The following is a 122,611-nucleotide window of genomic DNA, read 5'->3' as shown; positions in this document are numbered from 1 at the left end:
GTTTTAACCCTGGTAACTTCATTTCTATGTTGTATACCACATTGCTTGGCTAATAGTTTTTATAAATAACAATTTAAAGGCAAAAGAAATTAATTTCTTTTGAGCCTTAATACTACCACTTGAACTCCTTTAGTAGCTTCTCCATATCTATACCTTTTGACATCAGTTCTGTACACTGATTCAGTTATAATCTTCCTGAAAACTACAAAGCTTCACAATTTCTATCAAAGATCCCTGATAAAAAATAAGAATAAATCTGTATTTGGTGGGAAATGAAATCTTATCCTTTTGGGTCTCTTTTTAAACATATTCTTAAAAAATCTGCAAAATACAGTCTCTACTCAGCTGACTAACAAAGTAACCAATAAAAATCTCCCTGAGGGTAGTATCAACATGATTAATGGAAACTTTGAAATGTTTTGTTGCTGAACTACACTGCTTTGAGTATGAAAGTTGTACCCTTAATTCTGTTTAAAGTATGGCTTCCTGTGAAGGAGCAAGCCAATCTAAATAGCTGATGGGTACTGAAGGAGTCCCCACCTACCTTCATTCTTCTCTTCTCCACACACATCTAAGTATCCATGCTGTTTCTTCTTCATGGACTCAGCTGTGTGTTTGGCCCAGCTGAATCAACTGAGTTTAACCCCATACACCGGCAGCAGAGTAACCTACTAACTAACTAAATAGAAGGATCTAGATAAAAGTTAGCTGTCTCCTTTTAAAAGCATTCAAATATCTTCTTTTTTAGCATTCAAACCACATAGCCCAGGCCTTTGGAAGATTGAAATGAGACAAACATCAGCAAAATTACTCTTTTCCATACGGAGACACTTTCAGGGGCACACACATGCAAGTTCTGTAAAAGCTGTTAAACTTACTAGAAGCAGTGCAGCACAGAATGCTTTTCTGTATTCCTTCTTATATCTACAATGAAATCTAACATTCAAACCTCACATATTTTAGACTTTTGAAAGGTGCTGTTCAGATGTCATCCATACTATTACATACTTTTATTTTTCAAACGAGTAAATATAACGTCCCTTGATTTATGGGTGGGGAAGAGATCTAAAGCACTATTGATATAACTCAGTTTAAACTGAAATAATGTCTATTTCTTACATTCTAGGAATCATAGATACTGGAGAAGGCTGATTAACAAAATCTTCATATGCTTAAACTTCAGGCTTAAGACTTCTACTGCTTGGACTTAAAAGCAACTGCTGAGTGATTCAGGACAAGCTGTGAATCACGCTGTGACAGTGGGCAGTTATAAGCATTGATTGACTATTTTAGAACTACTCTAAACAGTGTAATTTACTAGTGAAAACAAGATCTAAAGGTTTGATCACGAGAACCTGTGGAACTGAATTTACTTTCCTGCATACTTAAAACTTTTTGATCCCACTGTTTAAAATGCAACTTTAGTCATGCATTTTATGAGAAGCACTCATTAAAAGCAAGTAGAAACAGCAGAAAGAAAAAAGAATGCCCTGTTGACATGGAACACGATGAAATGCTATGCAGACGATCAGATGTGAATGTGCTGACTGGGGCTAAAAAGACCCCCAAAAAATCTTAACATTTTAAACTAAACTTTAGTAAAGTTTAGTAAAAAGTAGCTGGTGTGTAGTTTACAAACATTTAAACAATTTGTAGGAAAGCTGAATTTTGTAGAACTCTGTTTTTGCAAACATCTTGCTTTCTATTGCCTTATACAGATATAACCTAACATTTTTCTTGTAATATCCAGCTGTAAATTGCAGCAGATCTAGCTAAACAAATACTTTTTAAATAAACAAAAGAGAAAATACGTTAAGTAAAAAGAAATAGAATAACACTTTACTGGTCTTTGAAAAATATAATTTTTTTTATTAAGAAATTATGAATATAAAATAAGCGGAGTCCATGCATAGGTCTTAACACCACCACCACCCCCCGCCCTTATCTTCTTTTGTACCTTCAAAATTGTGCTTTAACAAATACAAAGTATTATTTATAGTTGAAACTCATGAAGACAAGTAAAACATCAACCACACTATAGTCCTTGAGTGTGCAGGAGACCATACCAGCAAAAATGATAAGCCATTAGTTTTGTGTGGCTAAGTGCTGTGAATTATCTGGAAGATTTCTTTCTGTTTTGATTAACACAGTGTTACTGGAAACATTCAGTATTTTCCATGCCCTTAGAGGCACAAAATTTTAATTAATTGGAAAACTTTTTTTCCCCTCTATCGCCAACTGCCAGATATTCAGAGTACTTTAAGGATACCAGCTTACCATTTTACATTCCATATTACACATTGAACAGCAATGAATGTACCAATTAAATGATGTTTTCATATGATATAGTTAAGATCAGGATAAATAATTTGACAGTATACAAAAATAAGAACTTCGCTTCTCTGAAATCTTTTTTAACTATTCCATTGATGAGACCATTAGAATCACTGCTGAAATTTTACCTGTGTCATACCCCAGGGCAGATTGCTTTTTTTAAAAAGCATTTCAAAGATATGGTATGGGTGGGCACCACAACTGAGTTAATTTCTCTTTATACTGGAGTACTTTAAAGAGATGACAACACCATGCAGGATGGCTGAATGTTCAGGAAGCTTGTCTATGTAGCTAAGCCGAAGGACAATTTAAAGGCCAGCTCAACAGCAGCTTCTGTCACTGAGTCATGAAAACAGACGTAACACTCCTGAGGTTTTGGATGTAGAATGAGTCTCCTGAAGGAAAAAAAATAAAAAAAGAAAACTATCATTGGTGTTAGCTTTTTCTACTCAACGGTTTGATATATTCTAGTTGTACTCGGGTTTCAGCAAGATGTTAAAAGCAACTGCTTTGTAAGACAGCTAGCAAATTTCCATGGCTCTCCTGAATTATCTTACTCCCTTCAATACATTCTATTTTATAATCAAGTTATTCTCTGCTCATTTTTCTCAAGACTGTGTATGGAAAAAAATTCTTCAGGTTTTCAGGACTTATTTGTATAGTACTGGTGTGTTTGCAGTAATCCAAGTTTCCAGGCTACTTGGGAGCAAGTGCCAGTATTCACATACTTACTTATCCTTAGACTTAATACATCTGGACAGGTAGTTTCCCACATGTTAGTCTAGTAAGCTCTTTTAGTGGAAGAGTTAAAATAGGAAAGATCTTAGTACGGCTGCACAGCTGTGTGTAGCACTCCAGCATAGCATATAGCTCTGCAAATACTAGTGGACTCCCCCAGATTTAACATGTTGTTCGGTAATGCAGAGACTTGTTCTTTTCAAACATCTCAACAGCAGCGTAAACATTTTAAAATGTTTAAATTACAGATTTTAAGTTTTCCAACCCCAAGGACAGCACACAAACTGCAGCTATGTACATTCGTGGTGGGAAACAATTATTTTTCTTTTTTCTCTTTAAAGATCTGACTTGGAGGCAAAAAGGTTGAACAGAAGTTCTGTTAGAGAATTTCTACATTATTATTCCTGGCCAATATAATTACCTATGGATGATGTTTCCTCTCCTTGTATCAGAAAAAAGTTCTTACACCATATTCAGAAATTTATTTTGCCGTTTTCTGACTTTCCTATTTGCACAATAGTTGAACTAGTTGAAAATCGTAACCTAATGAATTAATCAAGCATAACCATTTGTCTTCTTTTCACCCCTTGCCTAGACTGATTTTTTTTCTTTTCATATGGTGAAAGCACAGCTTCCATTTAACTGGGTATTTGCATTTTTCTATTCATCTAGTAGGATTGCCAAATACAGAAGATGAATGCAGAAAAGAAGGAAACATCCTGTTGACAGACTATTCCTAATATGTCTGCTTACTGCAGCTAAAATGTAGACGGCACAAAATATAGCAGATTGAGGAAAGAATAACATATGAGAAGTAGTGGCTACAGAATAGGGCTTACTGGTCTGGACTTAAACAATCACAAGATCTGGTGTGTTCTGAATTGTGAAGAAATAGTACACACTATTTTCTCATTACACCTAATTTTAACTACTTCAGAAGCAGTATTAATTTTAGTATTTAATGCCTAGGGCAGTATGCTGTTCTGTCCTGCAAATAAGCCTTAGCTATGTAGCAATAACTATACGCCTCATTAAGAAAATATCTTAAAATTAAGTTTAAATAACAAATTAAAAAAAATAAAACACAAATCACAATCCATTTACAATGATGATGGCAGAACTTTGAAAACAAACTGAGGAAAGAATACCGCCTTTCCAAAATATCTCAAGTAGGCTGCTAGGTTGATTTGGTCCTCCCAATGAAAAAGCCCCGACCAACCAACAACTACAATTGTTCACCTTACTTCTTTGTATCACTGAATCGGCATTATGCATGGAGGCAAGACAAGTAAGATTTACTTGCAAAGGAGGGAATGGAGCCGTCAGAAAGAGTGCAGGGAGCACAAATAAAGTGCAGAATTGTGAAAGAGTATAATTACAGCACTTCCGCATGTCTGCGTAGCACAGCGTAGCACTGCAAAGGTGCCGGCTCTGCGGTGGTAACATGCTGGCACGGTGCTCACTTCAGTTACACACCTATGTTTGACAGCAGGTGGAATATCACGCCAGTGCAACTTCCCAGATCCCAAATCAAAGCTACCTCACTCAGTCAACTCAAGTTTCTGTGATGCGCTACAGTTAAAGTTAATCTTAAAGAATACAGTGGTACATTCAAAATGGAAAACTTTAGGAGAAATATGCATTTGTCTGTAAACTCACCCCACAACCCAGTAATTCATTGTTGGTGGTGGTTTCTTCTGATCAGACCAGTTATCAGGAGAGCACTCAAACAAAACTCCATGTTCTCTCACCAGATCTAGGTCCTCATCTGCCTTACTAAATTCTGACATCCCACTGTCTGCTTTTGTCTTTTTCTGTAAAAGAATTGGCAAAATGTTAGTATAGAAAGAAATATCTTTACATAAACACTAGTAAATATAAGTTTGTGGTTTCTTCAGGAATCTCTGATGAATGATACTGCTGTTAAAAAGCCAGACTTAGAAGATGTAACCAACTTGCTTACATGATTCTTTTCTTCCCAGTTTTGTTACTTCAGCATCAACAGGCTTTTCCATTGTTATACAGCTTGGAAGTAGACACATGTTCCCTTTTTGGATTTTTTTCCCCCTTCTAGATGAACACTATTTCTCTAACAAGGCATCTGAGATAATACAGCTTCTTTAAATAAGTGTGTTACAACAGCTAAAGCTCTCATCTTTCTCTCTGTGCCTCCCTAATTATGAACTGTGATAGTAAAAGTCTGTTCAATAAACTTAGCCAGGCAGGAATTTCTTTTTGTAAATAAACAGTTGCAGCACTCAGAGCATTTTCTTGCTCTTACTCAACATGAGTGCATAAGATGTATTGAAAATAAAGACATTTTCATGTTTCATTGAGTTTTTAGGGCTATGCTTTGTACAGAGCTTTTGAATAAACCTTGCAAAAGTTCCAGTTGTTTCTAGCTGAATTCCTGGTCCCTGTCTGGTGAGGTTCAAACTGCAGGCACAAAATCTACTTTTTTCTCTTTGCTCTGTCTTGGTGCTCAATGGTCTTGTGAGCCATGGTATCTTTCATCAGAAACACGAGGGGAAAAAGAACAGAATGGACATGGAGATAAATAAAGGAGGAATTTTGAAAGGGTTTGTCACTAGTTTAACTCTTCTCCCACTAAAGTTAAAGGAAGTTTATTACTTTTTTGTAAACATCTATGTAATAATGAAAAAAAAAAAGGAAAAAAAAAGGAATCTTTTTTTTTTTCTTCTTTTTGAAGCATGAGAAGCATGATGAGATTATGGAAACAGGAGTGGAAATCCCATTGAGATGAACTGGTCTTAAAAGAGTTGCTACACCAGGGCATCTCTGGATCTGCCAATGAAGCTTCTGTTCTAATCAGTTGCTTCAAAGGTAAAATAAAATGTTTTCTTGGGAAAAAAAAAATTATCTCAAGGAACTGCTGTCTGCTGTATGCAGAAGCAGAAGCCACATCATTCAATCTGCCTACTATGTTGAAAATGTAGGGGCTGAAGACCTAGCAAAGATGGTCAGAACATCACAACTATCTTAATTTCTCAGAAACGGTAGAAGTGAAATGTACCTTAGTATTTGAGAAACGAAACATCTAATATTTACTTGAGAAAATGTCTTTTAAATTCCCTAAACATGCTTTGGATTGAATGCATAAAGCATATTCTAAATTACTATTAGTTTATAGAGTGGAAGACATTTCACAATAGATGACTTGACCCTTCCTGTATCATTCCTTAGTATGTAAAGTTGTTTCAAACACTGTTCTTGCTAATACTGCTATTGAAGAAGACTTAAGGAATATGTTAGTATTCAGTCTAATAATCTTCCCCAGCAAAAAAATGGAGTCTTCATCATGCAATTTCCATTCTAACATCTGTTTATATTTTAGCACATTTTACACTGTGCTATTCATACTCAAGAAAAAATACATATTAAGAGGGGATATTTGACAGAACTATGAGGGTTTGTACTGTCATATGCAGAAAAACTTACTTCCTTCTGATTTTATTTAACATTAAGAAAATACTACAATGATGATGAAGAAAATGAGGCCAAAGCTGCTTATTACATACAGCGACATATATTTTAGGGTTTAAGACTACAGAGCTTATTTTTGCTCAATTTAAAATGTATTCAAATTTCCTGTACAAATTTAGAGGTTAAATCGTGTATTTTCGGTTCTCAAAAAGCAAGGCAACATTAATTATTGATTGACTTACAATAAATTTGCGTTACTGGTGCAATTCTCTGAATCCTAAACTATAACACAATATTTAGCTGATGCCAAGGAATAAGCAGTATAATAGTACATTTCTATATTTGACCCTTTGTCATGCACTACAAACAAGGAAAACTTCAATTTATTCTTTCACATTTTCCTTATGCCATAATGCAACCTGCCAATTTCAGCATTAATGGTTGGAGCCAACATGCAAAAAACACCCCAAGTTTCTCTAAAAGAGAAACTTTGTTCTGCAGCACATATCCATCCATTATTTCTGATTTTCAGAGCAGAATGAACCCAGCTGCTGCCTACTGTACTTACGTCTGAAGAAGCCAGAAAATCATGTGCTAAGGTAGTTGTGTCCAAAACCAAAGTCTTGACTCTCAAGTGTCAGTTTTTCACTTTTTATGAGCTACATCTAATGGTTGAAAGGTTTCTTTTATTCAAGTTTTTTTTTTTTGTTTGAACTATAAACCGTTTCTTTAACAGTTGTAACCAAAGGCAATTTGATGACAAGAAATATTTGTGTATTCTCTCTGCTTGCTTTGGGTTTCTGTATCTCCCGACAGAAGCGTCTAAAATACATGACTCATTGCCAAAGTCCTACTCAGCCAAACCCTGGTGTCATATGAAGTTGACAGAACAATCCACCAAATTAACCTATTTTTCTAACATGTAAAAGTTCCTAGATCATTTACAAGGCACATCAGTCTAACCAGGAGTGACTTCTTTGGTAATTTGAAGAAAACGTTCAGAAAAAATACTACTATTTGCAAACTGCTTTCATTCAGTTTGTACAGTTATTTCCCATTCCTCATTTAATTCACTTGGATCGCCACTTTAGGATGTAAAAAATCCAACTAATAGACAGTATTCCCCTTAGGTTTATAGTTAACTATTTCTCTTTTCCAAAAGGACTGAGCAGGTCACAAAATTAGTAGAGATGAAATGTTACCCTAATTTTAGTTAATGACAATAAAAATCAACCGTGCAATTAACAAAACTGACTTTTAGCAAAATAAAGTGTGCATTGAACACAAAAGGTCTGATCTGGATGGAGTATCTCATAAATGGATTCTTATACCCAGTGTTTAAATGTATGCGTTACTACTACCATCTTTCTCCAGATAGACCATTTGAGGTAAACAGATATTTTTAATCAAACACAAGGCAATACAGTTGCTGACATCAGTTCTGTCTATTTTTAAGTCTAATCTAAATAGCAATACCCACATAAAGCTCTGGCAGCTGGCATCGGCTTCAGCCCACAGCTAGAGCAAGGTTCAAACGGCCATCTTTGTAAAGGGAAAAAGCCTTGCCTGTTCCAGCATGCCAGCTAATCTAAAAAGAGATCTGGCAGCATAATTAAAAGGAATTGATTGTTATAGCCAGGGTTTTTTTCGACCACTACACATGTGAACAAATGATTACAGACATTAGTGGATGGCAAATGTATAAGCGATCCTGAGTAGCACTGAGACCAAAGACACCAAGTGTTCAGACACACTGACAGCACGGTGAGGGGAAATAGCAGTCACTGCTCATATGAAAATTTTCTGGGTAAAAAAAAAAAAAAAAAAAAAAAAAGGAGTGCCTGAATTTCTTTTTGTTGCCAATCTGAAATCCCTTCCCAGAATTAGAATGGCTAAACACCCTCCCCTTTGCTACTTACAGTTTCTGAATCCAGCATGTGAAACTTTTTGCTACGTTACAAACAACAGTCCTAATATGAAACAGAGTAAGAGTATACTATACTGGAGACATGGGAAGATTTATTTTGAGGGCATTTTTGGTGGGAAAGAAAGCCATAATGCGTACTTGGCTGGATGGTCAGAGAAAGAACCTGCCCATAACAGTGAAAGTATTAGAAGCTTTAAAAACAACCACATACATGGAAATACACTTGCTAGTGAATTATTTAAATAACCAAGTGAAAACAATCTTGAAATGCTGAGTTAAGAATGTAAATATAAAAACAGGAAAAAATCAAAAGCTTCCATACTTCTTTCCTCATGGACTGCTGAAAAACGGAACGAATTGAAAGACAGCAACGATAGAAATTCTCAATTAACTGAGGATGGATGGAGCCACCAAGCCGTGCTACTTCTTTGTGGGTTGGAGTAATAAAGATTCCTTGCATCGTTTCCAAAGTTAAATAGTGGAAGAGGGTATTCTCAGGACCAGAAGTCAACCTTACAAAAAAAAAAAAAAAGAAAAAAAGAAAAAAAAGAATTAATTTAATCCTAAAATAACTTTGAAAGGCATTTCAGTTAAACAACATATACTTTTGTTTCTTAGGAAGTAATTGTTTTTCTGGTGACCGCAATAGTTACAGACAATAGAGATACAGATACTCAAAAGGTGTCTATTTCCACATGGTGGAAATCTTGCTAAATTAAAAAAACCCGAAACCAACAAACCGAAAAACTATGGTACTAGTTAGGTATTGCACTTGTGTTCTCAAAAATTCTCACCACCAAAAGGAAAGGGGAAATAAAAGCGTTGGGTGTGGGTGTGGGGGGGAGTAAAAGCTTTCTTTAGAGCTCAAGCAAAACAGCAGAGCAGACTGCGCTGTCACAAGCAACAGGTGGGAACCGGGAAGATCATGACTTCTTTGTCCTTTGTACACCTACTTAGAGATACTGGAAAGGCACAAAGTGTGTATGTGGCCCAAAAATGCTTCTGTTTGAACTTTCAAGGTCACATATATGTGGGACACGTGCATACATTCTACTGACACACACTTGAGAAAGTTATCTTTTCTAATTAATTTCTTCATTTAAGAGTGTCACTATTTGAGAATCCTCACACAGCAAAGTTCTGGTTAGAATAAAATTATGCAGGGACTTCTGTAATCTATTCATAAACAGATTCAAATTCATATTCAAAAAATGATCCAAGTATGACCTTAAAAATTAAATACTTAATACAAAATAATTTCTTACTTGATAGCATTAAGAAGTTCTGTATCTTTCTCTGAAAGGTTCTTTTTGAGGTTTCCTAAATGAAAAGGATTTGGTAGGGTATGTTTTTTTCTAGTGGCCTGAAAAACAAGCAGATAGATGAACTAACAGAAAACGCAGCTATCAAAAGAACAAAATCAAACCAACAAATCACCTACGAGGAAAATAATGTATAATTTTTAAAAAGGCAAAAAAATTCCATCAACTTATATAAATGTAATTTATAGCCTATTTTAGACTAAAATGTGTTAGAAGCGGTTGTGCAATTGTACAGCAATTTGTTATGACAACTTATGTTTACGCCATTGTTATTGTGGGGATATTCTCCAATTGTTTCTGCCGATTCCAACACAGCTGTGCCCACTTCAGTCACTGAAACCCCCAAATATTTACAAGCAATAATAAAATAAAAAAATGTGATTGCTCTGAGGCTGACCCAAAGCTTCCCAAGGCAACAGCAGTATATTCTACCGAATTCATGACTGCTTAGGTTTATTCTTCTATAGTATGCTTGGTTGTTTTGGGTTTTTTTAATAGTTACTTGAGTGAGTTTTTAAAAGAATTGCCTCCTCCCCTGCAACCCACCAGAACCTTATCAATTTTCCTTGTTCTCTGACCTGATCCACTATAGATTGTGGATTACTGCTTTCCTCTTCCACAGGACCTTCGTTACCGTGGTCAGATCCTACACTGTTTCTTGTAGGGCTTGGCTTACGTGTCGTTAAAGAAGAGTCACCAAACAGGGTCCTTCTGCTTGCCAGAGTGGTTACCGATTTGGAAGTATTTTGCAGCTTACTTAGGATGGGTGAGGTGGTCAAGCTCTCCAGTCTGTCACGTGTCGCAGGAAGGAACCAGTCAGCACAAGATAAAGGTGGATTGGAAGGAGAATCCAGCCGTTCCTCTATGCTGGCATCTAATCCTTCCAGCTGAAGTATAGTAGCTTTGACCTGATCCACATATATACAGTCTGGTCCTGGATTCCCAATAGCTTTTGAGGCACAGCCTCCTGCCTCTAGCAGGACACACAGCATGAAGTTTCTCTGTAAATACCGAGGTATCAACATTAGCCTTTGGCTTAACACACAGTACGTGCTGTGTTATATTTATGTCTCATATTATACTTGGGCAAAATACAGCACTACGTTCAACACTCCTTCCTCATCCCCGGAGGAGTTACTTTTTTTTTTTCCTAATTGAATCACATCCAAGGAGATCTTTCTGTTGTCACGTTAACTTAATGATGCAAATGTAAAAGCTATCACTTAGAAACTCAGCTGTTTGCTTTAAAAAAAAGAGCTCACATTAAAAACCCAAACACAGTTCTGAAATGAGTTGCCTGAAAATACCAGATCATGAAAGTAAAAACATAATTAAATGAAGACGCATAAAAATAATGAGAATTTATACTTAAACTTGCAAGCTTTACAAATGTATAAATAATACTACTCTCTTGAGGAATTATATCCCATGAGACAGCTATAATATGAATATTTGGTAAAATTGCTAAATAAAATGCATGGGAAATGTTGCTCTTACTTAGTGACAGACAACACAGAATGACAAAACAGAGCATCAGAGAACAGACATATTGCAAACGTTAACTTACCAAGCCAACTATGAGTAAAAAGTATCTGGCTTCAGGTTCCCTATATCCTGTAAAACTCGAAACTTCACATGGCTGGATATGATGATGTGGAAATACTTCCCGCCATATCACTAACTGACCAATCTTCTGTTCTGCTGCCAAGGGTAACAGACAATAGTGCCGACAATATAAACCTATATCAATAAGATCTTCCTTTGGCAAGTGATTACCAATCAAGTAACCCTTAATTAAACACAGAAAAGGAAGTGTATTCAGTAAGAAATAAAACACCACCACTTAAAGAGTACTTTTCATATAAAGATATCCATGCTCCACATGCATTAAGATTGTAAGCTTTTTGGCCAGAGACTGTTTTTCTGATATACAGTTGTACAACAGATAACACTGAGCTTTTGCATCATATCTGAAGAACCAAAACACTGAAATATAAACAAATAAAACATCAGCATATATGCAAGTTATTAAAGGCAAGCTGGGAAATGCACGGCTTCAACAGCTTGCAAAACAGCTACAGAGTTAAGGTGCTTTAATTCTCTCTCAAATATATGGTGCTTTCACTAGAATTACTAAAATTTCCAAAGAAGACACATTACAGTGGTGTTCCTAGCACTAAGGGCATTACAGTTAAAGTGCTGTCATGGTAGACAGTGGGCAGTTCCATTTGTGCTAATAGTTTAGTCTCATAACACTACTAGCACAAACAACAATTGCATGATGAAATCCTTAAAATGTACATTTCCTTAACGCAAAGGCTGTTGTCTTCCTCTTTTTACTGTTGAATACAGTGACTACATTTAATAAAAATAAATTTACAAATGAGGCCAAAGTGAAAAAAGCTGTCAATACAGTTTCTCAAATCTTTGTTTTAAAGACAGACTAAAGATAGATCACCTGTTATCTTTACTAAAAAATGGCAATGAACAAAAAAAAAGCGCCTATTAGAATATCATACAGTCTCACATTTGAATTGACTCTAGTTACTTCCTTATTACTGTCCCTCTCCAATCCTTGGATCATACGCTGCAAAATTCCCGTAAGACAGTTTCAAACAAGTATTTTGCTCTTACTGATACATATCACTTCCTGACTTCAGTTTTTTCTGTTATGGTGTTTGTGGTTTATGTCTGTTACTAGAAAAACATATTTAAAGCAATCATACAATTTTTTTATGTTTGTGAGGTTTTGCAAAGGGTTACTCCATGACTGTGTTAGATTTCCAGATGCATTTGCCTAATCTTTAGACCTTAATCACTGATACTACCTTGTAGAAGAGACAAGCACCCATAATCATATATAATCTTCTCATGTCGTAATAATCTTCAGACTGTGAGAAAAAAAATCATGGTATAGTTTTTCATTCAGAATTGTTATTTTATTTACTAAATGCAAGTCAACTAATTCCAGCAAATGGTAATCAATATCTTATTTAATACTTTCATTTTTGACCACTTCTTATTGTCAATGTCAGTTAACACTGAACAGTTAAGTGGAATACCAAGCTTTTAGCGTCTATTATTGATTTTCATGTCACTACAATTTTCTCTAACAATTTTCAGCTCAAAATTTCCTGATTAGTTCTTATCTGCAGATAAACTATTTTTAAGATACGCAAATTCTCAGGGTTCTTAACAGCAAAGTAGCTGAAGCATAAGTACTGACACCAGAGGCCCTCCTAGAGTAAAACATCCAACTCAAAGCATTTTTTTCCATTATTTGACATTTTACCCAAAATATAGCCATTCATTGATCTATTAATCTAGATGCCCAGTGCTCTCAGATTGGTAACACTATCTTTAGGTATTAGTGTATTTTAAATTAAGTGAGTGCAAGCAATTTCTGTGCAATAAACTACAACTTATAAATTTGCTTTTTGTAAATAATCATCCAGGTTGTTTATTACAGCGATTCTTTCTTTTTTATTCTTTTGCAAGATGGGCTATATGTCTGCCTACCTCGTATTTTAGGTTTTAAGAATCGTTAAGCATATTTTGTAATTAAGAATACTTATGCCCCAAATTGTTATGCTAAAGAGGTGATCAGTACAGTAAAGAGCACACACAGCAAGTGACACAAGTAAATTACTATCTTCTCCTTTAACAGTATTAAAATTATGCATAACTTGTAATTGTTTTCTGTAAACTGGAAAATTAAGTGCTTCGTGCTCCATATAAGTTTTCAGGTTTATTCACAATTGCTTGGGAAAGAGACAGTTATCTATACAAAAAAAGAAATGTAACAACTATCAGCTATGCTGAAATTAGAGTGTCCTTGTAGACATCCCATGGGCTTAAATTATAGTAAATCATGGCTTTTCAGTGACTAACCCCTGTAGGGTTATAAGACAATTATAATGTTAATCATGGAGAGAAATTCAGGTAAACAGAATGGGGTAAAATTAAGCTTAAACCAAGAATAATACAGTATACTTTTGCTTTGACTCTCACTTGATTAAAAAAAGTGGACTAGTTTGGAATTAGTGCTTTTTTAAACTACTGAATATGACACCAAGGTAAAGAGATACAGTGCAATGCAAACAACAAAAAGAAAATGTTTACCAGCTCTGCAAAGTCAGCTGCTTCCAGATCACTCAGTGCTGTGTCAATTTCCATCTGAAATATTTAAACAGTATATTTTAATAGAGATTTCCAACACAGTAACTTACAATAATAGCATAGTTCACTCTATCTTGCTAGTCTCAGAAGATTAGGATTCATAAGTACAAAGTGAATAGATAAAAATTTGCACATGCTTTTCAGTAGTAATATCATGAACACCTCTATTCAACAGATTTAAAGAAAAATCCTTAATTTCTGTGTATTTTCCTCTTCTTTGAAACTGTAAAATTTCTCTGCTTGTGTTGAACGCACCGTTTGGTATAAAGGAGATGTCACTCTTTCAGCATGCTTTAAAACATGAAGTCTAGAGACTACCCCTTGAAGGCTATGGAGAACTCTGAAATCTGGCAAGCTATTGTATCCAGCTGAGTTATTAGAAAAACCTTTTTCACAATGGATTTAGTTTTTGCCTCTATGGAAATTGCCAAAAAACTCTCTCACACATTATCTTTGTTCTATTGAAACTGCTTTAAACTTGCTTATTTCTCTAACTACAAGAGTGATTGTTAATATACATTTTACTTAAAATACTTTCCTTTAAAGAACATGGTACTAGCCACTGAAGTTCATGACATAAACGTGCTACTTCGTGAAAAGAACCTAAACCCCATCATTACAAACTTCTCGGGCAGTATTAACAGGCTGCCTCTAATTGAAATACAGCCAGATTTTCAGAGAAATGTCAGTGAGGCTGTTGGCAGCTGACAACTAACCAGTCTCTCAGCTTTTCCCCAGTTAAAATTTAAAGGGCTTTCTGCCCAATAAAGAACTGACATTTTTTGTTTTATATTCCTAATAAAGATCTTCATCAAAACTTAACTGGAAGTTTCATCTTCTGCAACAAAATTCTTCTGGAAAATGTGGATGATCTCAGACAATTTTGGAAAGCTAAGTCTGTATTATAAATATCAATGATGTTGTTTTCTAAATCCCTTTAAACCCCACAATTTTACAAGAAAGAAACAATCTGCAAGCTCAAGTAGAGAGCAAAGTGTAATTGATACAAATAGTTACAAATATTTTGGGTATATCCACGAAAGAAAACTCTCAGTTCAAAATTTCCCAGCTGCTTCATTTGCATTAAATCATGGCAAATAATCATAAAAAAAAAACCCTCTACCATGACAAGACTAACATATTCTAAACATCATTCCATCTTAATGAAACTTCTTTTTTCCTGTGAAATTTTGCAAAAACTGCCATACTGTTGACTAATATGGTATGCAAAAAACTCTTCACACGATATGAAAAATAACGTCCTTGTTATGGAGTTGGAAATATTTCAAGATCACAAAGGCAAAAATGAATCCTACATGCACTGATATTCAAGGGGATGGAGAATGAAAATGCAGTGAGTCTTTCTTTCATCCACTTTAGACCCTCAAGTGAAATGACTGATAATCTAACAGGTCCACTGTGCCTTACTACAACATCTGATATTTAACATTTCTTGAATGAAGGACAAGATATCAAATATTACCAAACTGCAATTTAAGTACACGTGATGTGGGGAAAATTACCCTCTCAACTGCAATCACAGATATTAGAGGTTTTATATGATATGTCAAATGATTGCTCTACATAGAAGTGTTCCAATTTTACAGTATGTCTGTCTCAGTAAAGGCCAGCAGATTTAAGCAGTAGTTAGCTACTTAGTCATATGCTTAGATCCTTGAATGACACTGCATTTCATTAAATACCTACAGCGCAGGTATTCTTTATTTGAGCTAGTCCTTACACTTCAGGTTGTCTTCATAGGTAATGCAGATGAAGCCACAGGAGTCTTGAGGCATGATTCATCTAATACTAAAGTAAACAGCTGAAGTTCCGTAGTTGAATTACTATTAAAGTACCAGATATTCCCCATTAAATAATAAGGAGATTTCAGGAGTAGCACCTCAACTGTAGTAATTTATATAATAGCTTTAAAAGAAGGTGAGATGGTTTCTACCTCAAGTTGCTACAAATTCAGTAAAGAAGCCTCATTTTGCCTCATTTTTAACTTTATTTTGCTAAGAGGCTAAAGACCCAATTAGGAAAAAAAAAACCCCTCTATGGGATTAAAATGAGAAACATTAGTAAAACCTACAATGGAATAACAACTATGAATACTGATGAGATTACAGCAATTGGAAGGAAAAAAAAAAAGCCAGGAGATAGCCAGGGTGCTTGTATTACCAGCCCTGCTTAAATTTTTGCTTTAGCGCTCTATAAAATAATTTCTTGTGGATGCATTATTTATCCAAGCAGATAAATAGAGCTTTTCATTTAAGACAACCAAGAAAATGGGGGGGGGGGGGGGGGGGGGGGGGGCAGGGAAGAGAGCTTTCCTGTACTCTGTGCCACACAAAAGTCCCCGAAGGAAACTTAAACCCAATCATTTCACAATCACCGTGTCTTGAAAGTACACTTCGATTTCTGTACTTCCAGTATAATTGAAAATAAAGCAGGAAACTGCACCTAGCAAGACTCAGTTATCTTCAACTGAACCTACTGTCAGATCAAAACATGGTTTAGCAATGCTTTACATGGAACACATAACCCCTTAGGTAGTGATGCTAACTCACTTTATAGCAAACTGTAACATGAAAACAGAGAAAAAAAATATTGGAAACTACAAGCTCTGTGAAAGAGTAAAGGAAGTCTTCTGGTTCATTTCTAAATACACAATTGTGTTATTTAATAATACATTTTTAAAAAATTATATATCTATTAAAAGATGATCTGGATACACATCAGAAAAAAAAATATACAAGAAAAAACATTTTAGAGGAACTTTCTGTACCTGAGACACAACTATCAACTTTTGTGGTAAATGTAATTTTATAAATTTTTTCCTCTATGTACATCCTTGGCTGACTGTATCCTGTTCACTTGACAGAACTTACTACATTAATAAAAGGTATTATAATAAGCTTGTCTGCCAACTACTAGGATTTGCTTACCTGTGCAGACCCAAACTATGCTGGAACTGGGTTACAGAATCTGCCCCCCAGTAAGACAAAGTTTTTCTAGTTGCAACCCGTGTTGCAGACTTTGTTTTGCACAATTAAATCTGAATTCAGTTTTGATTTTGTGTAATTGAAATAGATATATAATTCCAAATAATACCATAAATACTAAACAAAACCACATAAGACCATGTATGTTGGTCTCTGCTATGTTCAGCAGTATGGTTCCACTGCTGAAATCTCCTTAGGATTGATTTCTCTTGTACAAAGTTGTTACAATTGTTTCAAATCTGAGAAATATCACCTTCATCTATCTTGGTCTAACAATGTCAATTCTAAGGTGTATGTGAAAAACCACTTCACAGAAGACTTGCCAGAGATTATGCATCACATGTATAAAATCTATTATTTTTATTTAAAAATATTACTTTACTAATAATTATCCTAATGATCCCTATTTTAACTTCCTAATGTCATCAAAATGAAGGCTTAAGACTGAAAGCTATAATGCTATTTACTGTGATCTAGCTTTTGTCTTACTACTGCTTAAAGCACAATCCGATTTCTGATTGGGAGGTAACCAGACAGTGAGATGGTGCAGAAAAGCTGTACCTATATGATGTCAAACAAGTGCTGTATGGGTATTTATTTTGATTCTGCAACAGGCATTTATAACTCTCCTAAATATCTAGTTATGCATGAGCTTCTGCAGTAGTATTTTCTACCTAGAAAAATACTTCAATGGTCAAAATCAAACATAAACCTACATACCAGGGGCTGCTTTCCCTACTGCATATGCTAGCTGTTAGAGAGGTTGTGGGGTATGCATGTATAGATGTTTTTTATTGTAATTTTTTTTTACATAAAATGTAATTCCTTTGTCATCACGTTCTCTTCATAGATTTAGACTTCCTAAAGTCACCAAACTACACTCATGATAGCAGTGTTTCCTGTGGGAATGACTGTGTAGTTCCAAATACGCAAATGATTGTGTAGTTCTTAAATAAAGGATCCTATAGAAAATGGGTGGTCTGGGACGGGCAAAGCACTTATGTAAATTACACAATAACAGCAGAAGATGCCCGCATCAATTTTCTTGGCTTTCCATATACAAGTCTTTCTAGAAAGATCCAAAAATGACATTACCTTGACTTCCTGAGGCAATGTCAGCCAGCGCAAGCCTGGGAGACTGTCTAAGAATAATGCACTGCAGGTATCATAGTGTTGAGCACTTGGGCTGGCATTTGACTTGAGTCTTGTAGGCTGAAGTGCACGCTGGAAGAACAGGTTGAAAAAATGATCCAGGCAAGAAACATTTTCCACCTGGCAAAAAGCACTGAACAAACATGAACTCCAAGTTAGAATAACATTCAGACACATGTAGCTTGTTTATATAACCCTCTGTGCTACAGAAGTCTCTTTAGAGCATGACACTACATTTAGATTTTTTTTTCTTAACATTCATTTTAAATATAAAAAATCCCACTAGGCCCATATCCAGGCAGTACCTACAAACAAAGAAAAAATCCGAAGCACCATAGATGTCTTAGACCAACTGAAGATGAGACAATGATCACCTTCATCCTTTTGGAAATTAACATCTTTCTTTTTCTTTCTCTATGGCATATGCACTTTAACCCTGAATTGAAAGCAAGCATACGAACAGCCTACCTTGGCAATTTTGTTTAGGTTATAGTCACACTGAAAATTTTCTGGGTGATTTCCAAATGCAGAGAAAGACAGCTACTCTGCCAAATGAAGTTGAGAATTCTGGAGTGTTTACTTTATTAAAAATACAACACTGATTCATATGTACGTTTTACAGATGGTGCTTTAACACAAAGGATAACATTTGCAGAGTGCTGTTGACAACCACAGTGACTTAGATTTAACCTAATCTAAGGACAAAACTTTCTGAAGTAACAAAGGCTGTTTAAAAAGAGTCTTAATAGTGTTGAGACTGACACAAAAAGGCAAGAACAGAATTCCGTTTTTTTTGCAGAAGTGTAAAGCAACATGCAAAGAAATTCCATGTAAGCATTAAAATTAATGCTATTTTTCAATCAGCATCAATAAAAATACTTCTGAAAGAACTCACCTGTCTAAAGAACTGTACATAAATTTCAATGTCCTGACAACATCTTCAATCATGTTCCTCAGCTGAGAAAGTGGCACACTAAAAAATAAAAATTCAAACGTACAGCTATGTTTATAACATTTTTACTATAATTAAGTGTAGTCATATTTTGAAAAGCTCTATTCTCAAATAGTGATATAGTGGAAACAAAAAATTCTTAACTGGACTGCACAACAGATTTCTTCCAAGTGACTTGCCCATGATGACACAGACAGTAGTAAAGCTGGGGGGGGGGGGGGGCGGGAAAAGGAGGGGGGAAAAAAAAGGTCCTCCTAGGACACATAAATATGTAATATTACTGCTGTTATTCGGTAGTCTCTAATCAGAACCTGACTTTACCAAACACTAAAAATTACTGTTTTCTAGCCTACACATATTTCTGAGATCTTATGAGACCTCATTCCGTTTAGAAGAAATGAAAAAGAAACTGTAACAATGGATATATAAAAGATGCAAACAAAGTCAATCAAAAAAGTGGGATCACAGGTACAGAAACTAATTATAGTAAAAAGAGTACATTGTAAGCCCTGCCTGTCTTGCTTTTTTTGATACAAGAGTACAATATAAGGACACACAAGAGGAAACAAACCATTCTACTTCAAACTTACTTTTCTTCAGGAAGGCCAATTACAAGCAACTTATCACATTCTTTCCAGTAAACAACTTGAACCAGTTTTCCGCACAAGAAGAGCGAGGAACTACGAAAATTAAACCAGAAGTACTTCTGTTAGCACTGTGAAGTTATAGAAGACCACCACTATAAGCCAGAATGATTTATAAGTATTTTGTATGCAAAGTCTTGTGCTCATGTATAATCACATGCATACAGCTGGGCTAGGTAATTGTATTAATTAGAACTCAAAGACTCTCTGATTCCTGTTCCAAACAGATCACGCCAGTAGTAATGTTTTCAAGTATACAAATGTAATGGTTGAACAGCCACTACTGAAGAGCTACAGTCATCTTCTGAATGATTCAGATGCTCTTTAAAGGTCTTCCTGCCTAGCTTTTAATACAATCAACTTAGAAAATGAATGTCATTTCAGATCACATTGAGGCAACTGGAGGTACTAATGAAAGTTCTGAACATAGCAGTCACGCACAAAATCATTTAAAAAGACTCTATATACATTCTGACAACAAGCTCAAGAGGTATTTGAACACATTACCTGTGTGATAAACATAAGCTTGAACTCTTATGCTATCTCCTTGTATAGAAAATTGCTCTGTAAGGCTCAGCAGTCCCAGAAAGATGTAGAGACAGAGTGGATTACAACATGAAACAGAATTAGACCCAATGTTCTAATTAGCAGTAAAGCTCACATTATGCACCTGATTATCAGATTCAATGTACTGGTTGCTGCTAAAACCAAGGTCTGTAAATATCCTGATCACTAAGTTTACATCAAAACCCCACCTCTCTTACTATCACGTTAGAGATTTTAAATAACAAGATAACACTGCTGCAAAGTGAAAGAAGGATAACTTAAGTTTATGCTGAAAAGATTCAAGAAATTAATTTTTAGGACACGGCTCCAGAATTAACTTGCTTCACCGATTCTCTCATACCATAAAATTGATGGTACTGAATAAGAGAAATGTCATTTCATTAGTTAAGAAATACCTTAGTATTTCCACAGGTCACCAGAAAATTTTTGTTCTTCACGTAACCAAAAGTGCTTTCCAAACAAAACAAATTACATACTTATAATGTAATTAACTATAAAGAAATAAACATCTCCCATCCCAAAAGACACACAATACGTGTGCAGACAATAATCGTGATTTACTTTTCTGACAGAAAAAGCTTCATAGGAGAGCTGAGGACTATCTATTCTGTTTTTGGAAGAGATGAGGCAGTCCACAGAAACCAGCAGAAGTGCCTTTGTATTTCTAGAACTCAAAAATGGGAAATTGAGAACCTTAACAGGAAAGGTGAATCTATGCTATCATGGATTTCTGTATTATTTTATGATCTGTACCCATGATATCAGCAGAAAAATAACAGATTGATTTGTCATTTGGATGTGTTTGAAAATCTGGACAATAATAATGCATAAACATTTAAAAGAGGTTAACATACCTCAGTGCTAATTAATGTGGCATCGCATTAAAATACTGGTATATGCAAAAGATCAAAAGCCTGCATTTGATACCTGCTGCTAACATGACTTTTAGGAACTCATTAACTGGAAAGTTATAAGCATGGTTAAAGCGCAGTCTTAAAACTTCTTATTCAAAATAGCAGGATACTAACAAGTCTGAGAAAAAAACAAATTAAAAACAAATGTAAACAAAAGTAAATTAGCCAGGATTAATTTTCTGGTAAGCAAAAATATTCAAGAGCTCCTTTTAAGGAAAAATTTATCAGTGGAAAACCGAACTTTAATATATCAAACAGGCTTTTTGCCTTTTGAGGAATTCCTTATTATTGCCAATGACATTCACTACTGCTTGCACTGTGTATTTCTGGGCCTGAAGTCCCACTTGCATTTGGCTTTTTTATACCCATCTGGGTCTTGTGTCTTACACAGGAGGCACTGATGTGCTGAAGGAAATCTTGCCAGAGATCCTCAGGAGCTGCAAACTCATGTACTGATTCTCAATGGGAAGAAGTGTGAAGTGGAAAAGTGATACCTGCTATCTCACTTCTAATTATTCCATCAGAAAACCATCTACCTTTACATATTCAATAATCTCCTGACATATCTCCACCACCCCTATGCTGCTCTAGAAACTCAGGAGTGTTTGTTTTTTTTTTATTAGACTTCTTACTAGAGTCCTGGTCTGTAGATATCAAAAAATCTTTCAGATGTTCCAAGTTGAATGTGAAATGAAATTAATTTAAAAGTAGCAGGCATTCATGAATTTAACTGAATTACATTTTATCTTTTAAAAATTTGTTTTAAAATTTGTTGAAGCTGTTGTAGAATTTCCAGTTTGCCATAGTACAGTGCCACAAAATCTCAGGTTAGGTAAGAATGTTTTAAGAGGTCTAAGAAGGGACCTAAAAACAATTTCACTGAACTAAAAAATCCCAGTCATTGCCACCCATGACAAAGAAATTCCCCCAAATCAGTGTACACCTGGGCTGAGCAGTCCAACTTCAGGCACGCTGTTCAAGTTAAAAGATTACTGCCTAACAGGCAGAGTCACTCCTGTTTTGTCTAGAACTTGACGCATGACCCACGCGTGGTTTTCTGAACACATATGTATAAAATAATAAAAGTAGTAATATGTTACATTTCAAATACTTTTACCTGATAATCTGGGTACCAGTAACACTTTCCAGTATGTCAGACAGTGTGAGAAATATTCCTCTCACATTTTTCAGTTTTTGGGATGCTTCTGATATGGGGTACCGATAAAGAATTTCTTGCTGTGAAGAAAGTAAAGCTGTTAGTTAAGCAAGTAAAACAAAACCAAAAATCACAAAACAAAACAAAAAACCCCTACCCAAACCCCACAGCTAACAAGATTAAAAGGGTTTTTTTCTGGCATCATTTTTTTTTTTTTAACTGTGAAAGCTTTTATCATATACTTTCACATGGTAAAAGCAAGCAGTGGTCTCCACTGGCATACTGGAAAGTTCTAAAATGCACATGAATATTTCTGACATTTTTAACTTTTCTATTTTATAGGAAAGTAGGACTTATTTAGAATCATTATTATATGGAGAAACATAAAATGACAAACAGTATGGCCACTGCCTTTTAGAGCTTAAAGTACACTGTTAACAAATCTGATTTCAAGAGATATCTAGTGTTTGTATGGTTGTTTCAGTATTGTGGTTTAAATCTTTAAAACCAACAATATAAAGCCTCCAATCTCTCTATATAACCCTACTTAATTTGCTTTACATGTATGGCACAAAACATAACTGAGCTATATACGCAAACAACATGTACACCATTAGCAATTTTATCACCAAGCCTCTGACCCTTTGTATCTGCAAACTCTTAAAAAAGTCATCTCAAAACTGAAGATCAGTAGAGAGAAACATTTGTGGCAATTATTTTTCTTTTTCTAGCCAGTTCTTTAAAATATTTTTTTAAAATTATTTTCAAAAATCTTATATTTATTATTTCCACAATCATAAAAATGTAGTAATAAGCAAACATATGATTCCCTCGTGTTTATTGCTTTCCGCCAAACCATGACGGGCCAGAAATAATGCATGTAGCATTAAGCATAATCAGTGCAAAGAGTATAGTGAATTATCTTTCTACACAAACAAAAGAAGCATAGACATGACTTAACTTTCCCATTTATGTCACTAAGCACAGCCAGCACCAACACCCACTAGAAAATTTTCCTTCACCAAGATTAAAAGAATGTAAAGTTTCATTACTGAAGGACCTGGCAACTCTTCATTCTTATCCAATTTAATTAGCTCTATTTTTAAGTACTCATTAGTGACAAGGATTATTTTTTTCTTGAATCAATCCCTCACTGGCAAACCCCCTGCCATTTTCTAATTACAGCACTACAAAGGGTTAGAAGGAGCCTTTTTTTCTCCTCACTGTGAAGTGGGGCCTTTACACAGAATTCATTTGAGAATTATCTGTACACTTTCCCAGGGGAAGAAAAGACAACTGTAACAAAAGGTCACAGCTGTATCACATATATATGTATATATAGACACACACACATATATATGTGAGCTTGCAAGGTTCAGCTCATACCACCATACAAGAGCAGCTGTTGTCAGAGCAAGGCGAAAGTTCATAGGCCAATTACAATGGAAGTAATAAATGAGAAGTAGTTCATTTCTTAAAAAGTGTAAATGCTGCCTCAACCCGAAAAACCCCAATCTGGACAGACTACCTAAACTAATGGCTTATCAAACAGCTTCCCTTTTTTATGTTTATTTTACTAATTTCTCAAACTGAGCGTAAATAACATTTAAAAAATAATGAGAACAGTCTTGACAACATAAGAAATGACTGACAGAAATTGTGTCAAAATGGTGCTGATCAGCTAAAACCCTATAATGTTCAAACAGAATGCACTGACAAAAGGCTTTAAGTTGCATCATATGTAAGATTTAAAAAAACCCAGTATATGAAAGACAACTATAAAGATCAATTCAGAAATTATAAAAACAGGGAGAAACACTACAGGCGGTACAAGTCAGTGTCTGTATGAACCAAGCTATCTTAACAGGTACTCATATACCTACTTTGCAAATATGCTAAACACCTGCTTCCAGGAATACTATCACATAGGAGGGATATGACCATTATTCCTTTTAAGACATCGTATCATCAAAACCTGTTCTAACACATAAAGATGTTACCGTTGTATGCTGGTACAAATAACATATGTTACAATCATAATACCTGCCTTGAAATAAAACATAAAAAAAGGCAAGATCAACCTTACTCACTGAAACCATTATCGTAAGGGGCATCTTCCACACACATGCACATATCCTCAATTATTTCTGATACTACTTTCCTTTGTAGTTCAGTAGATAGAATTCAGAAGTCTTAGAGCTCATTAATTCTATTTTTGGGTGCCAGAAGTTCACAAGTGCAAGAATTAGTTACTAGTTCTAGTTGCCATTGTTAACATAGACGTGATCTACATACCATGCCTCCTTTGGATATGGGCAAAGAAGCTTAGTAAAGGTTCATTATATTTTTAGTGTGCAATATGGCTTAGATATATAATAACTTCACTGCTAATCTGAAGTACTACTGTAAACTAAATTTGAAACAGTACATCCACAGGAGAAATGTCGCTTACTGCTCACCAAATGAAATTAAAGATAAATGCCTTGAAGAAGGTGGCATTCTTTTGTTAGGAAGTGTTATAAAGAGCTGGATTACACCAACAAAGCACGTCCCAACATTAGAGACTATTTAGGGCTGCATAACTGCCAAGACCTCTCAGGAAACAATTATTCCATGGTATGAAGGGAGAACAAGTGCATTACAATCCCTCTTTTACCTTTGCTCAACGTTCAGGGTTAATCCTGTTTCTTGGGAGAGTATAAGGAAACAATTGGGCAAGAGAGCAGTACTCCATTTACTCTGAAGTGCAGGAAAGGCAATTATCCATTTGCATATCTATTTACCTACCAACAGAAGAGCCAGAGGCCCTGAAATAATTATTTTTTAAATATTTCATAAAGTTCATGTGACCAATAAAACACTGGTCTAAGTCTACAGTGATTGTCCATAGCTGTTCTATCCACATAACATAGCAGTCTTGGACTGCAAACTTAGAATTGAAGAAAAAAAGAACTATTTGCAGTATGTAAGTAAACCTGGATAAAAGCATCTTAGGTTTATTTAATTTACAGTTAAATGAGCTCCTTTCATTTTTATTATATGCAAATACCAAAGCAAAAAAAATACTGCAGTATCATATGTTTTAATGGAGGCATTTTCCAGGTAGGAAAGAGAGACATTGCTTAGCTGCAACACTACTGAAAAAAGAAAAAGTAATAATTATAAGGCTCATTTGTATAAACTAATTTCTGCTGAAGGTACTTCCCATGAAAAACATTTTAATCTCTTAAACAGGATTAGAAAGAACTGCAAACCAAAGCTTACTGTGTTAGATCTTGCTGTAATACGCAGTGAAGCACACACTACCTTAAAACTATAATGTTAAGAGCATGACTTATATTGCAAAGTACTCCAGTCATGAAGTACTGGATTTACAGTTGCCTAATAAGCCTTAATTACACACACTCATCTGTCCATCTTGTCCTCTGCACAAGACAGGCATCTTTCAGAAAAAAATGAATACTTAAGACAATGTCGTGATGCATATGTACAAAAGGGCTGAATTATTGCACAAGTGGCCATAAATCTGTCATTTCCTAGCTTTCAACCACTTCACTCTGCAAACTTACATTTTTTACATGATACTATGATATCACGTCATTTTCTAGGGTTGTCCTCCCCAGTCCTCCCAGTTCAGAAGATAAAAGTAAACTCCATTACGTGTAGGTGTAACACTTTTTCTCTATTACTCATCACCAACAGAGCAATACAGACTTCTGTCAGTTGAAAAATGGTATCAAAAAATATAAAGACATCTCAGAGAAGGGATGGAGCACTGAACTGGATCTAAGGATTAATTCCAGGGGAGAGAAAGCAAAATTTCTGCCCCCCACTCCATCACTGTCCTGCCATCCCAGTCCCTGGGGACTGGCAAAACTTGTGCTTCAATTGATGTCTCCATGTCATAAATAATACAAGATCACTGGGGCACTATGCTAAATCTAAGGAGAATTTACAGAAGAGAAGACTCTTTTTCCAAAAGCCTGTTCCTAAAAAGTCCACTTTGTCCATTTGTCATTTTCAGATTGGGCAAGAGGTCAGACTCAGCCCTCCACACAGTTCTGCGCCCCTGCGTTCTGAGTGGAGTATTTGTAGCTATGACTACATCATGACCACCGCCTACACAAACCTAATGAGTTACACATAGACTGGCAAAATTTTTCTGAAGAACACAAAAAGGAAAGAAATGTGAAAGGAAGCTTTACTGGACAAAGGAAAAGTACTTCAGAAGCTCAAAAATGCAGCCCAAGCAAGAATCAACAGTTGACTGCAAACAGCCGACATGCAAGAGTCCCCTAAGAAAAGGCATATTAGCATTTCAAAACAGGAGGAGCTAGATGGATTATGGATACGGACTGCCAACAGCTCCTGCTGGGGAAAATTTTTCTGACTAGGCAGATTTGATAGTTCAAGTTTGAGAAGTGTATTGAAAACATCACAGTGAGCATCTGACAGACAATAATGAAGTTCTGAATTTATCTCTGCTTTCTCTTTAACACCTCTACCCTGCTCTTTATGTAAAGACATTCAGCAGCACTGAAGTGATTTCAAGTCCAATTACGAGTTTGTCAGCAGTGATGGTAATTCTTTCCCCCCCCTGGAATTTCAGGCCTTAATTCTGGACATTTTTACAAACTATTCCCTACTCAAAATGATTAGCAATTTTTGTTTATGAATTTTACGTTAAAAAACATGACAGCTGCTGTTGTCAATCGTTACCCTTCATCTTCAGTTTTATTTAGTTTGCCACATACCTCATCCTTAGATGTTTCAGAGTCCAGTTTCAGTGTGAGGAACATAACAATGTGAGGCACGTCTTGTATAGCCTGTTGAAGGTCCGTACTATCTTCTCCCCACAAGAGCCGAACCAGATTGTTCATACTTGACTGTGCCCGTTTATACCTTTGCTGAGAAGTTCCTTCAGGCTCAAATATTGATGTTTCAAATGTAAGTTTAACCTATTAAGATAATTAATTATTGTGAAAATGAGGCTGTAATTACAATTACATTCTAGTATCAGATGAAACAGACGCAGTTTGAGCCCTTTAAGAGATTATAAACTTTCTTAGCTTTACTGATAAAGATGTAAGCATTCAAAAATTCCTGCTGTTTCAAGAAAACCAATTATATATTCAGCATTACATAACCATATATTATTAAGGACAAAGCCAGCTATTACATGCTTTATGAACCATATGAGTAAGCATGTGGTTTATGTGTTTTCATACTTAATTCTTAGGGTTTTGAGAATGGAAAAATATACTTACTGCTCCGGGTTTGTTTGAACACAAAACTTATTACAATGCTTTTGAAACACACACTGACTTTTTTCAAAGTGTCAGCACTTTCATAAGTATATATCCTCAAGACTCTTTCATGAGCATTTATTTGCTCTTTTGACTGCACTGACAGGTATACTTGCACAGGAAAATCAATTTACATTAGACTGCAAAAGTCTTATTTTGTAACAGAGTAGCAATTCTTTCAGTCTGCCAACATATTCACTGTGTTAACTTTCCTTCTTTTTTTAACTGTAAAGTCAGCAAATAAGAGTTTTGTTGCTAAATTTAACAATTGCGCACAACTAGCAAGAAGCATAAAAATTGTTTACAGCACTTGCTGCTCTATGTCTTCAGAAGAAAAAACAATTAAAATCAAAGCACAAACAAAGCATTCTCTCTTAAAAAATAACTTGAAGTTTAGGTGATCAAGCTTATTTTCTCAAAAAATTATATGATGTTTACTGTCAGTTATTTCCCAAATAAAGATCAGGAAATTTAGAATAAATGCATATTTCCTGGCTCTCAAGCAACACAAAATCCAAACCTAGTGTGGAAACATGTTTCACAATTTGCTTTACAGACGTCCTTTTTATGAACACTGCCTTACAAAAAATACTTTTTTTGTTTCAGCAGTTATGAAAGAGTGGTGTGGGGTTTTTTTTGTGAATGAACACTTCATCCTAAGTATGAAAGAAGGATATGTGAGAAATACCTAGCCCTTGACTGATCATAAAATTGTAATTTCTGAGGAGAATAAATAGGTTTACTTCCTTAGTTTTCATCATTGTTCAAAGTGACTGAACATATATCTATTTGGACTAAGTAGGCATGCTCTCAGTTCTCTCTTTCATATGTTTTTACTCAAGATTGTTTGTCTGCCTTAAAGTATCTTTAACATGCCTATTGACTGGGAAGTTCTAAACATAATACATCACACCAGATCCTGCTTCTCGTTAAAACTCAGTGAAAGTTTAGCCTAACGATTGATGCAACCAAAAAGGTTTATACTTGAAAAGCCCAAGCAGAGGTAATTTATACATTTAAACCCAAATAATTTACATTTTCGTAATTGCCTATGTATATACAGAAACTTAAGAGAGGAGTGCCAGCACGAAATAATGATGCTTTAAGACACCCACTGCCTGTCAAACTAGATCAGAGAGAAGTGCCATCATTGGCTCTTCCAACTACAACACTTATGTCACTGACTGCCATCTTTCCATTCCCCTCTGTTCCTTCCCAACACTTCTCATTAATCTTTTCCTCTCCTCTTTTGGCTGCTAACAGCTTTTTTTCTCTTCCCATTCTCTGGAACAGCGCTGTACTCGATCCTGCTCTCCTACCGCGTGCTACCACTTCCTTTTCTGACAGTAACTCATCCCCTGCTTTCTCCTCGTCATTTCAGTTTCAATTCATTAAACTGCATGTTAACAGGACTCCAGGAGCAGAAACATCCAGTTAAGAAGCAGTGGCTTTTAAAGACCCAATAACTTGATTGTTCACAGTTTTATAGATATATATTTTCTTCTCCAGCATTCTGTGACTCAGTTCTCTTTCTTTGCCATGCCATCTGCATGTATTTCAGAGGATTTTCCTCATACCCTGTTTAACTTCTTGCAGATTTCCTCAAGGCTCAATAGTTATTTCTCTTAACTTCTACTACATCTCATCTGTGGACACATTCATGACTTAAGCTACAGTCTCTACACTAACAACGCACAGATGTAATTCTTGCTGCAGTCTATATTTTAGTCTCTCAATTCAAAAAAAACCAGCTCAGTCTGTTTTGTTTTAAGATACACAACCATACGGCCCTCCAAGCAAGAGCTCAAAACAAATTGGACCAAAGAGAACTTCAGCTCTCCCTCCTCCTGTAGGCATCCATGCTGCCTCCTGCATCCCTGTAGGCAATACCACACAGCTTAAGTGTGAAGTCATTGTATTTTGTATTTTGAGAAAGATCTCTTGCCACAATTTGCTACATATTCCTTCCCAAATCTTCTTGATTCTAACAGCTTGAAACATGACATTTTCTGTTCCCCTCTACTTTTGTCCCGAATTTAATCTATTTCCTGCCTTGAATAAAAAAATACTGGAAAAAGACCATCTAGGTTGGAAAATGCTGTAATAGAAAGTGACCAAAAGACTACACTTCTACATACCCTAAAAAACTATTATTTTTTTGTTGTGGAAGAGAAATGAATCTTTGTCCTGAGCAGTGCACAGGATCCGACTGAATATGTGACTACTGAAGTACCCTTTTGTAAATACTGACTATGAAATCTTTCACAACTTTGATTTCATTTCTCCTAAAGAAAACCAGTTCAAAGCACAGCAGAAAACAAAAAAGGAAATAAAATGAAGAATGGGAAAAGCACAGAAAATATTGATATTCCACTCTATAAATATATAGCATTCACATATTCTTAAGACTTAGAAGAGTTCTCAAAAAAATATTAATCAAACCGCAAGAAGGCACGGATGAAGGTGACAATAACAGCAAACCATGAGGTACACATACAGGGATTTTTCCGCTTAGGAAAGATGTGGCAAAAGTGGAACATAACAGAGATCTCCAAAGGCATGCAATGATATAAAGAATAAGACATGGGCAGTTAACTATTCCTCATAACACAGGAATCTGGGGATGTGAAATGTACTTAATTAGATGGCAGTTTGAAAACAAAAAATGAACGTAAGACAAATTAGTTACAAAAATCACTGCTACAGTAAGCTGTGGAAGTGAAAGAAATTTTAAGAACTAGATTAAAAAAGAAGGTACAAACCTTAAGTGACCCAGCATGTCCCTAACTACTGACCGCTGGGAGCTCGAAAAGTATGATGGGAAGGTCACTCTGTATTTATATTGTTTCTTAATACCCTTTATTTAAACATTTGTCAGTGTAAGTGTCGTGGTTTAACCCTGGACAACAACTAAGTACCATGCAGCTGCTCGCTCACTCCCTGCTCCCCTAGTGGGATGGGCAGAATCAGAAAAAAAAAGGCAAAATGTATGGGTTGAGATAAGAACAGTTTAATAAGTGAAAGAAAACAGAGTAATGATAACAGTAATGAAAGGGGGGTGGGGGGTCAAAAGGAATAAAACCCAAGGGGAAAAAAAAACCCCGAAACAAGCAATGCACAATACAATTGCTCACCACCCACTGACCAGCCAGTCCCCGAGCAGTGATCAGCAGCCTCTGGCCAACTGCCCCCAGTCTATATACTGAGCATGCTGGTCTATGGTATGGAATATCCCTTTGGCTAGTTCAGGCTGGCTAGCCTGGCCCTGCTCCCTCCCAGGTTCTTGTGAACCTCCTCACTGGCAGAGCACGGGAAACAGGCAAGTCCTTGATTTGGCAACAGCTCAAACATTAGTGTGTTATCAACATTATTCTCATCCTAAATACAACACACAGCACTGCACCAATTACTAAGAAGAAAACTAACTCTACCCCAACCAAAACCAGGAGAGTATGAAACAGGAAATGTAGCAGTTATACTGTTGGTCTGACCCAGAAAGGCATGCTTTCTGTTTATCTGCAAGAAAGCTGTATGCCTTAGAATATGGATTTTATTATAGCCAGAGCTGGTGGCATTGCCTGCCTTTTCAGACTGCGCACCATTTCCTGTTTAAGTCTCTGTTTTCCATGTGGTTATGCTTTGCACAACTGTAACTCAAAATTTCAGTCTGAAATTTCTGATTCTGAATGTCTGCCTCAGGCTGAATATTTTTAGAAAATTTCAGGTAAAATGATGCTGCAACTTCCAAGTATTGGGATAAGGAAAAATACATTATTTTAGCCCATCTTCCCCCTCCTATTCTGTCTTCTCTGTCTTGTGGTGCTGGGAAAAAGCAGATATTTTGATTACAGAAATGTAATATTGTATAAACTTCAGAATATAACTTTATCATACTATCTCAGGCATTGACTGAGGGGTATGCTTTGGTCTGTCACATTCAGTGATGGCTACAGAACTTCTAAATGAGATGTCCAATGCTTTAATCAGAGCAAGGACTACCTTATTAGGTGACGTGCAAGCATCCAAACAGAAACAGTTCTGCCATTAAAAAAAACACCAACCAACCAAAATCTGATGTTGCATTTGGACTTCTACTGCTCAATAAATACACTAAATTAGCCCTTACATGCCTAGAAGCTTGTTTGCCTAAACTGAGGTAAGGGAAGCAAACTTCCAGAAATACAGTAACGAGAGATGTTACGCCACACACTGCAACTGTGAGAATCTAGGTAGTTTTTTAAATTACTTCCAGTAATTTTTAACACTGAACCGAGAAAAGCAGTGACTTAGCTTATGTAAATAACTTATAAGCATGGTAAAATGGCTTTAAACTGCATCTTTTTTGCTATTTTGCAATGAATGATGAATACATTAACAATTTTGCTTATGTAACAGCTGGCTTTATCACTAGATCTCAGAAACAACAACCCTCTGTTTCTTCAGCAGCATGAACACAGTGTTCTACACTGCAAAAAAAACCCAGTACTCTGTATTTAAATTCTCCACTGGTCTATTTCAGCCATCACTCTTCTGGCTTGACTTAAACTGCACAGTAAAAAAGGAGTAATTGCACTTTAATAAAAGGTTTTGGAAAGCCAACATGACAAACGGGTATACATTTCAAGTAATCGCTGTCTACTTGACAGATTTACTGACAATGTAAACATTAATGCTGCATTAAAAGTAACTACTATGTAAAGGGTTGCATTGCATTTATAGCAACAAGTAATACATATACTTTAATCTAGCAAGGATACAATTAAATAAACAATATAATATCTGCTTTTTTAATCATTCTGTATTTAATAATACTTACAGCAACTCCATATTTGGTCAAAGGCAGGCAAGACAAGGTTTTTCTATCATGGAGCTCTGCCAACACCTGACCACAACTCTGGTAGCTTAGGCAAGATTCATACTGTCAAATATCTTGGAAAGCTTCCTAAACTGACATACTAGTACTCAATCTTACTGCAGTGGCGGATGTAGTTCTACAGGCACTTACACTATGTAAGTTGCAAACAGAAGCATGTTTAACAAAACCTAAAATTTCCAGTTCTTTTTATCTCTGGACAGTAAAACATTGATATTATTATCACCTCATATATTCTACTTGAAGAAAAACTACCAAGAGGTTACAGACATACTGTAAGAGACACTGTAATTTTAACCTGCTCCATCTCATACCTAAGTTGCAACATTTACCTTGTCACCCTATCCACCAGGAAGTGGATTTAAGCAGAATAACCCAAAATAATTTTATGCTACCAACATCCTAGGAAATTAACACTCTCCTGGTTTAATTCTGAAATACCTATCTAATCCTTTATTAGTTATTCAATTCTTCATTATAGCTCCAAAATTATTCAGCTAGAAGCGAAGATATATGCAGTATGTTTTGGGAGGAAGAAATATTATTCAGCAGGTCAGGTTTGTTTGCTGGGGTTTTTTTTCTCAATTTTTTTTTTTGTTTTTTTTGTTATCAGTCTTTATTACTGACTTCTATTGGTCTTCATCACTGTTCGGTTTTACAAGATCTTAAAAGTAATATAAAAGCTCTTAAATACTCAAGATTTTATTTTTCTATTTAAATATGAAAGTGGTATCAATTTCTCCATTTACATGCTCTTAAATATCTTTAATAGCACTACTTGTTAATTCAGGCTTCTTTTTACTCTCTTGTGGTTTGTGAGTCTCATAGTGATGAAGAGATAATTATGTTATTAAACTATTTGCATAGTAATTATTAGCATTTTAAGAACAGTAATTGACAAAAAAAGCCACTACTATTCTGTGGTTGACATATTTATTTTTAAGCTAGACATCAATATCTTGCTTCATACATCCTATTGCCAGACTGCACATCTCCAGCCATATTACCCACCAAGAGCAAGGCATCACAATGTTACATTCCTTGTCCTTCATTTGCTGACATCAGTGTTCAAAATAATAACTGTCAAAGCAACCATATTTGCCATCTTTGCCTGTAACTACAACTATCACTGGTTAAAAGCTTGTGCAAGTCTCAAAGGAGTTACTTCCCTGTATTCAACAAGAATTGTGATGCAAGTGTTAATCTGTTTTCTAAGCAGAAAAGTAATAAAGCTTGATTTTTCACATGTGTATGTACTAGTTCTCATAAAGAAACATGTATACTCAGAATTCTGCAAGTATAGAATGCCTTGATTCTCACACTCAGTAAAAAAAAAATAAAAAAATATCAGGTGTTACGGTTAGTCTAAACCTGCAAGTATGCTGCTACCTCTTGCACAATGTCGCACGGGCTTTCTGACTGGCTGATAACAAATAAAGTATGTAACAGCTGGACTGTGCCCAATATCCCTTCATGGGACACTGAGTTGAGTCACTTGCACCTACTTATTTTCACAGAACTGACTAGAATTAAATTCTGAAAGTTTGACTGGTCAACCAATGTGTCCAAAAAGTAGATGAGGAAGTTCTAAGAAATGGACTGCCCAAGTTCTGTTTCCTAAGCAAAAAAGGCTATGAACAACATTAATTTTTACAGAGGACAGCTGGAATAAGTGTTTGACTACCGTACCTGCATAGGACCTGGAATGCAAGACAAAACCCTCTCTATGTTTTCAGAATTCACGTCAACATCATTTACAGCAACTAGAGCATCTCCTGGAGATAAAACAGACAAGAACATGAGAAAGTCAGATGGTATTACACTACAATACAAAGCCAAAGAGTGTTTTGTTTTAAAAATTAACATGTCATTTCAAAAAATCATAAATGTCTTTATAACATTCAAGTAAATGTTTTCTGCATGCAACATTTACTATGTTTACAAACATTTGTCTATTACCTCCGTGCTCTTAAGGCCTTACTGCCACACTTCTATCATTTTACAAAAGTAAAAAAGTAACTGTCAAAGCCTCTTCCCTCCATCCAGGCTTGTATCACTCTTGTTACTTGATCAGAAAACCCAACAACTTCACCTATCAAGTTTTGTCCAAGAATTACTTTTTTTTCCTCCAAACCCACCTCTGTTCACTTGCCAGTCCTCCACTGCTACCTCTGTTGATATAAGCACTTCTGTTTCCAAAAGCACTCCGAAAGTCACTCTTCCTATAGCAGCTCACAAGTGCCAGGACATTGCTTACACCAAAGGTTTCAATTGTTAACTGAGCCTAATGATGTGGGAATCTCACCACCCCTGAGCCCCCTCTCTTTGAAGCAGTTCTGGCAGTTATCATGCATATCAGTAACAGCTTAGTTCACTAAACTGGCAGAAAACCATTCACTCGTCCTCATTTCATCCCTACGCTACCTTTGTCTCTCAAGCTACATCACAAATTAGTCCTTTTTCTTCTTTTTCATGCCTCCACTGCTATGGCTTCTTATTCTGCCCTCTTCATGCTTTTATCTGCCAGCTCTTCCTGCTTAATGACATCTTGCGTTTTCTAAATCTGATTCTTTTCCCATTATTAGAAATCAGGATAAAAAAACCCAACAGGATCCTGAAGGAAAAGTTTTCAACTGCAAATGGAAAAGGTTTGAAGAAATTAAAAGGTGCTAGTTATGAAAGCAAACAGAACTGAATTAGAGCTTACAAACTTAAAATCCACATTAAAGTACAAAGACCAAATTGGGATGTCTATTTGGAAAATATTCTAGAGATGTATCCCAGTAATTATTAGCTGATAACCTCTGCCACATTCCCCTCAAAAAGATGCATGTTTAAGCATGGAGTATGTAAGAAGTATGAAAAAGACCAGTGAAAAACCCCACCTAAGAAGTCAGAAAACATGAAGCTAAAATAACATCAAAAGATAAAACTACTGAGACCTGTCAAAAGGAACAGAAATTGAAAAGTAAAAATACAAGGTTTTTCGGCCTTTCATCTACTTTCAAAAAAGAAAAAAGGGAGCAGCAGTAAGAAGAGGATATATATTAAATATATTTCATGTATGGTAGTGGGAGCCTAAATCAACCAAAAGATGTGATAACTTAATTGCCAATTTAGAACATCAGTCCAACATTTAAGGTGAGATTTTAGGCTGAACCTAAGTCAGAAAAATGCCTGCTAAAAGGTTAGTCCTTGATGGTTTCTCTGATGTCAACATCCGATGTTGGAAGCACTTTTCAGTACAAAAGAAACACTGTATCACAGAGGAAGAAATCAATAAATATTACTGGAATAACAGAAATATAATGGAATTAAATAGCATATTCATTCTCAAGAAGGTAGCCAAGTAACACAAAACATGAAAAAGACAAACACAGCACCTGCATGCGTTACGGAAGACATTTCTTTTGAATGTAGGTAAGTATTAACAGGACCTGACAGGATCCCATCCAGGGTACGACTTACAATTCTAGTCACCTGTGCTTAAGAAAAATGAAATCAAATGAGATCAGATATATAGAAATAATACTGCAGTCACCATGGAAAATGGAGAACCCATTTATGTTGGTTAAAGATGAGGCGAGTAAAGGCTAGGTGTGAAAGCAGCTAGAGTAGAAATCAGGAGGTTCTTTAGTCTCTAAGCAGCAAGTTTCTAAAAAGCTTTCCAATAAGGCTACCTAGGGCAAAAAACCTAAGATGAGGCAACATAAATTTATGAAAAAAACTACACAAAGTGACTGCCCGTGGCACCACGATATAGGACTTGATATGGTGCATTAGGTCCTTTCCAGAATCAAATATTCAACTTCAGAGAAACAAAATAGGCCTTATTTTATACTTGATTTTCTTTGGTGTCACTGTCAGTTGTCTGCTTTCTGTCCTGTTAGGTGAAAAACTCAATTAGTTTCCAGCTTGTACCTTCTGTCTGTAGAAAGGGAAATAAAGAAATGAGCTTCTTACTCAACACTGAAAGTGACTTCATTCCAAGATCATTCTTATGCCTTTTACAGGTGTAAACTGAAAACAGCAAGAGCTGCTCTGGAAGAGCAAACTGAAAACCAAGCCTAACTGCTTGAACTGCACAAAGACTCCCTTAAAAAGTGCCTCCACATCCTCTTCAAGCTTATGAGTATCAGTGTTTAATATAGTGTAACATGTAGTGTGAGACACTTAATAAACAACTGAAAAAGATAAATATTCACTGAGGTACTCAATTTTCTTTCAGAACAGGTACTCTTGAGCTTTGTTTTCTAAGGAAATGAGGCTTCTCCAGTTGTACTATGAACAGCTTTGATCCCAATACTAAATTTCAGCCAAAGCTGGAAAAGAAGGCACAAGTCATGTTATGTGCTACAAGTTCCCTTAATGTGCTGAATAGAGAAGACCTCTCCCTTTTCCCTTCCTCTCCTGCCCCTGGTAAAGCCGCACCCTGAGCTCATCACCCGTCCTGTTTGTGCTCCAGCCCAGCCAACTCCAGCTGGCTGAACAAGAGCAGTTCAGAATCAGACACAGCAAACACAAACTTGTCCAAAAAGCTGTTAGAGGGCAGGAGAGGGAATAGAATAGGAGCAGTATGAGGTATCTCCACGTGTGAGGAGAGGTGGGAGGGGAAGAATTCTGAGACTGGCACAGTGAAGGATGTGTGTATTTTTTTTAATTTAATTTGGATATAAATCTAAAGACAGCTGGACAGCTCATTATTTCCTCTGTTCACAGTTTATTATTTTTATATACATTTATATCTCATCACATTTAGGTGAGCCATATTGAAAAAGGTGAAATAAACCAGCACTTCCCTCACAACTAGGGCTGCTGGAGTTCAGGGAATTATATGAATTCTTGAATGCACAGGCTAGAAGCTGTAATGGAGGTACTTGTCCTTTTCTCCTGCGCCAGGACATGTACAAAGCCAGAGGCAGTTACAGCAGCATTCAACTTCAGCAAGGCAGTAGCAGCAGTGCTCATCACTCCTTCATGCAGGTTAAAGAGATTAGAAAAAGGGTATGGATTTGTAGTAAATGTGCATGTTAGTATAACTATATTTTAGGCCTTGACTTGGCAACAAAAACGTGCTCAACTGCAGCAATAAAGCACTGAACAACTCTAAGGTTCAGTATGTATTTCAGGTTTTCTAGGGAGAAGACTTTCTTAGCTCAAACACAGTGCTAACGATGTGCATACTAAGGAAAAGCAGAACCTGTTGCCTCTAAGGTCTCTCCATTTCCTGAGAATCTAGAATATGAAAGTTTAGAAAAATTCTGAGTTTATAATTATTTCTGTCTTCTACCTTGTTAAACACCATCAAATACAACTGGAATTCTTCCCAGGTACTGGGTCAATTGCTCAAAATCAGTGCAAAACACAATTAAGGCCCAATAAGAGAAAGAACATTATTCTTAACTAACCATCAGTAAGGAAATACAGAATCCCCCCCAAAATGCAAGCAGTATTCCTTTTTAATACACTAGAAAACATTCGCTCCTACTCTTTGTTTACAGCAAAACCAAGAAAAGGTTAAGTTCTATTAAACACTCAAAAATACTATCATTCGTTGGAATTAACTGGTTTTTCTGTACCATGTGATAGTAGCTCTCTCCCTAATCTCTGTGTTTTTTAATGCACAGCCCAGTGAATAGCCTACAGAATCTTCAACATAACAATAATTCAAAGACACGGAAGTTGAAAGTTAAACAGCATTTAAAAGCAACTCAGTAAGTCCACGCCAAAGCCCCAAGACATGAAAATTAGTAATCAAAAGCAGAGCATTCAGGCTGCTCTAATATAACAAGAAATTATAAACAGAAATACTACGTTCTTTATTGAAGAATGCTGTATCGAAGATTATCATTCACAAATACAAAAGAAAGCAGAAATTGTTCTTGTACTCACCTGCAGCACTGCTTAAACAAAAACTGTTTGTGTTAGGTTTTACTAGAGACCTTACAAATTCTGTTGTGAAGACAACAGTCGAGCCAGCTAATCCACAAAGCCATTCAAATGAGCTACACACATCTGGTGAAGCTGTACGCACCTTAGCACTTAAGGGAATACTTTTGAACCATGTCTCCCAGGGTGGAATATACAAAGACACTCTGAAAGGAGAAGATCCAACAGTATTTACATCTCATATACCCAAAGTGTTTTATTTATTTGACACCTAATGTACATATGTAAAGCTTTCATTGCAGCAGTAAACATTTATCCCACTCTATTTGTAAAAATGTAATCATATACCATAAATGGAACAGCTTTCCAGAAGACACAGCCAAAGCCGTCCTGTCAGGCTGCCTTCATTTTGCCAGAAAATGCTGTTATTAAAGAACTGCACCTCAGAGTTATAGAATTGTTCAGGTTGAAAAAGACCTTTAAGACCAACAAGTCCAACCATTAACCCAGGTCTACCAAGTCCACCGCTAAACCATGTCCCTAAGGACCACAGCTACACATTTTTTAAACACTCCAGCAATGGTGATTCACCACCTCTGTGGGCAGCCTGTTCCAATGCTTGACAACCCTTTCCATGAAGAAATTTTTCCTATATATCCAATCTAAACCTCCCCTGGCACAACTTGATACCATTTCCTCTTGTCCTAACTTGATGTAGAACTGAGAAAAAAATCTAGATTTATCGGTATGAATTTCCCAGAACTGGGGGTGGGAGGTGGTAGTAGGGTGTTCACATTTTTTCCTTCTTTTATTTTGCCAAACACAAGAGCATACAAAAAATAGAGACTGAAGTAACAGAATGAAAGACATCACTGGCATGATAGGAAGTATGTAAAATTACAAACACCTAATATCTTAAAGCAGAACGTGACCAACAAGACCTATCCCGTGTGGCAACCGATGCCAGCAAAAGAGTTTATATATGCAAATGTTCCTTTGTTAGAGCCTCGCATCTACACTTTCTTGGATAATTGTTTTCTCCTCTTTAGGAAAGTAAAAAACTTACACAAAGTGAGACTGACATGTCTTCAGACATTAAGTCTGTCAAAAAAATAGCACAAATGTATAAACTTTAATTTCACTTATTTAATGCTTAATCAATTTATGTTAAATGAAATAAAAGGGTAAATGGTGTTTCCAATTGTATTTGCTTAAGTTGATCTAACCTGATGGTTCGCAGAGTTCAGTCAAATTTTCCCAGACTGAAACATTGCTGAATTTCAGATGTAGAGACATTTCATAATAGAGAAAAAAAGCTGTACAGATGATACTGCAAATACATTTTCCAATCATTCTTGTGCTCTATGAAGTGGGTGAAAACCCCCCTCCAACTGACTTTTGTTAAGTATCTAAGATCAAAGTGAACTTTTTCCCCTTTGCATATACTTACATAGACAAGAAGCAGACACTTGCATGAAATGTTGTTTTTAAACTTGATATAAAATAATGTAAAATTTTGCTTTATTTTTAGATTTTTCAACAATACAGTTGTATACAAAAATTTTACTGCATAATACTATATAGAATAGCACTTGCCCTGCTGGCGTTTCTACCAGCAATAAGATCACTATTGTCTGCCATGAAAGTCACCAGCATGTATGCTACAAGATGAAGAATATTAGAACAGTCTCACTTGGTTCCATTTTTAGAGACAAAATGAGCAACCGCAATAGAGGAAATAAATTTTCTTCAGGCAGCTCCAGGATATCAGACCTTGAGTCAATGAATTTAATTTAGAAAAAAATCCATGTCCTTCTCTTTAAGGAATAAAGTAAGCTTTTTTAAAAATCCCATAACAATGAATAATCAAGCTTCTGATTTCTATAATTTATTATAAGAAGATTCTCAGTTCACACAGAAACTGTAAGATGTCCATGTATGTCCTCCACACAATGCCAAGCAGAACTGAATTTTACTAGTGATGGAACAGGGAGAGGAGAGAAGCAGGAATTCTTTCCTATTTTCTTTGTTGTATCTTCCCATCTTCTCATTAGAAAAGACTTCTTGCATCCAGTCAGTAGTAGCTAAGAACAGTGTATATTGATATCAAATACCTAGTTTGCACATAGCTGATGAAATTTTTCCTGCTTTTTTAGAGACAAAGTTTAGAAAAGTCTTTGGGACTGCTGGCATCCCAAAAATGTTTATTTCAGAGCTGCCTATCATTTTGCAATGAAGCACAGGACTACTACTTTTGTTAAATACCCATTCCCTAAAGATAAACCTGCAAGCACTGTTTCTAAAAGTAGATGATCTTTGTATTAAGCTGGGGGACACTGACTGGTAAGTGAATACCACTTCCATACTGTGATGAGAAGTGAATATTTTTGGCTGAATTAAAATCAGAACCATGGGAGAGGACTGAGGACACTTTTTTCATGAAATCCTGGTATTTAGTTTCCTCTGTTCTTGGTAATGACTTGGTGCAAGTACTTATAAATGTTCACATACTCCTTTCCAAAAAAGGCAAAGTATGGAACACATTCTACTGAAGAAAGCCAGATCTATTACTTGCTTTATATGCTAGCAGGCTGCTTTTACCCAAACCAATGCTGTTATGCTTCAAGAGGAGATTAAAAGAACATAAACGACATCCCAAACTCCACAGTGAAAACACAGCAAAGCTTACGCAAGCTCTGTGTTTCTATCTTGCGTGCCCAGCATCTCTGCTTTGGAGAGCCTTTTCAACAAGTACACCATATATGGTAACTCCTCATGAAAATCTCACACACTCACAGTATTTTGGTCCTTTCAGGGACATTTTTCTGACAGGACTCTTAGTTCCATGGTCTGCAAATGACAAAACCAGCATTTAACTGTTGGAAGATGACTGCAAGTTGCTTAATTTTTGTAAATGGATTACCATTTTAAACCACTGTCTATGCTATAGAAATGTAACAGATACACTTGGCTTTCCAGCAATGATGGCCTTGTTTACCAGAACTTCAGAACTCCAACAGCAATATCTGTGTTTTTACTATTAAAATGAGCAAAGATTGCTACTTGTACATTTATTTATTTGGGGAAAACAAATAACCCTCCCACATAACATTAACGGAATTACTGGATTAGAAACTCATAGAAAATCATATTAGTGAATGGGCTGCGATCTGGACCTTTCAACTGAAGCTTGCAACAGCAGCCTGCATCTTATGAATACTTGTTCGAAACTGATTATAGCCCATCTTTACTATCATCCAAGATCACTCCCTGGTCCATGAGTAGTTTTAACACTTTTTTTACAATTGTACCCACTGATAGGGTGAGAGAATTCATGCACACTGTTCAGTGATGAAAGAAATGAGAACAGAAAATAATTTCAAAGAGGATAACAATAGTATGCTCTGCTAGTGAAAAGAGCTTTCTTGTATTTTCAGTGTTGTTGGAATTACTCTTCCATTTGTACTACAGTAAAAATGATGATCATTGGCATTTAGAAGTATCCTCTGCTGTGAATCAGACGGGTTTCAATTTGAAACGGAGGCTGGCGGGGGATATCAAATGATAATGGCATTTCCTATCACAACCATTATTTGCCTGGATGTAAAAGTGAGTACTTAGTGGAGCTTTTTATCTTTGAAGATAAGCTCTAAGATAAGACTAGAAAGGTTTACATAGCAGGCCAGACTTTGCATATTGTTAATAATGAACTCAAGTAAGAAAAAAAGTTTTGTGAAAAATACAAAAGGCACTTAAAAAAACATGAGATAAAAGCAGCTGTATTTCATATTAACGAAAATGAAAGTGACAGTAAGAATATAAAAATCAATGAGGGCTTTTTTGTTTTGAAAACTTAAGATAGATGCTGAATTGTTAAATATTAAAAATAAAGATAAAGGAAATGATTGCTACAAAGCAGCAGGGGTTTTTTAGCTTGCAAAACCGTTGTATTTACTTTCATATGGTCAGTGCCTGCATTCTGCTTGGTTAATAAAGCAGAGCAACAAGACTTATGACTTCCATATGCAATCTCAAAAAAAATAATTAAAGTGTAGTGCACAAATAATAAACAGATGTTTTAAGTGTTCAAAGCTATTAGGGATACACATTTCAGAATAAGTTAAGAAAGCCACCTGAGTAAAGTGATTATTTAGAGGGGGGAAAGCAGTTATTTCTACTAAAAAATGTTAAAGCAATAACCACTTTGTAACTGTTTGAGTGAAGAAAAATGAAAAAAAGCGTAGTCCCCCTTGCTAGCCATTTAAACTGCTACCATACCTATCACTGACAAATTAACTAATTAGCCAATGAAAATATGAAGTAATCAGTAACTTGGTTATTAGTTTACATATTACAAACCCAAGACTTGGAAAAAATAATCTAGAGAGTCCAAGTTTTAAATAAGGTGGGAAAGTTAAACGCTCTCCCAAGTGTAACTGGCAGGATTTTAGTAGCAGGGTGCTACAGGAGTGACCCATGTGGCAGGAGGTCATGAGCTGCCTTGTGCTGCTCATAGCCAGTTCTGAAGCTGGTACAAGCAATTCATTGCGTATCAAAACTTTGCCTAGCTGGGGAAGCCATGGTATCTCTGCCCAGACGTACTGAAGAAAGCAGCAGTCACCAGGGGAAGGGTTGTAGCCCACAGAGGGGACCCATCCCTAAAGGGCTGTGGAGGAGTCATGCTGCAGCACAGGAAAACAAGAAAGAAGCAAGGAGCTGTAGAAGGAAAACTTCACACACACAGTCCCACCTTCTTGCACCATCCATTACTTCACCAACGGAGTTGGGGGACATTGTTATCATGCAGTGAAAGCAAGGGTACCTGAGACTAGGAAAGGGGAGAGATTTTTGCTTGAAGCTGAGCCTGGAGAAGGCACGGGAAAAGGTATTTTCTTTATCGTTTGGGGTCTTGTTTTGTTTCCACCTTCTCAGCACCTGAAACAGTGATCTGAAGTTTTGTATTAATGGACAGAGCTACATTCAGTAACAATTCCCTGAGTCAAGACTATTTGCCTGCAACACGTGTTGCAAACCAGTCACCACAAAGACCACAGTGTATCATTTATGAAATGTTTCTTTTTAAAGGTAAATATACTTAGTATCTGCTTCACAAAAGACTACTACAAAAAAATGGCCTGCACCATTGAAGGCTATTAGAATATTAAAAAGCAAAACATAAACAGGTTAATATCTATGCATATGCAGGTCAATGAATATGAACAAAGTTATAACCAAACCAGCTAGCAGGCACCATGCTATACTGATCGGGTATTTGTCATTTGTTCAAGAAGCTGCTATCTTTTGTGGAAATTGTTCAGTTTTAGACTGACCACAGAAACATTCTTGACTGTTTCTGCAATTCCTAACAGGATTCCTAAAACTGCCTTTTAACAACAATAACAAAAAAAAAACCAACCAAAAAAGCAAAGTTCTACTGTATTTTTCTTGAACTTTCCGTCCAACTTCAGATCCTGGGAGGATCTGAGGAGGCTATCCATTGAACTACAAGTTGCTTCTAAATCAGGCTTTGGGTGTTTACCATAGTTATCCCATCCTCTGATGTGCCATGAAGATGCAGTAAACCAGATGGTTTTTTGACCGGAACAAAATTTTTTTAATGCATATTCTTTATGCAGACAGCACTGAAACCTGAGCATCTAATTTATGCAAAGCATTCCTATTTCTAGACACCACATAAAAATTCCAGAGTACACAGTGTTCACTATAGATATATAATTTGAGAGTATTTTTATATGAAAATTATATATTTTATACTGTTGGCACAGAATACAGCTCATTTTCCCAGTTAAGAGCTGAATAACTACAGTATGCTTGAAAGTATTTGCTTCCAATGCGCAAAAACAAGGCAATATTGGTTGATGACAGGCTAGGACATATTAAACTGCTAGACTCTTTAGATTAATTTAAATTTTCTTCTATTTAAAACAAAACAAAAACCCCCACAGTTTTTGTCCTCACTAGCTCCAGGAAGCATTAAATCCTGCAGATGAAGTACCATCTCCATTTAGAAGATTAGCTTTATCTCCTGGATCTGCTGTTTGCCTACATGTTCTGACTTCACACCTGCTCTTTCAAACATGCAGTTACATACAAATTTGTGTCCCAAAAGTAACTTGCACATTATAAGTACCCACTCTTACGTTAATTAGATTAACTACCATTAAGCAGATCAAGCTGAAACTCCCTCCCTCCTCCTCCTCCTCATGCATCCCCCACTTCTTGACTAATCAGTTCTTTCTGGCAAAATCTGAAAGTTATCCAATTTTCCCTCTGGAGTATTCTTTAGCATCCCTACCAAAAACACGTGCTAGAAGAAACAGCTAGTCAAAGCACGATTTGCCGTTTTTACACACACAACACTGGAATTTTAAAAGCAGTCATGCTGACTTTGTGGGATTCGTGCTACTATAGTATCAAGACTTTCATGATCTTCTAACCAACGTCACATCTTTGCTCTCTCTCTATGAGGGACCAACTTCAAGGGTAATTAAACAACCAACCTTCCACCCTTTACAGATGTAGTCTAGCTCTCTCACATTTACTGTCTGTGAGGTTGGGGTCTTGTGAGTGCCAAGTCCTTTTAATGGCCTCTTGATGCTGGAAGTGGAAGTATTTCCGCTCCTTCACTACCAGCTACCTTTAAAGGTTCATCCCTCTCCATTATTCACGCTCGGGTGCTTGTCAGGCCTTCTGTGACCCCAGCTTAACTTCCTATACCAGCAAAAACTAGACAGACAATATTTCTTCTGGGTTAGTTTCCTGCCAGGTTATTTAGTTGCATCAGCTCATGGAAGTATCTGACAACAGCCAAACCAACATAAAGGAGAGCTGCTATACTGGCTCACTGCCTCCTCAGACTACAGCCCCACTATGTATTCAGAGGCCTTCTGATCATGATCCCTGAAGAAGCAGCTGTTATACTTGCTAAACAGAAGAATATCCAAACAAAACTGTGCAGAACATTTGTAACATATGAATGTATCTCACTCCGTATTTTTTTCCCTCATTTTTATGGTACAAAATCCATTTAAAGGATATACAGTAAAGCTTTTTATCTAAAGGGGATGGTGTGGAAAAGAATTAAAGCAAAATACAAAGTTTGGCAGACTGTAGTTTTTCTCCAGTCCCACTTATCTACTGAGAAAATTATGCACTAAATTAAAGGTGGTGGTGGCAGTGTATATGTTGTTTGAAGTTCAAGCTGCTCACTCCCTGTACCCTTGAAGGACAGTCATCTCCTTACTATATTAACACCTTCTAGTTTATGTTACACATTCTTAAAACCACTAATAAAGTAAAATTGAAGAGATAACAAAATATCAGATGCAATAATGTTTATTTAAAATAATCCCTCAAGAACTGACAAAACATTTGTAAGTAATTGCTTATGCCTTGGAATGTTAAAGTCAGCTGCCTCAAAAAAACCCCCAAAGAACCAAAAGCCAAAACCCCAAAAAACTCCAAACCAAAAAAAATATATCTTCATTTCAAAGGAGAAGGGCAGAAGTTAACTATTTGTTCAACTACTTACCAATCAGGATTTGACCTGTTTTCATTGCTGAACTACCTGGCACCAAGCTATGTACTACAAGCTTCTCTTCACCAGTTCCTCTGATGACTTTTTCCTTCCTGCCTTGTTTTTCTGCTCTTCTGCTGCTCCATGAAGACTGATGGACAATCCCTACTAAGGCCTCCAGCAGCTTGTGCTGCTCATCTTCTCCAGCACTGTACAGTTTTCTGGGATTTACATAAACATATACATCTTTGTATTTTTGCTGAACAGTGACACAAATTTTCTGAGCAGACTGGTGTTTCAGTATGGAAGTAGGCCCAGTGGAGTGCACATTACAACTTCCACTGCCTTTCTTACCAGAACACTTTGGTAAAAGACTCTTCTTTTTTAATATTTTGGTCAGGTTCTTCAGTTCATACTTTCTTTCTTTTCGTGATCCTTCTTGAATAACTTCAGCTTCATTTTCACGAAACCTGACATGATTCACGGCTGGCATTTCTGGACAGGTGTTCCGAAGCAGAACTTCTTCTTCACTTTCGCTCAATTCTAAATAAAATAATTCCCCATTTTTCTGCACACCATCCAGCCATTCAGGCTCAAGGTCACTGGGAAAGAAAGAAGAATTATCAGTGACAACCCTGATAAGGAAGACTGCTATGCAAGTGACATCTGATTACTTCAGCTATATAGGGAGGGGATAGAGAGAGGACAAGGAAAAAAGAAAAAGAGAAAGAAAAAAAATAATAATGTCACCTCCTGAACACTGAAAGCTCAACTGTTTTAAGTTTGCCATGAGGGTAAGAGCTCTTCTCAGACAAATTATGGATACGGCAAGGAAAGACATCTCTCCCAGATGTTAAAATAGTTTATTCAAATGCCTTACAGGAAAACAGCCACTGCAAAAAGCAATACTCCCTTTTCTGAAAACAAACAAAAAACCCCAACCCCAAATAATTTCTTTCACATATGTGTTTTAATTAGTAATTACATTCATGGGCACAATGGGGCTTTCTCTTAAGAGAAAAGATGCCATCCTATTTGTTCTCTCCAATTATTTTTTCTCTTATGCATTTACAAGACAGTCTGTACTGCAAGCCCTTTGGAAAGACAAGATTAACATTTTAAAATCACCTCTCTCTCTATATATATAAAACCACCCCCAAAACAACAAAACAAAACAACCTCAAGATGAAGTCTAGGTTAACACTTTTCACAAGACAAGTTCAAAATAGCATACTCAAGATCACATTCAAAAATACCCAACAAAAAAGTAAAGAGACAGCACTGCTACAGAAGAAGTTCTAGCAGCTGGAGTGGATCACTTTAAGTCACTAGCAACAAGCTGCTGCAAAGAAAAGGCAAGGCAACTACAGGATGTATTAACAGGAGTGCCATCTGCACAGCGCAAAATTTTTTTTGTCCTAATTTGGCAATGGCAATGTGTCAACCATGTCCAGTTTTGGATAGTGCAATTTAAGAAAGATGTAATAACTGAAACAAGCCCAGAGCACAGAGACAAATAGTAAGTAGTTTATAAACATGTTTTAAAGGGAGAGGCTGAAGGAAACAAAACTCTTTTGGAGGAGAAAAAAAACCAAATGAAAAATGATAGCAGAGAAGCAACAGGCCAAACAGTCCAACTGCAGAAGGATGAGGATCAGTAATGGTCAAAGGATGCGTACTTAAGTGGTTTAACTTACCAAAGTATCTAACCTAAACAATATGAAAAGTTTTTGATCTCACACAGACAAACACACAAAATCAGCATTAGCAGGCAATGTAAGGAACATATGGGATGTTCTGTATGGAAGATTTTCACAGACGGGACCAGTTCATTCTTCCTGACTAGATGACAAACAGGTCTCCCTTTCTTGCAATCTGAGACCACACTGATAAAAATCAAATAAGGAAAAATACAGAATGGAGACTTACGTGCTAATTAATATCATTGATTGTTTAAAGTTAACATACATTCATACATTTTATACTAGAATTAGCTATTTTACTGAATAGAGAATGCAAATGTCATTTATAAATAGTATTCTAGAATTCAAATAGAGCATTGATTTGAATATACAGGTAAGTGATGCAGCTTCAAAGTCCAGCTGAACAGAGAACATTATACACAGACACTGCACCACAGCACCTTTAAGGGCTCAAAGAGAGGATCTGGCTGGACTAAGAATACAGAGAACACCGGCATTGCTCTCTTCCAGGAACCCCAGTGACTTAGAGAAGTTTATGGATGTGGCAGACAGGAAGAAACATCCTGCACTTCCTTTGCATTTATTAGTTTGCCCAAGCTGATAGTTTTAAAAGATGACACACCACTTGTGATAATTTGGCGGCTCCTAATGGCTATGGGTAAGTCAAGAGTTTGCATCTTCTACAAAACCTTACTCAAGATATTTAGTACCTTCTTATAAAGTATCAAAATGATAACGCCACCTAAAGTCTGTTAGGACCAGATAATGGTATGATTGAACATGTCTCAAAGGTGGTTAAGTAAGAAATAACATGACAAAGTTTTTCCTTGGTTTGTTTTTTTAAGGAGTACTCTTGCATTCTGGTACATGTAAGCAAAATTGGGAAAACCCAAAATTGATAAAGGAAGTATTAGAAACTTAAAAAGAAATAACATTTGGGTTAGCAGAAACTCCTGTGATGTACAACAGCCTTCTTTGTTCCCTCTTTTTTTTCCTCTTTAAAAGGGATTATTGTTTTTGGAAAAGCTCGCTCTTCTTTGGGGTAGAAGTTGAAGTTTCAAGTTGGATGTCAGTTCATACACACACGTTCTCCAGCTTCATTGTCTATTTTTATTAGAAACTACTATATGGATCAAGGAAAAAAAAAAAGGTAGGGGTGTGGGGGGGTATGTTAGCATGGTGTTTACTCAAACAGAAGCACTCCAGAGAAAAGGCTCTTCAAGGAGCAGCAGCACATATGGCAAAGTCACTCTATGTGAATAAGCTGATGAAGATGGAAGACTGAAAAAAATGTCACAACGGCATGAATTTCTCTCCTTGAAGGCATTTTAATGAGGTACTGCAAAGGAACTATGACTTTCTGAATACAGATCCATACAGACATCTAAAAAAGTACAGGTTGAAACAAGAAATCTACAGCTAGGATGACAGGTTTTTTCCTTAATGCTGTGGTTTCACAACTAATTTATACTAAGCTAAAAAATAAAATACAATATTCTCAACACCTTTCCTTCCCACCTCTCTTCCTTTGTGCCAAAACAAGCACTTGCACAATAACCTGAGCTTCTACATAGGTCTGGAAGCTTCAGTCAAGGGATCTAAAAATCTGGAAGACCCACATTCCTCTAAGAGCAGTTTCGCTGATCCCCACAAATATTTCTTCTTTAGGATAAATGTCTGAAAAAACATGCCAATTGAAATTGCCCGTGTATGTAAGAAACATATACCAGAAACGAAGGATCCTAGTTCTGATTCTGAAGCAAGACAGGACTGTTCTCACCCAAGGAAACTCAGAAACAATAAACAGTTAACATCTATGAGCCTTGTTTTAAAGCAATTAAAAGAAAACAACGAACCAAAGGTTAACTATTGTACTGCACTATATGATTCAATTCCACCCATATGATACTTTGCAGAAGCAAAGTTAATCATCTTTAGTCTTCCCAACCTTTGCCTATGCAACAAAGTATGGCTTCAGACTGAGGCATCAGTTTGGTACATGCAAAGCTGCCATCCTCTTAACAGCTATGGCTGCCTAGAAGGGTCCTGATCCATCACAACTAGTGAAAGTGGCAGCAAGTGTTAAATTAGACAAAATTAAAAAAAACCAAAACCAAACCAACACACTACTTTCACAATGGCATATGTAAGCATTCACTTCACAGCTGTCTGAAAATAGGCCATGCAAAAAATCATAGGGCTCTGATAAGAAACAACTTGCATCAGCCCTATTTCTACCCTTACACCAATGCTCCTTGGTGTACCTTGGTTTGTCCACATTAGCTGTAGTATTAAGTAGTACAGTTTCAACTGACGGAAGTTTAATCTGGAAGTCAGTAACTTTTAATTCAGAAACCCATTCCCAAGGGTTTTCTTTCTTTCTTTTACTCAAATATGTCCTACTATAAAACCATACACAGATCACCTATAGATGAACAAATGCCATTATCTTACGATAGCTAACAGTCCTATCTTTGTACCTTTTACTTTGCAAAACTGTACTGTTTCTCTCTCCATCTTCATTACAAGCCACATCTTAACCTCTTGTTTCTGTACTCAGAAGGCTGGAGTGGTACAGGCCCAATAGAAGACACTATTTGGACCTAAAATTAAAGCTTCGCAGTCCTGTTGATGCAGTGATAGAAAAGATGTGTTTCAATTTATCCAACAGTATTATACATCGTGTTCTGTGTTGAAAACTGTGGAGCACGGCTATATCCCCTGAACACGCACAAAGAACACCAGTAGATTCGCATTTTAGATGCAAGAATTGGAAAAGAAAAAATCCAAAACACATAAAAGGAGGAGGGAAGGGAAAAAAAAAAAAAAAAAAGCATGGGTTCAAGTGAGATGTGTTAAAGTTAAGTTCTGCCTTATAAACACAGGAACAAAATAAGGCAGGTGTACATCCAAACCGCTTCATTTCTCACTGAGCCAGAGGCACGGGACAACTCCAAGACAAAGTGTACTTAAACATGTTTGAAACCTCTCCCACTTAAACCTTTTCCTTCTTCGCTGCATTACTTATGAAAATAACATGCCAAATAAAATCCATCGATTAGACCTTGAAATATGCGTTTGAACTGTCAGACAGAATTGTTTTAATGCAGGGTACAGAGAAGAGAGTAAATTTTATACGAATTACATGAAAAAATAGTAAGAAAACCCCATCGGTTGCGTATGTGACTTTAAAATATGTACTGCTGTTCCAGAGTTGTCTTCTCACCTACCATTTCCCAAAAGACAGGCCGCTAAAACAGGCTGACGGCGTCTCCAGTGCTAAGGCATTTATAATACACGAGCCAAGCCCCAGTTTCCCGCTCTCACGCAGCGCCCGGCCGGGATCCAGGGCCAGCCCAGGGACTGCCGGCCAGCTGAGCGCCTGCTGCCGCCCGCCACGTTACCTGCGGGGTTCTGCCACACAAACGCCGCCTCGGAAAGCACAAAGCCACTAAAACCGGCCCTGCGGCTCAAACAGGCACGGACGGAAGCTCCCACCGGGCCGCGGCCCACCGGCCGCCTCCTCAGCGGGCTGCGCTTTGGCGGGGCGGGGCGGCACGCTGAGGGGGCCCGGGCCCGCGCCCCGCCGCTCGCCCTGCCCTGGCCTCCCCCGCCCCGCCCTTACTCGGAGCTCCCGGACAGCGAGGTAGCACACGAGCCGCTCTCGCTGCCGCTGCCCGCACGCTCAGCGTCTTCTTCCCGCGGCGGCTCCATCCCCTCAGCGGCTCCGCGCCCGCTCCCGCCGTCCCCCCCGGACGCCATGACACCCGCGCCCCTCCGCGCCGGCCGGGCACGTGACCCGCGCCCTGCCCTCCCCATTGGCGGCCCCGGGCCGGCGCCATGGAGACGGGAAGAAGCGCGAGGGCACGTCCCGCCCGCCGCGGGAGCGGGAACGGCGGCGGCACCGCCTCGGAGGCCCGCGGAGGGTCCCGCCGGCCGGGAGAGAGCCCCGGGCATCGGTAAGCGGTAATAACGGCCCCGCACTGTTGCCCGCCTCGGGAGGAGGTAAATTGCCGTTTGAGTGTGCTGGTAGAGAGGCCAGCTGGCCGGCCGCTCCTCCGGCTGGCAAGAATAATCATAAACAAACATTTGAAAGTGCCCAGCCTCCCTGTTTGCTTCCTCAGAACGCGCAGCTGAGTCTCACTAGTCCCTTGAAAGTCTTTCAGTGGGTCAATATGGAACACATAATGGAGAACAGACTATTTAGTTGACTGATATCAAGGTCCCAGCAACAGTCCCATAAAAGAGACTACTAATGAAACTCATAGTCCCAGGGCAAGCCTCAAAGCATTGCTTATAATAAAAAACTGACTTGGAGAAAGAAACATGAGGTAAATCGTAATTTTCATGAAGTCAAATGGTTAGCGGTGGAATACTTCTATGCTTTATGTTATGCTCTGTCATAAGAAACTAAGGTAACTTCTCTGTAGGTTAGTCAGGAAAGCAGTTAGGTTAGGAAGGAGAGGCAAGGATGTGAGACAGGCGAACAAGCTAGATGATTTAGCACCTTAAATCAGTCAATACAGTCTACGAATGCAAAATCATGCACAGTCAAGAGGAGGGGGGGAACCCTACTTGGTTTTCAGGACTTAAATTATTCACATCCATGAAAAACAAGACCCATGGCAACCCTGCAGACAACTTGCTGCGTAGCTATGTCAGTAAACCCATCAGGACACACATGGTGAATAACGAAAGGGATGAAGAATAATTGTTGGAACATTTTTAATGTGTTGGATTTAATCTCTGCTCAGTGGGATATTTGCACTGCTTCAGCAGTGAGGTTTTATAGTGCTGGAGCGCTATGTAGAAGTCACAGAATTCTGGTATGAAATTCCTGTGCTTGAAACCGTTTTAAGGAAGCATTCACTAATAAGTGTGATTTCAAGTGAATTAACAAACAGAAATGTTCTGGACTCGTATCCATGTCATTAAGGCTTCAACTGAAGTAGTTAAAGATACCTATATTAAATTTTGTGGCCATTCTGAAGTGCCTGTACAAGACCTGATTTTACAGATAAATCACTGTTACGTGGATTTTAAGACTACAAAGCTATCCAAAGGAGACAGAAACATTCCCTACCTAAAGAAAAAAAAATCCTAACATGGTTTCATTCAGTTTAGCTCAGGATATGGTAGATAATTTAAGGTTTTTTTCCTATCTGAGCCAGCAATAACCACTTCACACAAAGTACAAAACCCATGCATGCATGGCAGACAATTCTTTAAAAGAGAAAAAAATAAATCAGGTCTTTGGTTGTTTCCAATTGTCAGAATGCCAGATATGCACCAACTTTCATTCTTTATATTGCTTCCAGAAGAATAAGTGGAAAAAATATTCTGAAAGTACCCCACTTCCCAAACAATTTACTTTTTGAAAACAAAAAAGTACTTTTGAAAAAAAAGACACTTTATAAACACAATTTCCCAAAGAGTCTAATGATTTTATGATTTTCTAAGAGGAATACTGCAAGAATATTCCTGCATATCTAAGAGAAATATTAAAATTAGAATTTTAATAGAGGTAGGTGAGATACAGTGTCCCGCCTTCCCTAATTCTGCTTGTATTTGCAAGCACTTATAATACGCTGAACAGCACACTGAAGTGTTTCTGTTGAGAAGCGATAGTCTATGCCAGATGGTCCTGTGTTAGTTATGTTAAATTTCACTGAGTTCAAGAGTTGGTTAATTGTTTCCAGTTGTTTGCTCAATAAGTGAGAAATACAGGCACTCTAAAAAGGAGGCAGCAGTCCTACACTACTGCTGTTTTATAGGGATAACCCTATCATGAAAGAAAGGATGATGGAAGATTTTGGTCCACTTAGGTAGTTGTGAGTCACCTAAGTATTTTTCTGAATTGAATGTGAAATTTTTGCTGCTGTGGGAACAATTAAAGATCTCAAGACATAATATATCTCACACAGCAGGATTTCATTTTAGTGAAGACACAGATTTTCCCACACAATCCCTCTCGAGAGGAAAGCCTCTCATTTCTTGTGCATAAATATTAGGGAAAGTCTCGAAATAATTTGTCTTCTGGCAGATCCTTTACACTTACTCCCAGTAGTTGAGCTGATGCTTCTCACTGAGGAACCCATAAGCCTTCCGTGTTAGGTTGCTGTTACTAACAAGCAGATGGTAAAAATTTGCCACAGGGCATCATTGGCATCAATATCACAGCTTACCCTTACTGGACAACTGGTGAATAAGCATTTAAAAAGTGGGTAGTTAAAAAGCACTCCTCTTTGCCTTAAGATTGTTCTGATTAGTGCAAGGAACTAAATCCATGTGCAGAAATTAATTTCAGAACAAGAGTTCCTTGTTACTTTTTTGGATTAACCTGCTTCAAAAGCTATTATGCTTTAAAAGTAAGTCTACCTTGAGCCACATTTATATTCAGGACTAGATTGGAGTTAAAAGAGGACAGTGTATAGGACACACAAAGAGATACTCTGGTCCATTCTAATAAAGGAGAAAAATAACTAGGGTGTAACTATTTTTGGGAACTGTTGCATGGATACTTGTGAACCCCAACTCCAACCACCGTCCAATTTAAACTACTAACATTTTTTCATTATTACGTACTGACAGCTGATTTTTTTAACCCGATGCAGAAGTAATGAGGCTGGAGTTAGAGTCTTTCCTGGCAGCTAGATGGAGGAGCACAGGGAAATTTAGGATTAGTGTTTATGACTACTCTAACTTGACGCGTTTGGTTTCGTATAGTCAGGCCCAATCTTAGCAATCTTACCAGGACCCACAATTCACTGATGATATGCCAGATTGATTTCACGGATTCACATTCAGAGGGCTTGTTGGGCCTGAATTGCGGATGTAGTTGAGCTCTTCTCAACACAGGGCTGAAAACTGTGACAGTGTTACACCTCTGGCATACTGGGGCAAACTAACGGTCCCTCTGGTACGACTGAATGCCGCCTGATACTCAGGAGTACCCATTATGCTTGTGAGGTGTCAATGCACTCGCCCAGAATTAGATCAGATCCCTGATTTTTTAGCAATCTCCCCTTCTTCTTCAGGGTCACTCCCCCTGCTAAATGCAGGTGGTGGGTGAGGAAAAGCAGACCATAGTGCTGTCTCTGTACTTACCTGAACAGTGCTCCAGACTGGGAGAATTCTTTTAATGATTGGATCTACCACTTTTGTGGCTCTTTTGTACAGTGCAGGCAGTTTAAACAGGCCACAGTAACACTGAGACAAATCTCACTGCATATACCTGGACCATTGCTGAATCTGTCTTACACTCACTAGGCGTATCAACAGCATTTTAAGCGTGCCTTTGCTTTCCCACTCCCCTTCCATACTTCAAATTACAGCTCTTCATTATTCATAAAAAAATAAGAAGGGCTAAGTGACCTCTCATAGTTTCATTTTTTCCTTCTTGCTTGTTCTCAAATCAGGCAAGATTTCTAGGAAGGTTCTATCAACAACTGGATAGACTTAACACAATATATAACAGATATAATGTGATACATTACAAGTAGATACAACTAAGATTTTAGGAATAAGACAAGGGAAATATTTTCATCGTTGTGTAACAGTTCTGTTTCTTGCTGATAACACCTGCTTTACTCAAACATCTGAAGAAAAACTAACAGAAAACCTGGACTGGTAAAGAGTGACATTACAGACTTTTCACCTATTGATTCCTATTGTTATTTTATTCCTTCAGTGTTCAGCATCAGCAAAAATGAGACAGAAACGAGTTCTTTTTTTAAAAAAATTAATGACAATACAGCTTTCCCCTATCCTGCTGGACTTTCTTAAGAGACAAAAGGCACACTTCACAGGCATTCCTTAATAAATAGGATTTTGTGATTACAAGGTTTACATAGAACTACACCAATCAGATCATAATTACAAAATCTTCCCTTCACAGCTTTTCTGACATTACTGCATAAAGACCATCCACAGCAAAGTAGCATGAATTGAATAGTGATACTGGACTGTCATTTTAATTGGAATATTTACATATGAACAGACTAAATGAAAGATGAAGGCCACCTTTGTGACCAAAGGAACAGAAAATTTGTGAGAAAACACCCCAGTGCTCAATAAATAGACCATTCTTTCCGACTTTTAAGCTTTGTGTATCAACTTCCCTCTATACAATTAGAACACAAGTATTTTAGAAGAACAACATAAACCCCACAGAAGACTGCCAAGAAGAATTCGGGAAGACTAGTTCAACCCATCTCATTCTTTTGCTAAACAGTCTTACAGAGCCAGGAGTTCCCTCTAGCATGAAAAGCAGCTGTAATTACAAATAAGATTTTTTCCTACTGTTTTTGCTTTGCTTTAAATCTACAGGCTTTTTTAGGATCACCTGCTATGCATAGCAGGCATATCAAGCATGAAAGAAAACCATTATTTGCAGTCAGTCAACATGAAAACATTTCAAGTATGAATAGTACCTTCTTACACTGAAAGTATATGAATGTAAGGAATACCATGGGGCAGCATGTTTTTAACCCAACTTTGAAATGGAGCATTTTCTGTTAAGTCACTGACAAATGCATGCACAGGGTTTCAGATACCAGAAGGTCCCCTGTTAGCTTATGGGCACATTTATTGCTTAAAAAGTGGTTTCGGCGTGCAATGCAGGAACGGGCTGATCCTGGTGTGCCCTCCTTGCTGTACTCAGTGTTTTCATCCTCAGCGTTCACAGGAATGGATTTTAAGCGACTATTCAGTTTGATGCTTTGAGCTGGAGAGAAGCTGAGTTAATAGTTGTTAGTTTCCATAGCAAAAGCTGTTTGGAGTCGGCACTGAAAGAAAGTGTACTTTTTCCTTCAGTAGGAGATAAATCAATGTAGCTGAGAAAATGCGTTAGGAAGCAGGCACTTTATAGGACAACTGGAGATGGGCTTCTCCTGGACACCGCCACCAAACGGGCTGGTGTTTCCTTTGTAAAGTTTAAGCGGCTCTCAGCTGGCCACAGAAAATGGCACTGAGGCTGACTTTGAAAGTCCTGCTTTGGCCTATGGGGCAAGAACTTAATGTTGAGATTTCTTAGTGGGGGGACACAGTGGAGTACTGCACGTTAGGGATGGCGAAGGCAGGGGCAAACCCCAGCGTCTTCTCAGGCAGCATGCATCCCACACACCCGCTTAAGGAGTGCCCGGCCCGCATTTGTGTGCGAGTTCAGGTTTATTGCATTTTTTCCCCTGCCCTTAAAGAAGGGTGCAAAATGCACATGGAACTGATGCAAGAGTTTCCCTCTGTCAACCCGCTTCCCTCAGAAACCCAGAGGGAGCCCCCGGGCTGCCCCGCAGCCCTGCAGAAACGCTTCAGGGGAGCTCCCCTCACCTGCCGGTCCGCCGCTCCTCAGGGAGGAGGGAAAGCCCGAGGGCGAGCCGGTGCCCCGCGAGCAGCCGCCCCTTCCCCGGGCACCGGGCGGGCCCAGCTCCCGCCGCCCGCCCGCCCCTACCCCCGCGGCGGCGGGCACGGCGCGCCCCCGGCGCCCGAGGAAGGTGAGGGGCGGTCGGGACGCGGCCCTTCTCGCTTCCCGCCTCGACAACAAAAGGCTGCCGCGGGGAGCCTCTCCGCAGGGCCGGGAGCTCGCCACGGGCCCCCGCTGCCGCCCCCCTCCCCCCCCGGCCCGCCCGGGGCGCTCCCGGGCCGGCGGCTCCTCGCGGGGCTGCGGCGACCTCCTGCTGCGCGGAGTGGCCCGGCCGCCGCTCCCGGGGGATGCGGGCGGAAAGCGAGGGGCTGCAGGGCCGCCTCCCCTTCCCCGCCACTGACCTGTGCAGCAGGACGCTCTGCACCGAGTCCAGATCTTCCAGGTTCCTGGTGACGGGCGGCGGGATGCTGTACCTGCCCGCCCCGAACATCGCGGGCGCCCGCGGGCCCTTCATCGCCCGCCTCCCGCCGCACCGGGGACTGCGGGCGCCCGCGGGCAGGTGGGAGCCCTTCAACCCGCCCGCCTCCCGCCGCGCCTCCCGCGCGGTCCTAGAGCCCGCCGGCGCCACGCCGCGGGGCGCGGGGGACGGGCCGGGGGGTGCTGCTCCCGCGGAGACGCGGCCTGCCGCCCCCCCCCCCCCCCGCCCCGGGCTCTGCCACGGCCCCTTGCCACCGCCCAGGGGGCTGCTCTACGCTGTCGCCCGGTGTCGGCTCTCTCGGCAGCTAACGACCCCCGGAAACACAAGTTTCATATACATGCAGTAAAGCCGTGCCGAGCTGCAGCCATAGGTTGGTTTGGTGGGGTTTTTATCCCCTCCCAGCTGCATCCCCAGCTCCCATTATGTGAGAAAATGGGTTTCCCCCCACGTATTTTCCTGTTGGTTGAAATAATGTAATTGCCCGGCTGATTCAATTTCCTTAAAAATCAATACAAAAAATTGTCAGTCCCACAAACTCTGATCCAGTCTTTGCTTCCCTTTTTCACAGAACAGTAATTACAAGCGCTTTTACTGAGTTACAGAGCTCCTTACTGGTTTCCCACCTGCAAAGTTCTCACACGGTGTGTTGAACAAACACTGATGCAAATGTATAAGAAGTGGTGCAACCCATACCTTGGCCATTTTTATTTCTTATCCATGAATTGCCATCATTTATTTCCTCTGCTCAATTTCACAGAGATCAGTTTTCTCTAATGTTCAGATTTTTTCAAGATGTGCTCATCTCCTCCAGATCTGCTACATGTGATTTAAGATCAATAGCTAATAAAGTCTTGCAATCAGTTATTAAAAGCATCACATTTAGTTTCTCTCAGTCATTGTGTCTGAGATAATTATAGCAACACAGCAATGAAGTTGTTTTTTTTTTCTCAGAAAGACCATTAAGAGGAGGACCATCGGCATGATACAGAATGGATTACAAATCGGAAGCCATTGAATATTTTAGCACCCAACTCCATGGAATATTGGCCACTGCCTGGAGTAGAAACTTCAGCTTTTTTAAGCCTTTGGCTTGAGCAGAGAGTGAGTGACAACAGCTCAGTTTGAAGAAGGTAAATGCAGAATCACTGTGAGTCTGTGGCTGGGATTCTCACCAAGCAGTGTGACTCTAGTGTTTAGGTGTCTTAACCGCTTTTTCCTTTTTTAATTTTTGGTTTCTTTCTTTCTTTGATACCAGGTAGAAATTTTAAGAGAACACTTTCCTCTGAATTCTACTCCTGCCAAAGAACCTGGGAACCACTGTCATCCACCGAGGTAAGCAACAGCAGCGGTACTATTTAGGATTATGACCATAAAACCTTTGTCGTGACCTTTAGCACCAGGGCTATGGTGCCAGGGAAGCTGAAGATATACCAGGATTTTGGGTCTAAATAGCAGTGAGTGGAGGAGATTGGGATGTACAGTATTAAAATAAGCACAAGGCTTCTGCAGTGGGCACAGAGCGAAGAACTTCTTGCAATACCCACATCTTGATTTCAGAAAGCTGATGGAAATCGCATGGTGGTTATGTCCCCATCACTCTAGAAAAACACTTAGGCACTATCCATGTTTCTGGGTGACTGCACCAGTAGGCAATGTGTGATCCGAAGCTTAGAATGTTTCATTACACAAATGTTCCTGGAAGTATGGCTCAGATGACAAGGTTAGAAATTTTCCTCCTGTTCATAGATGGTTTTGTGTCTTCATAGTATGTCTGCTATGGTTAATGAGCCCTGTGAAAGTGGGGAAGTGACAGTGCAGGTGGTTTTAAATTGTGTCCGCTCGTCTACATGCCGAATTGAAAAAAAAAAAAAAAGGGGGGTGGGGGCGAAAATTAACTGATGATGCTTAATGTTGCATTGATTAATCAAAAAATATTTTGTAATTCCTCTTTGACGTAATCAGCCTTTGGCAGCTCAGTGTCTGACAGCAGCATAATTAGGAGCCAGAGCTGCTAGCGCTGCATGTATTTTCTTCAAGCAAACAAGAGGCAAGAGTCCCTACACATGCATACTGAGGCTATAAATTTTAGGCTAGAATTTCCTATAGATCTGGGATTTCAGCAGCTTATCTGGACTGCTAGATTCCCATCAGTCCTGTACAATGTGGTTTTCAGAACAGCATTATGGAACAGCAACAGAACAAAAAGCTGCAGAGATTTATTTTGCTATATTTTTTTTCACTCTTAGTACTATTTTTATGCCCCAAGGGAGCAGAGATGTTTAATTTTCTACACAACAGGGATGTGTTTTCCCAGTTCTTTTAGGACAACACAAACCCCACTTCTAGGGCTGGCAGTTTGATGGTAGAAAACAACAAAACCCCCAAACATTACCATCAAAATCACACTGCATTGCCAGAAGGCCCTTCCAAGATGCTTGTCAGCTTTTCTTTGTCCCTGGGTTCCTTCTCACGGGAGACCATTTTTTGTGTTTCTCACAGCTACTGATCTAACGCTGAGCTTCATGATAACATCATCTGCTACTAATATTGTACTTTCACATGGGCTTGGATTCGACTGTGAGGATCTTTATTAGAATTCCTTACATCTCAGCAAAACTAGAACATGTAAATATAAATAAAGAGAGCCTCAAAACGTGCCAAAATGAGAAAAGGTGACTTAGGTTTTGTGTAGCGCCTGAAATGGCAGATCCAATGGCACCATGCTGCTGGTAAACAGGCAACATTACTAATTTAAAATCAAATAGAATGTTTTTCTAGATATGAATTACATCTTTTACCACCATCTGTATGCCTAGGCTTAATATTTATGGACAACTGGAAAATGAGAGAGGAGCAGAAATTCAAAAGTGATACAGTGGATACTTTCAGAACCATTCCCTCCCCGCCCCCCCCAAATATATTTATGTTACCTTTACCACACATAAGATTCCTAAGTTAAAATAGAGAGTTCTGAGCTAGCATTAATCCTATAACACAACTTCTGCAAATCCCCCAGGCCTTTGACATTTACAAGAATTATTTTAGTTAAGTCTTACATATTGAAGTTTCACTAAAATACAAAGTGCCATTTCATTGTATTTTCTGCAAGACTTTCACATGAGTACAACAGGGCACAGGAAAAGGAAGGTCACCATTCCATTTGAGGTCTGTCAGCTCTTCTATTTAACTACGTATAGAGAACATGGCATTACAGCGTATTTCCTGAATCCAATGAAATACATGCAACTGGAGAAAGATTAAGAATTCTTTGCTATGCAGAGAAACAAAACCATTAGGGACTGGGGAAGGAGGAAATTTAACCAGGTTAAAAACAGCAATGACAACAAAAAATAATTTTAACAGGCACTCTGCATACAAAATAATTGTAGTATGCCTGGGTTCCCCTTCCATCTGCAGTACTTTTACTGCCAGTTGAACTGCCTTAAAAGCCCTTCTACTTTGTTAAAGAACAATTCTGGTGTTTCTGATATAAAAGGAAACGTAAAAGAAATAGCAAAGTATTATGATGCTGTGCTTGTGACAGAGATCTCTTTTGGAGATCGTAGTGTGTTTTTTCTTAAATAAGCTGTTGTTAGGCACTGATTATGAAGCTATTTCCTATGCTGACAGGGTCAGAAGTTTTTGAATCGTAACCCCCATTTGGAAATGACTAAAAGAGGTAATTAAGCTACTTTTGATATGTTTGAAGACCTTTGCCTTCAAGTTTGAAGACTAGCCTTGACTTGGCTAGTAAGTTTTAGTGTACCTCGAGATCAAAGACTAACCTGCTTTCATTGGCTGCACAAGGTGGAAATCAGGTTATCATCACTTCATATATATGGTTTGTCATTTATATAATTAGCTCTAAGATGTTAGTACTCTGGGGATAGCTGAAGTCTTTCAGAAGAGACTTTATCCCTTCCACTGAATTTGGAAGGGGAAATAGGAAATTATTAATCAATCCCCTCCCCTTGAGGCAATACATACTTCCTAGTCCAATGTCCTGGTAGCAGCCAGCTGCCAGAGCTGTTGGCTGCTGACCCAGGATGGGTGAAGTGTGAGGTCTGAATGAAAGCGGGCTGACTGTGACTGTTTGGAGAAGACAAAAGTTGTACCAAGATTCTAAGAATTTAATGGAAATTAGGAGTGCAGAGCAGGGAGGGTTTGGAGGTTTTGTCTCTTTTAGATCATTTTTGCCTATAACATTTTTTTTGTACTGGTGATAAATTTGTAGAAAAAGCTATTTTGTTCTGCTTGATTATACCTATGGGTAAGGCAGACTGTACCTTACTGTACTCGGTTCCCAAACTAAGGGCTATGGCACATTGTTGTTTGAGCACAAGGTTACTTTCCAGGCTATTCTATCCTTCCTCATCTTTTCTCTTATGAAACTACCCCTGTAACAGAGACAGCAGAACAGGTGCTGAGAATGCATTTCACCAGCTGCAACTCATAGTCCAGCATATTAACTTAACCCCCTGTCTACTTCCATTTATTTTGTTATGCCAAGCTATAAACTGTGGCAGCTGAGTGTCAAGTTCATGTATCTGTTACATTAAGCTATGGTAACCAAAGGGATCCAGGAATGATGAACCAGAGACCACATTTTCTACTCATCTGAAATGAGAGAGATTTGAGAACCTAATGATTTTTTTCCCCTCTCCATCTGACCAGGTCATGTGTAGTTTATCTTTTACTTTTAAACAGGAGATTGTTTCTCTTTGGATGTAGTAGGCAAGCAAGGGCTACATTACCACAAGGGATGAAAACCCATCAAGGAAACTAATCAGCACTGGATTGTTTTGTGCTGTTATATTGCTTTTTTTGGTAAGTGGGTTCATTAACAAATAGGCTTCTACTGTCTCAAAAACTTAAAAATCACGGCAAAGATTAGTAAAAAGCAGCCATTTTCATTAGTGAATACCGTTCTTCAGAATCAAGACCCATAAAGGAGGAGTGTGCATAAATTCTGCTATTCTGTGTAGAAATATTCTTCAAGCCTATAGTGGTTTATTTCTAGTATTACTTGATTTTCTGCTGATTAATAGTGGATAGTGATGGCAATTTTGCGGAGTGTATATTTATTCTCAGATAACAAGGTAGGATAGGCTCCCACTCACCAGAAGATGCATACTCCCGTTGCTGTATTTAAAAGGTCGAGAGGTGGGGTTGGAGGGTATTTTTGCCAAGGAGAGGTTTCCAGGCTCTGCCTCCTTTTCACAACCAGCTATCAAGGTTATATAGGAGGCAGAGATAATATCTACTTTTCACTTCTGACACGATCAAATATGAACATCTGTCTCTGTGCTTTTTATTCTAATGGAGGCTAGATGCATGAAAAAAACCCATGTCAAAACACAGAGATTTTGGTGTTATTGCATCACTTAAAGGATAGCTTCTTCTTTTCTGTCTGTGTGGAGAAAGCTGGTTCCCCAAGTTGTTGTCCTGTTAACTCGTTTGTATTATATCAGCACTGCACTGCAGAGAGCAGAAGTTTAACTCAGCTATGCTGAATTTAATGATCTGTCCTCAGAGTGCAGCGGCACTAAACACTGTATGCAGTTGCCATGACTGCCTTCAGTCCAGCTTTCCAGCAGCAAGAGAGAAAACCCAGTTTATCTGTCAAACAAATTTCCTGTAATTCTGGGATCTCTTCAAAACCAGCCCCAAAGGCAATACTTTTAACAAACTGGCAGTCAGCAATACATGAACCCCTGGAAATAAGAATTAATAGTCCAGGGGTAAACCATTAGTCCAAGGAGTAAGTGATAAACTGAAGAGAGTGTAGGATGCTGTTGGTCATTTCAATCAATCCATCAATTCCCTCTGCAAAGACTTTTCAGTTTGCAGAATAGTGGGTATAGAGTGGCAACATGTGGCTACTTTGTGGCCTTTAAAATAATTTACTAGATTTTCATTACTTCCTCTAAGAGTTTTTTGTACAAATGAGGAGTCCAAGTCTAGCTGAAAAAGCTGTTCTAAAATATTATGAGATTATTGATATATTGCAAAGGCTGCTAAAACATAATTAGATTTTGTTAAACTGAAGCTGATAACGTTCCTGTAAATTTGTCTATAAATGTGGTTTGTGACCATCTGCTCTTCTGAGAAGTAGATGAGATCTATAAAAAGGGGCAACTTATGCTTTATATGAACATCTGGGCAAAGTATAAGAATATCTGGCAAACATGCTAAATAATAAAAAAAAAAAAATCCTGTGACCCCAGATTTATTTTCTGGAATTGATTTTAAGGCTCTCTTTTACTCTTATCCCCACCTTCTGGTCTGAGTTTCTGGAGAAAGACTTAGGTGTTCAGCTAGCTCACTCCTTCTGTCTTTTTGCTTCCTTCAAGCAGCAAGTAGACTTGTTGTTGCATTATAGGTTTGTTTGTAAAAACTTTACTTGAATGTTTTTTTTCTTGGTAATGAGGTTTTTTTTTGTTTTTATAAAAATAAGCACTTTTTTTCAAGTCCAGATTCTGGAGACATGTGAATATTTAATTTTATTTTAAGGAATATGGTTCCTGTACCTAATCCTAATGGTTTCAAAGTAGAACATGAAAATTCAACTTTATTGGTACTAAGAAAGAAGACAAAACCACACTTTTATTGTGTTCAGATCTCATAATTGAAAAGAAATCTAATGGTTAATGATTTGATGTATGCTAATTAATATTTGGGGCTGGCAATGTCGTATATGTCACGATCATTGACAGTAACCCATGGCAAAAAACATTCTGTCCTAATTCATGTAATAACAATGATAAGATTGTGTATTAATCTTATGTAACACTGAAGGAAAGGAAATTTATGGAACATTCATTAGGCAGCTTGCCTGTGATTTATGCATTCACAAGCAAATATGCACACTTTGTACGTGCCATCTCACGACCAGTGCTTTTGAATTAAGCTGGATTTCCTTTCTTGTGTGGGACTCTCAAAAAAATGTATGTCGAATTTTTATGGATTAAACAATGTATATAAGTAGTTTAATCATGAGGTAAGTAGGATTATTTTAAAAGTTAAAGGCTTTTAAAATTTTCCTATCAGGTGTGCAGAGAATCCTCCACTTCTTAAATATATACATGCATAACACTGAAAGCAGTCACAACTGACTTATAGCTTGAGAAAACAGATACTTCTCTCACTCATTTAATCAGAGGTTATGCTTTTAAAATGTAAATATTTTAGTAGCTCACAAGATTTTACAAAAAAGCAGAATAGCACCACCTGGTGCTGAGCAAAGTTTTTACTATCCATTCCAATCTCACTTTTTTTGAGATTATTGCTGTACAGATAAACTACTGCCTTTCACAATCACAATTTCAGGTCAAATGATTAGGGACATGACATTACCACTATCTCTATTATTAATGCTTCCTGGCCCTTCTTTCTTCTAGGCCTCCCCCCCGCCCCCAGCCATAAGCTACAAGTAAAAAAGTTCTTGTAGCTTAAACATTCTGGACATGTGTAAAAAACTTATTGATTAAAATCTGATTTTTAGAGTTTTATTCAGCTGGTGTAGATTTGAGGATGATGAAGAACTACAGCTTAATGTGAACTTCACTGCTCTTTCTCTTTGTTTGTAATTATTTCTGGGCTTCCTCACGGTGCTCGGAATTAAAAGCATAATAGAGGTTAAGACCTACATCCTGAAAGAACTTCAGATGCCTAAAAGCTGTCAAAATCGATGAGAAGTTAAGTGCCTGAGGATCTGTCCCTAAGAATTAAATTTCTATTCATTAGATATTTATTTCTGCAAATTAAAGAATTAAAGGTAGCATCTTGTTTTAAAGTAATCTATTTCCTGCTTGATATTTATACAGTCCCCAACTGAAGCCCATGAAAAGTATAAAAAAAATCCTTTGTATGTGACATCCCAGCAGGAACCCTAAATTGCAGCTACATCTTGAACCTACCTAGAATTACAGCTTAGATTTCAGTCTCCAGCTGCGCTGTCACTCTTAGGGCTTTCTGATTCTGAAGCCTGCACAAACAGCAAAAGGAAACCAGCATCTCAGCGTTAAAACTGAAAGGAAATGCCTTCCCCCAAAGCTTAGCTGAGTCTTTCCTTACCTGCCTTGCCTTCAAACAGTAAATAAAACCATTTGGGAAAAACACTGAGCCTCATTTTGTTCCTGCTGAAACTATTGAATGCTGAAGCTATTGGATGACAAACCGCCATAAAACTTTATATATTGGCAAAAGGGTTAACTGGTATTGACTGTTACTTAGTACGAAGAACATCGAAGAACAAGGTGGTTTATTTCTGCCTGATGTTTTGTTTTTCTGTGTTGCAGTTTGCCATTCATTCCTCCTTCAGTGATTGATAGCACATTATGATCACTCTGTCCCATAAGCACCACTTTGTGTGTCACTGTTTTGATTATGTTACTTTTTAAAGATGACTTGCATCTATTTTTTTTGGAGTAAGAAAATTGTTTTTATAAAACCAATACACTCATACAATAAACACCAATACATTAATAAGTCAATCATTACTTAAACTGTCAGAAATGATTAAGGGGCAGTTTGTGAATTTGTCACAACATTGCTTTGGAATTTATTATTATTTTTTTAAAGTTTTATGTGTTTGGAGTATCAAAACTATCTAAAATTGGTATTTTTTCAGATTAATGAGGCAACACTGAGTACCTTTATGTAAAGAGATACTATGGGCATATATGAGCATGTACAGCAGGAGGGTTGCAATGTCTCAACTAACAAGCCAAAAACTTACACAATAAGAGCAATGCTGTACGAGATAGTTGCTTGACCCTAAAAGTGTGATCAAACCTGGTTAGCTTGCGCTCAGTGCTGTAACGATACATTACTGCTGATGTGCTACAGATCAGGAAATCAAAGCATTCACAGCTCTAAAAATATTTTTTATTTCTCAGATAGTTGCTAGCTAATAGTGAGCTAGTTTTCTCATCTGACAAAATCCTGATGTACATGTAGCCTTTATGATTTCTGTAATTTGGGATAGAACATTCTAAATACACTGTGGCATGTCTTGGCCTGGTTGCCTGTTGTCTTCCAGCATCTGTGCTATTTCTCACTACTTACTTGCACAAAAATCAGGGCAGTCATGGTGTTGTTTAGGAGATGACGTTCACTCTTCTGAGATAACAGAATTCTAATCAAACTACTGTGCAACTTTATTTCTTGTGGTCTCTGAAATCTCAGGTATTTGTTTGCTTTCCATCTTATCAAAGCATTTTCATCTGACATAGTCTCCCTCTTTATTTCTTCCATATAGCAGATGCACTTGATCATCTTGACCCTGTGCATAGGATCATGCAGCTGAAAGGAGCCTGTGGCACTGCAGGGACAGAGCTATCTAATCCTGTGCCCCAGCCTCTGGAAGACTCACTCAGCTATAGGTAGTGTCATGGCTTCTTTCTCACTATGTGACTGTAGGTACATCACATTTCTTTTGCAAGCATGTCCTGAATGCATGGATTTACCAATAAACAGAGTCTTAACAGTTTGCAGGAGAAGTTGAGAGGCATATTGTTCACTGTTTTAATTTCAAATGCCAAAAACATTCCACAACCTGTCTCAGCTGAGGACAGTTTTACCTAATCTTCTATGTTTCATGATACGGCTGTATTTACAATTGTGCTTGTTTTCAGTATCCACAGAGGGACTTAAAAATCCAATTAGCCAACCATTCTGATTAATTTTCAGACTATAAATTTTGATTTGCAAGCAAGAAACACTAGAGGGCATTGCAAGTTCTGTGCACATAATTTCTGGTAACTCCACAGTGCTCTCATTTAACAGCAGTCACCTCAATGTGATTAACAAATAAAAGATTACTAACGTGATAGGAAAAGCTGTGGAGGGCATGTGCAGACCGAAAAAAACGGCTGGCACTTAATGACAAGTACAATGATCATTTGGTCAGCAAGCACATGCAGCACACACAAAACAAACCAGCATAATATGAGGTTGCACATGAATTTCTCTGAAAATGGAAGCAAAACAGTATTAGGTACAGCCATTTCTGAAAATAGAATTGTATAACCTGGGGCTGGAAGGGTTATGTATTCCATCCTGTCTCTGGTCTGAGAAACAATATTTTTTCCCCACATGCATTGTACAAATTCTGTTCAAAATTTCACAACATTTCTGTTCAATATTTAACAAAAATACTGATGATTTCACTACGGGTGTTTCAAGTGAGTTCTGAACTGCATGTGTTTGTATGAAGAGAGAAGGAAAGTAAAGGCAGAATGAGTGTATACAAAGGGGGATTTTAGGAGTAGTTTCAAAGTCATTTGCTTAGAATTTGCAAGATGGTTCTTTGATTTTCCTGCAAAATTGAAGACTCTTCAGAAACTTCAGCGTCTTGTAATACATGTCACTGATCTTTCTTCCTGGAAATAATAGTGCAGGAAAAATTCTGAGGATGCAAATAGTTCTTGAGACAGAACTGTGCATATGGGATACAACAGAGGACTGTCTTCCTTTGAGGAGGAAGGTGGCTTACCCTCCCTTATCTCTTTGTCTGGTTTAGATGTCTGTACGTGTCTGTATATGCCAGACTTCAAAGAGGGTATTTTTTTGAAAAATGCACATGCTGCCATGGTGTCAGAGGGAGTGCATAGTGGTGCAAGGAAAGGCAGCCTCCTCCTGCTTCTCTGATTCCTATCAGTTTTGCAAACCTGCACAGAGCTGTGCACTGTCACAGGCTGGGGTCCAAAATACTGGCATTTATTGCTGTCTTACTTCTATGTAGTTCTGTGTTTAATCAGAAATGATTAAGCCTGGGTGTTTTTTCTGTAGTCATTTTTCATATTGCTAAACTACTCAGCCCATGTAGCTATTTAACATCATCTGTCACAACTGAACTGTTCTTAGGGATTTTAGAGATTTCCATATCAAGAAAGAGACATTACTCATTTTTATGACTCTGAGCTTTCTTTTGGAAAAATCAGAGGAAATGAAGCATACTTTATACAGAACTAGGATACATACACACATTGGTGTCATTATCAGGGATACCACTGCCATGAAGCAGAGAAAAAGAAAGCCAACTCCAATGAAACTGTTGTGTCCCATGACTTTAAACCAGTCCCAAAAAAGGCATATTCCCATTAGACAATGAAGACACATAGTAGATTGTAATCTTATGAAGTATGTTCTGCAATTAGAAAACAAGCAGACCACACTTCTTTTCCAAAGGAATCATTGTCTATTGCGATCTTAAAGCAACTATGCAAAATCCAGCGTAGATTGTAGTATTTGACTTGCACATTAAGTAATGGTGACTAAAACTGTGCTTTAACAGAGAGCAAATGAATTATTTGAAGATCTGGATTATATACTATAGCTACTATACAGACAATGCATTCAAAATAGTGTGTTTTGTAGTGGAAAAGAAAAGAAAATTAAGGTTTTTCATCACTGGATTAGTGTCTCAAATTCACTTTCAAAAAATCTGACCAAATTAAAGATAAACAAAAAGTGAAATATAGCCACTTCTGAGACCATAGGTAGCAAGGTTATAGTATATAGTAAATTTATCTGATAACAACGAGAATAAAGAACAACTTTTAGCAAGGGAGAACATTACACGGACTTTCTCTACCTGTCATAAGTCCCAGGGCTTACGAAAATAACAGACATCTTATTGCATCCTTCACAAGTTGCCAACAAAAATTCATAAGGCTTGAGGTCACACAGAAATGTTTTGAAATTACAGAAAAGCAGTGGAAGCTTGCAAAACGAAGACCATAACTCCCATAGTGTTTCCCTGTGGAGCAGCATCAGATTTGTGTTTGCCCATTCAGACTTCTGTGAATAGCTTGCTTTCTCATTATGACAAACTGCTGGAGTTGCCACTAGCTGTAGTTTTCACCAGAACAATTAAACCATGGGATCTGAAAATGTTTCTGTTCAGAGTCTCCCATGTTGTGGATTCTGCTTTTTGCTAGCAGCTGTTATGACAGAGAATTTCGATGCAGGCAGATGAGCTAAAACCTGACACTGATGAGATGAAGGTTACTAAATGAGAGGTCTTCAGGAACTGAAAGACAGTATCTGCACCTTCTGTGCCAGAAATACCTTGTGTTTTGTCATTCTATTTATCTTTAAAGCTTGTTTTCTTTACCAATTCAGTATTTTTCTGTTCATAATCAATTGTAGTTAAGAACTGTGCAGCTTATGAGTGCTTAATTGTCCATTCCAAGTAGTGGTGAATGACACAATCTTTTTTCTAGCTATGGCTAATCAGAAAATTATTTCAGCTTCTTTTGGTAGTGGACTTGCCACAATGATCCATGCCTTAATTTGCAACTTTCAAGTTCCAAGCAACAAGAACTTTAATAGCTACTGTACCAGTGTAAGACAGGAGACGGTGTAACTGTCATTCAAGGTCTGTTGTGGTAAGCTGAGATGTACCATTACTTTCCTTGAGCCACACTGTTGTGGGGTTTCTAGTGTGTTATGGCACAGATCAAGTAAAACATGGAACAAGGATTTGTAGCCAGGCTGAAGAGTCAGATGCAGAACCAGAACCTAGCCAAAATGAATTAGTATAAAGCATTTTATATTGACTCTTGCTGCTGTCTAACCTGATTATAACAGCTTTGTCTTCACTAGGAAAAGATGTATAATGAGTTGAACATTAAAATCATAGTGTACTTAATGCAGATGTAATGACTTTTTTAGATGATTAAATAAGGCCTCATTTCCTTCTGAGAAGAATCTTAAGACAGGGTCTTCAATGCTGGCATCTGCAAATTATTTGTACACCTTTAATGTGCACAAAATACCCATCTGACTGCCTGATAATATTAAGTAGTTTACTGAGGAAGAAAACCACAATTCATCAGGAAGCTTTTAAGAAGACAAACCACGTTAGTGTATTGCCAAACAGGAAAGCAATATGAAAACTCCCCAGTGTGTTGAAGGAGACTGGCATGATCTATACAGTGAAAAAGGGAAAAAAACCACCTTTCTTTGTCAATTTGGAACATAAAAGAGAGCAACTTAAAACTGTAATATGTAGTACCTGCTGCACAAACCACTTCAACTTATGTTTAGCTAGAGCTCTCTTAAGGACAAGTGGTTTATATGAAGAAAAATTCAACTGCATTACAGCAAAGCACATATCTTCAATTTAAAACAACATGCCAAAATAATACCAATGCATTCCAGAAACTTCTATAAAGGCATAACTAATGCAGTTCTGTTTTTATTAATGCCCAGTTATGTCAAGATGCATAACAGGCCTTCATGATTGTCATAAATCAGTGACAAAGTATGCAATAAAAGTCATGCTGTAGCTTAGGGTTATGTTTTCTGATTGGTAACCAGTGAAGTCATACTACGAATTTACTGGACATCTCTGGAAGGGTAAGGTGTAATCACATTGTTTAGATTACACACCAGTTTCCATCTTACAGTAAACTATAAAGTACACTTTTTTTCCCCCTGAAGTATTATTTGAAACATTTAGAATATTTTTGCTTGTATTACATGTGGACATTGTTTTTATAAATACCTCTGAAAAAAAAAAATCAATATACAAACACTTTAAAGCTCACTGATCTTACTAGCTCTTGTACCTTTTGTCGTATTGGCAAGTACCACAATGGTGCTGTGCATACCTTTGGATATTTATGTTTTAAAATATCCAGTTTTCTTCTTAATCTCACTGAATACGAATGTTCAGAACAGAGAGGAATAGCTAAAGCTCTATGAAAACAGGAGCTGGTCAGTGCAATTAAAAAGACGTTCTTAAACGCAGAGAATTGGATTTTCACCTTTAAGGTCTGCCATGAAGAAAAAAATAAAACTTTGTAATTTATATTTCTTCATTTCCATAATAAGTAAAATTTTGGAATGTGTGCAAGTATTTAGAGTAGGTCAGAATCTGACTAGAGGATAGGGCTTACAGAAGAATTGCTCTGATTTCATCTTAAACATTGAGGAATGGAGTGAGAGAGCAAGTTCAGGATGTTTTTTTGCAACCCACCCCCACCCCCACAGAAAATAAAAATACTGACAAGTTACTTTTCAGAATCCTTTTGAGGTGTGGTTGTGCCCCGACCACTTTCATCATTCTGCAGGGCAACAGAGGCAGCTCTTTCAGCCCTGTGAAGGGAGAATTGCCCTCTAGCCGGTTAAGGAATTCTGTAAAGGTTAAGGAATTATATTTCTGGAGAGAATCCCAGTTTGATCTCCTCCACAAAAAGAGGCCAACAGTCACAGAAGGGTGTTATTGATTAAAGGCTGGAAAATCCAGGCAATACCATTTTACAAAGGACTAAAGAAAAAATTAATATTGTGCAATGTGAAAATATATTACATTACATTTAAAAACAGTACTTATTTCAACTGTAATAAATTATTTTTAATTTTACAAATCATTATACCTAACAGCAACTTATAGTACAGCCAACCTTTACATACTATTTCCATATTTGAAAGCTTTTCTGTTTTTATCTGAAATAAAATCAAAAATTCCAGCTTGTGCTTTGCGCTCAATATTAAAGTGTTTTGGCAAGTACAGGATTTAATGGAATAAATTCTGCTTAATCTGCAGATACCATTGAAAACAGTCCCAGCTAGTTGCTTCCCCAGAAATCATGAGAACTTTGCTTGAGTACTGAGCCCAGGAGAGAGGCCAAATAACAACTGACTGCAAATTACTTTGCATATTGTTATTCAACAAGAATTGCCTGGAATTACTTTACACTTCATATGTTAAAGTATATTTTTGCAATACTTCCCTGAAATGACAGTAACAAGTTCCTGATATCCTTTCCTTATACCGTGGGTCATTAAGCGAGATTTGAAACTGCACTTTCATTGCTGTTGCATCACCCAGTGCTTTTTGAGTAAAAGAAAGAACTATACGCCGGGTAGCGGTACTAAGATGGTATCCTGTGGAAGAATATAAATCGCGTGTCTTTTTTACATAATTATGTAAAATCCTAACTCTCCTTCTCACCTGTAGATTATTTTACTTTAGTAAAACACCCGAAGATACCTTTCTCTTGCCTATCACTGGATTAAAAATGAGAAGGTGTTTTTAAACTAAAACTACCTATTCCAAAGACTCTTCATGCCAGTGTGGTTGGAATGAAAAATGATAAACATCCTGGAAGAGCAGTGTGCTTGTTAGTAGTGAAAATGCCTGTCTAATGCTTCTCTTACGTGCTGTAGCCTAATCCCATATTGTTTAATATGTTTGTACAGTTGTCAGAAAAAACATACTGAACTTGTTTGTACCTCTGTGGAAGCCAAAGGCAAGTATTTTATTATTTCAGTGGAAGCGTTGGGAACACAAGTACAGACCTTGGTAATGGAATATGCCTAAAATATCAGTATTTGTGTTACATAGGACAGTAATAACAGTAATTTTGCTGGAAGAAAGCAATTGAAATAGTGCTCCATTTATTTAAGCACCTTGGTTGTATTAAATGCTCCATCTCCACAATTTTCAGATCTATAAACGAGGTTATAGGAAAATAAAATGTTTGCTTATGCTCATAAATACCAGGCAATACTGTTCAGGACATCTGATTCCCAGTCTCATGTTCTTGCCATTGGTTATGTCTACCATGTCTGGGTACGTTCATTTTTTCCCATTGGAAATTCTGAACAGCTTTTGAAGATCTTTTCTGTTTCTCTGACATTTTGTCTATAAGGCCATGGATGAATTTTGTAATGACCTACTATTGATGTACACATATGCAGTAACTTTTGAAACATCGCTAATGTTTCAGATCTACTTTATGGGCTCAGACCACCTGCCTGTTTCATGTGCACATTTTCGCTCAGGGAAAACTCAGGCCGAAATCTGTGAGCACTGTTCAGAAACTTCAGTATCACTTCAATACCTTACTGTCTTGTGTTTCACTGAGAAGCTCTATAAGATGAGAAAACATTTACAGTGTCTTCTCTATCCTGAGTCTTTGTACGTCACTGTCTGTCCCTCTGGTAATCAAGCAGCACTTACTTTTCTCCGTTATTTCTTCTTCAATTTTTCATTTTCTTTTCCTTGCCCGCCCCCCCCCCCCCCCCCCCTTTTTTAAGCTAACTCTGTTACATAGAATCTTACTGTAACAATTTCATTGTTCAGCAATACCACCATCTCTGAAATCCTTCCCTGAGATGCATATCTGATGCTACCTACCTATTAGACAAACAAAAATGGATACATTAGAAAGAAGTGAGAGATTATTACTTACACTTACAGATGAAACTTTTTATTTTTTTGAACTATTGAACTGTGGACACTTAGAGACTCTGACAACATGCATGATTCTTCTCTCTCCCTCTCTTTCCCCGTTATATAGTAAGTGAAATGCGTTGTTTTGAATTGGGTCCAGATGCTAGGGTGAATTAGAAGACACATGCTTAGCTTCATACATTGTGAGTATTCCTGCTGACTCAGTACACAGCTCAGTGTGTGCCATAATTCTGCACAAAAACAGGCCCCTAGAAATAGGCCATTTAGAAAAGTTTTAGGACAGCAACCTTGAGTTTATGAACTCTAGTGCAATTGTGGCTTCACTTCCAAAGTAGACAGAATTTACAATTTATCTTACTCTGTTATATGGCTTTATTAAGGTCAGTATGGTTCACAAATAATAACAATGTGGTTGATGGCATTTAGTGGCACATAATTAAAAAAATAAGTATTTAAAGAAATTCCCTTGAATATCCAGATAGCACTTAAATCCAAAATTCACTGCCTTACCTTAATAAAATTAAAGTTCATTTAAACCCAAAAATACAAAAGGACAGCCTTAAGTATGTCAAATGATGGAAGTTTTCCTGTGTTAACAGTATGAGGAGCCCCATGGAGATGCCTTTTAATTTGATTGTTAATCATCTTACCCCAAAAGGATGTATTGGGTAAACCCAGAGGAGTGAACTGTAAAAGACAAGGCTGTGTGCCTTTGACCTTCTTGATGAACCAAATATCTGAGCTCTGCAAAAGGAAAAAACCCAAACCTGTTTGTATTGGGTTTGCACGGCAAGGTTTTGCTAGCTGGGGTGCTATCAAAGGTGGGACTACCCAAAGAGGGATTTTTTAGACAGTAGAACAGAGAGGTAAAGAGGCTATGGATTCTCCATTTTTAGAGATATTAAAAGCTTTATTGGATATGACTCTGAGCAGCCTGTTTTAACTTTGAATTTGGATCTAAATTCAGCTAGCCCTGCTTTGACCAAGCTGTCGTACCAGCTGACCTCCTGCAGTCCTTTGCAACCTCCCTTATTCTATGTTTCTGTGATAACACATGACATTTTGCAGATCCCCATGTATTTATGTCTATTAGTAAACAGCTATGGGCAGCCTGCAGAACAGAAACACAAGCATATGAAAGTGGAAAAGCAGCTAGAAAGCTTTGCAATTAGATTTTGGAAGATTCAGATTTTCTTTTGGACGTGCTATGGGGTTATAACTTCAGATACGTTTTTGTGTGTGGTGAAATGGTATTTTTGGAGCTTGTAAATGGTGCGACGACAAAATAAGTTCTTTACTATGATAAAACAGGACAACGTTGCTCCTCAATAAAACTAGAAAAGAGCATGGCATACTTTCTACTGACTTTACAGCTGAGATATTCTTTCTGCATGATTATGTAAAAACATAATGTACCATCACTGTAAAGGGCAGCAGAGTCATCTTTTTTGTCTAATCTAATATAACCAACGCATGTGAACTTTTAAAATCCTAGACATGTAGGTAGGGTGAGCAGAGGCCTCAAGGACATCTGTTGCAAGGGGTATCTGGAGATATTGCAGATCCAGTCTGACTCATTTCATTGAAGCCGACTAGTGTATTTAGGCAATCAAATCCTAAGAAAAGCAGATGTTTGTCTACCACAGCAGTTCTCAGACCTCTGTGCTTGCAAGTTGTCTTCCCTGTGTGACTTCTGCTGTGCCTTGCCTTCTCCTCCAGCAGCTGACTGTTCTTGGGCTTGCTCACACTGGATGAGAAAACCTCTGACTCCAGCTGGGGTCATGACTTCTAATTAGGAAGCAGCTGGTCTAACCAGGTCATAGTAAACTAAACACAGTCTCTCTTAGTAAACCGCTCCAGAATTTCCTGATGCTGGCAGTTTTGGAAGGTTTTTCCTAATATCCAACTGGATTTTCATTAACTTTTAATTATTGTTTTTTTGGCCAAATTGAATTTTACTGTTCTTCTCCCCCTGTTACCATGGAGAATAACTGAATACTGTATTCTTTACGAACACTCTTTACAGACTGAAAGATATGTCTTTTTTCTAGAATAAATTCCTTGAAGTATCCCTGATAGACCGTGTTTTCTGAATGTGTTTCCTTCTTGTTCTCCTCCACGTGCTTTCCCCCACGTTTATATCTTTCCTGCATGACAGTGCCTGAAACTGCATGCACTCAGCTGTGGTTTCATCACAGAGAAATTTTTTACATGAATTTGACACAACAGTTATGTTAGTATATTCTATACTGAACAACCCTTTTTTTGCAGTAGTATTGTGTTAGTAACTTGGATCATTTGGGATTCACTTCATTTCTTGATCTGCTCTCCACTACTAGTTACTCCTCACTGTTTTATTTATGTAATTTCATTTGTGGCACTTGGCATTTGCCTTTGTTACTATCATTTTGGATTATAACCCAAATTTTACAAGATAGGTTTTGATTCTGATTGTGTCCTTCAAAGTGTTTGCAACCCTTTTTCTTTTCCTATTGATATGCATACCTCTTACCTTGCAAAATTTCATGCATTTTATGGAAGAAATAACTAGAGAAAGTTGTATGTCAACCTCATCTTAATTTGTTCTCTTTCCCCAGTAAGTAATGGGCTTAGATACTGTCTTGTTCCTTGTTAAGGCATAAAATACCTCCAAATCAAGTAGCACTCTTAGGCCTTCTGGTTGTCCTAGAGACTTCCTGAGATGTCAAAGAAGTAAATGAGCCTTCCTGAATGCATTTCCGAGGTCTGACTCCATTTTGGCTTCCAAACAAAGTAAAACTCTGTCCTGTGTCACAAAAGACAATAAAACAATCTCCTATGAGATAAAAATACAAAAATATTTACAGTGAAATAAAGATAGTGTATCCAAATTATTGTTATTATTTCATTAAAACTCAAAATATATGACTTATTTTTTAATTCATTCAGGAAGAAATTGGGTATTTGTAACATTTCTGGTGAACACTGTGAGAGAATATGGGATCTCTGAACAGCAAACTGCGTTAATATGAGCATATTTTTGAGGACAGTAAGAAAAAGTATCATTTCCATTAAACACAGAAAACTCCTCAGGAACTAAAAGAATGAAGAAACGGTAGCATAATCAGAGAGGAGTGATCAATTAGCATGCAAAAATTTATATTGGAGCTTCAAGTATTTGACACCTATAATAATTTGGCTTGCAGGCCTTCGGAGGAATGACAATCTTGTTCATATTTGCTAAGTCAGATATGGAAGACTTCATTTGAGGAAATGTAGTTAACAAGTTTGGAGGTATAATGGAAAAAAGAAAAATTTTTGAAGATTTCCTTCCTAATTTTCTATTCCTTTAGTTCCTGGCCAGTGTACTAACTCTTACAGAAAGGCAGTTTAAGAACTCCTAACAAGATATATGCAATAATACTTTTACCTTCCTGTACTTACACGGTCAAGAATAATAAGCTCATTTGTAATCTGAAGTATGTTTTATAATTGATAAGTCTATTGCAGTTAAAACTATGAAGCATATATAGGAACTATATGGAAAATCAATAGCTTATGAATTTTTAATTGTGTTAAGTATACAGATCATATTTGGGATATCAGTGGACTATCTGTTACAATTAATTTGAGCATTTATGTGTGGGTTTGAGATCTGTGCTTCAATTGTAGATAATTTAATTTGTTTTCACATTTATTTTCAGGTTTTTGTATCAAAGGATAATGTAGAGGAGTGAAGGCAGTGGGTTGATTAGCATTGATAACATGCAGCTGTGGCCTTGCCTCAAAGGCGGTGGGTTGATGGACATGGGTGATGTGCAGGTGTAGCTCGTTCCTGCTAAGTAGTTAAATAGCCCTGAGGATGGTGGGAGAGGGGGGTTAGATGGAGGAGGAGCAGCGTGGTCTGATATCTGGGAGGGGAAAGGAGAAGCAGCATGGACAGCAGTCTCTGACTGACTGTAAACCCATTGTTGTAGCTTGAGAGCTTGTTTGTGTTGCAGCAATCGGTGCCCCCTGTGAGGCTTAACTGAGTTGGACTCTGACTACAACAACCGGTGCCCAATGTAGCTGAGACTAAGTGGGAGAACCTGTGACAGACACTGTGAGAGGTGAGCCATTAACAACTAATTGATTTGGGTGTATTGCAATATTTGTTGTCCATCTTTATTCAAATTGCAATTGAATAATATGTATGCTTTTTTTAAACTAGAACTTATAAGGAAGTTCCTGAAAGAATTAACTGCAGAGATTTTCAGCTGTGCATATAGAAACTTCTATATTTTCTCCACTGAAAGAAGTATAAACCATTATACTTAATACTACATTATTGAGATTTTTTTTTTTCAGTGGGAAGTTATATTTGAGTTCTTTGAACTGATGAGGTACTAGCTGAGTAAGGCAGAACAACTTGTACAAATTGTACAGATGAGGACCTGGTTGCATCTTATGTAGCAAGCAAGTTCAAGGAATGGCATCTCACTGCTCCCAGGCACTCTTTATGTTCAGCTCACTCAAGAGCGTACCACTGTATTAAATATTCCTCTAGCTATTAAAGTAAAAATGTTGTAATCGACTCATGAGATACTATTAGCTAGCAAAATGTAAAGAAAGATTAAAAAGACAGCACTGAGGTGGAATGACAAGCTCTTATGTTATGCGATGTGTTTCCATTCCTCACTGTAGTGAGGATTTTACAGGTATTTTAAGATGTTCAACCTTTCCCCTAAGTTTTTTGATCTTTCTGAACTAAGCAGAATTGTGAAAGTTCAGTTTTCTCCTGGTCTAGATCTTTTTGATCAGATAAGCAGTGAAGTCTAACCTTCAAAAGTATTTTGGCACTTGCTACTGAAACCATTAAATTAAAATACTGAAATGAAACTGCTGAAAGGCAGAGAGGGACAGATACAGTTCTGTTTTGAAGTGGGGGAAGCCATTTCCTCCCAGCATTCATTTGTGTACTGGAATGTGGAGGAGCCAAAGAAAAGGCACATCTCTGACTGCACAGCAATGACTTCTACAGGGGCCATGTACCCTGTAGGAGCTGAGGGAGCCCTGCTAGAACAGCAGGATTCCCACAGCTGTGCCAGGGCTGGGATGCGTATCCCCTTAGCTCAATATTTCTTGTAACTCTCCACCTACTGAGTCCCTGAAGAATGTTGGACAGCCTGGGCTCATGGTGACTTCATGGTGACTGCAGTTGTGTATCCATGCTGGTTGTGATGTTTCACTGGTTTAGTCATTCTCAATACAAATACAAACAGATTAATAGATGATTTTTTTAAAATGCTAGAAGATGCTTCTGCATCTTTCAGTCTGTTCTGTATACCACTATGCTTTTCACTTCTCTTGTTTTTTTGGTTTTTTTTTTTTTTTTTTTTACCGATACACCAAGCCAAACAATTTGTTTGTCCAAAACATCACTTCCAGCCTTATGGTAAATATATCGGGGTATACAAAATCCACCATTTCCCTGGATAATCTGTTCAAGTAGTTAATCACAGTTAAAATTCTGTGCCCTATTTCCAGTTTAAATTTGTCTTCATTCAGCTTCAGCCATTGTCCGTACCATATCTGTTTTGTTAAAAAGAATTTATCTTTAGTATCTTATGTCTTTTTCTGAAGATAGCAACTTCTCAGTTGTTTGTTTGTTTTTTTTTTTTTTAAATCAGGTTGCCCTGTGTTCAGTCTCTCACCCTAAGATGATACAGGGAGAGGAGAAGATACATTAATATGTCTGTTGTATTACCTTCTCCAGCTTTGCAAATACAGTGCAACTATTGGCACCAAAACTGCATGTAGTATCGCAGGCTTGATCTTACTGTTATTATACAAAATAACATTTATTTCTATTCAGTCCTCTCTGTTCATAGACCTAAAGGTCATATTCACTCTGTTAGCCATAGCTTGACAGCAGAAGCAATGCAAGTGGTCCCTCCATTCTGACTCTAAATCTTTCTCAATCATTACTCTGCAGGATGAAGACTATTTATAAGTAAAAATTGTGTTCTTTACTCCTAGATATAACTGAATTTGGTAACACTGAAATAAAATTCTATTGATCCAAGCTTGTCAAATGATCCAGATCACGTCACCTTCTTCCTTCCAGTCTGTGGAATCCATGAAGAGTGTCTGGTTTTTATCAATTGTTACTTTGTATTTACTTCCAGATCATGGAGAAAAAATGTTGAATACCAATAGCCTTAGTACCAATGCCAGGAAGACCCTATCAGATGCAGTCTTACTGAATGAAGATTTCTAGTGAATATCTACTTTGATATCTATAAATAATTTAAGCGAGTTAACAGGTGCTTTACTAATATTTTAAATGATCATTTTTTCAGTTGTAGTTGAAAAATCTAAACATATGTTGTGCAGTTTGTAATGTGGTTGAAAGCCAAATATAAACAAAGGAAAGCTTCTTTATTGTACTATACTTTATAACTCAATTTTTTTATTGAGTCTATATCAACTTTGTTTCTCCTTATAATTTCTTATAAGGAACAGCTTAACCCACCTTGATTAACTTGAACGGGAAGAAACTTTGTAAGATTTAAAATAGCTTTTCCTATGGATTAGCCTCTACAGTGTGAGTCTGAAAGAAGGACATCCTAGTTTTCAAAGTAACTGGAAATCCTTTCTACTTTTGAGTATTCAAAGTTTTCATCAGAAAAAAAGATTGATTTTCCCACAGTGGTGTTGATACGATCACAATCAACAGTAGGTTGCAAAAGTCAATTATTAATTACAGGTTAAGTTTTATTTTGTCAAGTTTCATATCTGGTACTGGCTGCATTTTGAGTTGTTTCAGCACGTCCACAGGCTCTGAATTTGAGTCTTGAGAACTGTATTTGTTCCTTAAAGTTTTAAACATTCATAGATTCGTTTTCATTATGATGTACTAGAAAAATGGGTATATTTAAAAATATATACAGCATTTGATTACATAAGTATTTATATCTCCCTGGTGTTCCTATTGGATACGGAGAGCTGTCAGCATGCAATGGGATCCTGTAACTTTTCAACATTATCTAATGAAAAAAAATGAATTGGAACACCAGAATGTTATGGATTTTTATTATCTGGAGATGCCTGTAATTGCTTTGTGTTGAAAAAAAATACATGCTATGTTCCAGCTATGTTCTCCAGAGATCTGAGACAAGAATTCCCCTTGGTAACTTTTAGTTCTGTCTTCTGACACCTGGTGCTTTTGTTTTAAATTGCCCATCCAGTTATCTTTTGCAGATTTTTAAATTAAATGCAACAATTAAAAATGCTTTAATTTTATATTATTTAATAAAGCCCTCCAGATGGCCAGATTCCTCCTGTGTAAACATTCTGACACTTTTGTTTAGAAGATATATCAGCATGTGCAAGGCAATGGCCAAAGAAATCTGCATTACCTCTGTTTGACAGGGAATGCTTTGAAAAGCATTATTTAACAAATAGGGAAAATCAAAGAACACCATCATGGGCCTTTATACATAACAAAAAGGGCATATTTATTGATTCATTAATACTAAATGTAAGATTGCTGTGTTGACAGTCGGCAGTCCAAGTCTTCCATCACCTACAGGGAGTATTGAATATAGAGTAAACAGTGGGGCCATTTTTCTCTCGGAATAGTGGGTGGGTCTATTAAGTGACTTTATTAAGACTGAAACTCAAGTCCCAAAACCTCAGATGAAATAACACACCGTAATTCATCATTTTATAGCTATCTATTCTAGACTTTCTCTTTCCCAGACCTTGAACATATTTCTTACTACAAAAAATAAGCTACCTTCCCTTTTCCTCTCTTTAACCCTTCTTCCAGGCTCGGTGTCTATTCTATTTCTTCCCTCACTTCCTTTGAAGGGTTTTTTGCAGCTTGTCTCCCTACATTCTATTCCCTCCTTGTACTATACTACCAACACTTGTTTGTTCCTTGTTGTTGTCCTAACTCCCAGTATTTGTTCTTCCCACTTCTCATCTTATCTTTCATTAGAGCTCCCCTTTCTTGCATGTTAAGGTGACTCTTTACAGTACCGGGTTATTAACGGGTCCTATTAAATATTTTGCTCTGTGTTCTTCCCAATTGTCCACTGCTAAATATTTTACAGTGTTTCTTTTAACTTTAAATGACCAGAGCAATAAAAACTTCCTCAGCTTCATTTGCCTGAGCATTTAAACTTCCAATAGAACTCACAGCTGGAAAATATTTCCTCTACCCCATTGCTATTTCTCTTCTTTGATTTCAAAGGCGAAGGAGTCAGTGCAGGTTGCTGCTATCCAGATTTATTAACAAAAGGGATGGTATGCAATTTAGAAGCAGTATGTCTGTATCTATATAACCAACGCAGCAGTATGCCTTATTGTAACATTTCCCTTGTCTGTCTTTGCCAGCCTTCACCACATGATATTCTCCCTTGCTATGTCTCCTCTTCAACATCCAATCTGATTCAATAGGGCAAGGGCCTGCTGTGTTGGACAGTGTGTAGCAACTCAGCTTACTACATTTTAAGGCACTTAGGTGCTATTACATAAAACAAAGATGATAATCTCATTGTCCTGATTTATAGTGTCCTGTATTAACCTAAGCTATTCCTAGCCTTCCTTGATGTTTACAATCTCTAATATGGGTGTGTAGACATCTGTCCAAGCTACAAGTACTATTTTTAATACTTTAAATAATTATCTTTCCCAGTGATGTACCTTGTAAGGCGATATCCTTAGTTGTCAATTTGTCAAACTATTTTTATGGTAGAACGGTCATGAAAGCAGCTCAGAGAGGTACGTATGGTTATCGTGTATGTAAAAGAAAAACCTTGTCATATTTGTATTATTAGATAAATATAATGGCTGTGTATTTGTTTTCCGAAGTGCGTATGATCTCCTTTGGCTCCACTGGGGTATCAGATCTAATTCTTTATGTATACAGAAAGGCTGATCATGTCTGAATTGAAATTATATAAATAAGCCTAATTTCCTGATAAACAAAGGAGAGAAAACATTAGCTCACAACTTTTTAGGCTCTCAGACTGTTTGGGTTGGATGACTTTCTGGACATTCCTAAACTGACCACAGAAAGCTATTGGATTTGTATATATGGAGTAACAGAACCTTAAATAACTTTAAGATACAAGTTGTTCCAAAGTAAAACTGATTCTTGAATGTTTAGAATTGGACTAGAACAAGGTAGTTTTAAGAGGAAATGTGAACAAAAGTTTAATATGGTGAATACTGTGCCTGTGCAGGTGTGGAGGATAAGGGGTTAAGATACTGTATTGTGCGTTGCATGAAAACTAGTCATAGAATTAAAATCTGCAGTATGAAGAACCAGTGAATTAAAAACTTCAGTAATGCAGCTTCTTCCATTGGTAAATATTCTTGCTCCATCAATTTCAGCCCATGAGATTCTCCAGGACCTTGTGAGAATTTACTAGGACAAATATGGACATAACTTGTCAGAACAGCAATTAACAGTCTGTTTGATACGCTATACCAAAGGCTGCGGGGAAAATCTATCCTGCCATTGACCCGCTGACGTAAGCAGCCACTCCATGTGTTCAGGGGTACTCTGCTCTAATGCTTATTTGATCACAGGCCAGGCCTGCTGATTACTGAATGTCAAAGAAAACAAGAAAAACTGAGCAGATAACACAAAATTGTGCAGAGGAGGGATTGTTGCTGAGAGAGTTCAAAAAGAATGTTTTGGATGTGAGTCAAGAAAAAGTTGAGATTATTTGGAAAAGAGTGTAAGGCAAAAGGATATGCCATTGTAAAGGTCAAAAAGGAAGTTTATGGAAAAAACCAACTTGTCTTAGATATTTGAGAACCTTGAATTAATATACTAAAGCTTGGTATTGTTGCAAAGAAACAGCAGCTTTTTCAATCAAACCCTATTGGGCTATTGTATTTACACATGGTCCAACTAAAAAATTCTGAAGTCCTTGCTCAGATGCAGCAAGTCTTGGATAAAACCTGTGCTCGATCCTATGAGGTAGTTCTTCCCGAGCTGCATTGGAAGAGTAAAATAGGTGTAACTAGATACTAGAGGTAGTATTTGCAACATCCTGTACTCTAATGTACTGATTATTTATATTTGTGTAAATAACTGCTTGCGTTAGTTAAGCAGTTGTTTAAAAAAGCTACAGGGCAAGATGACTGGTTGAGAAAGGACAAAATTTTGAAACAAAATTATGCTTTCAGTAGTCCTTTTAAAGCTGTTAACAGTGGTTGGGGACCCACTTCAACACTGACAACTTCCTGTTTTTCATAAATACATGTCTGCATATTTTGTTACAATATGCAGAAAACAGATCTAGACTAGCAGCATCTAACCACGCTGAACTGGACCTCCCGAGGAGCACGTTCAAAAACCTTCTTTAAAGCTCCATACTATCACAGTTAGATTGCCTTGGTACCCAGAGGTAAAATTACTGTTACTTGCTGGGCTTTAAATACCAAGCTACATTCCTGATGGGTGATGGCAACAATAGATGTTTTCAGTTAAATGACCGAAGACAAAGCATTCACTCGGAATAACTCTGGTCCTTCAAGTAAGTGCTCTTTTGAAAATATTTTCAGCACACATCTTAGGTTTATTACGCAATGGTGCATAAAAATCTATTAAACGTGTCTCAAGACAACAAAAAATTTCCTTTGAAGAGACTGTCAATCTTAAGACAAACACTACAAGTTTAGAGATTAATTGATCATATTAAACAAGGCCTTTTTAAAAAATATTTTAAGTCTACCTCTACAATTGTACTCACTTTAAAACATCAACTGCTGTAACTCATTATCCCCTTCAGAGCTGCAAGCCCTGGGGCTTGTTCTTTTGCCAGTTAAGTAACAGCGTACTGTGCCCTTGTGGGGAACATGAAATCAGAGGTTTTAATCTTTTCCTCATTCAAGTATTTCTTCAGCAGCAAGTCCAGCATGACAATGCTATTACTAACTTCTGCCAATAGGAAAGGCCTACAATTTAGCTTGGCCTGATTTGACATCGCGGAGATCCTGTACTGTTCTCCAGAAGCGTTCAGTCAGCTCTGCCGATGCTTCCAGAGCTGCCTGTTTCAGAGAAATGATGTAGTCAGCAACACATTAGTATGCTTGCTATGTCCTGGTTACATTTCAGTAATTTTATATCGGGGTTGAAGTAAAAGGGATGGAAATAGCAGTTTTTCTGTTGAAATTTATCATTAACCGTAATCTCTTCTGATGTACTGCTTGGAACATCTCTTTTCACTTGTCACTGCTTGTTCAAGACCCAGTCACATAAGCTTCAACTCACGTGTTACTCGATACCCATAAGTACTGCAGATCAAGGAATTATGTTGCATTCAGTATGAGTCCTGTGGTTAGGGGGCTTAAAAATTAAGTAAATGCAGTTCACAAATAGAAATTGTAGGTGTTTCTGTCCCTATCTGTATCTGACCCCCAAATCATGTGTCTCCCAGGATTGGGCCCCGCGCACTATGCTGGGGCATGGCAATCTTTTACCTCTGTAAAAAGGTACCGCTATAGAAGCTGTGTAATTTTCTATAAATACTTAAATGTGCACTGAGTCAGAAAACCGAGAGAGAATAATTATCTGCTTGGGGACTACAGCTCTTGGTTTATGAGCAAACCTGTTCCTCTTCCAATGATCCTTTAAAACATATTTGGTATAGTTAACTATTTCAAAGGGAGGCAAGGGACATCTAGAACATCTTAAAAACCAGCAGCTGGAATATCCCCTTAGGAAGTGAAATCTCCTGTGGAAGTCTGGCAAGAGGGAAAGAAGGTAAAAATACACTGTTGTGGTTGTGTTTCATGGACCGCTACAACCTTGTTAGTTTTGTTTGATTACCCCTAAAAAGCTTCCAGGTGAGGTATTCTGACAAAAACAGGCAAGAGACAAATTTAGGATGACCAAAACTTTTCTTGATAAATGGTCTGTTTCACAGGAAGAATCACTGAGCTGTGAATGATTGTTAGCGAAGACAGCACCATATGTTGTGAATTTTAACGGGACCTCCAAATTTCTCTACAATCAGTGCTGCACCAAATACCATATCAAGTGTCAGCAGAAAAATTGTCACATGTATTATATATGTATTAATACACGTATTAGTTCAGGATTTTTACTGTTTTTGAAAAATAGTGAAACTTGAGAATGGTTAGTATGCAGGAGCTTAAATGCAAGGCAGTGGGGAAAAAAAAAATAGCCTGATGTTACATGTTCCCATTTTCAAAGATACACACTTCTTCCCTCGATAGATTTATATACAAAAGATACAAACACTAGAACCACAGCTTTGCTCTGTCAAACACTCCTTCAAAATTCTCCTTCTTGCAAATACAGTGGAATAGTAAGTACTACGCCTCCCTTCACAGTCCAGAAACATCAGCTTGGTTATATCTGGAGAAGATGGTGCCAAAATATGACTTGAAACAGGCTTATTAAATCAATTAAGGATGGTTTGATTAGATCTTGCAGATAGAAAGCAACAACAATAGAAGTTTTCTGACAGATTTAAATTAACTTCATGAAATGTCTTGGTTGTTGTGAAAACATTTCAGTGAGCTGTGAACAGACTCCACTGCCTTGTTTTTAACGTTCAGCTGAATTCTACACATTTTATTTGTTTGTTCTACAAACATTTACTAATCTGCCTCAAGCAGATTAGTAAGAGACAAGCAAGCATATTCAGTTCTATAAGGGATTCTGAAAAGCAGCTATCTAAAAATCAGCAATTCTGTTTCAGACGGAGACAAAATGAGAGACTCCAAGGCATTCTCTCTACCAGGTTTTATAACTATTTGAATTGCAACACAGGGGGAAAAAACCCCAGGTTTCTTTCTTTGAATGGCATTGTTGGAGGAATTCTTTTTAAAAATTACAACAAAGCAGAAGTGAGTCTCTTTTATGCACAAGCCAATTTGCGGCATCCTTGCAGCACACAGAAAACTCGGTAACAATACCACTTTGGTTTGAAATGCATTAAATATAAGAATAGCAGCCTTCACTTTTCTTTCTTGAAGGACAAACATTTTAAAGCTACCAAAATAATTAAATATAAAAAAGCACATTTAATAAGTTTTCATCAGAAATTGCCTTATCATACATATTTGTATCGTATAAATTCAACACATCTTAAAACTCACCCTGAACTGTGCTTGGTGTGCCTCTGAATGCCAGAAAGGGCACCTGTTGTTTTTAAGCCTATCTGCAGCTCTTTCAGTGGAACAGCACAGCTGACTTGCCTCAGTCACTGCCTCTCCTGGTTCCAAGGCTCAAAATTTCTTCTCTTTCCCATTTTCCATCAGTCCCTCAGCCTTTGCTCTTACAGTAAACATGCTGTTTCTTTCAATAGGGTGAGTCAAATGCTCTCCTTTTTAACACCAGTGATTTTACTGGGACTGTGTGTGCGTAGCTGAGAGGGGGAAAATGGTCTTCTGTCATTAAGATAGTAAGAAAAATTATCTTGGGGTGCAAATATTTCTGAGGCTTTTTCTGTAATGCGTATGTGTAATGTATGTGTCTGCTACCATGCAGCATCTTAAAATTTTTGGACTGGTCTCCTGTGAAAAGCTTTAAGTGCTCCGGTATCTAGTCCCTCTTCAAAGAACACAGAGGATACTGGAGTGCTGGAATAGTTCAGCTTATGTGGGACCTATGTCTACCAGGCAGAGTCCACCCTCTTCTCACATACCCGCGTAATAACCAGCAACACACACAGAAAGTTGCAGGAAGAATGAATGTGAGGCTGTAGAGCGAATCCTTTAACACTAAAGGAAATTGTGGTATACTTTGAAAAGGACTCACCATTTACACTAGGGCTGTTTCACCATTGCCAAAGCAGTATTTACAGGTGCTTAGAAGGGTAGAAATGAGAACACAATGTCTTAAGTCAAATCAGAAAAGGTATTCAGAAGTAAATTTGTTTTGTAGGAGCAAATGTCACACATCTTCATAGAATTATCATAATCGGCTAACTAGTATAACTGTATACCTTGTGATTTAATCTTGTCTGACAAGCACAAACATGACATCTAATTTCAGAGACAGTCAGAAGAGTGCAGTAAATTATCTCCAATGTAGACTTTGGGTTTTTCTGTGATGATGTTCACACATTTCTTGCCTGGTCCTTCACATACACTGGTCTTAGTTCATGGCACAATTTCAACCGAAGATTTTAAGATGACATGTGAAATAATCCTCCGCCCCTTCCTGAATCATCATATTTAAGATATAAAACCAAAAGAAGTGGACTGAGACAATAAGAAGGAAATACTGAGCGGTGCCTATTTGTGATTTTTATCTTGCTACTATCCTCTGAAGGAAGAGAAAACTGGACTCAAATACTGCACTGAAGATGGTCTGGGGCACATATGAAGCATCACCCCAGAAGTATGTGTTCTCATACTGAATAGTTACTTTCTCCCATCTTTTCTTCACTTGCTATTAGCAGGGAGGTGTAGACATGGAGAGTACTTGAAGGTACAGCTGATTTTATATGGGCTAACTCACTAATATTTAGAGCTCTGTAAACTGCCTTTACTGAAAGCAGAAATGCAGTTCAATGCCCCGCTCATAGCGTATGGACTAGAGAAACAGGTGAAGGCAGGAGCACTGTAAACCAACACACTGGAACCGAGCTGGGCCCTGAGAAGTCCAGATGGGAAAGAGTTACAACGTGAGAGAACAGGCATATGCGAGCTTCTTACATAAACTTCCCAGTTATTGCTCATTTGTTGACTGGTACTGCCTCTTGGGTTTATTCCATCACTATCTTTGTGTTTCATGGAGGAAGGCTATTGTATAGAAGAGCTGTATTTTAATAAATATATATATATGAACTGTACTTGCTAAAAATGATTTATATGCACAATGTGGTAATGGGGTGGACTTCAGCCATGTTATCCTTGAACGTTTCATTCTGTGAAGGACTGAAAATGTTATTGAGCTTTCTGGTTAGGTATCAGAGGAAGGTTACAAATTTGCAGTAGAAGCTGAGTTAGCTGAACTTGTAGTAAGAAAAAAATATGGCTCTGTTACATAAATACCAATAAGAAAAAGTTAGTCAAGTGACTGAAATATAAAATTTAAAGATTTGGGCTGGCAAAACAGTAATAGCATAGTTTTAATTGGCCATTATTTGGGACTATATATGTTTTTCCATTCATGGATGATGTTTTCTTTGAATTACAGCCTTTGAGGAAATGCTTTTATTTATATATTTTTTAGTTTTTTATAGTGATTCCTACAGTGAAAATATGGAAGAAACAGGGTAGTTGCATTATTTCCTATCTAGAGGTGATTTTGATATACAGCTTTCATTTGGAGGCTGAACAATAATATTTCAGTTAAGATTCCTGTGATGACCTCATCAGTGACTTGGGTATATCAAGTAAAACACACATGTGATGCTGAGAATACTCCCAGATTCTACATTACTGAACGCTCTCAGAAAACATCACTGGTCATCTGACAGGACAGGGATGAATTTGCTTCAGAAATGGAGTCTGCCTTTGTCTTCGTGACTTAAAAAAATTAGGGTATGCCTATCCTTAGAAGAATTACAGAGTCATAGGAATAAAGAGGTACAGAAGAATTAAATCTCTTGCATATTTTTTTTGTTTGGGATGGCGTATCAGATTATGTATTTGCTATATAATGTTTTTTAAGCTGGTAAATGGAACTGATAAAAAGAATCTCTTAGAACTGCATTGTGATATGATAGTATTACTGCCTTATGGAGCTAACTTACCTTTTCACATATTCCTCGTGGATGAGAGTTTTTGTACCCTTATATAATATGGTGAGAGTACTTTCTGATTTGAAAGGAGGAAAGCAGCTCAAGCACTGTTTATCTGTGCTCATAACAGCAACTGTATGTTTAAAGAACAGTAAGCATTGTACCTGATTCTGCTTAAGTGCTCATTATGACTTTCTTAATAATTAATTGTAATTATTTGTTTCTTTAATTTTTTTGTTGAGGATTTTACAGAACAGGGCTAAGCCTTGTGAAATTGTGAGGCAAAATGGCACAAAGCTGGAAAGGCATTGTTCTGTAGAAAACTGTTAGGTTTGGCAGAAGAGGAAAGGCTTGGATTGTAATAAGTTATGTTCCTTAACTCCTGTCGTTGCTTAGATTCACCAAGAGCATTTTCTGATTGACAGCGTAAACCATTATAGGAAAGTTCATGGGCTAAATGCAGACTACCCTACTGATACAAATCTGCCAGTGAGAATCATTGCAGTACAATGCCAACTTGACTAAGAATACTGGAAATGGGAAGAGATTGACAAGGTTTTCTCCTAGCATCTTGTTTAGTCTTCTTCAGAACTGGCAATCAGACATTGCATGGTAGCTTTGTGAAGTCTTTTTTGTTGCTTGTTGACTGAAATACAGGTTGGACCTTTTGGGACAGATAACAGGTTCCTGAAGAATGAACGAGTTGTCTGTAAGTACGAACAGAGGTTAGAGACAGAGGAAGGGATGGGACTGTTTGCCCTCATGCTTTGCTTTTGTTGTCATTCTCTGCCCATACTCCTCCTTTGCCTGTTACTCTCTTGGCTACAAGATGAACTGTACTTTAAATCCCACTTTGGTGTACTCCCTCCATAACAGGACTTGTTACTTCCACATGTCTCTGTGTCAAACCAGGTGGTCCTACACTGGATATTTGGGTGACAGCATCCTGCTTCCCAGCTGTGATAATAAATAAGGGGCATAAGATCTGGCACTTGTAAACTCCTTTATTTTGGAAGCTTCTGACTAACATCTGGGTAAAATTATTCAAAAACATATTCCTCCAAATAAAATATTTTTATCTAAACAGTGGTGTGTGTTGTGCAGATAAATGCACATAAATGCAGATAAACTAGTATTAGTCAGATGCACTGATTAACAGCAACAGCATGAAAGCAAAATTATTTCCCTCCATCAGTTTGTTTGATATGTGTGCATGGGCTAAACTCCTAATATAGGTGACTAAAGTATACCTACATCTATACTGAGTATATACTCGGTCTTGTGCAGATATTCCAATCATATTGAGAATCCTTTTTTGGTATTTTAGTAAAACAAACAGTACTGTAACAATGAGTATGAGTCAGATACCTCAAATGTAGGTATCTAGTGTTATTTTAGGTGATTTGAGGTATCCCATCTGGATTCCAGCTGCTGCCTGTAGAAGGGCAGCTCTTCCAGCTCTTCCATTTGTTATGTGTCAGATCTAGCCAGGCAAAAGTCCTGGATGCTCTAGGGTATCCAAAATGCCACTGGTTGCCACTCTTCAGGCACATGGAATGCTCCAGTGTCTCTTGCTGGCACTGCTGGTTAGTGAGTAAGAATCTGCAGAAAAGGATTGTAAGTGAAGATTTTTTGGTTTTTTTTTTTTTTTTTTGTTAGCTGAGCTTCCTCCAGTGATTGAAAAGTTTAATCCCAAATACAGTATGAGTGGCTTTGGCAGCATGTCTGGGCAATAACCTAAAGCAGTTCTACATATTTTCATACATGCTATAAAGCTGACTTGGCCCAACTGAAATAAACTGAAAAAATTTTAAGGATCAAATCTGAGAAACACTTTAAATTAAAGTTCCATTTATAAATAGTCTTTTAATATCTGTTACATGGTTGCCAGATGGACTCCTGTTCTTTTATAACTTCTGCACTTATTATGTTGAATTCTCAGCAAGTGATTCTGTTGCAAGAACTATAAATAGCATGTAATCCAAACAAATATTTTTCAAATATGCCTGCTTTATACCTTTTTTAGATTATTCAAAGTCTGAATTCTTTCTGTAATATCAGAGGGGTTTTTGGGTGTGAAAGGGCTTCACCATCATATTTTAAAATGGAAAGAAAGGCCTAGTCCTCATACTTTATTTCTTTCAAGGAGTTTTATGAAAAAATTGTTTTGATCATTTGGATTGACCATCTTTTAGCATGTCCTCAGTATTTCCATTTTGTTTATTGGAGAGTTTAAAGGTAAGGTGTATGTATCTGTACCTCTGGTTAACACCTAACTTTCAGATCCATCTGGTGTGATGGAAATAATGCGTGCTAATAGTACACAGGTTGGTCTTGAAGTTAGCGATTTTTAGTGATCAAATCTTGTTTAAATTGGTAAATGCACCTGCCACCTTGCCCATTTATTAACGATTCCTTCTGAAAATTCTGTAGATTTTTTCATCACTGCCAGTGTATGGAAATCGACTTCCCGTTGTACTTCCTCTTTCTAACCAAGTGATAGACTTGCAGTTTACTTTGGTTTTCATTGAATTTTGGGTTTTCTCATAATAGAATTTTTTTGAGGCAATGCTAGACTGTCTCTGTCCTTTTCTTGAGCTAGTGCTTAAAGCTACGTCATCAACAAAGTCTAGATCTTTAAAAGCTATTATTGCTGTGGAATGGAATGCATATATTGTGTGTCTATATTTTCTAATATTGAAGCTAATGGCGATACCAAACGTGATAGCTTAGAGAATACATCATTATTTAATTCAGTCTATATGATAAACCATTCTTTCAAGCCTATGCTTAAGTATGCAAGCTTCACTGTAATGCTGGCAATAAGTTTTTTTAGAATATAATAACAATTCAAGATGTTCTGTGGTGGTTTGTGATAGAAGCTCTCCATGTGCTGGGGAAATCTATGAAGTTTGTGCTGAGTGGTAAATGGTATTTGATGCTCTCTTTGATGATTATACTTAGGGTAAAAATCTGGCCAACACATGAAATGCAGCTTGTTCTTGCTTTATTTTAGCTCTACAAGAAAAAAAAAGTGCTTAAAATGACTTTACTTAGGTTGATAGTTTTGCTCACCTCAATCACCATTACACTAATAAGTCACTCATGTAAGATTTTTTTTTTTGTGTCTCTGTCTGTTTCAAGTGTTGTTATAGTAAAGATTTTTCTTGCTTCTGTAACATTCCCCCACTGCCTTCACTTCTGCAAATTTTAACTGTTTGTAGGTCTCCCAATCCTCACTTTGTGATGTGACATGTTTAACGTTTAGTTCTGGGAATGTAATTTCTTTGTTGCAATATCCTGTGATGCTAGTTGAGTTACTCCTTGGAAAGTGACACTTTTCTTTTTTCTTCTCTGTTAAAGATTTTTTTCTGTTTATCCTTGACAACCTTTCCAGATAGTGTAAACTGGTAACTAGGACCTTGTTGAGCTGATAAAGTGATTTACTATTACTTCTTTCAGCAACAACTTCAACTTCTTTGGCAATATTATCCACATACTTCCTCTTGCCTTCTTACCTCATTTTTTACTGTTCTGTTCTTTCTTTTATAAATTTTTTTCCCTCTGCTTTTTATCCAGGAAAAAAACCCCATCTCCAAAAGTGTTTTTGAAGCACTGATGCTTGCTTTGGCATGTTTCCTTTCTTTAACATAGTTCCACATAGCATCCCTTAGCAGGTCTGTAGGTTTATTTGTCTGGGAGCCAGCTACAATTGTATCATGCCTATGATATCGCCACACAAAAAAGACAATGGCACATTCATGAGGCCTTCTTGTGATAGACTGAGGTCTATCTGAATAATATCTGAAATCTGCTCTTTGGTTTAATTTTAAATTGCTACTCTAATGCTTTTTATTTGAACTTTTTGATAGTGCTTTTTGATGGAATGGCTTTTCACTAGTTATGAAACCTAACTTAACTTGCTTAAGTGCAGCTTTGCCAGGCTTTCCACACTGATTTTGAGACTGGCTGTTTGTTTGTAGCACTCAACTTCATTGTCCATGTCCCCACCCTTTATTCAAAATTAGGTTATAAAATGCACATAATTTTGCAATTAAGAAATAATTTATTAACTTTCTGGATCAAAGTTATTGGACTGAGAGGATAGCCACAGCCTTTTGTTGTGTTCCCACAAAAGGCTGTGGCAGATGCTGCTTTTATTGAATACTGGCAATACTTTTGTGGTCATGGTTGTTGCTATTGTTTGTTTAATTGAAATTAAGATGAATGCAGTCTGAGAGTTTGATCTACAAGCCAAGGGACAAAAAAGCCATTTTACTAAGTTTTAGACAAACTGTTTGTCTTGTACAAAATACAAAAGCGCACAGAGAAAGAGGAGGCAGTCTGGTGGTTGCTCTTCCTGTAGCAAATGTTCTTTGGGGTAAGGATGCCTGGGGCTTGCAGGGAAAAGACCTGGGATTCTCTTCTTTCTTGACACCTGGCAAGTGGCTATAGCCCACCAGCTTGAGTCAGTGTGTTTTCATTTGGAGTCTGTTTTAGAAAGAGTGAGACTGCAGGGATGTGGAGACACTTCCACCTGCAACATTATTCTCCCCTGTTTTCTTAAAAGGCTGCCTTAATTGGCTAATAGCTACACTCTGGCTTGCAAAGATTAAAAAACACTTTTGTACTGAGATGTATGCATATGCGTCATTCTATAATACACACTCTAAGTAAAACAATACTAGACAGAATCATTTTATGCATGACACTTTCAGTTTGCAGTACTAAAGACTAAAAATGAGAAGCATTATATATCCTTATCATAAAAATAAGTATCCTATCCTGAAAAATCTTCTGAAATGTAAAAGTGAACATTTTAAAGGGGTTCATTAAGTTGCAATGTGTACTGTCAGATATGCTTTTATGCTAAGAAACGACAGCTCATGTCTCTTGTTATTCATATAGCTGTACCTTAGCTCTTCATGGTTTCTTTCTGAATATAAAGTTGTTTTAGAAATATAATATCAATGGAATATTAAAGTTTTGGCAGCTGTATTTGAGGACTCATAAAGAAGAGATGAGATTCACGGAAGGTAAACATGCCCGTCTTCACAATGAAATTTATTAAAAGAAAATTGTACACGAGTCATCCCAATTAAAACTCTTGGAAGAGCAAATAATCAACTAATCTATTGGCAATTACCTAACAGGTAATTAAGTGACTAGAAAGAACAAACATGGACTTTTCAAGATATATCGTATTAAAGCAACTTAATTTTCAACTCTGGCAGAATTTCTTGTGTAGATTAGAAGCAGCACATCACATGCACCTTAAAACTTTTGACGCTGTCTCAGTTGACATTTGGCTAAGCAAATGAATACAAGTTGGTGTAGATTAAATTACTACCTCGTCAATGCATAATTTGCTGGAAAGTCATACTCCATGTATCAAAGTTTCTCAACAAAATGGAAAAATAAGCCATGTGGAGTTTTTCAGGAGTCTGTTGTGTTCATTATTGTTCATGGTTTCATTAATAACTTGAATGATGGAATAGAATATTTCATTAAAGTTCCTGTGGAGAAAGTAATCTTAGATGTAGTAATTTCATACTAGAGTTAGCTGATACTTTAAAATTCTAATGTTATCTTGAACAGCCAGCCTCAACAAAGTTTTGAAGTATTTAAAAATATAGTTGACTCATGATGCATAAACCCCACTACATTTAGGTAGGAGTAATCAGAGGCCATGTTTTTATGAGGTGAAATATTTAGTGGCAATCTGTACTGAAGATAAACATGGAGATGGTCTCAGAGAGAGCCTGTCTGAAGTTTTTTAAGAAGAGGTTAGACAAACATGTATGAGTGATGGTTTATGTGTATCTGATCCTGCCTACTGGCAACGGGGTGGATCAAATAGCCTCCCAAGTTCCCAGCATGCTATGGATTCTATTATCAAGTGAACCTGGTATGCTTGGCAGGAGTCAAAGCTGTAAGGGTCTGAATCTGATCTAAAGTCATTTAGCTGTCTTGAGTGGATGTCTAGTTTACATGAGTGTAACTGAGCTACAAGTTAAGGCCTATGTGCAGCGCTTTCAGAAAATGTCAGTGAATGCCCACTGGAGTAATTGTGTCTTGAGAGAAACACTTTTGAAAATCTCACTCTGTATTTGTCAGATTAATTTCAATTTCATTTATGGATCCACATCACTGAATGTATCAATACCCCCCTGGTTTCCACATCCGTGACTGGATGTTCGTACCGCCAGGGAAGACCTGCATTATTCTTCAGGATGCTGCTTGCTACTCCTTTTGTTCTGAAGGGTGTTGACAGAGGAATTAATTTCCCTCTATTCTTCTATTTCTTTAATGAAACACCCAGCTAATTCTTATTTGCCTGGTACTTTTTTCTATCCTTTGCTTTTCGTCATTGTTTCCTATTCCTCTTTTACTTTCTTGTGTTATTTTTCTTCCTTTGACTGAGCTGCTTCCACTTTCTTCTCACTTCAAAGCTGCGTGCTTTCTGACATGGGCAAAGAAGATCTGCCGATGGCAATACTCTTGAAATGTTGCTGGCCTTTGCGTGAACAGAAAATAATTATACGGTTTAGTTTTTCAGGTTGCATTAGAGCCAACATCCTCGTACAAAGGTTCTGTTTCTGTATTAGCAGCTCACAAAGCCACAACAAAGCAGAGAAGGGAAGGGTTGCGACAGGATTCCGGTGCATCCAGAATTTAAAGGTGGCTCTGTGATCCATTTTTCCTGTTAGGAAGCTCTCCCATCAGATATGAAAAGGGCATTGAAGTACAAAAGTTAACTTTATTGGAGCAGAAGCTAGCACTATGAGCTTCTACCAAGTAGGAAAAAACAAACAACCCTATCTGCAGAGAAGATCGAAAAAAAAGTGCTTATATGTGAGTCGCCTTTTTTACATGTTGTACGCTTGCATGAAGTGTCTTCAGGTTTGCTGTTATTTCCAGCAGTGCCGTGGCCTGATGTGCTGCAGAGACCTCTGCAGAGTATCCTGCATATCCTTGGGGAAAAATGTGTGGGAGAATTTCATTGTCTCTGTGGCTTGTAACAGCAAAGTCGCTGTTTGCTCTTGTGGCAGGTTTCTCACTTATTGTGTGTTGCTTCCTCTCTCTGGCTGCTCCAGACTGCGCTCCAGAACCTTTTTGGTGCTGGGTGAGTTATCTGTCTAGACAGATAGACAGATGAGATGCTGTCCCTCCTTGACCCAGATGGCAGCAGCCAGTACAGCAGGAACAGGGAGCTTTTCTCCCTGCCACTTAGCCTTTCAAAGAAACGCAGCGTACTTACTGTGAACAAAACAAATCCATCCACTCCGGTAATCTTCAAGCATCTATGTACCAATTTATAATCCCTTCCGAATATTTGCCTTGAGGATTTAAGTGGACCTGGAGAATCATGTCCACCATTCATCTGTTGCAAATTCCTTCGAACCTGTCACAGCTCTGAAGTCACACAGCCAACAGACTGGGAACACTGCTGTAGGAATTTTCTCAACCTGTGAGTTAAAAATTATGTGAAGCTCTGGCATCTTTCCTAAATTAGTTGACTTTGCACGAGTCTGACTTCTGTAACATATGTTGAGACACTTCAGAAAAACTGCTGGACTTTGTTGTTTAAGGGGGGGAAAACACTTTCTGTATTACTGATAACATTTCAGTCTTGCAGTCCACTCCTGAAGCTGGACATGTGATTCACATTGCTGTGTGTCTTGAAATAGCCGTAGTGGGTACATATGCATTCAAGTACAAAACTACATATTTTTGACAACTGGAGCCTTTCCTATTAAGAATTTATAAGATAAATGCCTTCTATATTTGGAATCTAACCTCCTTTTTTACCTCCTTGAAGAGGTCAGGCGTTAGAACATGTGTGCAGTGAAATTATGATACTTACAGGAGTACTTACAGATGTTTGCATTAAAATATAAGCCATAATAATTCAGTTCATACTAATAGCTAGATTATGTCAAAAGTCATATCCTGTGATAGGGAAGGGGGAGAATTGCACGGAAGTGCTTAAGAATCCTCGATTCCCTCCCTTACACTAGACAAGTAGCAGCTCGACTGGCAGCAGCTGCAGGCTAATAGCACCTTTTCACAGGTTCCTTAGCACCCGGTACCGCATTAAGCGGTACACAAAACATTCTCACGTTCCCTTTCTGCTGCATCCCACTTGTTTCAGTGGAGAATATGTGGACATATGTGGATATTTTTGTATACTGACAGCCCACAAAAGTTCTTACTGACTTACGTCTTGCTGGCACATTTGGTTCAATGGGACTTAGCCTGTCAGTTCAAAAATTGAAGAGGGGTTTCACAGGAAGCAGAAAAATTGGAAGCAAAAGTGAATCAGGAGTATTTTAAATACCAAAAGTCCAATTAAATTATTTGCAGTAACTGAAATAATTTTTGTCATTTTCAAACTGAAATAGGCTTAGAAGAGTTTGTAATTTGAAAAAGTGAGGCAATTTTAAAATGAAAGCTGTGTCAAACAGTTGTGTGACCTAGAAATTGAGCTGATGTGCGGCATATGAAGTAATTTCTGTTAAAACACTCTCAATCAGATCTATTCACTTTATACACATGACTCATCCTATTTGAAGCATATGGGAAAACTGTGGAGAAAGACTAGCAAATTCTAGTCCATAGTGGGAGGAACAGTTGTAATATCAGAGTGCAAAGCGCAACTGTTCTGCTGTTTCTTTTACAGTTTAAATGGAAAGAAACACAGGCAAGCACACTTACACCAGGACCCGTTGCCCCCATGGCTGAGGAAGCCATGGGGTTGTGGCTGTACCACAGGATGTGGAATTGCAGGCTGTACCAGTTAGCACTATCAGGAGGCTAAAGCTCCCATTGCCTTCTTGCATTGCACTGGTGTCCAACTAAATCTGAGGACTCTGTGTTATGTGCTCCTCTGAGAAAGCACTATATTTTTTTTCTTCTTGCAATAGTATTTTTACCCTTTGCTGTGAGAAACTTGAAAAAAGTTAAAAGATTCTGACTCAAGCTGCAGAGGAACTTAAAAGTAAACATAAGTTTATGTCCCCTGATGCTTTTAAAGCAAAAGTTCTGCTTTCCATTTTAAGATAGTTGATTGCTAGTTATGTTGTAGAGTCTAGCTGTGAACTTTGGCTTTGCTTTGGCCTGGAGTCACGGCATCTAGCTTGTTTCAGCACAGAATATGCAGAGCATTCAGCTATATAAATCTGTAGTCTCCAAGGAACCATCTTTCCATATCTGATGTTAATGAGGTACACCTGCACAGTGTTGGACCATTACACGGCGCTCTATCATTACATTTATCAGAGCTATCTGGATCTAGCAATACACCATAACCAAGGCAATAAAAAAGGAATAGTTTGCTCATTAGGAATGCAAAAGTTTCAGTGTTCTGGCTTTCATTCTTTGTAACATCTGTTGTACAGCACTAGGTTTGATCAATGTCTAAATATCTACATACACATTTACGAAAGAAATCATGCAAATTAAGTTTCCTCTCCAGTATTGTTACTGAGGAAAGGGCAAGGCATGTAATTTCACTTGTAGTCTGAAAGCTGGTAAAACAAAGATGCTGTGTCAACTTTCTGTATTTTGTTTAAATTAAAAGCAGTTTACTATCTTTGTTTATTTAACCAAGTAAAACACTAAGTTTTTTGACTGAATATGTGTCCATGTGAGAATGAAATTCAGAAGGGTCAAAGATAAATTTAAAAAACAGAATGGAGAAAGGAACGCAAGACTTAAGGAGCCAGCTGGTATGCATAACTTCACCTGCTTTCTGTTAGGATGAATCTTTGTCCTAATGCCTGGCTTTAGGCTTCTATTTGGGCAGAAATACTTTTGTACAGAATAGAGTGATTCTGGTCTAGACCTTGCAGAACTGAAGACCAGCTAAACATTTCCAAGTTTGGGAGACTAAAAACTAGAAACGAAAAAGATCCTCAATAGTGAAGGCAAAACTGAGTTAGGTTCCTCAATAGTGCAAGAAAGTTCAGTTTTGTGGAGATGTGGTTCTGGCAGCAGTGGTGAAAAGCTGCTGGATGGGATCAATAGAAGCTGGAGCAGACAAGGAAGGTGCAAATGAGAAAAGTGATAAAGAGAACAGGGAAGCTGAGAAGCAGAGAGAAAGTGGGGGGAGGGGGGAGAGAGAGAACTGGTAAAGAATTTAAATGGGCAAATAAATCAGGGGTATTTTAAGGGGTTGTGAAAGGCTGTGTAACCGTTTTTTGTTTTGCTTTCCTGCCTTACTGAAAGTATGCAGCCTTCTCCACCCCTTGCATCCATGCTCCTGTTTTGGGGGTTCCACAGTCTGTTTTCTTCCCCAAACCCAGAATTCCCTTTTCTCCAATATACTTGATTCCTCCTGCTCTAGAGAGTTCCCTGTACCTGTGAGGATGAGGGAAGGCCAGAGAGCCACAGCTACTTCTGCTACCCCTCAGACTGAGGAAGGGAGGCAGAAAGGGAGACCAGCTGCTGCTACTACTAGGAGAGGCAGTCCCTCACTGTAGTAACTGTTGTCCCATGGGGAATAGCTCTTTCCTGTAACAGTGTCAATAGCATCAAGTCTGGCTTTCTTGGACTTCAGTGCACATGAAGTGGGGAACAGGGCTGCAGACTTTATTTTCATCCAGCAGCGTTACCCAAGGTAACTGCCTACTTTGCCTGTGAGTAATACTGGATTGCAGAAACCGAATCAGGGGATAGAGGGGAGCAGAATTTGATCCAAGCCACTGTTCCAGAGAATGTTATTTATAAGTATTCTGGAGCTCCGCGTATCAGTTGGAATTCTAGAGTTGGATACCTGTACAAGGGACTTTAGATCCCACTGAGCAATGGCATGTATTCTATTTAATTCTGCTAAAAAGGAGTTAGAATCATAGGTGGACTCTGTCAGCACTCCCTCGACCTTACTTTGTTTTAGTTTAAAACCTTCTGAAAGCTGGTTTTGCTATAAAATAAAGTTAGGTCAAGGGACCTGCACAGAGGATCCAGTTTTTGGGAATAGGATGTCAAGATGGATGTCATCAGATCTCAGTGGGTGTGGTCAGATCTCAATGGATGTGATCAACAAAATAACAGCTGTGTCTACACCAACTAACAAGAAAGAAACACCAAGGTCTCTCAGACGTGATGGGTTTTTAGAGAAAGCACATTCCAAATGACAGTCTCTAAGCCTTCTCTATGAAGCAACCCAGAAGAAAAATGATTTCAAATGGGGCTCTGAGCAGCAAAAAGCCTTTGAACAAATTAAATGGGAGATAATTTAAGCAGTCCAGACTGGGCAAGATGTAAAAGGTGAGCTCTACACCACAGCTGGGGAGAATGGCCCTACCTGGAGCCTCTGACAGAAAGCACCTAAGGTTGACCCTTAGGCTTTTGAAGTTGGGGATACAGAAGCTCTAAGGTTTGCTGTTCTCCAACTGAAAAAGAGATACTGACAGCTTATGAAGGGGCTTGAACTGCTTTGGAAGCGATGCGTACTGAGGTGCAGCTCCTCCTGGCCCCGGGGCTGCAGGTGTGGGGCTGGATGTTCAAGGGAAGAGTCTCCTCTGCACATCACGCAACTGATGCTATGTGGAGTAAGTGGGTCACACTGGTCACACAGTGAGCTCAAACAGGAAATCCCAGTTGTCTAGGAATCTTGGAAGTGATCAGGAGTTGGCCAGAAGGAAAAGATTTTGGAATGTTACCGGGAGGGGAGTGACACATTCTGAAGAAGCCCTGTGTTTGGCATCAAAAAGGACTGTTGTGGTTTAACCCCAGCCAGTAACTAAGTACCATGCAGCTGCTCACTCCCTCCCTCCTCCCCTGATGGGATGGGGAGGAGAACTGGGGAAAGGTAAAACTTGTGAGTTGAGATAAGGACAATTTAATAACTGAAATAAAGTAAAATATGCTACTATTGCTATTATTCATAATAATAGTAATGGAAAAGAGAAAAAAAGAAAACTCAGGGGAAAAAACCAAAACAAAAGTGAAGTGTGATACAGCTGCTCACCAGCTACTGACTGATGCCCAGCTGGTCCCTGAGCAGCGATGCCACCCCCCCCCCCCCCCAGTCTATATACACAGCCAGATGTTCTATGGTATGGAGCATCCCTTAGCCAGTGTGTCCCCTCTCAATTTCTGTACCCCTCCAAGCCCTCTTGCTGGCAGGGCCTGAGAAATGGAAAAGTCCTTGACTTAGTATAAATGTTAATTAGCAACAGCTAGAGATATATGTGTGTTATCCATGTTACCCTCATTCTAAATCCAAAACATGGCACTGTACCAGCTACTAAGAAGAAAATTAACTCTGTCCTAGCTGAAACCAGGGCATTAATGTCTCAGGTTTCACTCAACTTTGGTGAGTTCAGAAAAAATATGTCACAACAGACTCTCTGGACCATTTTCTGGTAACAGCCGGCCCCCCCCCCCCCCCCCCCCCCCCCCCTTGTAATTGCTTTTGATCCAGTCAGAATAAGGAAAAACTTTTAAGCATAGGGGACCACAGAATAGTGAATCACAAGTGCCTATTTGCCTTGAAAGATTGTTGTTGTTTAATGTACTTCTTCTAAGTATGACTCCATCAAAGAATTCATTTAATCAACCGATTTACTTAAGTGCATTGACGAATTAGAGACTTGGTTGGTTAGTACCAATGGTGTCTGACTTCAGTGTAATACCATCCCACTTGCAGATTGTTGAAAGATGAGATCACTAATTAGAAACCCATTTGTCCTTTAATGGAGCGCAATGTAAATGAAGGGTAACCTGGCTTCTTTGGAATTGCTATAGAATTTACGTAGGTAGGAAGAATTTAGCTCTTAGAGGCTAATGCTAATAACACTTGGGTTAGTTTCACTACTTACTGTATTACTTGCAAATTATAGAATTACTATTCTTTTTTTCTGCCAACTTCAGAGCTGCATTTTTATGCTGCTTTTAAACTTCAGTTCAGTTAGGTATTTCAACTCCAAGCATATATTATACCTGACAGTTGCATTCCCCTTGTTTCCTTCTCCACAAGTAACGATGTCCCAGGCAATACAACTTATTCTTCACTCTTCTTTGCACTGATATCACTGGGACAGATTTTGCATATGTGTTTGAAGCTTCACTGGAGTTAATCAAACAGGTGTCCATCAAAGACCAAGATTTATGTTTAAAGGGCAGTATCACTTGTGTGTCAACTTTTAGAGGTCTTTGTAGAGCAGTCTGCATATATTCGTGATAGTACAATGAAGAGAGACCATGTCTTCCTGTTTTATTTCTACAAGCTTCATCTTAACAAAATGACCCTGCCTGCTTATTTGTTCGTTTACTGAAATTAGTAGGACTTCAAAGGTGCTAATTTCTGTTACATATTCAACTGTAAATGTTTATGTTTGCACATATTTTGAAGACTTAGGATATTAAATTAATTTTAATTTAATATTAAGGTTTCTGTGGCCTTTACTCATACTCCTTCAAGATAAATCTCTCTATGTAGATGCAGTGCATATCCTAAATATAAGACTGGGAAGGATTAAAGCATTTTTAGTTTTATTGTTGCTGAAACTAATAGATTTGTCCTCATTTTGCATATAAAAGTTGAAAGTATCTGCTGACCCTATTATTAGCAGTGATTTTTGTGGCTGTTTCTAACCAATATATCTATTCAATAAAAAAATTTGTGTGCCCCCCCCCCCCCCAAAAAAAAAAAAAAGGCACCAGAAACCCTAAAACTGATATTGCTTGAGAGGCAAGGATGATTATTTATTTTACATAATACTCTTTTAAGTATTTCTACACGGATTTAGCAAATAAGTTACATTTCTGTAGAAAAATAGTTAACATGTTCAATATACATATACACCATAACAATATACACCACTGCTTTTTGCTTACCGATGTGTTCTATGTAGCGTGTGTATGCAAGAAATGCCAGGCTGTGTGAACCATCGGGGAATTGCTATAGTGCTGGATTGCTTTAGAAGAATAATTTAGGCTGATGCTGTAAAGCAGTGTATTCTCCTTTTATTTCTGTTTACTTATTCTTGCCTTCTCACCTTTTATCAACATGATTTAAATGGTGGTTGTCACTTGCAAGAATTTTTTTTATGTGCCTTTACTTGTGCATGGGTCCTATTTTTTGCAATTATAAACGGTGTCCATTTCCCTTCCAATATGTGCTTGAACTGGTGTGAAATTAGGGGTAGGAACTCCATCTTCATCTCTTGAAGATTCCCATCTACCAGAGAAGTCCTTTCATCAATGTTTCTGACTCTTTTCTGTGCTTTGGACCACTTGACTTGCACAAAATGAGTAGGAAACAAAGAACTGACTCAACACAGTAATTGTATTCTCTCGATGTTTTAAAAATAATATTTTTGCCTCTTAAGGTAGCTATGTGGAAGACTCCTCAGGAGGTAATGAAGTAGCTGGGGGCATAAGCAAATAAATGTAAGGAAGTGTAACCAGGGAACTTAAGTATGTTTGCACTCACTTTGCACCCAAGTGTTAAGTATTGGCCTATAGCCATGTGTAATGGACTGAATGTCATTTATTTATGTGTTCCTTTCTCAGACTGCCTTTAATTTTATAGTCTCATTCTTCCTTCCTTGTCTGTATTGACAAACCGCTATGGCATCTGTGGGAGTGGACAGGAGCCCGCAGAGGGACAATATATGGCTCCAGGCTTGCTGCCAAGGCGGATCACAATTACAGTTATTTCCAGTTGAAGGTTCGGGTTTCCCGCCTCCACAGGTAATAACCAAAGAGTGAGTTCCCTGCCATGTGGCACATCCAAGATACACACAGACGCTTGAACTGACAGCAGAACCAGTAATGCACATTCACGCCACTCCAGTGTAATATGGTAGCTTCTGCATTTTAAGCTTCCGTCTGCAAGTTAACTATAACTTCTTTTGATACATCGAGTGCTTTGAAACTAGGGAGTTTTGTTTACTCCCCTAGAATTTTTGTATCACAGTATTTCATGTGCTTCTGAAAGGTTCTTGTTTTGTTTGTGTTAAACAAAATTGTTTGTCAACAGAGAAAGCCAGCATTTTTTATTTTTTTTTGGTTAACTAGAAGCCAGCAAAATGTCTGCCATAAAACAAATATGCCAAGGAACACATGAATCCAGCAATAAAACTGTTTCTAATCAGGCAGCAAAGCACGTGGCACAAGCCAAAACTCTACTCCAGCAACTATTTGCAACCTCTGCAACACTCAGGAGACTGCTGCTATGTTACAGCCCCTCTTTCCTGGTAATGCGATCCACAGAATGCAAATCAGAAAATTAAAAGTTAAACAAAATTACTTTACAGCACTGGGTCTTTTCTGGTCAGGGGTCTGTGAGAGGAATTTGTCCAATGCTTATGACCTACCAGGACTTAATGAGGGATAATTTTCAGTAACCATCTTGAAAGGCAGAGGGAGTGGGCTTGGATATCGAAGGATGCCAATGAACATAATTGATAAAATGAAGCTACAAATCAAATGACAGAAAAGATACCTACTGTACGAAATTATTAGATCTCTCTGTCAGCAAAATAGTGCCTAACCGCTAGTTTCCATTCATGGAGACAATTTTTAATTCAATTTGTCCCTTGGAAGGAGAGGAGAGCTCCTTTAAGCTTCTCAATAGCCTGACAAACCTGGTAGTGTTCCTCTCTTACTCAGAACAAGTTCTGATGCCATGGGTACTCAGTTTTCTAAAGTCACTGCATGAGATACAAATATCTTACAGATATTATAATTCTGTAGGAAAATTCAGTAGGAAATGGATAGCTGTGTACTTAAGGATCCGCTCAGCGGTAATTTATCCAGTTTGATCATTTTGCTTTCGGTAACCTATCAAAAATTGGTCTAGTATTCAGTGGTATAGTATTCTTATTTTTACTGCAGGTTAGCAGTGTCATTAGTTGAATTAATATTAATTTGTACTGCAACTCTTTCCGTCTGTTGAACTTAAGGAGAATGAAAGCATCTTCCCTGGGTCAGTCTGTGTTCCACTGAAGATAGTGTCTTGAATTTCAAACATAACAACCCTGATGGGAGTAGTTGGATTTCTCTTTGATTTCAACTTTCCTGTTTTAAATAGTAATTTTCCCCAGTAACCTATGTGCGGCATTCTCTCAGCATGTTGAAAATATTATTAATTAAATGTTTGTAGAGGATTCTGTTTAAGAACCAACAGATCAGCAGCATGACTTTAATTTCCTCCCAAGCTTTCGTAATCTGACCTTCACAAATTCATTCCTCTTTTTTTGTCTCATATCATGCAACAGATTTTACTATACATTCATTGTACTCTTGAAATTTAATAAATATTGTATCACCAGCATTGAAATAGGGCTTATAAGTAAGAGAAATTAATTTCAAACATGTCTTTAAAATTTTTTAAATGTTTCTCTTCAGGAATCCATAATGTATAATAAAGGCAGATAAAATAGCAAATTAAATACATTGGGGTAATTAAAAAAGTAAAAATAAATTACATTATGTTCAGAATCATATGTCAGTAAAAGGTTTTGCCAATTCATTTCCTCACTTAAATTTAGCTTTGTCGTCTCAGCTCATTTATTAAATTTTGTTTTTTCTGGCATCTGTGAGTTAAGAGCATGGACCTCAACAATAGCAGATTCAGGAAAATGTCTTGCTTGCATGCCACTGCAAAAATGCTTATGCTATATTTGGATTTTTTTCAAGGTGGATTTTTTCACTCACAAGGCACTAAAAGAAAGTGTCATAGATGCCATTTTCAACGATGATTGAATTTTCGGGGTTGGTGGTGGTGGGGATGAGCTGTTAAAATATACCCATTCTTTAAGTGGCATATAAGATCATCAAAGGGTTTGACTTTTGCTTTATTACTTGGGAAGGAGTGTTGGTAATGTATTTTTATTGTTCAATTTATATTGTAATCATTCCATTCATCTGCTTTTGGCACAAATTATATGATAAGTTGTATCCTTATACTCCCTTTTGCTATGAGTGTTTTTTGAATTCCCAAAGTGCTTTTAATAATAGATTATATAAAGATGTTATCTCAGTGACCTTAGTACCAAACAAATTCTTATTTTCACTATGATCTACGATACTGTCATGACTGTGCTGTCACATGGCTTCCCATATAGTGATACCATGCAAAAAGTGTTTCAGTTTTTTGTTTTACACAGAGTAGATAAATGCTCTAATTTGTGTCGTTAAAAAATCATTATATCATGATACTGCACTCTTCTGCAGGGTGTTGCTACTCTTTGAAATCTGTTCCAATTAAAAGAGACTTTTTACTCTTATGTTGTATATGAAAGCTGCAAAAAAAAATAATTAAAATTTCTATATACAAATGCAAACTCTTCTTTATTTTTAGGTTTGCCGTTATCCCTCATCTAAGCACTTAAATAACATACTTTAAAATGTAAAATACAGTTGAAACAGCCTTAAAAGACATAGAACAAACATACCTGAAAACAAAAGGCATAAGAAATACCATCTGAATCTTAAATTGTCTCTCTTACAAATACATTTTTATATTCCTCTGATTCTACCCACCACTTTCAGTGAGTTTGGTGGATAATGCAAGCTCCTTAAGTGATTACCATTATTGGGAGTAAAGTACTTATATAATTTTACACCCACACATGAAAATGAAATTAAAATTGGAATGCAAACAGAACACTTGAAAGACAAAAAAAACCTTGTGTGAATTTGAGTTATTGTGTACCAGTGTGTGTGCTACAGGTAACCTCCCACGAGATAACTGCATGCCTCCGTTGTGCTTAACCAGCCTCAGTAACCCATGACTATTTTCAGGGATGACTGCCTAAAGAATGATGTTATTTTTAACAGCTAAGTTTCGTTTGTTTTGCTGTCAGACAAATCTAGGCACCATAGTGCCTGGTAGTGCACGTTTGACAAAAATGTTAGCTTTCTTTATACTCCTGTTAGGGTGGGCTGGGCGGCCCGACAGAGAGAAGCGAGCGGGTACAGTGCTGCCTGCTGCTGTACCGACAGAACAGCTTGTGGTGTTTCAGATGGGAAGAATCGCTTGCCTCAACCTGCTGGCTCTATTTATTAGGTAGGAATGGGGCTGGATGAACAGTTGGTTCTATGTTGGATTGTATACATAGCTTCCCAGCGAACATTTACTGATATTGCAGAAGAAACCATCCTCAGAACCGTGAAAAGCCAGGTTGTCTCCATACTGTTGCAATGCTTTTCTTGACTGGGAACATCAAAAGCTTCTCATTTCTGTTTTTTTTTTTTTTTAAAGGTAGAAGCTGAATGATGGAACCAGTGTGGTAACTCAGATAAAAGAGAAACCAGTACCAGAGGTACCACTGTGATATTTTTTTGTCCAGAGACTTGCTCTGTCCCTGACACAGAGGACTCACCGTAGAATGGGAAGCGGCATTACTAGTAACAACACAGAGCTTTTTGAAGAGAAGCTCGATGGCTCGCAGGGGGGAAGGCTGCATGCTGTAGTACAGACTTTTACCTAGCATGGTGTCAATGCATATTCATACTGTCACTTATATTTTCCAGTCATAACGTATGTGGGCCTACCTTACTACTACCATTTGCAGTGGTTCTGCAATTGAAACTTGACTACAAGAGAGTCTGTGCTGTTTTCTCTGTGTAGGGGTATCACTAAGTCCATTCATCTGACCCTACTCAGAAAACAGATGAAAAATTATTTACAGTATGAAAGTGCTGATGGTCGGAACAGATGGATTTATGAAAAGTTCACATAACTAGGTTTTCAGGGTGAAAAAGCAAAATCTTTTTGTGGCCTGATCCTTCATTTCTCACTCTTGAATATATTTGCTTTGAAGTGAATAGGGATAGTTTGTGAGACTAAGAAATACTTCAATGAATAAAGGTCCTGTGACTTTACCACAGAAATTATAGGAATAGGAGATTGTAATATTGGATTAGAGATTTTATCAGTGAGGCTGAAATTTACTGAAGAAGGTAAATTTGATTTATGAGTTGGGTTCCTGGAACGCAGCCTGTATATGCCTTCTCTATAACTATTCATATTAATATTTATTTGTACTTTTCCCTCAAATGTTGCCTAAAGTGTGGTTATTTTACTTACTTTATAAACAGAAGTAAAGCCAAAACCTCAGCAAGTAAATGGTTTCTGCTTATTTGTTTATGAAGTATTATTCAAGCTTAACGTATTCCGTTATGGAAGTCTTAATTTGATACTTCACCAGAGAGAAAGTTTGTTATTAAGTAGACTGAAAATAATGACATGATGAATTTGAAATTCCTGGGGAGTATTATTTTCTGTAACTTTTGGTGAATGGTTATTTTTAGAAGTTGATGGAAGTTGCACTTATCTAGAAGTAGAGTTCAGCCCTAAAATTTAGTAATTTGTCCAAACTTTAGAAATTATATTGCTGTATTTGAGAAAAAACAAATGCTTCTTCCAGTGTGATCACAATGTCTAAATTTCTGAAACATGTCTGTCCTGTTTGTTTTCTCTGTAGTTACTCTACGTTACTTTAGCCATTTTCAGAAGTTGCTGTTACTGGCTATAGAAAATTTTGCACCAGAAAATAATTGAAAAAAGGAGTCTTTTAGTACAGCTTAGCTGAAAACTATTCTATATTTTCAAGTAGTTGTCATGATGATACCGAAATGCTGTATTTCAATTTGACACACTACCCTGTTTAATCTTCCTGGTCTCAGCGTAATAGTTAGTTCTTTTTACTGTGTAGCTTTTCCTGGTTTCACATCAGGTAGGATGTGAAATATGTTTTCTTTTACTGTTTAGTAAACATTTAGGTTGGTTTAGATCACAAACAGATCATGAATTCAGATTAGTGGGTCCACCTGTTGGTAAAAATAGAAACTTTAAAATGACCCTAGAAATTGACATAACAGTAACTGGAGGCTGGCAGAAAAGAACTAACATTTTTTACTTTATTTTTTGTATTATTTTCAGAATACAAATTCATTTTAAATTTAGAAATTAGACATGCTACAAGAGAGCCGCAATATCTTAGTTAATATTCCTTATTATGTTAGCATGACAACATGTATTCCATGGTAATTCTCCCCTTTTTGCTGCTTATTATTAGCAGCAGGTAAGAAAATCAAGTCTAGAATACATTAAAAATGACATTAAATTCAGTGGCTTTCATCCATCATTACTCTGAAATATGTTAAAGCGAAGTCTGTAGAGACTATGCCAACAATATCATGGCCAACAATCTTGTACTCCTTAGGGCCATCGCCCTTCTCTTGAGTTCAGTGGTAACAGGCTCAAGCTGAGAGAGTGAACTGATGTCAACATCAAAGAAATTCAGCTCCATCCTTCTACAACTTCCTATCCTACATGTTGGCTCTCAATGCATAAAGCACCCTCAGACCCTTGTATTTGAGTTCTAACTCGTATATCATTCAGACAAACTTTCTAGCTCCAGGCACCAACCTCTGCGGGGTATGTTAAGGTCAGCAGTCTCGGGGAAGCCTCCCGGGCAGTTTTACCTGCAGTATAACAGGTGAACTGGACACAAAGGCCAAGAGCAATGCCTTGGTTCTTGCTTTCTTTCACTTCAGAATCAAATGCATCGGATTAAAGCACATATAGCTTAAGATAACCTGTTGGTCTGGAATGGAGCTGGGAAGAAACATTCACGCAGGCAGGCAGAAAACTTGGTGAGGTGCTATTCTGTAAATAAAATAAGTAAAGGAATTAGACTTTGCCTTATAAAAGAACTCAGACTAACCTGGACCCAACAACAGAAGGTCAGAAAACTTGTTAAGGCTTTTGGCTTGAGTTAGATCAAAGGAGCAATGCCAGTATACCCAGAAAGCATGTTGCAGTGCAGCCGGGGGAAAGAGCTGCACCTCCTCTTGGCGTGTAAACAGGTTGCTGAAGTTCTGAAATACAAATCAATGCCCTGTAATAACCAAAACCGAATCGATATTGTTTTTAGCATAAAGCTGTAAAATCTGCAAAATTCTCCTCAAACTCACTGAAACTGAGATTAAAATTTAAAACTGAAAGGAAAGCCACACTTACACTTGTCCAGTTTATTATTCTTGCCTTTTAAAAGCAGAAGGGCATAGCAAAATACCATTGTGCAGTATCTATGATGTGAAACTACTCGAAAAATTTGGTTTCTATTGCTAGCTGTTGCCAGTTTGACTGTGAAGAACTTGAAAAGACTGAATGTTTCTCCTACCTCTTTGTTTGTCTGAATTTCTCAGGCAGCTGGGAATTCTCATTCTGAGGCTGAATTTCTCAGAGACGTATATGAAGTCTGTTGTTCCTACACCACCTGGTTCTGGTCTCCTGACTCAGCAGCAAAAAGTGCAAAAGTCATAAAACTACTGCTATCTTGCAATCCGCGCCTAGCAGAATGGCTTTTGAAATTCAAGCCAACTTCGGGCTGTTTTACTTACATCGAGGGGTAATTCCCCCTCTCCCCACAACGTACACGTCTGTGCACTCTTGTTCTCCTTCAGTGCATTTAAAAGAGCTGGGATTCTCTGAAGATCTTGGTCCATATTTTGAGAAGTCTGGAAAACCAGCCGGGTGAATTTCCTGTGCTACACAGCTGCAACAGGATGTTCAGCTCTATAAATTTAAACCGAATTTCTGCGCTGCCCAGAAACGCACCATGTTTAAAAATTCAGCGAACCAATAAAAAATGCACTTTAGGAAGATCCTAAAGACGAAGTAATTTTCAAGCAACTTTTGTAAATCACAGCTGACCCCAACATTTTCCCAATAGTCTGGTACTTGTGAACCTCGAATGAGGAGGAACTTTGCTATCCTTCAATGTAAACCCAAGGGTTTGTATTTTCTACCTGAGCTCTTGCCTACAGTAGGTAAAGACTAATGAAGTTGTTTTGCGGATTAACCTTTGATCGTGATTAGGTGCGGAACTGTTGCAACAAAATGAGCCTTTACTGCTACTGTGTTTTCTGATATTGCCATGTGCTAATGAGTTTCCATCTGCCCAACACCTAAACTCAGGAGCCTGGCTTCAGTCATCACATCTTGGGCCTCCCAGGAGTAACGCAGCATGGGGCTGCCTCCAGGCAGCAGTCAGACCTTTCATTGCTTTTGCAATTCACTTACTCTGAACCCAGCTCAGATACATTACCAGGGTTTATAGCACACTTTTACACATTTTTCCAGCTGGTTTTACTGAGGCATAGGTAGGTCAAATAACTTGATGCAAGGTCATATGGAAAAGTTTACTGATGCTTCAGGAGGGTTCAGAAATACGCCATGTAATAAGGTAGTCCATCAAATATTTTTTTCTTTTTCACTAAATACTGATTTAAGCAAAAAAAATATTAGAGTGCTGGTCTATAAGTTGTTAGTGATTTGTTCTGCTAATCCTTAATATTGACAGTTCTAAAGTGCACCTATTGATCTTGCTCTAAGTGGTTGAATATATCTTGATGGTACTGCATTACAATTTGTAGTCTTCACATAGTCTGTGTAATAGAGCAAGGGAGGATGCAAAAGGGACACACGTATGCTGTTCTTGTTAGTATTTCATTGCAGTGCTGAGGGAGACTTCAGTGACATTAGAGGATAAAGAAACCTAGAAATACCCTTACAAGAATAGGTGTGTTCAAGGCTAGATCACTAAATACCTTTCTATAATCCAAAGAGATGAAAATACTTGCAGAGGCCGAGATTCAACTGATAAGCTAAAACCAAATTAAAGCAATGAAGCTTTCTCAACTGATGCTGTTTGGATTTGATTTAGGTGTATATTTTGGATTTATTGGAAGATTAAGCAGTACATCCTAGACTAGATAAGTTTCTAAATTCTGTGTCCTAGAGAATATCTTAGTCACTTTCATGTATTTCATCTAGTTTAAAATTTTAAGAATGCTCACCTCTGGGAACAAAGGAGGTACGTAGTCAGAAAACAAGCAGCTAACTGCAAAATGACATTCTTATTTACTCGGGGAGTTAGCTTTTTTTATTGTCTGCTAAAGCAGACTTAAAACCCCATTTGTCCAGGTAGCTCTCCTAACTGAACTAATCTCATTGATGTCCGTCCCCTATTTTCTACTGATAAGAAAATTAACCTGGAGGCTACCTCAAATTAATATAATTTTCATGTTATAATAATTAAAATCTTCCATTCAGTCTGCTCATAAACAGCAATGATTTAGGTGGGACTAATGAAAAATAGGATGTTTTGAGTAAGCATTAACCATTACAGGGGATAAAAAATCACTCCTTTTCGGCTAATAGTTTTTTGCCAAAAGACTTTTCCAAGGGTTGAAACATTTCCTTTTATACTACATTTTTCTGTATATGTGCTGCATATCTTTCAGTGTGAAAGTTCTAGGTGGCCTCAAGGACTTTCATGCCACAGATAAAAGAGTCCTATCAGGGCTGGCAAAATTGAGATCCTTTTCAAATGAGAAAAGGGACTGAGTTGCTGGACTTGGGTAAAAGACTTGGCTTTCCTGGTGTCAAAGACAAGATACTAGGGAAAATTACTGTCACTGCTGGAAGGGTCTGTTCCTTCCTCTTGGTGGTAGACACTTCTGCACAGACTTTCATTCACTGTCTGCAAGGCCACCAGCAATCAAGCTGGTTTTCCAAAGCAAACAGAGGGATCACAGCTGTTTTGCTGTCCCTGTTAGACAGCATGTCCCTATAATTCTATGACAAAAATCAGAACTGGTTAATTTAAAAGTACGTTAGGAAACATTTAGCAGAATCTGTCCTGCCTCAACATTCTTTTCCGAAGCTTGCCTGATTGGAAGTGGTGTGCTAAACTTCTCTTTGTGGTACCATCAGAAGTGTCTTTGCTTGAGGCGGCATAAGAGTTATGCGTGCGATATCTAATGCTACATTGACCTAACAACTCAAAATGAATATTCCAAATTAGCAAGCACTGACATATTGTAACTCTGCAACTCTGCACCTCACCACATACAAATTCCAGACCATAGCATCTGTTCTAGTGAAGGAGGAAAAAGCAGTAAAGATGTTGATATTGCTAGTGTGAGTAGATACAACTTTAGCAGCAGAAAGCAGTTTGCGCTAAGCAAGAAATAATTCTTATTTTATTTCACAGAACCACTTTTCAGAGAAGATCCACACTTCCCCCCCCCCCCCCCCACTTTGGTTTAGTAATACATGTTTTTGTTGCAGTTGACATTGGCAAATGCGGCTGGGGGTATTGGCAGAGTTGTGCTAATCAGTCACCATTAGGATGATAATTTTCAGCTGAAGCACAGGAAATTTTGAATAATTTTGATGCTGATAATCAAAAACAACAACAGAGACAAAGAATGTAAAAACCATCACAAGACTTTCAGGACAGAAAATGGAATTGATGCCTCTTTGTCACATATTACAGTTTGGACTAGCTGCTAAGGAAAGGTTTTTACCTGATCCTTTTTTCTTTTTGCAGAAGCTGTGTTAATTGCTACAGCTGTGTTAATGCCAGAGGCAATCAAACTGCTCCTTCGGTGGGTGTGGCCCGACATTGTTTTCTGTGGCTTAAAACAAAGCGGTGCAAGGCATTCCCTTTTGCTAATTTTCCAGTGCGTTTCTGGGAAATCAGACCATGAAGTTTGCCTCAAGAAATTGGTTCGATGTGGCTAAACCCCTTGTTTACGTGTTCTCAATTAAGGAATCCTTAATAAGCTGTTCCATTTGCACATGGATTGCCCAGAGAGGGTATTTTTACTCTCTTTGGGAAACTTTGGCAGTAGGTAGTGTATTAAATCACTGGTTTATAGTTCAAGGGTAAAACTATTGAAACTGAAAGATCTGATATTCAGAAAATGTGTATGCTTAACTCCAGGTCTGCTTTGTTTTAAAATTGGTTTCTTAGTCTCATTGAGAAATGAGTGCCAGTGTTAGTTTTGTTACTTTTGGACACATCAGAAAAAAATAATTTGAACGTTTATTAGAGCTTTAGTATAAAACATTTGAGATCCCTAGGAAAGAGATCTGAAGTATTCTTGGTGAGTGTTTCTGCTGTTCTTGGGAGCAGATGTTGAATTAGTTGCCTTTGATGTTGGTGTTACCTGTTTATCCTTGAATCAGTTCTGCAAGTTTAGATTTCCTTCTTAGACCATCAGTGTGCCAGTGGTGACCTAGCAGCAGCGTGCCTGCAGCTCAGCCTATAGAATATTTTACTGTTTTGCCCCTAATGGCATCAGTTGCAGAGCTGATGTTGGTCCGGTCATGACTGGCAACTTACTAGAGCAAGGCATTAAAATATCCATCTGCTTTTGATTCCTTGCAGGATGTTCTTCATCTTGACTGGGGAGTAGTCTCTCATTTTTAGTTTTGAATTGTCCATTTACTGCTGTAGGGGAAGCTGCCATCCCTGAGTGAAAACTGGAGTCAGCTCATGAGGAACCAAGAAACAGATGAGAGATGGACAAATTGAAGGACTAAATCTTTTCCTTCTTATTGCAACACAGGCTGAACTCCCCCTGGAAGTTCACTCAGCCCAGTCCGTATTAGATGCAGCGCATCTGAGACAACAGTGATATGAGCCCAAGATCAGTAACAGTGACTGAAGGTCGCTGCACAACGCAGCCTGATAGCTGGCCCCTGGCAGATAAGTATGCATATTAAACTCTGGAAGCAGGAGCTCCCGGAAGGAATTTGTCCCTGGCCTCAGCTGCAGTAGAATTAATTTTGGAAGTCTCTTCCTTTTCCTTACATGGTTGCTTTTGTTCTGTGTAGAGGGTTAATTCCCGCTCCTCCCTTCTGTGTCATGCCTATCTGGCATTTAGGTTATCAAACCAAGTTAGCCACTGAGAAGTTTATCTAAGCTGTGGTTTGCATTTCAGTTTTTTGTGATGTCTGGAATTGGGGATAAAGCATGGGCTTTATTTCCTGGACTTCATTTTACATGGGTGACTTCTGGCAGTGTGGATCTGCATACTTAATTATCTAGCTCTTAAGAATATCTTTGTTAGGACAATATTTAGGGATTTTAGCTTAATAACTATAAGATTTCTGATTAGAGTACTCAGGAAAGAAAAACTTTTTTTTTGGTAAGAACAAGTATTTTCTAAAATGAAGTCATACTGATGCTGTAGGAGCAGCAGAGGGCACTCTGGCTCTTTGATTGCTCTCTATTCGACTTTCACTGGTAAGGACTGTAAAAATGATAACAAAACCTTAAAAGGAAAAATACTGATTTATTTCTTGTGGAAGAAATTACAAATAAGCATCTTTTTTTCTTGCTGATCAAATAGTCATCACAATCTTGTTATTAACTATGCATATCTATATGATATCACTGTTTTTGGAATGCATTTGTAAGATGTTAAAATGAGAAGATGCACCATGCATCTTTTCTGCAAGTATTTTGGAGATGATTTGAAAACAAAAGGCTTTTCCAGTATATCTGATATTTTACTCGGTGGAATTATCAGACTTTACGATGTCAAGAAAAATGCATGTAAACAACAGGGCTTTTCTGTTTGTTTTGCTTTGTTTGAAGGCATCTGCCAGTAAGCTCTCATGATTACTTCACACAAAAAACAGCCCATCTGAGTTGACAGCGAATGGTGTTTAGAATTTTCCTCCATATGTATTTGGCCTTACATTTTTATAGAAGTAGTGTATTAACTGAGAGATCAGAAATGAATACATGAAATGTTCATCCTTTTGCTTTTGTTTCTGTAAATTTCAACAGGGATGATTTTTGTCTGTGCTAGTGATGTGCTGAACACTGATCACAATTAGTTTCTTCCAATGGAAAGGTTACTGTAATAATGAACCTTTTGTAGCCTTTCTCAGTCTCTCTCAGCCAGATTCTTTCATCTGTTTTTAGACCTGGAACGAGCCCTTCTGAAGAGATTCTGCTAATAGTGCTTCCCTTCTGTGAGTTAAACCTTACCAGATTCCTCAATAAGAAAACAACTGACTTTTTTTTTTCTTCCACTATTTTGCATTTCTGGTACCCGCTCTGTCATTTAAGTGAAGGCAGCTGATTGTTTGGAGTTGACTAAATGGTAAAGACATGTCCCCGTTTCATGTGCCTTCGACCACTGTAACTTAAGAAGTGATTGTAATAAGATCACCACAATCCCATAGCCAAAAGTTGCATAGCTGAAGTGTCTGACACATTTTATTTGGCTGTTCCTCCCTTTAAGCAGAGCATTGCCTACACGATAAACAAAGACGGTCTCGGTAACAAATCCGCAGTTGTTGCATGCAGGCTTAGCTTCTCTTGGTGAGGCTCTGACAGCAGAAGACTCTCAGGCAGTTTCTGACTCAGCCCCGGATCCCATCTTTTGCAGATTATAGGCTCTCTTCCTGGCTGGTCACCAAGAAATCCTTCCCTGCAAGCCTGATTCCTATTACTAGCTAGGGGGGGTAGAGCCCAGAGCACTTCATTAACCCATCCTTGGCCAGAGTACGGTTTGCCTATTCCAACACCTTGGTTTATTTTCTTTCAAAACTTGTGATCTTTGAAACTTACAGAAACAATCACAGACAGTATGTGCATCTCTGTCTTCATATACATCAAATGGATACAGCCAAATTACAGGAAGGTTTCTTTAAGCTGTTTTGAAAGCACAGAGAATCGCAGTTTTTGACAGTGGCAAAAAGTTAGAATAGCACTTGTTGAAGAACTAGTTAAAATATATTGTCAGTGCCTTAAGTTCACAAAACACCGAGTAGGAACTGTGGGGTTGGGGAGAAGGAGTGTTTTCATGGTTTGCGGATGGCTGGCAGTCTGAAGTTATTCCCTCTGCATAAATATGGCAACATCGGTAAGCTACTCCAGATCACTTACTGGAATGTAAAGTCAGCAAAATTCTGCGCTTCAGAAAATGTGATTGTACAGTGGGACCCCTGTAGAGGAAGTATTTTGTGCTTCAATAAGACAATATGTTCAGAGATTTAGTTGCTTTAGTGGTGCTCCTTAAGGCATGAACTGTGGTATATTTCCCTGTTTTCTCTTCCTTCCTCATGGCAGAGCCTGTGTCCAGAGCTGCTTCTCTTTTGTCCTGGCTGATCCATACACAGTGTGGGGAAGGTTGTTATTTCACTGGGTAATTCAGTGTTTTTACCATTTGGGAAAAATCATGCCTCCCTCTCAAAAACTATGCCTCTTTATAAAATCTTACCTCACCATTTGAGGTGAATACACTTCCCCCAGTATTCACCAGGAGTCATGGTCAAGGCTTGGATTCAAAACTCAGCTGCAAATTAAAGATCAGAGCCAACCTAATATCTGTTACCTAAACCAGCATCCAAAGCACTGAGCAAGACATCAGGATCCAAAAGAGCTACTGTGCTGAGCAGAGGGCTGCCTAGAATTAGCATGGACCATCACATGGTTCAGTCTGGGCCTCAGTGAGGTTTTTCCACCCACTTGGGACCTTCGCTCAGGACTGCTCTCTTTGGGGATGCCATTTGGGCCGTTTCTGGTTTGTGGCTGAAGCACTTGGCCAGGATGTATGAAGACTGGTTCAGTTCCTTTGTTTGCCTGTGAGGATTCAAACTTCTCACCCACATGCCTCAGTTCTTTTCCCTGTCCCAGTCCTGTTCCTGTCTTTTATCCAATGACTATTTCGTGCAAAATACAGAAGACCATCTGGCAACAAATGCATTCTCTTCTTGAGCTCTGCTAATTGTGCCAGATGCCTTCCGTGGATTCTCCAAACCACAGTAGTTTTAGTTCTCAAAATTCTGATGATACATAAAGATAGCAGAAAGTAATATAATGTGGTAAATTGCTTTTTGGAGTGATTTCATGGAACACAGAATACTTAAAGATATAAAATGTAATAAAACCATGTGTCAGACAAATGAGAACACAGGAAATCTGAGGTAATTTCCCTTTGGGATACTGAAAATGTTATGGGCCATGCGGCTGCAATGTTCCCCAGGAGGCTGCAGTGGCATTTGTGGAACCACTTCTTGGTGTTCTCTTAATTCACACTGCATTGTCTTTCTTGGTGTTGGAAACGCTTTGTTTTTTCTTCAATGCTAGGTGAAATAAACCTGTAAAGTATTCTTGAAAGGCTGACTGAGAGAGAAGTTCCAACTGATACGTATTTGACTCACACCTGACCACTTAGATGTTCTGCTAACTAGGTCACGTTGGCATCAATCTTCTGAAATGGTGACAGATTTTGTGGCTTCTCTGTTCAGTTTCACACTCAACAACTTATATCCTGTGCGTACGTGCCAAACATCTGTACCTATTACTTTTCTTTGTGTTATTTTCAAAATCTCCCAGTTCTTGACACCAGTGTGGCAGCAGGGAATCTGGTGAGATCAGTTAGTACCCTAGCTATTGGGTAAGGACTCAGGACGAAATATAGCCCTAACCACTGCTAGTTCAGGTTCATAAATACTGAAATTATAATATTCTTCAAAATATTGAGAAGTGTAATCAATCTTGTGGTTATAGCCAAGCTACTGAATTAAGCAGCAAATACTGGCTGCTGCTTTGAGGCTACTGAAGACTTGAGTTGCTCTTCACTTCTTCAATTTCTGATAGAGAAGACAGAGGATAACCTGGGAGGACGGTCACAAAGCAGCTGAACTAAATCTATTTATTTAGAGGATTATACAAAATCAGAATGTTTAAATGAGACTTTCAAAGGCATCTTTTCCATGCTTCCTGAAGCTCCATCCTTTCTTTCATCACAGGAAGAAAGGAATGCAATCTTAGTCATCTGTAGTCAGAACACAATTATACTGAGAATCCTGGGAGATAAATATGGCTCAGGACCTCTTGTGAAAGGGGTTAAAGCCATGTATTATTCTTAGGAAGAGAAGCAGTGTCGAGGACCATCAGTGTAGATACCTTTTGTAAGACTTCCAAATTTCAGCAAAATTGTTGTACCCTGAATAATGGTAGATTCAGGCTTTGCCAGAATGCAGCTGGGCAAATCTGTTAGTTCCCATATGGAAAGCAACTGTTCAAGTAAGTTATATAATTATACATTATAACTTTGCTTCTGTCCAAAACCTAAGGCTGTTAAAGACATAAGCCAAGATTTTTTTTCTTTTCCTGCTGTAACTAGTGTTTGTTTTTTGGGTGTGGTTTTTTGGGGTTTTGTTTTGTTTTTAGTTTTGGTTTTTGTAATCAATTAAAACCTTAAGGGAGTAAACAATTCCATTCTTTTCTCTTTCCACCCTCACCATTCTCATATCTGATGATTTACCATTCACTATTCTGGAACATGAGTTGGCAGTTTTGGCTTTGCTGCTGTATGTTGGTTTCCTAGACTTGAGACTAATGAAACAATAAGCATTCTTCGGCTGTAGTAAGCCCTCATTTCCCCACCCCTCACTTCCAAATGTGGATTCTGAAGTTGATGCTGTAACGTAAAGGAGTTAGAATAAATAAAAGAAAGCAACATGGAAAAAACAAATCTTCATTTTGAATAAAAAGCTCTAACTGTACTCAGCACTTAGTGCTTGTCTTTTGAGCCCTTTACAAATACTTGCCTTGTACAACAGAGGTACACACTAAAAACTGATACCTCCAAAAGTGGGGGGAAGAATATCTGTATTTAGAAGAATAGTAGCATAATTAACACAGAGCTATACTACATGCGGTAATCTGAGCAGGTAGTTAGCCCTGCAGGACCTGTTCATTCTCTTGCCAAGATACCTGCACTGCTTTTTACGTGGTGATGGCTGAGAGACCAAAGGACATCTGGATTTTATGTCAACAGATGACTTGCACTTTACCGTAGTAGTTTTATGTAAGATTTGATCTGGCGTAATTTTGATCTGAGTTAAACCTAACCCAGCAAAAACTGTGTGTATTTAACCTGGATCGTAAATATGTGATTAATCCAATTAGCCATGCTGCAGCCTGAAGCCTTGTGGTGGCATGAGGGATAGAGCAGTGCAGGAGGGGACAAGGTGGCCTTTTCCCACAGCAGGTCCAATTTATGATGGCTTAAAATGCTTGTGGAAGTATGAATGAACTTATTTAATTCCAGGTTTAAGTTTCCTGAACCTCTGAGAGAGGTAGTAGAACAATTTTACATGCTACCAAAAAGCTGTTTGGCATAGAAACATAGCCCTGGCTTAGCAGCATTTAAAGGACGTGAAGAATTGTGCCATGTTGTTGTTGCATGGAAACTCCGCATTATGGGAGTGCCTGGAGGCAGAAAATCCACAGATCAATAGATACATCAGCATAAGATAATTTTATCTGTATTCAACAGAAAAAAAGGCAATTATTCAGCTTATATAGGTTTAAGCAATGCATTTTCTAACACAGGTAATAGAGTGCAGTATTCTTTACGGTTACATACTGTTCCCTATTAATCTTGAAATTGAGGGTATCATGGAGTTGGATACAGAAAGCATGTGCCTACTTTGCCAGTGGGCTGTTTTATGAAGGCTGTAATTTACTGCAGCCCGGTATAACTCTCCACTAGGGCTGAAACACCCAGAGCGTTTTGCCTGTGTTGACTCCTGGATCTGTATTGGTAGAATACATAACACATCAGGGACCCACAAATAGTGCCTTGGAGGAGCTGGTGTGTGAAAGAAACTTGTAGCTTTCACACTGTGTGGAAGATGAAAGCGCAATACCTTTCCACTTTGTACTTAAATGTTATATGTGGAATATAGGGAAATGATCCTGTGGAGTCGTCCAGTTTCACAAGTATCTTGCTACTCTGTGGGCCTTCAGACTTACTGTGTTTCTGTGTGATATAATTATAATATCCATAAGAAATAAAAGACATCGGGTGCAGAGCTGAGAGCCAACAAGCTCAGCAAAGTAGTTTAAGACATGGCAATGGTACTGCGCTAACACAAGGTACTGATTGTGCTGCAGGAAACTTGGAAACTGATTATCACTGATAACATCACTTATCCAAGACATGGTATGTAATACGTTTGGAACATGCTAACAAGAAAAAGAGACATTTATTTATTAAAAAGGAATAAAGTAAATACCACTGCTGTTTATATGTGAATGAGCGAGGTTGTGCTGCTGCAAGAAGTAGGTAAATGTTGGGCTATGGCGTAGATGCGTGAGCTGTTGGGGGAGCTATATCAAGGAAGTGTGAGGAGTTAGATGGCAATTATTTTCAGCTGGAGGTAGGCCAGAGACCTCACTGGACACATTTGTTCTGAACAGCTGTGGACAGCTGGGATTTCAAAGCCTCTGCTTAGAGATTTGGTGCCTGGGATTGTCCCAGGGCTCACGTCAGGACATTTACCAAAGTGCACAGCCTATTTATGATGTAAACCATGGTTGTTCCCTCTGCTCCTCTTCTGTTTGGCTTTTCCTGAGCTTTCACTAGCTTAGTCTCAACTACAAGGCCTGTGAGAGCTTCGCAGTTCCTGTCTGAAGGTACTCAATCAGGTCAAGTTCTCACTCCAGATCAGGATGAGACAGGGAAAGACATCTGTCACCTTCCCCTCATCTCCTCCCTAGCTTCCCAGGATGGCAGGGAGGTACAGTGAGCCCTGGGCTCCTCTCTGCGTGGCTGGGGGAGGTATGGGGGACCAGGGACATGAGGAATGCTGTGGAATGCCCTGCACTGCAACCTGAACATAGGTGGGCACGCCAGCTCTGCACCCCTCCAGGGCTGCCCCAGTGCTACCAAGTACACAGCCGCTGGAAACACCCACGAAGCACCGCATAGTATTGTTTGCCCTTCCTGATTGCTCACCCAGTAAAAACCAAGCGGGTAATCCTGAGGAGGAATTAGTGAAGGGTTTATGGCTGATTTATTTACCTTCAGAAATAGAGAAATGAATGTGTTCAGGATTTTGATGAAAACTCCCATCTGCTCAAATAAGCTTTTGGTTTCAACAATATTATTGAGTTTTTGTGAGGCACGGTCTCCCTCAATTTAAACCACTGTTTTTCATGGGAAATTTAATTAAAAAACATGTATGTCTTACTAAATGGAAGCCTGTACTACAAAAACAGTGGAGGTTTTCTGAAGCCAGTGCTTGTCTGGTTCTGGTATTAGTAAAGGAATTGCTTTGAAAAGTTCTCATCTCATGAGAGCAAAACAGAACCAGGACCTAAAACCTTAAAACTTGTTTTAGAACTCCATTCTTATTTTCTAAGTTGAATCTAAATTTAAGCAACAGTGTTCTCTTCCTAGTTATATGAGTAAGCTGCTAAGGCTTTAAAACCCATCTAGCTGGATGCGTTTATATTGTACATCCCTTTGGAGTAGCTTTTCTCAATAGGACCGCTGATGGTCTCCATAGGAGAGCTTCAGAGGCCATCACATGCCTTCAGGGAAGGTGCTGGTGAGAGGGTAGGGATGCCCAGCTGT

At 38.0% G+C, this 122,611-nt stretch overlaps 1 protein-coding gene across 3 annotated transcripts; it reads right to left on the bottom strand.

Moving 5' to 3' along the window:
* Positions 1-1,941: 1,941 nt before the first annotated feature.
* On the bottom strand, positions 1,942-57,577 carry INTU (inturned planar cell polarity protein). Of its 3 annotated transcripts, none has more exons than XM_055797050.1 (16): positions 57,405-57,577; positions 45,955-46,541; positions 34,203-34,288; positions 27,089-27,292; positions 22,296-22,414; positions 19,644-19,733; positions 18,997-19,074; positions 18,045-18,234; positions 13,888-13,941; positions 12,594-12,656; positions 11,333-11,554; positions 10,344-10,766; positions 9,709-9,806; positions 8,766-8,955; positions 4,732-4,886; positions 1,942-2,729 (listed from the first exon to the last, which is right to left on the bottom strand). In XM_055797050.1, exons 1-16 carry the CDS (start codon positions 57,515-57,517, stop codon positions 2,618-2,620), a joined length of 2,784 nt encoding a protein of 927 aa, XP_055653025.1. In that variant the 5' UTR covers positions 57,518-57,577; the 3' UTR covers positions 1,942-2,617. The 3 variants fall into 3 exon arrangements, with proteins under 3 accessions (XP_055653025.1, XP_055653027.1, XP_055653024.1); XM_055797052.1 differs by lacking the exon at positions 57,405-57,577 and adding an exon at positions 51,268-51,416 and having other exon boundaries at positions 1,942-2,757; XM_055797049.1 differs by lacking the exon at positions 57,405-57,577 and adding an exon at positions 51,268-51,416.
* Between the last annotated feature and the right edge of the window lie 65,034 nt (positions 57,578-122,611).

Source organism: Falco peregrinus, chromosome 2 (genome assembly GCF_023634155.1).
Source record: "Falco peregrinus isolate bFalPer1 chromosome 2, bFalPer1.pri, whole genome shotgun sequence".
Lineage (NCBI taxonomy): Eukaryota > Metazoa > Chordata > Aves > Falconiformes > Falconidae > Falco > Falco peregrinus.
This window is presented reverse-complemented; position numbering and strand designations above follow the sequence as displayed.

Bases quoted from the DNA above. Each gene is read 5' to 3' on its own strand.
- INTU (XM_055797049.1), bottom strand. From the start codon at position 51,404: ATGGCGTCCGGGGGGGACGGCGGGAGCGGGCGCGGAGCCGCTGAGGGG. The intron at 8,956-9,708 runs GTAAGAAATTAT...TTTTTTTGTAAG, and splicing joins GAACTTCTTAATGCTATCAA to GTTGACTTCTGGTCCTGAGA. The intron at 4,887-8,765 runs GTATGGAAGCTT...ATTCTTTTACAG, and splicing joins AGCAGTCCATGAGGAAAGAA to AAAAAGACAAAAGCAGACAG.